At 45.5% G+C, this 102,410-nt stretch overlaps 3 protein-coding genes across 5 annotated transcripts; 2 read left to right on the plus strand and 1 right to left on the minus strand.

The window, feature by feature from the left end:
• Positions 1-15,771: 15,771 nt before the first annotated feature.
• Positions 15,772-66,340, plus strand: TMEM255A (transmembrane protein 255A). 3 transcript variants are annotated; one of them, XM_077826509.1, is made up of 9 exons: positions 15,772-15,829; positions 21,219-21,361; positions 32,987-33,049; positions 46,981-47,070; positions 55,548-55,610; positions 56,729-56,817; positions 59,676-59,838; positions 60,827-60,970; positions 64,854-66,340. In XM_077826509.1, exons 1-9 carry the CDS (start codon positions 15,772-15,774, stop codon positions 65,010-65,012), a joined length of 972 nt encoding a protein of 323 aa, XP_077682635.1. In that variant the 3' UTR covers positions 65,013-66,340. The 3 variants fall into 3 exon arrangements, with proteins under 3 accessions (XP_077682635.1, XP_077682634.1, XP_077682637.1); XM_077826508.1 differs by having other exon boundaries at positions 55,548-55,593; positions 56,649-56,817; XM_077826511.1 differs by lacking the exons at positions 56,729-56,817; positions 59,676-59,838 and having other exon boundaries at positions 55,548-55,619.
• Positions 66,341-69,001: 2,661 nt separating this feature from the next.
• On the minus strand, positions 69,002-79,173 carry ZBTB33 (zinc finger and BTB domain containing 33). The gene is made up of 2 exons (XM_077826597.1): positions 79,087-79,173; positions 69,002-74,163 (listed from the first exon to the last, which is right to left on the minus strand). Exon 2 carries the CDS (start codon positions 74,159-74,161, stop codon positions 72,110-72,112), a length of 2,052 nt encoding a protein of 683 aa, XP_077682723.1. The 5' UTR covers positions 74,162-74,163; positions 79,087-79,173; the 3' UTR covers positions 69,002-72,109.
• Positions 79,174-94,261: 15,088 nt separating this feature from the next.
• NKAP (NFKB activating protein) lies at positions 94,262-102,122 on the plus strand. Its single transcript, XM_077826110.1, has 9 exons — positions 94,262-94,736; positions 95,891-95,971; positions 96,382-96,458; positions 96,688-96,807; positions 98,657-98,699; positions 99,158-99,273; positions 99,445-99,520; positions 100,337-100,486; positions 101,015-102,122. The coding sequence occupies exons 1-9, from the start codon at positions 94,387-94,389 to the stop codon at positions 101,187-101,189; spliced, it is 1,188 nt and encodes a 395-aa protein (XP_077682236.1). The 5' UTR covers positions 94,262-94,386; the 3' UTR covers positions 101,190-102,122.
• Positions 102,123-102,410: the final 288 nt, after the last annotated feature.

Consider the following 102,410-nt stretch of genomic DNA (forward strand, 5'->3'; position numbering starts at 1 on the left):
CTGGAGACATGTAGGTAGGAATAGCGGTCAGTAGGTTTCCGGTATAGGGTGGTGTTTATGTGACCATCGTTTATTAGCACTGTAGTGTCCAGGAAGTGGATCACTTGTGTGGACTGGACCAGGCTGAGGTTGATGGTGGGATGGAAATTGTTGAAATCATGGTGGAATTCCTCAAGGGCTTCTTTTCCATGGGTCCAGATGATGAAGATGTCATCAATATAGCGCAAATAGAGTAGAGGCATTAGGGGACGAGAGCTGAGGAAGCGTTGTTCTAAGTCAGCCATAAAAATGTTGACATACTGTGGGGCCATGCGGGTACCCATAGCAGTGCCGCTGATCTGAAGGTATACATTGTCCCCAAATGTAAAATAGTTATGGGTAAGGACAAAGTCACAAAGTTCAGCCACCAGGTTAGCTGTGACATTATTGGGGATAGTGTTCTTGATGGCTTGTAGTCCATCTTTGTGTGGAATGTTGGTGTAGAGGGCTTCTACATCCATAGTGGCCAGGATGGTGTTAACAGGAAGATCACCGATGGATTGTAGTTTCTTCAGGAAGTCAGTGGTGTCTTGAAGGTAGCTGGGAGTGCTGGTAGCGTAGGGCCTGAGGAGGGAGTCTACATAGCCAGACAATCCTGCTGTCAGGGTGCCAATGCCTGAGATGATGGGGCGCCCAGGATTTCCAGGTTTATGGATCTTGGGTAGTAGATAGAATATCCCAGGTCGGGATTCCAGGGGTGTGTCTGTGCAGATTTGATCTTGTGCTTTTTCAGGGAGTTTCTTGAGCAAATGCTGTATTTTCTTCTGGTAACTCTCAGTGGGATCAGAGGGTAATGGCTTGTAGAAAGTGGTGTTGGAGAGCTGCCGAGCAGCCTCTTGTTCATATTCCAACCTATTCATGATGACAACAGCACCTCCTTTGTCAGCCTTTTTGATTATGATGTCAGAGTTGTTTCTGAGGCTGTGGATGGCATTGCGTTCCGCACGGCTGAGGTTATGGGGCAAGTGATGCTGCTTTTCCACAATTTCAGCCCGTGCACGTCGGCGGAAGCACTCTATGTAGACTGCTGTTTCGACCTTCAGGAGGAGTCCACCTAGAATCCTTCTTTTTGTAGTGTTGGTTGGGAGGTCTCTGTGGATTAGTATGTTGTTCAGAGGTGTGTTGGAAATATTCCTTGAGTCGGAGATGTCAAAAATAGGATTCTAGGTCACCACAGAACTGTATCATGTTCGTGGGGGTGGAGGGGCAGAAGGAGAGGCCCCAAGATAGGACAGCTGCTTCTGCTGGGCTGAGAGTATAGTTGGATAGGTTAACAATATTGCTGGGTGGGTTAAGGGTTAAGGGTTAAGGTTAAGGGTTGCTGTGGCCCCTTGTGGCATATAGTAGTTTAGAAAGTTTAGTGTCCTTTTTCTTTTGTAGAGAAGCAAAGTGTGTGTTGTAAATGGCTTGTCTAGTTTTAGTAAAGTCCAGCCAGGAGGAAATTTGTGTGGAAGGTTGGTTTTTTATGAGAGTATCCATAAAATTTGAGCATTTGCTCAAGAAACTCCCTGAAAAAGCACAAGATCAAATCCGCACAGACACACTTACAAGGTCTCTGTCAAGCATTCTTACAACTACAATATCCACCTGCGGAAGTGAAGAAACAGATTGATAGAGCTAGAAGAGTTCCCGGAAGTCACCTACTACTAACCCAGGAACCTATCCTTGCAACAAAGCTCATTGCCAACTGTGCCCACATATCTATTCAGGGGACACCATCACAGGGCCTAATAACATCAGCCACACTATCAGAGGCTCGTTCACCTCCACATCCACCAATGTGATATATGCCATCATGTGCCAGCAATGCCCCTCTGCCATGTACATTGGTCAAACTGGACAGTCTCTATGTAAAAGAATAAATGGACACAAATCAGATGTCAAGAATTATAACATTCATAAACCAGTTGGAGAACACTTCAATCTCTCTGGTCACGTGATTACAGACATGAAAGTTGCGATATTACAACAAAAAAACTTCAAATCCAGACTCCAGCGAGAAACTGTTGAATTGGAATTCATTTGCAAATTGGATACAATTAACTTAGGCTTGAATAGAGACTGGGAGTGGCTAAGTCATTATGCAAGGTAACCTATTTCCCCTTGTTTTTTCCTACTCTCCCCCCTCCTCAGACGTTTTTGTTAAACCCTTGATTTGTGCTGGAAATGGCCCACCTTGATTATCATACCCATTGTAAGGAGAGTGGTCACTTTAGATAAGCTATTACCAGCAGGAGAGTGGGTTTGTGTGTGGGGGGGAGGGGGTGAGAAAACCTGGATTTGTGCTGGAAATGGCCCAACTTGATTATCATACACATTGTAAGGAGAGTGATCACTTTAGATAAGCTATTACCAGCAGGAGAGTGGGGTGCGGGGAGGTATTTTTTCATGCTTTGTGTGTATAAAAAGATCTTCTACACTTTCCACAATATGCGTCCGATGAAGTGAGCTGTAGCTCACGAAAGCTTATGCTCAAATAAATTGGTTAGTCTCTAAGGTGCCACAAGTCCTCCTTTTCTAATTATGTCATGTGATCCCACTACAGGCTCGATGGATGAGCATGTTACTTTCAGGGCTTTGTGAATTACGGGCATGACCAGGGCTGTCCTTAGGCATACGCAGCAAGTGCAGCTGCCTAGGGCACCACAAAATTTGGGGAATCAAATTGCCCCAAATTTCATGGTGCCCTAGGCAGCTGCATGCATACATGGCAGCACCAGCCCCGGCGACCAGCCCTATCCCTCGGCTGGCTCCCACCGCAGGCTGCGCCCACTGCAAGGGGCTGGGCCGTCCCTAGGGGGATGTGGGGCTCCGGACAACTCCCTCTGCCCGGCCTCTTACCCTTCCCCCCTACTTCGCCCCCGGCCTGCCCCCATTCCAGCTCTTCCCCCAGCGACCCCACACTCACTGGCAGTGGCGGGAAGCGGAGCAGCCCGGCCCCAGCCCGCTCCACCCCGCCAGCTCCCAGCCGCAGCGCTCCACTTCCCGCCACCGGTGAGTGCGGGGAGGCTGGGGAAAGGACGTCCCCCGCGCTCACCGGCGGCGGGAAGTGGAGCGCCGCGGCTGGGAGCTGGCGGGGTGGAGCGGGCTGGGGCCGGGCTGCTCCGCTTCCGCCGCTGCCGGGGTGGGGGGGGAGGAAGATTTCTTCCCCCAAGCTCCCTCCCCCAAGTGACACGGCAGGGGCCAGGGCGAGGGAAGCGGATCGGGCTGCTCCCAGCCCCCTTCCAATCCCCCGGGCCACTCTGGGCCTGTTGGGCCCCCAAAAGTGTCTCCCCCCAGCTCCTGCCTCCCAGACCCTGGCGGGGGGATGCCTGGGGCCCCACACAGCCCCCCCATGGGGCGGCTGCATAGGGCACCCAAATGGCTAGGGATGGCCCAGGGCATGACACACTGCTCCACCTGAAGGAGGCTGTTTGCAGCCATGGAAATCATCACTTCCAGTGCAATCAGCACTAACCAAGAATGGTGCACATTGGGCCAAATTCATTGGTGGTTTAAGCAGTGTTGTATATTACCCCTGGGGATACCTGGGATGGAAAATGGGGTGGGAGTGTGTGTCAGTGGTAAAGGATTGTGATTTGCACTATTTGGTGTTCTGGGTGTGTGAACTGGCACACCTGGGGATGGATTCTGCTCTTGGGTACACACTGATGTAAATGTGGAGTGACTCCATTGTCAGGTAGGTTTACACTGGTATAAGAGATCAAAATTTGCCCTAACGGGGCAGCTCTCGGAAAATTTTGCCCCAAAAGGCTTCCTATGCACCAGGGTGCCCATTTTGCACCCAGTTGGTGTCTAATGCTCCCTGCAGTGTGCTGGCCCCGCTCCGCAGGCTGGTGTAGATGAGGGGAGCCATGGCTCCACCCTTCCCCAATTAGCCACCTGCTTTCCCAGGGTTTGGGACAGTGATCAGCCCCCAGAGCAGCTGAGCCAGGGGCACTCCCAACCTGGCTCTGTGAATTCTCGATAGAGTGACCAGATGTCTCAATTTTATAGGGACAGTCCCGATATTTGCGTCTTTGTCTTATATAGGTGCCTATGACCCCACACTCCCTGTCCCGATTTTTCACACTTGCTATCTGATCACCCTAATTCTCGATGATCTCTATCCAGTTGACTCTTAGCAATAGTGGCGCATTTCTTCCTGTGCCGGCTGCATGTCTCTGCGGGAGAAAGCCCCAACTCATTTCATGTCAGGGGAACTATTTCTTACCCAGGGCTTTAGGTGAAGCCTTTGAGGCAAATCCACTGACCGATCCAGCTTGTCACTGCTCTCTAGAATATTATCTATGTCGAGACTCTATGGGCCATGCAGTCCCACTCAAGCCAATGGGATCCCAGGACACTGGGGAAGGGGAAAACATTCTGACTTATTTCTAGCACTTTCTGTGGGCATGAGGAAACTACAAGTATTGCCCAAGGCCTTGGCAATGAGCATCCAGCGGTGAAGGAACATGGATTCCAGGTGCCACCTGGTAGCAGAGTACATGGGTTCACAACGCAGTGTTTGGAAGGGGACCTGGCTTTAGAGCGCCTGAGTGGTTGGAGCTGTTTGGCTCTGGGGTTTTGGCTCGGTCCCTTAGATAAGGAGGGGCCATCTACAGAATTCGGATCCAGAGCGGGGGTTTTGAAGACAAAGGAATTCAGGGGTGTGGGCATGTGGGGAACCAGTTCATCTCCATCTCTTATTAATGAGACACTTTCCCCTCTTCTGGATATATTCTTTGGCTTTTCATTACAGCTAGAACCTCCAGCGCTCTCCAGCCCAGCCTGACTCCTCACAGGCAGCAATGGGGCTTCTCTGTGCTCCAGAGTCAGGCTTTGCATGGCTTGGTTTTCAGCCTTCCGGCGGGTGCAGCAAACAGCTATCAGTCTGCTCTGAACAGCCCATCCCTTGATCTGAGAACAAGGAGGTGGTACATATAAAAATTGCTGAAGGGGAAAATGATGTTGCCCAGCTGATAGCCTCTGAAGCTCGCTACCACAGGAAGCCTCTGGGCCATGTTCTGCCCTGGTGTAATCATCGACTTCAAGAGAGTTGCATTTGCTTACATGCAGCTGAATATGGCATGCTCTGGCTGTGGCTGAATTTTCAACATGTCTGAGGGCCTGGCTCACAATCTCTTATGCCCATTCTACACTGGTTTGGCTCAGGCCTTCAGCTGGTGTCTAGGGCTGTGACTACACTGACTTCGGTGGTGCCACCTTGATTTACACCAGTTGAGGATCTGGCCCTTTGCCATCAGTAGAGTTGATCCAGACTTACACTGGTGTAAGTGGGAGAAGAAGCAAATCTTGTGTCTGAAAAATGTTATTATTGTTCTGGCCTGTATCTGTGCAAGCTAGATAAGGGTCACTGTTTAGAATGGAAGCTTTCTGGGGCTGGGACTGTCTGTTCTGTGTTTGTACAGCGCCTTGCACAGTGGGGTCATGGTCCATGATTGGGGTTTCTAGCTGCTACTACAGTATAACTAACAATAAATAATAATAATTTGATCTCATTCTTGGGGCACCAACCAATCCCCTGCAGGCCATTATACTGGCCTGCATAAATGTCTCAGTGTGGTCTGTAGGAGAGGAGGGACACTCTGAGGTCTCAGGTTCTGACCCTTATCAGAGGCCGGGAAGCAGGGTATTGTTTCAAAGTTCTGAGAAGCTGATGTGACAAAGCCTTTTGTTCTGATCTGCTTTTGTAATTGTCTCTGGGGAGGTGTTTTGCCAATGACATGTGCGCATGCATCTGGTTATTTTCCTTTATCATTCTGCATTAAATAATCTTGCTCTGCTGTGGGATGGACAGGAGGAAGATTAAGAAAATATTTTGTCTGATCTCTGCGCAGAGACAAATACAGCCCCTCCCTGGTGATGCTGGGTGACTTTCATGCCAATTGCTCCTGTTCATTTTCCATTCCCAGGCTGCTGTTTCAGCAAAACCCAGCCAATACTCGCAGCTGAACCATTACATATTTTCAATGCATCTGAGAGAAGAGAGCCCAGCTCAGGGTTAAATAAACATCTCCTGGGTGCAGACAGACAGCTAGGAGGGAATGCAACATCCTCTTGGGGTTGCAGGAGACGAGTGGCTGTTCTGAGAAAGGAAGGCAGGGTCTTTCTGGTCCAAAACACTATGGCAATGGCAGGTCCAGGCCCTCCACTTGAACAAGTGCCTCGGGCTTCCCTTAAATACTTTCTGGGCATCCTTCTCCGGTGAGAAATAAAGTTATAGATAAGCACTGGCGATTGCTGAGTAGCCTGCGGCTCAAACTCCTGGGGGCTGGTTTCCAGCCACAGTGAGCACCCATTGAAGTTAATAGCACCTGGGGGTGCTCAGCACCTCTGGAAACGGGTCCCAAAAGTCAAGCACAAGGCTTTCCGGTTCAGTGTGCGTTCTCAGTGAATTCCGTGAACCTTGGGAAGGATCCTGCAAAATCCTCAATGCTTCTGAAATACTGAGTTCCCCGCTGCTGTGCACAAACCAAGCAGGGCTTCTGCTAGTCGCCAGGAGCCTAGAGTCTGAACTCCTATGGCCCTCAGGGAGGGATTTTCCCAAGAGATTATTGCTGAATCAGGCACCTGGTGATGGCCGTAGCCCTATATGTCCTGTGCAGACACACAGGTCCCTTCTACTTCCCTGGACATCTAGTCTGCCTGCTAAAGCACCATCCCCAATCCTCCATCTCTGGCCCCAGTTTCCCTACAGAGAGTGAATTTCTCAACGGCCTCCTCCATTCTGTGCTTGGAAAATTGCCCTTTGGCTCCCCCTCCTGGCTTTCCCAGTCTAAATGTGGGGGCGGGGGCGGGTAATGGAGCTGTGCTGGGGGAAGGGAGGAAGGGGGCAGTGTCAGATAAGTCAGCAGGGGCAGGGGCTGTGATGAGGGGCAGGATGGGGCCTCCCTCCCATGTGTTACTTTGCACTGGGACCCACAAACCCTGGGGCCAGCCCGGCTCTTACATTGGCTGTTTAGGAGAAGCACAAAAACTCACCATGTATGAGGCACAAGGGGCCCTTGTTTTACCCATTTCTGACCCTGCACTCCCTGTTGTCCCTGTGTCCATTCTGTTACATCCAGCCTGGCCCTTCGCTAGTATCAGTGTAGGTGGGGCTGAGCCATCCTCCCTGCAGTGATGGGTGGGTGACTGTGCTGAGACTTTGATCCAGTTCATCTGAGGAGAACAGTTCCCCTCACCAGAAGGTTGGCGTGTGTTAATGTTCATTGGCAGACTCGGACCTTTGCATCTGATAGCAGCATTTTGTAACTTTTCGAGCACCAGCTTTCTCTCTTCACTCAGGAGAAGCTGAGCATTAGGAACAGATCCACTTAATGTGTTTTCTGAAACAGCAATGGGATTAATTTCTTTACACTGGTTGAAATACACTTTGTCTCCAAAATAAGTACATGCTTTGCACTTACACCCGCCTTTCATCCAAGAAGTCAAAGTGTTTTACAAGCAATTACAAGCCTCTTGGGGAGGCGTTATTATCCCTGTTTCACAGATGCCATCTGAGATACAGAGAGGTTAAAGGACTTGATGGCACAATGAGTCAGTGGTAAAATTCAGAATGAGAGACTTAAATTCTATCTAATTAGCTTATCCAGGAGACGGGAAAGAGGTGACTTGTTCACAGTTCCTAACGGAGAGAAGATTTTTGCTAGTATGGGGTTCTTTATAATCTAGCAGAGATAGAACAGGATCCGTTAGAAATAAGCTTTTTAATAGTGAATGTAATTAGCCATCAGCACAACTCAAATAGGGATGTGGTGCATGATTCATTACTTGCAGTTTTTAAATCAAGACTGGATCTCTTTCTAGCAATTAGGGGATAAAAGTCCCAAAAGTGACTAAGTGACTTAGGAGCCTAAATAATATTTGCAAGTCGCCTAGGAGCCTAAGTCTCATTGAAAGCCAATGGGACGTTGGTCAGGTCTACACGAAGAGTGCTTTCCCAGGGTAGGTAGACCATATACTGTACTGCCAAAGCGCTCCTTGTGTGGGTGCCGTTTATACTGGCAAACCTACTTTTGCCAGCATCTTCCCGGCGCCCTGAGCCAAAGTACAGGTTTGCCGATAGAACTGCATCAACATGAGGGGTCTCTGCCGGTGCGACTGTGTTGGTCAGGGATCACACCTCTTCAGACCCTGACCAACGTAGCTCTGCTGGCAGAAGTCTGTAGTGTGGACCGGGCCTTAGGCTCCTAAGTGCTTAAGTCACTTTTGAAAATGGGTCTTGGCTAGGTTTACACTACAAAATTTTGCTGGTGTAGCTATGTCGATTCAGAGTGTGAAAAAATCACCCCCAGCTGACACAGCTATGTCGGCAACACCTCCCTGGTAGACGTGGCTTGTATCAGGGAGGTAGTTGAACTATACTCCTTTTGCCGGAATCAGTTCCGTCTCCACTTGGGTCTTTGCCAGTATACCTGAACTGGAATATAGCTCTATCAGTATAGCTGTACCTGCAAAGCCTCTGTAATGTAGACTAGCCCTTAGGCGCTGAAGTCACGAAGGGTATGTCTGCTTGGTAAAAAATGACCCGTGCAGCAAGTCTCAGAGCCTGGGTCAACTGAATAGGGCTCGTGGGGCTCACGCTTCTGGACTAGCAGTGTAGCCGTTCGGGCTTGGTCTGGAGCACAGGTTCTGAGACCCACCCCCAGGTTTCAGAGCCCATGCTCCAGCCCGAGTGGGAATGTCTGCGCTGCTATTTTTAGCCTTGTAATGTAAGCCCAAATTAGTTGACCTGGGCTCTTGGACTCGCAGCCGTGGGTCTTTTTCTGCAATGTACCCTAAGGACTTTTGAAAACTTTAGCCCTAGTCTACCTCAACCAGAAGCTACAGGCTTGATGCAGCAATTACTGGGTGCAGTTCTGTGTCTAGTGTTATGCAGGAGGGCAGATTAGATCATCATCTTGATCCCTTCTGGCCTTAACGTATATGAATGGATCTTCCAACTCCCAGTCTTGTGCCTTAGCCATTCGACCATCCTCTCAGAGATTTAGCACAGGAGAAGGCTGCACTTAGCCTCCAAAGCATTATTTCTTGTTTTATCCTTTTTCAGTCAGCTATAGCGAAACAGTGATTGTTTTGTAATGGGCCAACCACAATTCCAAACCCCCGCGAAATGGGAGACCTGTTTAACATCTTGGATGCACAAACAGCATGCTGTTAGGATGTAGCTAAAAGCTCAGCTGAATGAGCCTGAGCTGGTTTTTTGGTGGCTGCTATTCTGTGCTCCGAATTCTGAGCAAATCAAGTACCTCATCCTCATGATAACGAAGAAAATTGGCAAGAAGCAAACCAAGCAGGGATATCTGCCTGAGTTTGCTACCAGCCTGAAACAATAGCTCTTGGACGCGTGAACAGCCCCATTCAAATCAATGGGTTGTTGACTCTGACGCTTGATGGTAATTTTAATGGCAATATCTATTTTACTGCTGACCAAAACATGCAAGAAAGGAGAGCGAGGATGATCAGCTAGTGACACTCAGAGCTGCAAGAAAGGAGATGGATGCTCATAATATGAAGATCTGCACAATCTAGCATGAGTGGCATCTCAGTTGGGTAGGGCTTGGTTTGTGGTTGGGGCTTGGCAGAGACCCACTGCTCTTTTCCCCCAGTTCTGCCCCTGCCCGTCTGCCTGTATGAATTAGGGATTTGAATGTGCTGATGCACACCGTTAACCAGTTTTCACATATGTGCATGGAGCTGTTAGCTATGTATGGATGGGATCTGTGCACCCAGTGCACCAGTGTCCGGAAAGGGCCATCTTTTAGAGTGTAAGGGCTGGTCAGTCTGCATGCCAAGTCCATCCCAGCCGACTCTGCTGAGACAGCCAACAAAGGGGTAATTGGGTGAATGGTTTGTGATCCAGGCATCTGCCCAGTAATACCTGAACTGAGTTTCTTAAAATAATTTTCAGAGGGTAACAACTTTCAGACATTATTGACCTGGGCTGGGCTCAAACCATTAACTTTAAGTCTGTGGTCCTGGCTGTACCGAGAACTGCATGCTTCTGAACCTAAGTGGATTCTCATTTGCTGCAATGAGACTCCATGGAGATACAGGTGGCAGGGATCTGTGTTCCATGCAGGATTGGGGCCTTTGCCTTAAAGATGAATGGCTCACCTCCCATTGCCAGTTCACACGCAGAGGACAAGCAAAGCTTTGTGCATCCAATCTCACTTGTGAAGCTCTAAAATGGTTTTCCTTGCCAAACTGCACTGTAAGTTCATCTCTAAAGCCTGTCGAGCTTTGTGCAAACACAGACAGGGCTGTTTTCTTGGCTGGCGAGGGAGCTGGGAGACTGCATCTTAAACAGCAGAATTCCCAGGATTGGACATTGTGGGTACATCAGGGATTGTTTATAAAAGTAATAAAACCAAACATCTCAACAAAAGGCAATCAGAATGTGAGGAATGTGCCAAAACACCCCTAGCCACACTGCTGAGATCTTGGCTAAACTCCTGACACGTGCCTTTCTAACCCCCAAGCCTAAAAAATCTGATTTACATCACCCTCCCTCCTCCCTTGTGTCAATGTGGCAAGCAGTCTCATTGAAATTGACATATTTGCTAACCCCACTCAGTTCCTTTCCTCTCCCCCCCATGGTTCTCATGAGCTGCAGCACCGATAAAAACCTCTTTCTTGATCTGTGATTCTAGTCTGTGATGAGGATTGCTAGTGTGAGATGTAGCATGCTGGATAAATCATGTCAGGCCTGGGATGATTTTGAAATCTTGTCTCGTTTGGTTTTGTGCCAGTTGTTACTTGGGGCGAACTTCATGTTTCATCTTTTAGGATTCCAGTTTCGCGTCTCTTTAAACTCTTCTGCGGGTTTATGGGTTTTTGCCTTACCCCTGGGCATGTAGGGCAAAGGAGGAGGAGAAGAGGCTGAGAATTTGGGAGGGGTTGTTTGGGGAGAGGAAAGACGCAGGAGACTTTGGAGGGAGGAAAGAGAGAAGGGAGGCATTTCAGGCAGGAAAGAAGCTGAAGATTTGGAGGAAGGAAAAAGAAAGAGGGGATGAGGGTGTGGTGAGAAGTGAGTAACAGCACAGCAGTATGGGGCAGGAGGGAGGAGAGATGGAGGGATTGGGCAGAAAAAAACAGGAGAAGGAGGAGGTTTGGGAGACAAGGAGGAGAGATTGTGAGAGAAAGAGGAGAGTGAAGGAATTGTGGTGAGATCAGAATGAGAGGGAAAGAAGTGATCTGGGAGAAAAGAAAGAGGGGGCTTTGGAGAGGGAGGGACTTCTGGGGCAGGAGAGAGGGGTATGGGTGGGATGGGAGGATGATAGAGGAGAGGCTGGGGGATGAATAGGGAGAGGGGCGAGTGCCAGAACTGGAGGATGGGTAGGGCGGAAGAAGGGCAGTGAGAGGATTTGGGAAGAAAGGGAACATGAGCAGATTTTTGGGTTGAGGAAGAGGACAGAATGAGGGGAATAATGGAGGGGTTTATGGGGAAGGAGAGACTAAAAGCACCAGCCAAATCTGCTTCTAGCAAAGCCTAGAGGTGCACAGGAGGGGATCTGGCTATAGACTTCCAGGGAGCCTGGAGGAGGCCAAAGTAAGGGTGTGATTTAAAGCCCACTGGAGTCAGTGGGAGTCTTTCCCTGGGCCTCAGCAGGTTTCAGATTAGGTCCGAAGTGTGTGTGTTGGATGAGAAGGGACGGCTGGGAGTCTGATGGGGGTGGGGCCCCATGATACTGGGAGAAGATCTTTATTCCTCCCCAAACTTTGCAGACAAAACTACTCCACTGGTTGCAGGCCTGACTGTGCCACTTTCAGTTGCTACCACTGAAGGTTATTTGATGTGAACTGGAGGATCTGATTAACTGACTTTTAATCAGGAAGGAATTTATGTAAGAATTGCCTATTCTTCTCTAGATGATAAACAATGCAAACGGTCACTGCAGTGTGGGGAGCGCACGGGAGAAAAATAGAATTGCAAAAAAGTGATGGTTGTTTGACTCTGTGTGACTCTGTTACTAATGTCAGGCAAATAATTGCAGAGTGCAGTGTAAAATTCTTCTGCAAATCCCAGCGGAGGTGGACCCTATTCAAGTAAAATACCATCTAACACATGTGCATCATCTAGCTTTTTGCAATTAGATTTCTTGACTCTGGGAAGGTTTTTAATGGATCTACAAGGTGAACTTGTGCCCTCAAGGACTGGGCGGGGAAGACACCAGCGAAAGGAGGACACTCAGGCCTAAGAGTAGTAAACTATGCTTTATTGAAGGAAGGAAGAACTTACGCTCCAGTCTGCGCGGGGAGCCCCTAGGACACGCGGAGGGGCTGCAGGGGACTCTGGCCGTTTGGGACAGCTGACCAGGCAGGACTCCACCAGGGAGGAGTCCTCTGCGGCGCTATATTCTCCGTGCTTATCTTGGGGTTACATGGGGTCACAGCTGGCTACATTCTTATATGTATGATTTATGCTTATTACATAAACTGACTCATTTATAGGCAAAAATATGCTGAGCTATGCTACAATATCTTTTGGCAGGGTCTGTCGGACAAAGTTAATTGAAACTGCCTGCATCCTCTGCTTACCTCCAGTCACATACTCAGTCCACCACTTAGCTCCTCGCCAATCTTCCGCAACCTTGCCCCTACAGTACTGTAGCACACTGAACTGCAAACCCTACCCTGTTAGAGGTGCAATCCACTGTACTGCATTTTAAATTGCACTGAGGTTTAAAGTACAGTGCACGGGATTACATTATTGAATAGTATTTATTTTACTCTCATATTAGGGATGTCTTGCCTACACATCCCACAGTTAGCTGTGGGAGTGTTTGGCTTCAGAAGCATTGGACAGAGGAGCATTGGTTTCCTGCAAGGTAACCTTGATCCAGCCAGGTGCAGAGAGCCTTCAACTCCCATTAAAGTTCATGTGAATCAAGGATATTCAGCACCTGGCAGGATTGCGCCCTAATAACTTTGGCAGGCAGTGATGTGCAATTTTTAAACCTTCTACAGGAGTGTGCTGTGTTTTAAAACATGGTTTTTCCCCTTTAGATGAAACATTAAGGCACTCACATTACTATGTCACATTATGGGCTGGTCTACACTGGAAACTCACAGTGGCATAAAATCCACCCCCCTGAGAGACGTAGCTATGCCAACTTAACACCCAGCAGTGCTAGGTCAACGGAATAATTCTTCCATCATCCTAGCTACCTCCTCTCCTCTCCGACCCCTACCCCTCGTGTGGAAAGTTAAGCATCTGCATAAGTCTCTGCAGGATCAGGGGGTCCGCACACTCAGAAGAGTTTACAGTAACTATATATCAGGATTTTCCCACACCAGATCCATGAGCCAGCCTAATTTACACATATACAACTCAGTCAGACTTGGCCCCTTTGCTACACCATTGAGTCATTGGCCTCCCACCTTTGTTCTGCAAAGTCTTGATTGCCCAATTATTCCATTTTCCAACAAACATCTTCACCCCTTCTCTCCTGCCACTCCTTATGCAGGGGAGGAGCTCTCCCTAAATAACCTCATAGCCACCCCATTGTCCTCTTTCAAGTCCTTAAACTCCTTTCTGCCTGGATGCCTACAAAAAGCTGGACAATGGGTAGGCAGCTGGTTTGCTGAGCACTGTTTTTCCAGCTGACCCATGTTCCATTGTCTCCTCATGCTCTCCTTTTCTGTTTGTTGTGTCCCTGCATTGTCTGTGGTCTCCCACTTAGTTTGTAAGCTCTTGGGGAAGGTACTGTCTCTTTGTTACATGTTTGCACAGTGCCTAGCACAGTGAGGTCCTGACCTTTAGATGCTACTATAATATAAATAATAATCTGCCAGTTTAGACAGCTATTCCAAAAAAAGGTGCAATCCATGTTTTTTTAAAAGTAAATAAAGTTTGTATTTTAGCAGAGAATGAGCTACATCCCCAACTGCCCAATCTACAGGGGCAAGTTCTCAGAGACGTAGGGATATTATTCCTTGTGTCTGCAGGCCTGATCTATCCCATTGGACTCAAAGGGAGTGTTTGCTTTGATTTTCAATGGAGTCTGCCTCCATATAGTTCATTTACAGGGTTAGGACCGAAGAGCCCAATCCTGTAAGCATGCATTAGTGAGAGGATTTACAGGACTGGCCTCTACAACCATCAGCAAAAAACAAAAATAACATTTGCAAGGTGGGCATATGGGGCATTGGTGTGAAATAAATTGATGGGGGGGGGACCGAGAAACTTAGTGAACACTTAGCAGTTCAGTTATCATTATTTTACTACACAGCTGTGAGAAACAAACAGGAATAAACACAAATCTCATAAAACATGACTGGTTGTGTTTGGTGTTTATTAGGCTTATGATGTATGGCCAGGATTTGCCAGCAGCTTTGCTGAGGGGGGGGGTGGGGCTAGCTGTCTCTTGCAGACTGGACGATTTATGGTTTTTACATTGACACCAGTGATTCCTTGCGTGGTTATCAGCAGAAGCCTTGGATTTAGAGAAAGATTTGCTTTGAGATTTGGGATTTGTTTGAAAGTGAAACTCAGAGTGGAATTTGGTGGGTGTAATCACAAATGGATGGAACCTGGGTAGACTTTGCACCAGCCCTTCCTAAAGGAAACACCCAAGTTTTACCCAGAACTAGTTGAATATGCTGAATCTGAATGTTTCCTCTTCTCTTTAAAGCTGTCCTAGTCCACTTTAAATTCTAGAGGTTCAAGATGGGATCCAAATGAAAAACTCTGGATCCAAACACAGTGTTACGGACCCCAAGAACCCACAAATCATGAGTCATCCCAAGATTTTTAACAATAAATTTGAAGTTATCTTTATTTGACTTCTGGATTTTGAGCTTTTACGTCCCCACTCTCAAGCTTTTCTCTGCAGCCTTGGGGGCTAGAAACTCAACTTATTTTTTAAATAAAAGCTCAGAGTCTCACCTAATCACATAACTCCAGGAGCCCAGACATGTAGAAAAACGGGAAACAGGGCAAGTACCCTGAACTTTGGGGAAGAAAGTACTGGGAGTTGAACGCCACATGTTTCTCTCATCTCTGCAATGAGTTTAAAAAAACCTCAGATCTCGCCAATACCCCTAAAACCACATGGGTGTGAGCTGCAGCATGAGGACCCAGCCCTGGAGCCCCGCTTTGCAACTGGCCCGTCCGCAGCGCTGGCTGGAGCCAGAACGGAACACCCCAGAACTCTGGGGATCAGCAGGGCTGAACCGTGCAACGATGACCTGCAAATGGAAGAACGCTTTGGAAACAACCTGTCCCAGCGAACGGGATGGGATCTGTGACGGCCGGGCTCCGTGCAGAGGCCACTGGGCATCGCTGCCAGGTGGCCCTGCACTGATTTAGCAGGAACTAGCCATTGCTGTTACTGGGCTTGTTAATGGTTCTCTGGCTGCCCCCTTCTCCCGCACTCGCCCACCCGATCGGGACCTTTGCTGAAGCCCCGCAAGCCCCCGGATGCTGCTGGGGCCGGGAGGGGGGGGGGGGGAAGAGACACTGGCTGCCCGCCGGGCTGGCACCCCCGGGCCCTCCTCCTGTGGTGGGGCGCAGGATCCCCGCCGAGCTGGGCAGGGGAAGCCTTGCGCAGGCGCCAGCGGCCGCCTCCCGAGCAGCTGCCCCGAGCATGGCCAGGCGGGCTGCGCTGGGGGACGCGGCCGCGGCTGGGCGCAGAGGGCCGGGGAGGAGGCGCCGCGCTCCTGCCTCCTAGGCGCTCGCTCGCCCCCGGGGCCCGGCTGGGCAGCGCAGCGGCAGCCGGCAGCATGCGCCAGTCCCTGACTCCGCAGCGCTCCAGCGCCGTCCCCCTGCCTGACTCCGCGGGTAAGTGCCCCCCGCCGGGCCGGGCGCTGCAGCGGGCAGTGCCGGGGGCTCGGGGCGCGGCGGGATTGCAGGCAGCCCCCTGCCCCTCGCCCGCTGCCCGCCCCCGGGGAGGGCACGTCCAGCCCCGCTCCCCCTGCCCCGGGGCCGGCTGGCGGGTCCCCTGGCCGGGCCGGCGGCGCCCTCGTTGCTCTGCCCGGGCGCCTGGCGCTCTGGGGGAAGCGGGCAGGTCCGATGGCAGCCGGGCGAAAGGCGGGTCGCTCCGCTCCCCGCAGCGGCCCCCCCGCCCCCGTTTACACCGGCAAGGCCCCGCTCCTGCCAGGGAATCGGGTTGATGCCGAGAGAGAGGCGTGGGGCCTGCTGCGCGGTGCAGATCGCTGGCGGCCGGCGGGGTTCCCTCCCTCGCCTTGCGATGCGATCCGGCCTGGGACCGGCGGTTCCGTCTGTGGCTGGCGTTTCGCTGACGCTTCTGTGAACGCGCCAGTCCAGGGGCCCAAGCCTCCGGCCCCAGCCTCCGGCCCCTTGCACAGCCACACCAGTGGCGGCGTGAGCAGGCAGCAAGTGGTTCAAATCATCCTTTTCTCCAGGCTTGCCTCGGTGGGGCTTCTCAACTTGTTGTTACTGGCCACATTTTGCAAAGCTTTGGCGAGCAGTGGCTTCTCTTGGCGCTGGCGCTGGCCGTCCATCCCTCCTGCCCATTGGTAGTGCCCACAGAGGATTTTTTAAAAATCTGCACATTTTTAAGAGCAAGTTTAATCATTTGGTTCTCGAGCATGGCTCTGAAATCCATTTTCCGTTGAATATGGTGTCTAATACAGGACAATGCAGGTTTACAACAAACACTATATGGTTAGGTAGCTTCCCTTTGCAATTGGAGCAGCATGTTTCAGGAAATGTTGCAGAATTCATAGCCTCTCTCCAAGCGCTTTCCCCCTTATCTCCCTAATTTGGTGGGAAGCAGGAAGCTAATGTGTTTTTCAGCCTTTTTATGTATCACGAACACTACCTGCTCTTGCTTTATGCTTTAATGAAGCACTAATTCTGGGTCAGGTTCTGCAGTGATGGGGAATGCTGTAGACTTGTTCTTGGGAGCCACTGAATGTATAAACATTGTTTTGTGCAAGCGGCAAAGAGCCCTGTGGCACCTTATAGACTAACAGACATATTGGGGCATAAGCTTTCGTGGGTGAATACCCACTTTGTCGGACGCATGTAGAGCGCCTTGTTTTGTGCAAGGTTTGTTTGAAAGGGTGTTTGTGCAGAAGTCACAGCTCAGGGTACAAGGTGGGTGACAATGTCTTACAGCGGTAAAAGTAGCTTGTGCTAGAGATATTGTGAGCCTGAGCCAGATAATAATACCTTTAGATGGCATACCCTTCCTTTTTCCGTCCCCTTTTTGTCCAGTGAGCTGGCCCACACTAGACATCCCGCCTCCCCCCAGGTATCACTTTTGGCCATATGCTTTCATGGGGCTGTTTGGCTATTTTGAAAGAGATTCATTAAATCTATTTAATTTATCCTTATGAGAATCATGACAAATAAATATGTTTTTCATGCCTCTTTCTTGTTTTAGAGGAAGATATGCTTTAATGCGGTGATCACAAATCTAAGTATGTTCAATTAAATAATTGCACAAAACCACTAGTACAATTCTAAATAAAGGAAATGAATGGTAAAAAGGCTTAATGACCAAGGAATAAGTGTTAAATATGTGCTCATTGTGTGCCATCTTCTCCACTTCTGATAATCATTTTATCTTTTAGTCAATGGTCGAATGATATACACATGACAATACAAATAAAGATAAACTACCCTAAACTTTTAAAAGTGACCTAAGAAACTGGTGTTAGCTTGTTTCTTCCAGTGGGGATACGTGTTATATATTAAAGAGTTGTGAATATCAGGACTCCTAAGGTTTAAAATGAATTATCTTTTTGAAGGACAGACGTATTTTAAATACGTTAGCAAAACGCACAACACAAACAGCACTGATCTCTATCTCCTCCTTTCTCCTTCCCAAAACAATTAAGCATGCATTCAAACCCACTTGCATGCTATTTTATATATTAAACCACTTTAAGTTTACATTCAAGCTAGCTTGTGTATTAACCGTTGATTAAAGTTGGTTAATACAGCAACTCTGTATGAGACAAAATGCAGGACTAATTTAAGTTATTCTTTTATAAAAGAGTTGATGGCATTTTTTACTTTTCTTTCCACAAGCTCTACCCATTTGGCTAAGTTAAACCTGTAAGTCTTTGAGAATTTGAGGTATCCATCTGGAATGTAAATTTATAAAAATAATTAAATTGGGATTTAATAAATAAAATACAAACAATGGAGCATTAGGGAAAGCTACATTTTAGTATTTGTCAGGCAGTAAATACAAAGAAAATGTTCTCCTTAAAAGTCAACAGATTTGAAATGCTTTAGCAGGGCATATTTTGCATTGTTAACTTATTTGACACATTTAGCAAAATACAAAACAGAAAAATACTTAGCCATCTATACACATGCACACTAATTCATCCTGTAGCCAATAAAAGCCAGGGCCTGGTGATAAGAACTGGCCTGGATGTTAGGAGCCACTTTGACTATCTTTGAAGGAAGTGGCTTTAGGGGAAGCTGTTTGAAATAATTTTTTTTTTAATTGAAGCAGCTTTGTACCTGTTCTTTGTTCGTTAACGTTAGCGTGGGTAAGCACTTGTACTAGAGATGCTCTCCCCAGTCTCATGCTGTTATCTCATGAGGCGTTATTCCCCTGAGTTTTTGCCAATCTTTCAAGGCCTTTTTTCATAGGATATCAGAAGTAGTAAACAAATCAATAACGTTAACAAAGGAGGAATGAGCATCCACCCTGGAGCGGAACTCATCCCCCTACCACAGTGACAAATTGTGTTAGTTCTGAAATGTACAGTATGTAGAAACTTTTTTCCCTAGTGGGTGGCACTTTCAGACTGCTTTTAAAAAGTTAAAGGACTTCACTGAAGTTGATGGCTCCGGGGGGGGGGCGGGAGGGAGGGATGCCAGTGCGTGGAATGGTGAAACTACAGGAAAAGTTAACTGGTCAGTGGTATGCAGAGCTAAGGGCCAAATATTTGTAGCTGGCTGGCTGTCGCTGTGCATGATAACTGACCATGACGTCTGCAGCTAAAGTTAATTCAATCAGCCTGGAACCGGAATATTACTGGTATAGAATCATAGAATATCAGGGTTGGAAGGGACCTCAGGAGGTCATCTAGTCCAACCCCCTGCTCAAAGCAGGACCGATCCCCGACTAAATCATCCCAGCCAGGGCTTTGTCAAGTCTGACCTTAAAAACTTCTAGGGAAGGAGATTCCACCACCTCCCTAGGTAACAAGGTATTATTCCTTGATCCTGCAACCCTTACTCACATGAGTAAACCTGATTTACGTATGCAGTCCCAATGAAATCAGTGGGAGTCAGAAATACTTGCACAAGTAGAGGTGACAAAATTGTGATCCCAGTGGCTGTTCAACAAGATGCTGAAGTGTGTGGTACGGCGGTGTCATCTGATGCAATGGGATGCTGATCAGGCTGCCCTGATGTCACTGTGTGTAGGGAGGGAAGAGGGAACCTTAAAGACTTTCTATAATACACAGTGAAATGCAATGTACTGGTCAGTGACCATTTGAGAGATCTACAGAAAACTGGTTTCTTAATGGAGGTGGCCTTCTTAAGGGCTTGTCTACAAACACAAGGTGTTCCACTTTCACTGTATAAGTAGAGTTAAAGCAGTACAATCCATCTTGTGAGCATGCAATTTTCCTAGTATAAGGGAGTTTTTTTACTGGTATTCCTGTATGGGAAGGGGAATAAACTGTACTGTTAAAAGGCACCTTTATATTGATAAAACTGCATCCATAGTAAGGGTTGTACCAATGTAACTATTTAGCTAACAAATCATACCCCTAACCTACATCGTTATATATCAATACAAAATCTTTATATAAACCATGAAGAAAAGCTAATTGGGATTACATCTGGTGTGCCTGGGGAATATGGCCTCAAGACAGAAGGCTGTCTCATAAGGCTGATTGCTGTATAGGTTTCACTGTATTTAAAGTGGGGGGGGGGAATGGGGCTTGTCTGGACCAGCACTTCTCTGTCTCTGTATAGGGAGCTTTGAGTGTGGGATTCTCCTCTGTTAGGCTGGTCCTTTCTTCTCCCAGCAGAGTTAGCAGTTCCTCTGGGCTGGTTCTTTATAATACCAGATGGAGACTATTGGGGAAGCCCTTAGAATGTTTAGAAGTTGCTGTTTGGGTGATTCTAAGAACCACAGACTTCACATAACTTGGATTTAGAATCACCCCGACAGCTCCCAAGAGCACTTGCAATCTAGAAAGCCAGGCAGGGGAACCTTTGGAAATATGTTATCCTGCTGGCTGTACTCGACTTGTACTCAGCTATGTTTACATAATTTATAAAATTTAATTAGAAGAATTGATCAGCAAAGTGATTTAAACTTTGCAAAATATACATTGAATAAGTAGAGTTAAAATAGCGTTTGAACATCACAACTGGTTTTCCTGCTGGCAAAGGAATCATTACTTTATATTTACACTCTTTCAGGCACCCTATACATATTTAAACTTATTTTTAAAAAATCTAGTCCATAATCTAAGGATTTATAGGCAGTTTATATACATTTTAATAATCCACAAATTCATTTTACAAACAGCATCTAAAAATACCTGCAGCTTAGTTATAGTTTAATATTTATGACCTGGGATGAGGAAAAATGGTTGTTATTAATGCCCATTTACATAGAAGATTGTGGATACCTGTATTTATTATCATGTGATGAGATCACCTTTTAAATCCTTCGCTTTTAAAGTGGATGGTGGCTGTTTAATTTAACAAAAGCAAATAGACTAAATAATAATTTATTTAATACATGTACTAGTAATAAAATAATATTAATTGTCACAGACATTAAGGGCTAGATCTGGTGTAAATCAGCATAAATCCACTGATGGCAAATGAGCTATGGAGATTTACACCAGCTGAGATCCATCGCTATATATCCAAACAGTGAGAGATACAACTTAATTCCAGACCTACAGTGGTTTATATATTCAGCTAAAGCGAGAAATGGCTGACGGAAATAAAAAAGAGCTGAATATTACATTGTCAGAGAGAAAATCAAGCTTTGACAGCATGTGGTGGTGGGAGGGTGACCAGATGTCCCGATTTTATTGGGACAGTCTCGATATTTGGGGCTTTATATGGGCTCCTATTACCTGTCACCCCCGTCCTGATTTTTCACACTTGCTATCTGGTCACCCTAGGCGGTGGGAGGGGGACTTCGGGAAATGGTTGCTGTTCCCAGATGGAATTAGCGAATTCTATTGTGTATGTGTGTTTTTAGGGTCATTCAATAGAAGAAAAAGAAATTCCCTCTACGTAACTGTGACTCTCCTCATTGTGTCAGTATTAATTCTTACGGTGGGCCTAGCTGCTACAACAAGAACCCAAAATGTGACTGTTGGAGGTTATTACCCTGGGGTTATTGTAAGTATAGAACTCGTAGGTAGGTCTAGAAAACTTATTGCCTACAAAGTTGTTTGTAATGCTGCAAATGTTATAAAAGGGTGACCCTCTCCTAAATACTAACGTCTGCTCAGCTACTTTATTGCCATTTATTATGTATTATTGTTTTGCACATTCCAACTCATGTCCATGTGAAAATCCCATCCAGTCAAATTGCGGTCTTCTCCAATCTAGGCTTGCGCAATAATGATATGTTGATCTACACAGCTCCAAATCCTCCAGATAAATGTGATTTTTGGCTGACATATGGTTTGTTGTAAAACTTTTTTAGTTAGCATAAGTCTGATTCATCCAGTGTGGGGTAAGAGAGAGATGCCAAAAACAGCTGGGAAATCAAGGCCCAAAACATTAGTTCCGCTGAGCTCATGTGTGTAATCGTGTATAAAGTTACATTCAAAGTTGTTTACAGGGTCACAGCCCCAGACTGGAAAAAACTAGGAACAGTTGAAGAAGCGGAAAGAAATTAGTGCTAGATTTCTTCGTTTTACAAGCTGACAAGGGATTGATCCATGTCAAAACTGTTAGCATGCCAATTTCTATTTTAAAATTAAAATGGGAAAATAAGATCCTATCACAGACCTCTTGAAAGTCATTCATAAAGCGTAAACATTTATTTAGTGATGGGAATATGATTTTGGAGCCTAAACACTTTGAAGTTCTCTGGTTGGAAGCCAGAGCTGATTGCTAGCGATTGAAAGTTGTTACCTTTTTACAGCTGTCTGGACTATATGAGGAGTGTTGTTAATCTCAGTAGAGTTTGTACCTCCAATGAAAAAGTGTCTCCATCAGCAAAAAAAACAAAACCCTTCACTGTTCCCATTGGCACTCAGATTCTTGAGGGCACTGATTTAATTAACATGCTCAGCGTAGCAGGCAGGGCCACCTGACTATTCAGTTTGCATCCCTGCCTGTTAGTTTGTTAATCAGCTGGATGGAAATGTGCGGTGACCTCACGTACCTTTCTGCACATGAGAACATTGTAATCTGTTGCTGCGTTATCCAGTACATACTTAAAATAGCCAGTGTTTCACAACGCTCTGGAGTTTCTCTTTACTCCTTCAAAGAGACTGCTGGAAGGTATGCACATGCTATGAGATTTCCCAAAGAAGCTAGCTTCTATAGCTCCAGAGGAATGGCTTCGTTCTGATTGTAGCACCCTGGGAAAGTCTTGTTCACACATTTGAATTGCAATAGAACATGCCGAAGTGCAGATTATTCAATGCCCTTGTTATGGCAGAAGACGAAAACCCTAATCCATTGAGTTAACAATTAGTTTTTTTCTGAAAACAGGCGAGTTTTTGGCTCTGTTTGGATATTTTTTCCATAAGGGACTCATTCGGTCACATTCTATTCTTAGTCCCATTGATTTCCCTGGGAGATCTGTGCAAAGATCAAAGGTAGAATTGTTTCTGTAGGAAGTCATCGTTAAACACAGACATATTAATAATACTTAGCACTTTTCATCCAGTAATCTCAAAGTGCTCTATAGTCTATGAGTAAGTAATACCCATTTTATAGATTGGCAACGGAAGCATAAGGAGGTTAAGTGATTTGTTTTAGGTCATGCAGGAGAACTGTAACAGTTCTGAGTAGGAACCCAGGCGTCCTGAATGCAGTGTCTTGTTTAAAAGAAAACTCATTTATATGCTATCTCTCACCTACTTAGTTAATTTGTGTGGAGTCCTACGTTTTGTTTGAAGTTTGTAATAATAGATTTTACACTATTCTACAGTGCTGACAATGTTTCTAATAACTGATTGGCTTAGTACTAATTTCTTTCTTTCCTTTATTTTGTCTGTTCTGTGCAAACAGAGTTTACCAAGGTGGCTGATGAAGAACTGTGTTAAATTGATGTTTGTCTGAATCAAGTGATTACTTCCTTGGGCTTTTGTTCTTCTTGTGGGAATTTCAATAAAAATGTACCCTGGGTTGCTTTTTACTGTTAACATGGGAAACAGAAGGAACTGGGGCCAGATCCTCAGCTGGCATAACTCGGCATAGCTCCATTGACTTCCCTGCCTGTTTACACAAGCTGAGGATCCGGCCTTGGAGATGTAGGTAACACAACACACAGTCATGCTGTAGTGTGGGATGCCTAACCTTTGTGACACTGAGGGCTCTGTGGTTTATTTGCTGGGGATGCCTAATTTGTGCATTCACAGAAGGCAGTGTGGCCTGTTGGATGGAGCACTGGCCTGGGACTCAGCAAACCTGGGCTCTGTTCCCAGCTCTGCCACTGGCCTGCTTGGTGACCTTGGGCAAGACGCTTCTGCTCTCTGCGCCTCAGCTTTCCCACGTGTAAAGTGGGGATAATGCTACTCCTTTGTAAAACACTTGGAGATCTACTGGTAAAAGTGCTATTATTGACATAACTTCAGATATGAAAAGTAAAGCACAGCCACCCATTATAACTGCGTTTATGTTTATAGGCCCTGGTTCAACACAGCATTTATGCATGTGCTTAAGCCTCATTGGCTTCAGTGAGACTTCAGTATGTCTGAAATTAAGAACATAAGAATGGCCATACTGGGTCAGACTAATGGTCCATCTAGCCCGGTATCCTGTCTTCCGACAGTGGCCAATGCCAGGTGCTTCAGAGAGAATGAACAGAACAGATAATCACCAAGTGATCCATCCCCGGTCGTCCAGTCCCAGTTTTTGGCAAACCGAGGTTAGGGACACTTCAGAGCATAGTTTTGCATCCCTGCCCATCTTGGCTAATAGCCGTTGATGGACCCATCCTCCATAAATTATCTAGTTCTTTTTTGAATGCTGTTATAGTCTTGGCCTTCACAAAATCCTCTGGCTGTGCGTTGTGTGAAGAAATACTTCCTTTTGTTTGTTTTAAACCTTCTGATTATTAATTTTATTTGGTGACCCCTACTTCCTGTGTTATGAGAAGGAGTAAATAACACTTCCTTATTTACTTTCTCCACACCTGTCATGATTTTGTAGACCTCTATCATATCTCCCCTTAGTCATCTCTTTCCCAAGTTGAAAAGTCCCAGTCTTATTAATCTCTCCTTATATGAAAGCTGTTCCATACCCTTAATAATTTTTGTTGCCCTTTTTTGGACCTTTTCCAATTCCAATATATCTATACTATATTATAAATATATATATATTATATATTTCCAATTCCAATATATATCCAATATATGAGATGAGGTGACTAGATTTGCACACAATATTCAATATGTGGGCGTACCATTGATTTATATAGAGGAACTATGAATTTCTGTTTTATTATCTATCGCTTTCCTAATGATTCTCAACATTCTGTTCGCTTTTTTGACTGCCGCTGCACATTGAGTGGATGTTTTCAGAGAACTATCCACAGGGACTCCAAGATCTCTTTCTTAAGTAGTAACAGCTAATTTAGACCCCATCATTTTATATGTATAGTTGGAATTATGGTTTCCAATGTGCATTACTTTGCATTTATCAGCATTGAATTTCAGCTGACATTTTGTTACCCAGTCACTCAGTTTTGTGAGATCCCTTTGTAACTTTTTGCAGTCTGCTTTGGACTTAACTATCCTGAGTAGTTTTATATTATTTGAAAATTTTGCCACCTCACTGTTTACCCCTTTTTCCAGATCATTTATGAATATGTTGAACAATACTGGTCCCAGTACAGACTCCTGGGGGACGCCATTATTTACCTCTCTCCACTCTGAAAAATGATGGTTTATTCCTATTCTTTGTTTGCTATCTTTTAACCAGTTACTGATCCATGAGAGAACCTTTCTCTTATTCCATGACATCTTACTTTGCTTAAGAGCCTTTGGTGAGGGACCTTGTAAAGGCTTTCTGAAAATTTAAGTACACAATATCCTTTGGATCCCCCGTATCCACACGCTTGGTGACCCTCTCAAAGAATTCTAGTGGATTGGTGAGGCATGATTTCCCTTTACAAAAACCATGTTGACTCTTTCCCAACAAATCATGTTCATCTCTGTGTCTGATAAATCTGTTCTTTACTATAGTTTCAACCAATTTGCCTGGAACTGAAGTCAGGCTTACTGGCCTGTAATTGCTGGGACTGCCTCTGGAATCTTTTTTAAAAAATTGGCATCACATTAGCTATCCTCCAGTCATCTGGTACAGAAGCTGATTTAAATGATAGATTACTGTGGTGGGGCGCGTGCCCCACACAGGCAGGAGAAGGGTTAAGGCAGTTTTGGAGAGGCTGCACAGAACCCAGCCAGTCACAAAAGGACTCACTGGGAGAGCCAATCAAGAGAAGGCTTGCTGGAGCAGCCTATATATAAAGGGCTGCTCAACAGAGCAAAGGCACTCTTTCCCTGGAGGGCAAGGCGGAAGAACTGTCTGCAGAGGAGCACTGGAGAAGTAGGGATGCTCTTGGCTGACCATGGCCAGACTGAAGCAAGGGCAGGGAAGGTGGTAGGGCAATAGGGGAAGTGGTCCAGGGAAAGTAGGCAGAGGGAATAGGAGGAGGGGCAGTAAGTGGCTGCCAGCTATAGAGTCCCTGGGCCGGGTGGGATTGGGTCCCCCCCTCCCCTTTTTTCCCTACTTGCCAATGAGGAGAGTGGCCTAAATCCAGACTGCGGTTTGCCCCTGAAGCCAGGGGCTAGACTAGAAACTGCAGTTGGCTGCTGAGGCAAGTAGAGGGACTGAGGACGGCCTGTCCCCTGAAATGGGGGAGGCAGTGGGCTGGGGCACAGCCAGAGGGGCATGTCCCAAAGAGGATGCCGCGGCCCAGGAGTAACGCAAGTCCAGGAAGTGGTGGAGGAAGTGGAAGTAAAGGTGAGTGAGAAACCTCTAGTAAAAGGCACCCTGGTGGTCCAAGAGAGCTAATTCCCAGCACGACCAGCAGGAGGCTCCGTGGTGGTGTGTCTCCACCGTTATAGTTACATACTACAATTAGTGTTTGAAAATGGATTAGAATTTTGGAGGAGAGTCTGAGGACGTGTCTACACTACAAACTCTGGTTGCCGCAGTTAGGATATTGCACATGCATGCGCACACTTGGCTCCTTGAGTGGACACTGCGCATACTCACCAGGAGTGCTTGTGTGAATGTACAGTGCAGTGCACCATGGGTAGGCATCCCAGTGTGCAACTTGCTATGATCTGGTTCACTGTCTTTTGGGAAATTTTGGTGATGCATTGTGGGACAGAAACAACTCGCACAGAGGTGACTGGGAACAAGGGGTCATGTTTCCATCGTGCAACTTTCTCCATTCCATAATGCCATCCTTATCCCATCATTTTTGCGCCTTTTTTTAAATCTCACAAACCTGCGTGGCACTTCTCACTGTCTACCATCTCTGGCAGACTCATGGAGCCTCCACAGCTCTGCACTACTGTCGTCAACAGGACAAACGATCCCCTGATATTTGCAGAGCCAGAGGAAGAAGCGGAGCAGTGGGGGACATGATGATTTTGTGGAGGGACAGTTTGCTGTGGGACACCGAAAAAAACAATTAAAGGTTATTGGCGGCATTCATGGAGCAGTTGCAGACAGCTGAGTGTTGTGTCTGTGCCCAAGAAACAAGCACTGACTGGTGGGATCGCATCGTAAGGCAGGTTCGGGATGACAAACTGTAGCTGCAGAACTTTCAGATGCAAAAGGCCACATTCCTGGATCTGTGTGCCGAGCTCACCCCAGCCCTCCAGCACAGGGACACCAGAATGACAGCTGCACTGACAGTTAAGAAGTGAGTGACGGTAACTCAGCGAAAGCTGGCAGTGCTGGATTGCTACTAGTCAGTGGGAAATTGTTTTGGAGTTGGTAAATCCACAATGGGGGCTGTTGCCATTCGAGTATGGGGGGCCATTAAACTGCAGGACATAGTGGATGGATTTGCAGCAGTGGGGTTCCCGAACTGCGGCGAGGCAATAGGGATATGCTTGCCGTCTGTTTTAGCACCAGCTCACTTTGCCACAGAGTACATCAACAGGAAGGGCTACTTTTCTGTGGCTATGCAAGGGTTGGTGGGTCATCGGTAAGGCTACGGGTTAGTCACGGAGGTCACAGAATCTTGAGCACCTGGGTGGCGGGGGAGCCCCACAGTTCCCAGCAGCTGCAGGTGGCAGGGGGAACCCCCGCAGCTCCCGGCAGCAGTGGTGTCCTCCCACCCCCAGCTGCATGCGACTCCTAGCCCCTGTGCAGCTGCCCTGCTTCAGGTGGTGTGGGGACCTGCAGATCCCCATTTTGTTGGGTATATTTTTAGTAAAAGCCACAGACAGGTCACGGCTTCCGGGAATTTTTCTTTTTTGCTTGTGACAAAATCTTAGCCTTCATCATCAGGGATACTTCACCAACATCAGTGTGGGCTGGTCAGGGAAGACACTCGCATCTTTAAGAGCACAAGGCTGTTCAGAAAGCTGTGAGCAGGGACATTCTTTCCTGACCAGCAGATTACCATTGGGGATGTTGAAGTGCCAATAGTGATCCTGAGGAACCCAGCCTACCCCTTGCTCTCCTGGCACATGAAGCCATACACCAGCCACCTCACAGCACCAAGGAAAGATTCGCCTACCAGTTCAGCAGGTGCAGAATGACAGTTGAATGTATGTTTGGTAGATTGAAAGGGTGCTGGCGTTGTTTACTCACTGGATTGGATCTCAATGAAAAAGCTATCCCAATGGTTATAGCTTCATGTTGTATCCTGCCCACTATCTGTTAGGCAAAGGGGTAAAAGCTACTGCCAGGGTGGAGGGCCGAGGCGGAGCAGCTGAATTCACACAGCCAGACTGAGTTCACATGGCCAGACTGAGTTTGCACAGCCAGACACCAGGGCTATTAGAGCTCAATGCGGAGCTATGCAGCTGAGGAGGCCTTGAAAGAGCTTTTTGACAGTCAGCTGCAGTAATGTGCTGCGGTGAACTGTGCTCTGTCTGGCCCTGCAGTTCTGGGGGCTGTTAGGAATTGTGTGGTGCTTGGTGTACATTTATGACTATAACCCTGTCTGGTAATGCACCTATTAATTTTGCAGTGCTTATTGTATAGTCATAATTATTACTCGGTGTTTGTCACTGATCCTGTGAGTTCTGGTGCCCTGTACAATAACAAGTAGTGGGCGCTTTCAGTAGCACTTGGCATTCTGCAGTGAAGTAATAAAAATGAATTATTTACCAAAAAATAAATTTTATTGCATATCAAAACCAGTGCAAAATTCTAACGTGCAATTAAAAAGCAAATACAATAAAAACTTGTGAATTAAATTAACAGAACTTCACAAGAGGAACGAACACTCCTGTCCAATTCAGTTCTTATTGGCTACACATATAGCAATCGTAGCTCTCACAGGTCAATGTATGTGAAACAGCCCATGATGCCATGTGAAATGTTGGGGGGTGGATGTGTAGGTAGATGCTCAAATCGAGTTCTCCAATGACTGCAAAGGGAGGTGAGCCCTTGATTGTTGGACCTGTAGGTCATCAAGACTCTACAGCATCTGTGTATGCTGCCGGAGAAGCCCCATTATATCCTGGTGCATCTCCCTCTGTGTCTTCTGGGGCTTTCTCCTGTTTGCTCTTTCCCTGTCCATTCTCTCTGCAATATTCACCCTCCAGGCCCTCTGCTCCCGGTCTGATGCAGCCCTGGCTTGCAGGCTCTCACCAAACGTATCCTCCCATGTCCTCTTCTTTCTTCTCCTTATCATGGTCAGGTGTCTGAAGGGGGGACCCCTTGTTGGAATTTTTAATAATGGAAATATTAATATGGGAGATAAATTCCTTTCTTAAGTCCAAAGGCCAAATGGTTATTTTATACAATTGCTCTACCCCGAACACAGTAACAAAGTATTCATAAGCATATGATCAGTACGCTTACAAATCAGCCAGACCCAGGGAAAACCGTCTCATTCTGGCAGGCTCCAGCATGATCAGGTAGGGTCTGACAAAGAACCCTCAAATTCATAACTCTTTTTGCAAATGTATGATGTCACGGCCAATTACTGACTTCAGCTAAAAAAAACACTTTGAGACAGCTCACCCTTATGTTCAGTCTTAATCTAGATAAGATTCACAACACTCTTTTTCCCTGAGGCCTTTTCTCCTGCTTGCTTCTTGCTGACCAGCAGTTCTTCCATTGCTTCTGGGTTCACATAGGCCCTAATTTTTGAGATAACATTGGCATGTGTGGCAAGAAGGTCCATGCTGGCTCCTTCTAAGACCGATTCCGTCTGTCGTGTTTAAAACTATCTGCAGTTGCCCCCTAAGTTCCCTGTGAGCTGCGTGGCTGTGCAGGTGCTCAAGAAACCCACCCTGGGACCTGCCACAGCCGGGGGAGGGATGCCCCTGCTGCCGGATCCCAATCTGCTGGGCCCTGAGCCCCTCATCCCCGGCCCCATCCCAGAGCCCTTACCCCCAGCACCCCAGTTCTCTGCTCCAGCCCTGAGCCCCTCATTCCCGGCCTGCTCCCCTCCCCCACCAGCCAGAGCCCTCACACCCCTGCATCCCAGCCCTCTACTCCAGCCCTGAGCCCCTCATCCTGGGCCTCACCCCCGGGCCTGCACCCCCAACCAGAGCCCTCACACCCCTTCACCTCCCGCAAAAAGTTGCATGTCTGTAAAAAGTTGTATGACCAATTCTGAGAAACAAAACCAAACAATAAAAAAATACCTGGCACTTGCAGTTGTTTCTTGCTACTCTAATAAAATACGAATTATTTGTGCTAAGAGAAGTTAAATCATGGCAGGTGGATAAGATAGGTGCACAAACTGAGAGCAAATCTCTAATCTATCATACTCATTATTGCTACTGTAGCACCTTATCTGACCCCCATCACTACAGTGTCTGAGCACCTTACAATCTTTTAATGTATTTATCCTCACAACACCCCTGTGAGGCAGGGAACTATTTTACAGATGGAGAACTGAGGCACGGGGAGGCTAAGTGAAATGCCCAAGGTCACATGGAAGGTCTGTGGCGGAGCAAGGAATGGAATCCAGATCTCCTATGTCCCAGGCGAGTGCCTTAAGTCCTGGACTATCCTTCCTGTAATGCATTTTAGTGAGCAGGCTTTCAAATTTCCTTTTCAAAACCATCCTCCCACTGATCAGGTGGTTACATTTCAGATACCCCTGCCCCAGAAGAAAACCATCAAAATGGGAAATCACAGAAATTACTACTTGACACTTTATTCTTTTCGTGCCATTAGTTATTCATAAAATGCATAAATCAACATCAAGATATCTGGGGTTAATTTTATTGTTTAGCAAAACTAGCTAAGTAGTTGCCTTTTTACATGATCCATTATGCCTCCTAGGGACCCTGTCTGTTTTGGCCAATGTACCTTGTGCATGACATTGCTCTGGATAGCAGATTCTTATGATGACGTTTTGGGGATAAGACTTTTTGTTGGTGTGTTTTTTCTTCTTGTACCTTAAGTTGGAGTTAACATGTGAGCGGAGAATTGGAGTGAAAGATATTTAAAGGAGTATTTGGTGGGTGTAGGCAAGATTGCCATCCCCATGTGTTCGGAAATCATGAACCAGGCCCAAAAAATTACAAGCTTGGCTTAAAAACAATGAGATTTTTTAAAACAAAAGTTATAAATTTATCTTTGGGTTTTAGAGACTTCAGATTTCATAATTGCAAGCTTTTCTCCACAACTGAGGGCTAGAAACCTTTTTGTTTGGTTTAAGGCAAGCTGAAATTCTCGTGTAATCACACGAGTCCAGGAGCTGGGAGTTTAAAAAGAAAAAGCACCACCAAATATCATGAGACTTGATCTGTAAGACAGCTGGGTTTGGAAATGTGACTGTTTTTGTGGAGGCTACACAATGCTTACTGAGATGTCTTCATATTACATCCAAATGTAAGTGTAAAAGGCCATTCCGGGAAGCTATGTAGTCTTTTGATGTGACAGCAGATTCCAATGCCACCCTAAATGCCATCTCTTTCTTACAGTACTAACACAGCTTTGGTTGTTTTGTTCTTTTCCTCTCTGAATGTAGCCACCAGTGTATAACATGACAACTCAGGCTCACTGAGTTGTCTTTCCCTTTGGTGACGAATGAAGTCTGGTAAATACCAATACAGTATTTTTCTGTCTACCCCTGCTATACTGGGTGGACAGACCCATGGACACTGTTACTGCTGAACCTGCACAAGTTTCATTCATACTTTTCCGTTTCAGTTATTATGGCATTTCACCTTTTGGTCTGTGGCTATTCTCTACAGCCAAGTGCACATTTCTCTTTAAATGTATGTCCGATCAATTGTGTACAGACACATGCAAGTTTTCTTAAATATCTGCTCTAGATACCTGCTAAACCACCTTGCCCTGCTGCTTAAACGCTGTCAGGTGAAAAGTGCTGTCTATAGCTTTGTTGCTAATAGTGCTGTAGATTCCTATGTTGAAATAATTTGAAAAGTGTAATTTGATATTTGTGAGTTTTGCTGTTTGACTCCTTTTTGCTCAGTTTGGACAATGAAAATAGACCAGTCAGTTTCACTTTCTGCTTCTTTTGCATTACACAATAATACTGAAGTATTTGGGTTGCAAACAAAGCAGGGAAGGACTTAAATCCAAACGTCTGTTTTCATTCACTTTGTGTTGGCTAAATTTCATGGACGTTTCGATTAATATAGGTTGTAGAAAACAAATTTTCCTTTTCCAGAACCTAAATGTGGATCACAAGCTACTTGTCTCTGTTCCTTGAATCATTCTAATGTGGTCATTCAGGGACACTCTTCCCTGTTTTATTTCTTGGGTAGCTGCTACCAGCATCTAGACCAAAATCCTCAAAACCTACAGCAGCTGATCAATTGGGTTTTCAGATTTAATAAGAGGATCAATAGCATTCAATCATTAGGTTAATAAACAGACTATATAAAACAGGCACAGCAGGGTCTGTTGTACTGAGACATGCTGACTAAGGGTAGTGAGATTATTTTCTAATAGTTTGCTTTAGGATTATTGTTAATTGTCCTCAAAAGCATCTCGTGACACCCCTTTGAATGAGGCAGGAATGGAAGAAGTTAAATGAGTGCTAGTGTGAATGTCAGCGCAATAAATACAAAAATTTACTTCTAATGACTAACAATCTCATTGTTTAATTTAAGATTTTGGTGATCCTTGGCACAGTCTTAGGCCCAGGTCTTGCAAACATTTATTGCATAGTCCCGTTGATTTCCATGGGTCTGCTCCACATACAAAAAGTTACTTGTGTGCGTAAATGTTTGCTGGAGGGGGCGTGCATGGGCCAACTTTTTTCCAAGAAGACCAGCAATACAAATCCTCATCTTGCATCCGTTTTCCAATGTTTTTTTTATTTTTAATTTTTTATTTTTAGTTTTTGTATTTTTCACAGTGTTTCTATATATTTTTTTTATTTTTATATACTTGAGGTAATTTTTATTGCCGTGTAAATTGTGTACTCAGCAATTCAGGTAGGAAGAATTAGAGGCATCACACCACGAACATGATTCCAGCATTTGTTGTCTTCAGCTGCATGAGATTTTAAATTTGGGCCTCTTGTAAAAAGAGGAAAGGTTAAATGTTTGAAATACATTTTTTGTTGCTTCTGGGTCTAACCCTACTCTGTGTGTATGCTGACTATGGTGGGTATCTTCCATATGTAAACATTTGCAATATGTTGCTTTTCAGCTTGGTTTTGGGTCATTTCTTGGAATAATTGGATCAAACTTGATAGAAAACAAAAGACAAATGGTAAGTTCAGTATCTGTATAGCTAATTTATTTTAAAAATTACCAAAACAATAGTAATAAACCTTCTTTTTAAAGTGCTAGAATGTGTTTGCCTAGCACTAAAGTACCGCCTTTGTCAGCCTTACATTTTTGTAGACTTGTTGAACAGTAACGAATGAACTTCCATGTCATTGTCTCATTTGTAGTTAAGTTTAAAGGGCCAGCTATTCCACTGCTGTAATTCACTGTAGCTCCATTAAGGTCATTAGAGCTGCCCTGACCTTACCAGCTGAGGATCTGGCCCAAAAACCCTGAATAAAAAGAGCCAGCACAATGGTATTACTGATAACCCGAAAATACTCTTTAAGTCTGAAACCCACAGTCCTTCCTTAGGCAAAACTTCTGCTCTGCTGGTGCCTTACATATGACACTCCTGTTACATGTATTAACAGGGTGGCTTGTCCATGGACTGGAGAGCCTGGGCCTAAGTCTTTACAGAATGAGCCAGGTGAGTGGAATCAGGTGATTCCAGTATAAAAGGATCAGGAAGTTGCAGCGAAGGGGGAGAAGCTTAGGAAACTGCAGCTACGCCTTTAGACACTTAAGGGAGTAGTCGAAGGCTCCTGCAGGGCCCTGAGTCACCAAGTGGAAGACATCAGCTGCGAAAGCCTGTGGAGAAGGGTTTCAGAGTAACAGCCATGTTAGTCTGTATTCGCAAAAAGAAAAGGAGTACTTGTGGCACCTTAGAGACTAACACATCCGATGAAGTGAGCTGTAGCTCACGAAAGCTTCAAATAAAATTGGTTAGTCTCTAAGGTGCCACAAGTACTCCTTTTCTTTTTGTGGAGAAGGGCAAACTCCAGGCTGGAGGTACTGGGAAGCAGACAGACCGACCGACCCTCAGAGAGGAAGGGCTGTGCCCAGCTGAAACTGGGATGAAGCCTGTGAGAGTTTGAGTTCTGTTTTCAAAGACTTTGTGTTATTTTGGACAACCGGGAGAGAAAGACTGAACTAGGGGAGGGCCTGGAGGGCCAGTGTGCACTTAGAGACTAAATAAATGGGACCCTTGAGGGGATTCTTTGAATTATCTGGGGACTGAAGAAAGAGGAGAAAGGGCAGGGCACTGCAGACTGACCTCTGGCCACAAGGGGCAGCTCAGGAGGCAGCCAACCCTGTTACAGGACGCCAGAATATTAGTCGTCTTTTCAACTGAATCACATTGTTGACTCATATTTAGTTTGTTACCCACTATAACCCCCCCCATCCTTTTCAGCACTATTACTGCCTAGCCAGTTATTCCCCATTTTGTGGCTGTACATTTGTTTGTTTTTCCTTCCCAAATAAAATACTGCACGCTTGTCCTTACTGAATTTCATCCTGTTGATTTCAAACCAGTTCTTTAATTTGTCAAGGTCATTTTGAATTCTCATCCTGTTCTCCAAAGTGATTGCAACCCCTCCCAGCTTGGTGTCACCCGCAGATTTTATAAGTGTATTTTCCACTCCATTATCCAAGTCCTTAATGAAAATATTGAATAGTACAAGACCCAGGACTTGATCGCTGCAGGAGCCCACTTGATACACCCTCCCAGTTTGGCAGTAAACCATTGATAACTACTCTTTGAGTATGGTCTTTCAAACACTTGTGCACTCACCTTATAGTAATTTCGTCTAGTACCCATTTCCCTAGTTTGCCTATGAGAATGTCAAGTGGAACTATGTCAAAAGCTTTAGTAAAATCAAGCTATAGGATGTCTGCAGTTATCCCCCATCCACTAGGCCAGTAACCCAGTCAACGAAGAAAATTAGGTTGGTTTGTAATGATTAGTTCTTGACAAATCCATGTTGGTTATTACTAATAACCCTATTATCCTCTAGGTGCTTACACATTGATTTTATAATAATTTGTTCCAGCATCTTTCCAGTTAGGCTGACTGGTCTGTAATTTCCTGTGTCCTGTTTGTTCCCCTTTTTAAAGATAGGTATGACTTGCCCTTCTCTGGGACTTCATCCATCCTCCATGAGTTCTCAAAGATAATCACTAACGGTTCTGAGATTGCTTCAGCTAGTTCCTTATGTACCCTAGGGTGAATTTCATCAGGTCCTGCCAACTTGAATACATCTAACTTATCTAAATATTTTTAACCTGTTCTTTCCCTACTTTGACTTGTATTCTTTCCCCTCTGTTGTTAATATTAATTGTGCTATGTATTTGGTCACAATTTACCTTTTTAGTGAAGACTGAAGCAAAATAAGCATTAAACACCTCAGCCTCCATAATGTCATCAGTTATTAGTGGTCGTTCCTTGCTAACTAGAGGACCTATGCTTTCCTTGTCTTCCTTTTTATCTGAATATATTTATAGAATGTCGTCTTAGTCCCTTTTATGTCCCTTGCTGGGTGTAACTCATTTTTGCCTTAGCTGTTTAGATTTGCATGAGGAGTGATTATGCATGATAAAACGTAGAGAAGTTTGTCATGAATGTTCCACACTTGCCATGCTCAGAACTTGAAACACTGTTGTTTCTTCTGTTGTTAGCAGTGAGCATGCAGCTTATCTGAGGAATGTTTGCGAAATGACCACTCCTTTCGCTGAATAACTCCAATCTGCCGTACTGAACTTCTTGAAATTAAAAAAAAAAAAAAAAAAAGTAAGCTAAGTTGAAGCATGGAAGACATGAGCCCCACAGGAGCTGTTTTGAGAAAGTTTAAGTTTTGAGCAACTGAAAAGGTGTCAGAGGTCAGGATGGAACTTGGAACAGAACTGTATTTACGTGGGAACTTCCTGAGCCCATAACTGTACCTATTCGCAACATAACTGTACCTACCTACACGTTAACTCCCTGCCATCTTCCTCCTCCTCATCCCTTAATGTTCAGGAAAGCAGGGTACCAGGGTAATGGCCAAGAGATTTCCCTGTAGCACCTCATATTCCAACATATCAAAGCACTTTATGCACCTCAGGTGACACCTGCAAAAAAGGGGGGAAATGAGCTTGTGCCCTGCCTTTTTTTTTTTTACTTCCTTCTTGTTTGTCATGTAGGAAAGGCCTGAAATAATTATTTTCACAAAAAGTTACTTCTTGCTTGTAAATTCAGGTCCTATGAAGCCTGAAAGACTGCAGTATTTGGAGAAATAGTGAAATGATATCACAAGAGCAATGAGAGGGGAAAGTTGGGCAGGGAAGGTATTTTTAATCAGGCTTTTCAAAATTATGTTTTCCTTTTGCTTATATCCATTTAACTCCAATGCCTGACTAATTCTTTGGAGAAAGGAAGCCTTTGTTAAAGAATGAACATCTTCCCTCTCCCATCCTGTCAGCTGAGGTTTGAGAGATAACAATGTACATCCTTGGAGAACCCCAGCAAGTCCTCCAGCAAAACCAAGGGAAACCAGTGTTGTCAGCCCTGATATTTATAAGGTAAAAAAAACAAGCAAGAAAGAAAAATGTAAACAACCCTTTTGGGCTGTCTTTAAGAAGCAAAAATTAGCACATGGGAGCACTCTGGCCCAATCCAGGAAAATATTTAAGCACAGGCTTAACTTTAAGCATGTGCACTGTCCCCTTAAACTCAGTGGAATACTCAAGTGCTTAAAGTTAAGCGCATGTTTGAGTACTTTGCTGGACTGAGCCAGGGTACTCAGAACGCTGTACGATCAAGCCCCATGTCTTTCCTGTGCTCCTATCATACTGTATTTGAAATCATTTTTAATAAGTCACTTTTCTGAGGGGTGATGCACAATTCTTTTTTGGCCTTACTGTATTTATCAATCAATCTAAAATCAGATTAAATATTTATTTTAAAGTCAAATGATGTGGCATGATTTATACGGGGGGCTAGTGGGAATGCCAATCCAACAGACAGCCCAAGAGTGATTAAAACCGAAAAACCTTCTGGAAACAATGGTATGCTTTAGAGAAAAAAAAAAAAAAGATAGATAGGTGAAATGTCCATCAGATATTTATAGAGCAGTGTCACTGAGTAATGTAGGTGGTGGAAGTGGGGCGGCAGATTGTAATTGAAACATGATCAACTTCTCAGGCTTCATACGCAAAAGTATTTTAATGCAGTGTATCTGAGGGTGGGGTCGATCACGCTCTTTATTCCTTATGGCTTTATTTTCAAGCACCTCTCCAACGGGGTAGCATAAAACGAAATTTATTTTTCATCCAGTAACAAAAGGATCCAAACCACAGATTTGAGAAGCTGTAAATGACAGAGAAATAAGATACATCAACGTTCCTCTAATATCCGCTAAAATGAGAAGAGAAACTATTAGTTCAGTATCCCAGCTCTGATATAGAGGTTTGTGCCTTGGCTAACATGGACCTTGCCGAACATTCACTTTAAGCCTTTTCCAGGATGCTCTCATGCTGCTGGGGCTGGCAAGCAGGTTCTCACACTTTTTCGTAGCGTACTGTAGACCATCTCTTCACAGGAGGACTGTCTCATGCACAACTCCCCTCCCATCCACAACTGTGTTGCAGCCCCGTGGCAATTACAATAATTGCTTACACTGAAAACTAAGGTGGGGGAAGGCATTTAAAGTATCCTATGCTGTCTTTTTAACATGATTGAGTGGACGACACAAAGAGGGTTAGCTTTGTGGGAACAGCCAGCTCTTTGCAGACCACCAAAAATTGGTCCTTAGAGCAATTTGGAAGCCACTGCTCTGTAGGAACTATAGCAGTTTGTGAATCCCACTCATTGCTTAGAAGTCTTCCTTCAAACTAAATGCAAAACTGAACCCAGCCTCTAGGATGTGATCCTCTCCAAAGGATGCTAGTTGGTTTGGCCCATTTCCCCACTCAAGAGTACAAAGGAAGTTACTGCCACCACTCCTGACTTGTAGAGACTGGTTTAGTCAGAACTATAATGTGGATCTCTCTCTGTGCTGCAAAATTTGTGTCACAGTTATGGGGTTGCTGGTGTCTCTGAGTGTACTCAGGTGGTTGGCCTCATGCCCTTATCTGTCTCGGGGAGGAGAATTTCCCACTGTTAGACTGGAATCTGGGTACGACACCCCGCTGGTACCACCCACTTATTGCCATGCAGGCCTGACTAGACACCTGCATTTCTTCCCTTGGGAAACATGACTGACAGCCTTCATAAAACAAGCAGGTTTCTTAGAGAATGGAAAAAAGCATTAAAGAAAAGGATTTCAAAACAGCAAACAGCTGGCATGCATGTTTAGTCACCCAATCTTACACTTCACTACTAGGTACGTTAGATGGGTTCCTTCTTAAACTGGGCTTGCTCTGGTCCTGTAACGCTCATTACTTTAGGAAGCCCAGGAGTTGTGGGCCCCAGCCTGGTCATTGATTTGATTCCAGAGAGTCAGTGTGTGTCACTGTCTCCTGGACTACGTTTTTCCCTTCAGGGAACACCCTTTTCTCAAAGCCCCACCTGCCTTGGCTGTGGATGAATCCAATTATTCTATTGCTCAACGGCTTTTGTTACAGGGCCCAGGTGTGAAGACTTCCCTTAGCTTCAGACTGGTTTTCCCAGTGGCCCAGCCAGAGCATCTAAGGCCATGTGTACACCACAAAATTATGTCGATCTAACTTACATTGGCATACCAACTACTGCAATTATTAAATCGCTTGCATGTGTGCACACGTGGCTCCTTGTGTCAACAGTGTGTGTCCTAACCACAAGGGCTTGTATTGATTGTGTTCTCAGCATGGGGCATAGTGAGATGGCTCCTGAAAGCCAGTAACAGTCGATGTAAGCAGTGCAGTGTCTAAACTGACACCACATCGACCTAATTACATCAACCGCATGAGGAGGTGGTGTTACTATATCGGCAGAGGGAAGCACTTAAGTCAGCAGGAGCCAAATTTAAGTGAAGACACTTCCACAGCGAGGTCGATGCCAGGCAGCTTAGGTCAGCCTAACCTTGCAGTGTAGACCAGGCCTAAGATACTGCTCCAGGGATGGTTGCTCCGTTGTTTGGCAGCTAGACGCCTTCAGCCATAATGGCTTGCCATCACAGGTCTCACGTCTGTGTGATTAAACTGTCTGCTCTCTCTGACATTCCAACAAACCGGAGGCCACTCATCCAATTTTAAACAAGACAGCCCTCTCTTTTTGGGTGATTTGTCCCCCATCCAGTACTGAGACAAAACCAAACATGGTTTTGTCCAGGATTGGATGCCTTTTCGAAGAGCGCGCTGCTCCATCCCCGTTAGCGTGATGACCTTGCATGCACTATGTGAGGTCACACAGGTGGGGTGGGGGTCACGCTGTCTCTGGAAGTACTGGAATGTCTAGTATTCCAGGAATGCGTGAGTGGCCATCCTACGCTCAGAAATCCTGCGCATTTTGGGAGTGCAGATGAATGTTCATTGTCGAGCACCTCCACATTCATCACAACCAGTAATACAGTTTGGCACGGTTGGCCGCGCTGTTCCCTCTAAGCTGTCCGCGTGTCCGCGCGCACACGGATCCTAAACCCCGCGCGCACGGCAAAACACCACACGCACAAAAATTTGCACAGAAGCACAACAATTTGCGCAGAAGAAATTTTTTGTGCACATGGCCTGTCAAAAATTAGAGGGAACATTGGTTGGCCGCCCCTGCAGGAGAAGTCCAGGAATAGGGTTGCTGCTGGCCAGGGCCAATGTGAGTTTGCAAAGCTGGAGAAGCACCTGCCATCGCTGATCCTAGTGCTAGCCAGTGCTGTCCAGCCCTCCATTTTGTGAGTGCTCTGTTCACTGCAGAGCACAGGGATAGTCCCATACGTGAAAGTGGCTCACACACCTTAACAAGATGTCCTGCCGCAGTAGGTGCATAACAAATGTTGCAGAGCTAGCTTGTAGCAGAGAACCCGACCCTGTGTGTCTGATGTGGTATGAAGGTGTTTGTTTCACTTAGCCCAACCCATGTTTATTGCAATCCACGTTTGTTGCAACAGCAACACGTTCCCTTGTGATGTGGTCATTCCCCCAGCAGGGTTGTCTGCTGCTTGCAGCTGGCTCATGGTGCTGCAGCACTAGGATATTCAGGCGCTGGCTGAGTAACCACGCCTGCCATGCATTCTCAGATTACGCCTGCCCTGCATTCTTTATGGGGCTGCCTATAAAATAAGAGAGTGACTTGAAGTTGGCTTTGTTGCATTTTTTCGAAGCCCTGAGCAGCCTATCAGGGCACGTCTATGCTACAGCAGCAGCCTCGACGCTTCCTACATCGATGGACGGGGTTTTTCCCGTCGATGAAGTTAATCCATCTCTCCGACTCACGGCAGCTATGTTGACGGAAGAAAAGAATCCTTCCATCGACCTGGCTGCATCTACGCTGGGGGTTAGTTTGACCTAACTATGGCAATATAGGTGTAACATTTTTCAGTACCCTAAGCAGTGTAGCGAGGTCGATCTCTTGTTCACCTGTAAACTAGGCCTGGTTTGTTACCTGATCAGGACATCGCCCTTGGGGCCTGTCCAAAAAGGTATCTGTGACCCCAGCAAGGACCACACCATGACCTTAGGTTGGCTGGTGAATGCAACTTTGCCGTGGCAGCAGCTAGTGCTTGGAACACAGTTCCTGTCTGTGTTTTGAGTGTGTCCACTCCTGGCCCTTTATTCCTGTCAGACATCCCTGGTTTTACAAGGATGGTTCGTATGTTGCATGTTAACATAATATTCACTGAATTGTTTAGGGCCTGGGTGAGGGTTTAAAAATACTGTTTTCTCCATGACCTGCTGCGGTGCATTAGCTTGGTAAAAGCCTCCGGCAGAATTGTTCAACAATGAGGAAAAGCATTTGACCCATTGCCTCTCTTCCCCTTGCTCCCACATATTATAGTGTAGAGTACATATTTGTCACGGCAAATAGAAGGGCTTTCTTCCCTGCATAGACTAGAACTCAGCACAACCTTCATTGTAGAACTGCTAATGGTGCTTCTATAGTCATATCCTGGGTAGCTTCTCCAGTATCAGAATAGAAATTAAATTGCCATGAAGATACCTTCCTGTGTCTGTATGCACAGGAACTGTAGTCAGTTACGCTTGCCAGATAAAAACTTGTAATTGGATCAGGGTACCTATTTTAACTATGATTGTGCAGTGGCCGTGGAACTCCTACCAGAAGAGAAGAAACTCTGTAATGTTTACATGAGAGGCTAATAAAATACAACGGTTTACTAACTTAGGACCTGATCCTGCAAACATCTATTACTCGCTGTAGTTCCGCTGGGAGTCAGAGGGACACTCAGTACATATTTGCAGAAGGAACCCTTCAGTAATCACGGTGGCTTATTCAGATTAACACTACAGTATGCTGCTAGCACGCTGCCAACAGACATGTTTATTAGCTATGGGACAAGAGAAAGTCTCAGGCATTATGCTCCATTTAGAAAGTTCTTTTAAAGAAGGGAGAAAATAAACAATTGACTGACCTAATTGTGCAGGTGCCATCTTCCTTCTCTCCCTTCCACTGCCCTAAATCTGCTGTCCTAGATAATTGCTAACGTCAACCTGCAGCTACACATGGCTTTGTGTAGGCCACCAGCTACATCTCAGACTCCAGCTGGGCAGCCAGTGCAGATTGCTAAAAACACCAATGTAGTGTTTGCACAGTGCGATGTCTTGCTTGGCACTTTGGGGCCTGTCACTGAGGACCTGGCCATGGTTCATCCTGAGAGCCACTGTGAGAGAATCCACCTTCTGGCTTTCATGGGGAAAGTGTGGAGAGCATTTCCTGGGGAGAGCATCTCTCTGACGCACTCCCTGTAGAAGAAATGTAACCGTATGTTGTCTCGGTGTCATTCCCTCTTACAGCCCCAGCCTCTCTTCTCCTCTCCCTCCACTTCTTCCCCTCACTCCCTTTCTATTCTCTCATTCTACTCCTCTTCCTTTTTCCCTCTCCTTCCTGTCTTTTCCATCCCATGTTGCCTCTGCTCCCCATTACTCTCCTTATCTCCTGCCTTCTGGACCACTTTCCTTTCAGATCTGCTTGAGTCATTTCAATGTGAGTTAACAGCCTAAGCCAGTAGCCGCTCCAAGCCTTGCTAATGTTCCTCTTACGGAGATTTCAGGCTTGCATTAAGCTGCCTCAGTTGCACATTTGGCCAACCTGCAAGGTTTTTCTAAGGGTTTATCTACACTGCGAAATTGACTGGCATAGCTATAGCGGAATAATTATTCTGCTATAGTTATGCTGGTACCACTCCCCTGTGTAGACAATCTATTCTGGAATAAAAGTGACTTTATTCTGCAGTAATGACTCCACTATAGCTATCCCAGTCAATTTCCCCAGTCAAGTTCTGGAGAACTTGTGTCCCTGCAAGCAAATGGGCTATGTGCCACTCCCTACTTGTGAACATCCTCCATGTGAATGTGTATATTTATTTGTCCAGCTTCCTATCATCACTTTGATAATGCAGCCTGCTTAGCGGAACATTTGTGTACTTGCATCACTAGCCTGGCAATAGAGGAGATTGTCTGATTGTCTTGCTTGCTCCCAGCAACCAGTTGCCTTTGCCCTCTTCTTTTTAAGTTATTTAAAGTAACTGGATCCTCATGAATACCCTCACTGACAAGTGCTATTCTGTGGCTTGGTCAAGACAGGGCATATTCTGGGTTCTTTGTCCTCATTCACTCTGACAGGCTCAAATACGTCCAGTCCCCAACCTGGATTTTCCTGCTTTCTGTGCTGATCCCTGCCTCACATGGGAAGGAGACCTCTGGGGCTGATGCTGATTTGTCTCTTGATCACAGAAGGCTAAAGAAACCCCCCTCCGGTGCTGTCTCTCTTGCATGAGCACTTTCCTGTCGGGCCCTTAGCATTTTTCTGCTCTCCCTGAGAGGCACCTCAGTGGCTAAGCTGGTTTTGTGGAGCTGTGATAGACACAGCAGGAAGTGTTTCAGATAAAGAAATACGCCAGCCTTTTCCAGGTAACTTTGGCAGGCAGTAACCTGATCTCAGGACTTCCTTAAGCTTCCTGCTAACCTCCTCAGTTCCTCCCTAGCAGCAAACTGGATATGATCAAGTCAGTAATGAGGTGGATATATGATCCCAGCTCTGTAAAACGACTTTTTCTCTCACAGGGGAGGGATTTCTGGCTGAAAATAGTGAGGCTGGCTTAAAAATCATGAGATTTTAAAGATAATAATTTGGGGTTGTTTTGGGGCTTTTAGTTTTTGAGGACCGGGGTTCACATTTTTCAGTTGCTCTCCATAACGAGGCAGGTTAGAAACTTACATTTTGAGAGTCTTAAGTAGTCACGTGACTCCAGGAGCTGGGACTTCAAGACAAACACCCAATACCAAAAAACTTGCAGTAAATTTGCAAGTGTTGGCAATGCCATGCTACCCCTATTCTACCTTCTACCAAAGCAGCCCATTCACATGGGCAACAGCAACTTTCCATTCCTGCCAGTAAACGAGTGACCGATTTCCTCAACATCAGAGAATGGAAAAAGCATAGGAAACAACCGTTAGAGCATTTCTCTGTTCTGCAGGGGAAATATGTCAGTTCCCTCCAAGCGGTGTCTTCTGAAGTAGCCCATAAATCTGGCTACAGGGCTGCCTTTTCTTAAGGGTGAAAACAAAACCTTGACAAAACGAACAGCTTTTAGTCCTTCACATATAGACGTGCCTCCCCGCCTCCCCATCTCTCGACACACACTGAACTGGCTTCTGAAGAGACAAGGATAATTTAGAGAGAAAGAAAATCACAGTACTTCAAGCCTGTGGCAGAGAAGTGTGTGGAATACACCAGCAACCTTTCCAAAGGGAAGCCTCATTCTCCTGGAATGCAGGAAAGTGAAACCAAGTGGAAAGGAGGGCAGAAAAGGCTTGGAGGGATTCATATTATAGCAAGGTGCTCTCTCCCCTCCCCATGCTGAGTAGCCAAGTCAAGTGGATTTTGGCAAGGGGATGATCAAACAGTTGTTTTCTATAGGCACTTTGGCAGGCAGGTTCGGGCCGCAATATCCAACCAAGACAGTTCATTAGGAAGAGCAGGCATGGCATTCGTTCTTAGCCCCTTCAACAGAAGGCCAGCCCTTCCTTAGGGCATGTCTTCGCTGGGAAGAGGGGGAGGAGTGTTCTTAATTCAGGCTAGCTAACATGGTTAAAATAGCAGTAAGAATAACACAGCAGCTTGGCTTTTAACTTGGGCTCGCAGCACTGGCTAAAGCCTGTAGGAGAGCGTGGGGTTGAACTTGAGCTGATCATGGCTTAGCTGCTGTGTCTGCTGCTCTTTTAACCTGAGTTCGCTAATGTGAGTTAAGAATACACCTTGCTTTTTTCTTTTCTTTCTTTTTTTTTTCCCCAGAGAAGACAGACATACCCTTAAAGATAATCTTTAAAACAGGGTAGATTGGGTGTCTGGCCCTTCCCCCCCCCCCCCCGTGCCCCATTTCTTTGTTGTATTTTAAACATTTTTAATTCTGCTATTTAATAAATAAACCCTTCGCAATATGCAGATTAGCTCATCTTGACCACCCTCTTTAGGGCTGCAGGCTTCCATGGAGGACCAGAGAGCTGGAATGTGCTCCTCAGCCCCTAATTGAAAGTGTGGAGGGGGGATGACTTGTTAGCCAAGAGAGTTTTTCTCCTAAAAGTCTGTCAGGTGTCTGAGTGAAACGGGTGGTAGCAAAAAGGAAAAAAAACCCACAGCCTGACTGAATATCCTTTCTCCTTGGCTCTGCTTTCACTGTCACTAGTAATGTCCTCATTCTACCCATTCTCCAGTTGTCCATGGAGACTTCCAGGAGAAACACGGTAGAGGAGCCCTGAGTTTCTCATGTAGAAGATAGGCAGAACAAGGTCTTTTATTTAGACATTGGGAAGAAGTGCGAAAAAAGGGCACAAACCCATTATTTTCCCCCCCAGCAGATCATTGTCAACAGTGAATTTCCTGGCTTTTTGGGTTCGTCGTTGTTACATAATATAATTTAGAAGTCTCATGCTCAGCTGCTGCAGCCAAGTCACTGCCTTCATGGGACCAAGGGGCCAGCCTGGAGGCACCGCAGCCCTTGCTGGGATTGGGCTGGTAGCCAGCCAGCTCTCCCACTGTGTGTGTGTGGACAGCTGCATCTGTCACTGTGCAGTTCTTCTCCACATTGGAGATGGGACTATTTGCCTGATGTTGAATGTGGGGGAGAAATCCCACAAGTGAGATTAGCCCTCCCCCCAGTAGAGGAAGAAAGAGAATGGGCGAAAGAACAGTTGCCAGAAGAGGGAGGCAAGAAACTCCTCCCCACAGCAAGTTGGAGGGGAGGGCTGGGTAACCTGAGCCCTTTCCTCTCAAGCGGAGGGAGATGTTCAATCCTAGAGTACTTGATGATGCAGCTCAGTGAATCAATCTCCTGAGACATGGACACGTTGTCGTGGGGACACACGGTGCTACGGTTCTGCCATCCAACCTGGATGGCCACTGGGATGAAGTATCAACCCTCTGGCCTCAGGGCTTTGTCTCCGTGTGGGCAGGGTGCAATACACAGTTGGCCAGATCCTGTCTAGAGAGGAACTCGCACTGACTGCACGTCTCCCTGTTTTCTTGTTCCTGAAAGTTGGAGCCTTGCAAAACACCATGGTCTAGCTTCATGGAGATCCAGCTCGTGTGGATCCAGACCTCCTGACTTTAACTGTGATAGTTGGGCTCCAAATGGAACTGGAAAATTAAAGCGAAATTCATTTGCAAGGGTCGAGTTTCAGCTCAAAATCAAGGGAAACCAAGAATTTGGCTTGGGATTTGGCACTTGCCCAGAAATCAGCTCTGAGCTTGCTCAAAAGGTTGGCAACTCTCAGTGAATCTTTCAATGAGTCTGGCTTGTGGTGTAGCAAAGTCTAAAGCTGGGTGGCCTGGAATCCTGTCGTTAATCCTTCACTCAGCTCTACTGAATACCAGGCAGTAAAACAATTTGTCATTTCTCAATGGGCCTCGCTCTTGTCTTATACTTGCAGTCAGGAGCTAGGCACTGATCTTACAATTGGATCCTTGCAGGCAGACTTGTGCCTGCGTAGAGCTCTGCTGACTTCAGAGGGAGTCGCCATGGTGATAAGGGTCTTTCTGTGGATTTGGTGGCAGGATCGGACCTAAGTGAGAACTCCGCTGAAGGCAGTGGTGTCACATGGGTGTAGAGCTGGTTTGCGAGGAGAATCAGGCACATGGTCCCTTCCCTGATGACTTTACAGCATAAAGGTCCATTCTTGCAAATCCTCCATGCCCGGAATAGCCACTGAAGACAAACAGAACCCTGCATGCAGAGAACTTCCAGTGTCAAGCTCTGTTAGACCATATACAGATGGGTCAAAGAGAGACGTGACATGGTCTTGTAGTACGGACGGCCTAGGCTAGTCACGTGTGTTCTGGTTCCAGGGTTTTATATAGGAAGCATCCTTTCTTGAATATCTAGCCCATTGTAGGGATTCCCATAAAAATTATATAATCTCAGCAAATGATGACCTTGATCTAGAAACCAAGAAGAGTGAACAATCTGTCATTTGCTGACAAGCATGTTCAGTCAATAACAAACTCTTTGTAAACAGCCCAAGTATTTCTGTTAATTTAACAACTGGAATACGTGTTACTGTGTGACAGCAAATTTTAAAATAGCAACACATTTGACTTGTTGAGCAAATCAATTGCTACAATGCTTAGTGTAGCACTTGTAAGTCTTGATTACCCTTATGTTACAACAGAAAATCCCCAATACACTTCTCCAGCAGAGAATCAAGTGCTGTTTTGCTGTAGGGTTGCCACATGGGTTGTGATGCATTCACAAAAACTTTCTTTAGTGACAAACTCTTGCCTTTTGATGTGCATCCGATTGATTGATTTCAGTGAGAACTGCATGTGTGCAGCCTAGGGCAGTGTTTGGACCTTTGATCATCTGGATGTTTATTGATTGGGATAGATAGGTTTATAAATCTCCTTATGTAAGTGTGAAGTGGTAAATGTTTTGTAGAAGCAGATGATACTTTTGCTTTGTTTTCCTTCCACAGCTAGTTGCATCCATTGTCTTCATCAGTTTTGGAGTCATTGCTGCGTTCTGCTGTGCCATAGTCGATGGTGTCTTTGCTGCCAGACACATAGTAAGTATTTCCAAAGGAACATGCATGCTGCTATACCTACACTCTCCGCATTCCACACCGTAGTGGATCAATCCCATGTCTGAAATGAAGGGAAAATACCTTCTAAAAGACAACTCAGCAAAGCTTTTCTGTCTTCTCTGTACTGTGTTTCTGTAGCCATGGTCTCAAATACAATATTCCTCTTCAGTTACTGTCCAATGTGTGATCTTCATTTTCTCTGCAGAGTTCAACAGCCACCTAACTTGAGCAGTAGTTACATTTCAGTGGGGGATGAAGTGATAGGTTCAGCTGATAAAGTACATCAGTGTGAAAGGCTCTCTGTATGTGTTACTGTTCTGGTGTAGCAGCTGGATGGGTAGCAGTGAGATATAGTGGGAAGATATAGTGGGAAGACCTGGAACTTTGTGTAACACATACCATCGAATAGATGCTGGTGATTTCACTGTTCCTGCTCCAAGGAGTTTACAATCTAAGTATAAGACAAGAGACAACAAATGGATACAGACAAATGGGGGAGCATAAGGAAACAATACGACAGTATTGGTCTGTACGGTAGGCAGTGGGCTCAGTGCACCAGCTGAGATCTTAGATGCATTAGCTATATTGGCGTATAATTAGGTTATTAAGGCCATACAACCTTAGTTACTCCTGGGCCATATTTTAGAGAGTGAACCCCTAGAATGCCTCAAACCACAACAAAGCAGTCCAACCCTCAACAATAAAAATGACATTTCTCTGCTTGTCTGTCTGGCTCTGATGAGTAGGTTTCTTTTCCATCTCTGACTTCCATGTTTCTGTGCAACATAAAGTATTAGCTTAGGTAAAAATATCAAGCTGTTTTTAATTTCTGGCTGATCCTGGCCATGTGGGGTGCTCTGGATCTGATCTCAGCACTGCTGTTTAAGGATCACAGTAGCTGATTTTACCTACTGCACAATGATGTAAGTCTGAGATTCGTCTTTGCCAACCCCCCAATGTTTGTATGCGATGGCGAGAGCAGATCAGTTGGAACAACAAGAGTGCCAGGCTCTGGTTTCTGTATCTTGATTAATGAACCTGGTTTTGGCTTTGCTTCCCCTTGTACCTGTCCAAGAAAATCACCTTTTTCAAGTGTTAATGTACCTCTGAGTACGTCATGTTCTTTCTGCTGCCATTCCCCTACCCCAACACACTGTTATAAGCATTGGGCCAGATCTTTCAGAGAGCCCAGCTTCCAACAGCTCCCTAAATAAAGAGATGTCTTCCCTGCTCTTGCCTGGGCTCTTAGTTGAGAGTTGCTCCTAGTCCCTCCCCCCCTCTGTCCATATACAAAAATCCCTCTCCCTAGTGCAGCGGTGCTTTCGGCCCAGGCTAGCTAGCTGGCTCATCCTGGCATCTAGGCTGAGTTGGAGTGAGCCTTTCACTCAGACTGGTAACCCACCTGCTTTGCAATGAGGATGCAGGATAAACCACTACTATGCTGATAGTCCTCCAGTGCCTTTCCACGGTTCCCCCTCTGGGCCCGGAACGACAGACGAGTTCTCCCACAATTCACATGAAAAGAATCATAGAACAGCTCAGCTTATTGCAGCATAAAGAACCATGGGACATGCCCCAAGAAGTCCTAGGGACACCCACATAGAGGATGATAAAAAACGGTTACTCACCTTCTCGTAACTGTTGTTCTTCGAGACGTGTTGCTCATGTCCATTCCAATTAGGTGTTGTCGGAAAGTTTTTCCCCTAGAAGCACCTGTCGGGTTGGCTGTGGAGCCCCCTGGAGTGGTGCCTTGATGGCGCTCGATATATGACCCTGCCGACCTAGCGCCTCCTCAGTTCCTTCTTGCCAGTTACTCCGACAGAGGGGAAGGCAGGTGGGTTTGGAATGGATATGAGCAACACATCTCAAAGAACAACAGTTACAAGAAGGTGAGTAACCATTCTTCCTTCTTCGAGTGATTGCTCATATCAGTTCCAGTTAAGTGACTCCCAAGCCTTACCTAGGCGGCAGGGTCGGAGTTATGGAATCACTGATTGGAGCACCACTCTGCCGAAAGCTGCATCATCTCTGGCATGCTGGATGATGGCGTAATGAGAGGTGAATGTATGCACCGAGGACCAAGTTGCTGCCCTGGCATGAGGCTTAGGTTGAAAAACAGGCAGGAAAATGTCCTGACTAGTGTGGAAGTGTGACACAACCTTCAGAAGAAAGGCCTGTAAAGAGGTCTGAGTTGCACCTTATCCCTGTGGAAAACCGTATAAGGTGGGTCTGAGGTAAGGGCCTTTAACTTAGACACACTGCTTGCAGATGTAATGGCGACCAGAAAGGCTACCTTCCACGACAGATAACGAAGAGAGCAAGTTGCCAGCGGTTCGAATGGAGGCCTCATTAGCTTGGAGAGGACCAGGTTAAGGTCCCATGTGGGGACAGGCTGCCTGATCTGGGGATGTAGCTGTTCCAGACCCTCAAGGAACCGACCATCCATAGGGTTGGCGAAGATGGAGCATCCAGACGTTCCTGTGTGGAAGGCTGAGATAGCAGCGAGGTGAACCCTTATGGAGGACGCTGCCAGACCTTTCTGTTTCAGGTGCAGAAGGTACTCTAAGATGAGAGGTACAGGTGTCTGGAGAGGGGTGTACGACGCTGGTCGCGCCAACAAGTAAATCTTTTCCACTTTCCCAGATACATGGCTCTAGTGGAGGGCTTCCTGCTACAGAGTAGACCTCCCTTGCTTGTTCTGAGCACAGAAGCTCCACGGAGTTCAGCCATGAAGCTTCCAAGCTGTGAGGTGGAGAGACTGCAGGTCGGTGTGATGAAGACGACCAAGGTCCTGAGTGATCAGGTTGGGGTGGAGAGGCAATGTGACCGGGGCGTCCACTGACAGTTCCAGGAGTGTGGTGTACCAATGTTGTCGAGGCCACGCTGGTGCCACCAGAATTATCTCTGCCTCATCCCTGCAGACCTTGAGTAGGACCTTGTACATGAGAAGGAACGGGGGAAAGACGTAGAGCAGGCGGCCTCCCCAGGGTAGCAGGAGTGCATCCGTAATTGATCCTGGGCTGTGTCTCTAGAAGGAGCAGAACACTGGGCACTTTCTGTTGCTCCAGGTGGCGAACAGATGGACCTGGGGAAACCCCCACCTTTGGAAGATGGAGTGTATGACATCTGGCCGGATAGACCACTTGTGATTGCAGAAGGACCTGCTGAGGTGGTCTGCCAGTGCGTTCTGAACTTCTGGTAGAAAGGATTCTTCCAGGTGAATGGAGTGGGCTACGCAGAACTCCCACAGCTAGAGGCTTCCCGACATAAGGGAAAGGAACGGGCTTTACCCTACTTGTTGATGCAAAACATGGCAGTGGTGTTGTCTGTCAGAACTGCTACACACAGGCCTTGTAGTTGGGCTTGAAAGGTCTGACATGTTAGTCACACTGCCCTCAGCTCCTTGATGTTGACATGGAGGGACAGCTCGTCCTGTGACCACAGGCCCTGTGTTTGGCAGTCTCCCAGATGCGCCTCCAATCCCAGAGCCGTCGCGTCCATTACCAGGGACAAGGAGGGCTGAGGGCTGTTGAAGGGGACTCCTTCGCATACTGACCAAGTGTCGAGCCACCAATGAAGGGACTCGAGCACCTGCCCGGCACCATGACCACTGAAGGACCTGCTGAGGTGGTCTGCCAGTGCGTTCTGAACTTCTGGTAGAAAGGATTCTTCCAGGTGAATGGAGTGGGCTACGCAGAACTCCCACAGCTAGAGGCTTCCCGACATAAGGGAAAGGAACGGGCTTTACCCTACTTGTTGATGCAAAACATGGCAGTGGTGTTGTCTGTCAGAACTGCTACACACAGGCCTTGTAGTTGGGCTTGAAAGGTCTGACATGTTAGTCACACTGCCCTCAGCTCCTTGATGTTGACATGGAGGGACAGCTCGTCCTGTGACCACAGGCCCTGTGTTTGGCAGTCTCCCAGATGCGCCTCCAATCCCAGAGCCGTCGCGTCCATTACCAGGGACAAGGAGGGCTGAGGGCTGTTGAAGGGGACTCCTTCGCATACTGACCAAGTGTCGAGCCACCAATGAAGGGACTCGAGCACCTGCCCGGCACCATGACCACTGAATTCAGGCTGTTGTGTCCCAGGTGATAGGTTGAAGTGAGACACACCTGGAGTGGCCTGAGCCTCAGTCTGGCATGCTGGGTCACGTAAGTGCAGGCTGCCATGTGGACAAGGAGACTCAGGCATCCCCTTGCTGCAGTGGTGGGGTATTGCCTGAGGCCTTGAATGATGTCCGTCATGGCTTGGAATTGGGACTCTGGCAAAAGTGCTCTGGCCTGAACCAAGTTCAACAGCACCCCGAAGAATTCTGTTCTTTGGGTCGGTGACAAGGTTGACTTGTTCAAGTTGAGGAAGAGACCCAGTCTCTCGAATGTGGATCTGACCAATTTGACCTGAGACTCCACCTGCCCCCTGGTGTGGCCTCTGAGCAGCCAGTCGTCGAAGTAGGGGTATACCTGCACCTTCCATCCAGCCCGCGGGGGCAGGAACCGGGTTGACCTGGTGGCCGGAGGACAATTAAGCCCGGGGCTGGGGCACCCGGGACGGAGCGGGGTCCGCCGGCCCCAGCCCGCGGGGGCAGGAACCGGGTTGACCTGGTGGCCGGAGGACAATTAAGCCCGGGGCTCCGCGGCAGGGGTACCCGGGACGGAGCGGGGTCCGCCGGCCCCAGCCCGCGGGGGCAGAAAGTGGCCACAACCAACATGCACTTGGTGAACATGTGGGGGGCTGTAGAAAGGTCGAATGGAAGGACCGTAAATGAATGATGTTTGTAGTCAATCAGGAACCATAGGAATCATCTGTGTGCAGGCCGAATGGTTATGTGAAAGTACGCATCTTTCATGTCGAGGGCAGCGTACCAGTCTCCCGGATCCAGAGAAGGGATAATTGTACCCAGGGAGACCATGGGCAACTTCAACTTTACCAGGAACTTGTTGAGTCCTTGCAGATCTAGAATGGGTCTCAGACCCCCCTTGGCCTTGGGGATTAGGAAGTATCGAGAATAGAAGCCCTTGCCCCTGAGCTCCTGAGGAATCTCCTCCACCGCTCCCATAGCGAGGAGCCCCTGCACCTCCTGGATAAGGAGTTGCTTGTGAGAGGGGTCTCTGAAGAGGGACGGGGAAGGGGGGTGGTGGGGAGGTAGGAGCAGAATTGGAGAGAATATCTCACTTCTACCATACAGAGAACCCAGCGGTCCAAAGTTATTTGGGACCAGGCATGGTAGAAGTGGGACAGATGATTCAAGAAAGACGGGGAAGGATCCGGAATTGTGGCTGATGCACTGTCCTCAGGTGAACCTTCAAAAGGCCTGCTTTAAACCTGACGATGGTTTAGTCGGGCCCTGCCCCTGCCCGGGCTGGGGGCGGGAAGGCTTGTGTCTGCCATTCCTGTCCCATCTCCCAGAAAAGTCCGCCTCAGCTGAAGAGGATAGGAGCACTGCTGCTGCTGAGGCTTGAAATGTTTGTGTTGGGTTGCCAGCGTGTGCCTACCCAAGGGTTTCATGGTAGCCCTGGAGTCTTTTAGGCTACGCAGCCTAGAGTCAGTCTGCTCCACGAACAGGCCCGCTCCATCAAAAGGCAGATCCTGCATGGTCTGTTGAACCTCGGGCGGAAGGCCCGATGCCTGCAGGCATGAGATGGATCTCATGGTGAGGACGAGGTGCGCTCCGCTGAGTCTGCAGCGTCTGGTGAGGCCTGCGTCACCGCCTTGCCCTCCTCCACTATCACTCCAAACTGCTCCCTGGACTCTGTTGGCACTTGCTCCTTAAACTTGAGCATCAAGTTCCAGGAGCTGAAGCTGTATCTTCTCAGAATTGCCTGCTGGCTGGGAATCCTGAGTTGTAACCCACACGAGGAATACACTTTGTGCCCATATAAGTCTAGGTGCTTGGTGCCCTTGGACTTAGGCACTGGGGCTTGTTGCTCCTGCCTCTCCTTTTCATTTACTGCAGCCACCACCAATGAGCCAGGCTGCGGGTGTGTGAAGAGGTACTTGTACCCCTTAGATGGGACGAAATACTTCCTCTCCACACCCTTCGCGGTGGGAGGGATGGAGACCGGGGTCTGCCAAATGGTCTTAGCATTGACCTGTATAGTCTTGATGAGGGGTAGAGCCACCCTCGACGGGCCTTCCTGGGCCAGGAGATCGACCATCGGGTCCTCCGACTCCACCATCTCCTCGGCCTGCAGGCCTATATTTCGCGCCATCCTGTGAAGGGGGTCCTGGTGGGCACGGCTGTCTATGGGAGGCGGTCCAGAGACGGAGGTGCCTGCAACCACCTCCTCCGGGGAGGATGAGGAGGAGGCTAATGGGGGAACAGGGTCCTCCTGACCCTCTTGGTCTCCAGAGGTCTCCTGTCCCTCCTCTCTGTCGGGGCCAACCGCACCTGGATCAGGCTCAGAAACTGGGGCTGGTTCCAGGGGAGGTAGTACAACTGGTATCTCCTTGGCACCCCTACAGGTGGAGTGACTGGCTGATGCCTCCAGTACCAGCGGTTCAGAGGCCGCCAAACAGGAACCCTTGGAGTGGGTGCCCTGAGCCTGGTGTGCCCATGGGGTCCAGAATGGCCACTGTGCAGGCCATGGTGCTGGCCCCATGTCAGGGTGCCTTCCATGCCCTGACCGGTGCCGGCCCTGCTCTGAGTATCTAGACTGTGTCTCCAAGTCTGAAGACAGAGACCAGGACCACGATGGCCAGGGCAGTGCTGAGCAGAGCTGGACTGGAGAGCGGTGCTGTGAGACTGGGGAGCAGTGCCGCGAGGCTGGGGAGCGGTACTGAGATTCGGGGTCTGTGCGGGGACACTGACCAGTGCCGGGATGACCGGTGCTGGGAGTGGGACCTGCTGCATGGTGGGGATCAGTGTGAGCATCAGGGTCATGATCGGGAGCGCTGGCATGACCTGGACCGGTGCCACGAGCGTGACCAGTGCCGCGATTGCTGGGACTCAGAGCGGTGCCATCATTCCACCGGCTGTGCTGAGGGACGAAGCATTGCTGGTTGGCCTCTAGATGTTGCCACGAAGGTTTGGCTCGAAGGACCGTGGTGCCGTCATGGTAATGAGGTCCCTCGTGGCATCGTGGATGGCAGTTCCACCTCCTCAATGACCTAGCTCGGGGAGTCCAACGGCACTGGGCTCGACAGTCCCCTGGCAGTCCCCATTAGCTCGTTCCAAAGGGGTGGGTCTCAGAGTCGGAGATCCACTCCCCCCCTGCTTCCAGTGCCGCTTCTGCATCAGGGAATGGGACCGGTGCCGGGTCGATCCCACCGGTTTTGGCACTGGGAAGCGGTGATGCCGCGGGTCTCTCCCAGAGTCCTCCCACGGTGCCGCTTCTAGCCCAGCCACCGGGGCGTGTGCACTGATGAGCTCGGTGCCGAGTCTTGCTGCTCCGATGTAGGTTGCGGTCTAAGTGCTGCCCCCATAAGGAGCTGCTTGAGGCGAAAGTCTCGCTCCCTTTTTGTTCCGGGGCAAAACGCTTTACAAATCCCGTACTTGTCCGCTTGGTATGCTTCCCCCAGACACTTCAAGCAAGCGTCGTGGGGGTCACCTGTTGGCATGGGCTTGTTGCAGGACTTGCAGGGTTTGAACCCTTGGGACTTAGGCATACCCCAAGTCACCATGGGGAACGCGGTCTGGGTAAAGGGGAAGACCCCCCCACTCCCAACAGCTATCTGCTGTAACAACCGAAAACACTAAAACTAAACATAACGAGGCTTGGAATAACTGAACCAAACTAACTGAAAGCTAGGGAAAACGAGGAGAGCTTGCTAAGCAAGTCACCACAGTTCCAATGACCGTCACTGGCAGTAAGAAGGACCTGAGGAGGCACCGGGTCGGCAAGGTTGTATATTGAGCCACTCCAGGTAGCTCCACAGCCGACCCAATGGGAGCTACTAGGGGGAAAACTTTCTGGCGACCATGCACACGGCACATGCACCTAATTGGTGCGATACGAGCAATCACTCGAAGAAGAACCTACTTCTGCTGTCGTTGACTCCCTTAGCTCAAGAGGCAGTGGTGCGTGCGGTGGGATTTAAAGGTTCTAACCCTGCCGATGATCCATGTGGGTGTCAGTTTGATGTCACATGATGCACAGGGCTGAGTGCAGCCCCGAGTGAGGACACAGGAACTCAGGTATGGCTTTACAGCGTGGCTGCTCACACCTGGGCTAGGCTAACCTAGGCCTGCGTGCTGCTCACTTGGGTTGACTCTGCAGTGAAGACATACCCACCTCCGTGGCCAGATTTTCAAACAGTTTTCCACGGGAGCTGCTGGGTGCTAAGCGCTTCTGCAAAGCTGGCCCCTTCACTCCTTTGCCTGTGGGGGCACGGTGCTCTTTTGAAAATCCCGCCCAGCCTGGCCCGTCCTCCCTGCTCAGATATGTGACAGTGTGCTAGATTTGAACCTTGGCTTGGCTTTGAATGATATGCTAAACTGCTTGTTTTCTTCTGCAGGATCTTAGGCCCCTGTACGCAGGCCGATGTCAGTATTATTCCAAAAGTACAACTCCACCCGAGGTGAGAGCAGTTTTGGTGGCATCGCTTTCTAACAGGGCTGGCAGTGGCGTGGAGGTGTATGCCCTGCGGACCAGTCAGGGACAGAGCCCCCCCAGGATGGATTCATTCGTTCCCTGCATGCACAGGAGAGCAGGACTTTGGGAAGGGCTCAGCATTGGGGTCTTGGAGAGGGAGGAGCGTGAGGCACCAGTGATTGTCGGGGAGCACAGCGGTGGAGAAGGGTACGCTGGAACACAGCGGGGACTAGAGAGGGCATTTAGGAGTGGGGCATGCTGGAACTAGGGTTGGGAACCAGAGTGAGCGAGCCTGGAGTCCTTTGTGGGACTGCCAGCCTGACAGAGGAGACCAGCAGAGAGGAGGTGAAGGACACACGTGTCCATTTGTGTAGCCTTTTCGGCCCTCAGCAGGGTCAACATCTGAGGCAGAAGCAACTGTGCCAGCATTTCCATGGCGAACACTGATGAGGGGAAAGTGAAGGACAGCTCTGCCCAGCTGTAAGATAAGCAGCTCCCCATCCCAAACTGGGACACCTTCTGACAGAGAAATGTGTTCCCTAAAAAGGGGGGAACATCTACAATCACATGGAGTGGGTGAAACCTGTGTGATAAATCAAGTGTATTGCGCGCTGCTCTGCATCCCCTGGGACTTTCCTTCCAAATAGCTGAGCCGCTTTCAGGAGCTGCTGAATAAAAACAATCAGCCTGCCAGCAAAATCCATTTTTCTTCCCTGGCTCCCCCTCCCCAACTGCAATGTCCCCCCAGCACTTGTCTGGGGTGCAGGATGGGCAGTGGTCAGTGCTGGAGCAGTGACAGGGAGAAGATCGAATCTCGCTGGCCCCAGAGAGGTGACATCTCCAGAGTAAGCCTGGCAATAACCGAGATCGGATGGACACACGCACGTGTATCCAGTAACCATCCAGCATTCGCCACCATGTCATGGTCTTGGCCTAGGGGTTGTACCAGTAGAACTATATCAGTAAAAAGTCACCCCCTCAGCCAACATAGTTATACTGGTACAAAATCTGTGCATAGACCAAGCCTCAGAGAAACAGGACCGAAGGCCATTGCTCGTCTTTTCCTGGGTTCCTTGTATCCCCCTTCTCTTTGTGTTCACGCAGGGGATCTGTAATCCACAGCGCCGGGGACCTTGCACACCTAAAATAAAAACCAACACCTGCTTCTGCTGTGACCTATACAACTGTGGAAAGTGAGTAAACTAAAAATAGCATTCAGCATCCATGCCAAGAGCAAATATGGGATACATTGCTTTGCTCTTGTTTAAAGAGGTTAGGGACTCCTACAGGATATGGTAGGAGCTATATATAGGATTGGTTAATTATAGCTATTATAGAAATAGATATTGCATTATTACTTCAGGTAGCAACCCTACCGTATTATAATGGAAGTTGGATCACGTAATGCTGCCATAAGACAGTCTAGTCTTTCAAAAAGAAAAGGAGGACTTGTGGCACCTTAGAGACTAACAAATTTATCGGAGCATAAGCTTGCGTGAGCTACAGCTCACTCACGAAAGCTTATGCTCAAATAAATTTGTTAGTCTCTAAGGTGCCACAAGTCCTCCTTTTCTTATTGCGAATACAGACTAACATGGCTGCTACTCTGAAATCTAGTCTTTCAGTGTGTTCAAAAGGTTAATTACCAAGCTACTCCCCTATGGTACCTTTTATCTGATGATCTCAATGTGCTACATAAATGTAAATCCTTCACAATGAGGATGGCAAGTATTATCCCCACTTTACAAAATGGAGAAACTGAGGCTTAAGGGATATGGTCAACTTGTAAACTATGCAGTTGGGTTTTTTAAGCTTAAAAATCATTTCAGGTACTGTACCTGACACCCATATCCCCTGCCACATGTTGTGACTTTACCAGTTTTTTTAAATGTGTGTGTTCTCTCCCCGGTGCTGTATGAAACAGCAGAAAACAAAAAACAGCACAAACTAATTATAAAGTGGGAGAGAGGTGCAGGAAATGGTGAAACTGACTCTATTCAAAGTGCTGTCAAATGCACAAAGTCAGCAGTGAAAAGAGAGAACAGTTTTGTCTCTAATCTCTTCCAGCTACTGTAATCTTAGGCACACATAAAAATAGTCAAGGAATGTTTTTCAGACAGAATTGTAATGTGTAAGTTGACAATGTCCCTATAAAGCCAAAATTTTCAGCTGTGGTCTCTGGTTTTAGGTGTTTCTAGCTTTGGATCCCCCAATTTAAGACAAACTTGGGGGGGTGATTTTCAGAAGTGCTGAGCTCCTACAGGCCCCATGGATCTAAAATGGAGTTGTGGGTGCTTAGGGCCTCTAAAAATCAATCTCCCAAGGTGCCTCAAATCGAGCCCCTAACATTAGAAGGCACTTTGCAAACATTGGCCACGCTGAGTTGCCGCAGATGATAGAGAGAGTCTGCAGCAGATCTGGGCATAGAACTCCGGGCTGGGAGACTGGAGATCTAAGCTTTTATTACAAGATTTTTGCACCTATTTCGGAGCTGAGTGAATAATGGATTTTTTGGGGTTTGAGACTGAACCAAAAAAAAAAAGATCCATTTAGATTAGAACCAAAACAAAATGTATTCTTTTTTTTTTTCCAATTTTTTTCATCAAATCAAAAATAGTTTGTTTCAACTCCATCAAAACATTTTGGGTAATTTATTATTGTTGTTTCAATTTGGCTGTTTTGGGTTTGTTTGTTATTTTTTAATTGGCCAAATTTCAAGTTTGGAACTGAATGTTTTAAAATGAAACATTTTGACTTTTCAAAAAAAAAAATCTTGGCCACGTTTGACCTGAATTCACAAATAATTTCATAGCACCCCCCAAAAATACATTTTTTATGAAAACATTGATTTGGCAGAAAAATATACCAATTCGCCAAAGCTCCTGCGGGGTTTGGACTTTGCCACATTATGTGAATTTGTGTGTGACCATACGAATCAAAGTAATTTCTGAGTTCTGAGACTGGCATGTTCCAAATGCTTACAGTGTCTTAACCAGGATTCATTAGGCTCCACTATAGATTCATCTGATTTACTTCCTGGAGCGGCAATCAGAAAGGAGTGATTATGGAAGAACCCAACATTTAGGATTCAGGGCCGTTGTGTTGACAATGGCACTCCTCCTGCCATATCCAAATAATGTGGATTTTTTTTATTTGATATTTTACGGGGAGGGGAAGCTTAAATGAGTAAGATGAGATGTGTCTTAGATGAAATCTAAACCCAGGGTCCCGAGGGCTTCGGGTCATGATCCTACGACTGTATTCTTTACGTCCTGGCGTCATCGTTATGTAACATTGCCGGGTGTTGTAAGAGAGCTGCCAGTCCTTCACCGGCGGTAGCAGCTGTGTTGCATTTCAGTAGAGGACTGGGCTGGTGTGTGTGCAGAGGTTATCAGGCTGTAATGCACTTGGGAACGTTTGGATTGAAAGGCTCTATGTAAACATCTGATGACCTATATATTGAATATCAGCTTTTTACCAAACTTCACTTAAGAGACTCCAGAGTTCAGTTCCCAAGTCTGCTACTGTGTCGACTTGGTCAAGCTATGTGTCCTCTATGTCTTTAAATTGTCCCTCTATCAAATGGCTATGGTAATGCTTACCAACCTCTCCGGGAGGGATGAGAAATTTAAAGTGTGGAAAGAGCTGTGAAGTCGATGGTGCTGTATTAGGACAGAACGTTTGGTTAATTATCTATTATTCTGGCAATAAGCCCAGTGTAACTGGAGGACATGAGGTAGAAATGTAAGAGGCAACTCCGAGACTGCAGCTTCACCCACCCATAACTCACTGACTTCAGTGACATTCAGGGGGGCTTGCGGGATATGTTTGCATCACTGTGTATTCAAGATGAGTATTCTCCACAGCCATGATCATGTGGGGAGATGTCAAAATTCAGGTCACAACATGATGGGCCTACTCCAGCAGGCTTTACCTGTGGAAACATCCCACTGATGTTCGGACCCTTGGTCCATTGCAGGAATGCATTCTGTGGTCCAGGTGGGCTTTTTTTGATTTTATTATACTGTTGTTTAATTCTTTTCTAATCCAGCAGAGTGGAAATTTCTGGTGGGTACTATGAATATATTGATGTCAGCAGCTGCCAGGATATCATTCACCTTTACCACTTGCTCTGGTCAGCGACAATTTTGAACATAGTTGGATTGTTTCTAGGGATCATCACAGCTGCAATCCTTGGAGGCTTTAAAGACATGGTAAGATGACGCACACTACTAGAGAAATGAAAGGCACATGATCAGACAAGTTTAGACATACAAATTTCTTAAAAACCTCACTGGCAGTGATATTACAGTACATACAGGTAGTGGTTGTTTAAATATCCTTTACTGTGTTTGAATCCAGATCATGCACCATTGTGCTTGTGCTGTGAAGAAGGAACTGGAATAACTATAAGCAGAAAGTGAAATTGACTAAATTGGCAGATCCAACAAGACTGTCTAAGCATAGGGAATTGCAAACGATTAACAAATAAGCACATGAAGAAATGTAAGATTAAGTCAGTGATAATAATCTCAGACATTAATTCTATTGTGGAGGAATTCCCTTTTAAAATGAATATTTTGCCTGATGTCCCTTTTAAGAAGAAACATGTTTCGGTGGCACTTAGGTTTATGAATTGTTTAATATAATCATGACGGTAAAAATTCTGAATTTTACAGGATACTTACCATTCAGTTCATCCAAATTTATTCACCTGGTTTCTTCATTGTGTAAAACAGCTGAAGCTGATTTTTGGGGGAAACCAAATAAGATAATTTGTGCGTTGGAAGAAGATGGAAATACTGGTCTGACAATAAGTGGGACTTCAGTAGGCTTGAATAGGGCATGTGCTATGCCATTGGTTTTCAACCTGCGGGTGCGACCCAGTACTGGGTCGTGGAATGTAAAGCATTTGTGAAGCCATTCTGAAAATCCACTTCATTTGTGCACTAGCGTGGGATGGGCTTTGGCCAGCCTGTTCTGTTCGTTCTTAAAGGAAACACACTGAATAGCTAAAGAATGAATTGACTTCAGAGCAATCAGACTGAGCTGCAAGTTGTTCATTCACCAGAACTGGGCTCTGAAATCAGTCACTGTTCCTTTAAATCACTTCTGCAGTCATGCAGGTGTCAGTTATCTGTGAGTGTGGGTCAAGTGCAGGTTAACCGTTGTGTCAGACTGTGTGTGTCTTTGTCTCCACAGACTCCCTCCCTGCCTACACTGAACTGTACAGTTGAAAACGCACATCCCTCAGTGTCCTATTACTCAAGGCCACAGGTGACTTCTTACAACACTTACTACCACAGCACTCCTCATCTGCCACCATACTCAGCATATGACTTCCAGGTATGGCACAACAGACAGTGGCGTTAAATAGATAAGAATACCCTAGCCTGGGGACCACGAAGGTGTCTCTTCCCCAGAGGTCTACCGAAGGCAATCCCCCCTCCTACCGAGGGTGCTAGAACTTCCCCGCAAGCCTGCACCTTGTTCTTGAGCCCGGTATTTAAGTTTCACTAAGGGCATGTCCAGACGGCGGTCACAGGGTGCGACTGCCGCTCAAGTAGATGTACCCGAGCTAGCTTTCACCTGGCCCCACAAGTAATTACCCAGGGTTCCAAGCGGGCTCGTACAGCCCAGGCTCAAGTGCACCCTGCCACAGCTTCACTAGATTAAAGCTAGCTCCAGTATGTCTGTCTGAGCTGCCACCTTCCTCATGCTAAGGCCAGGTGGTAGTGAGGTGCATCCCAATGCTGGGTACCCCTGGGAAGTGTGTCACGTGCTGTTAAGGGCCAAGCCGAGAGGTCCCTCAGAATAGGTTGTATTAGATCTTCATAAGATGATCCTGCATGGTCCTCTACGTCCCTTCCCTATGGCCGCAGTATCCTCTGGGAGCTGTGCCAGGACTGGGAACATTTGTGCTGTTGGATTTAACAAGTGGATCCTTATTTATGATTAGTACTTTGGTGGCTTTTTTTGGATTGTTTAAGAAAGAAGCTGCAATGTACATTTCAAACTGTCCCTTGTCCTCAGTTTTCTCTGTTTAACAGTAGCCGTCTGTAGCCCCTCTGATGCTACCATGTAACACTGACATCGGGAAGATTGTAAAGCGTTGAGTATTCCTCAGCTCAGGATTTTTAAGGCTTGTCATACACACATTCTGTACCAATTTCACTAGATCAGTGCCACCCCCCAGACTGTGGACTTACACCACTATGAAAGGGCTACCTTGGGATAGCTTATTCCTACACATTTACCAAATTGAACTATACTGACAAGCCCCTTTCCAAGGCGCTGTGCTGCTGAATGTGCTATTCCTAAAAGGGGACAGTTTAATGGGTACAAAACCTGTGTGCTGACCAAAGGGAACGTTTTCAGAAACACTTGAGCCCTATTTTCAGAAGTGACTTGGACACCAGGGAGCCTCGGTCCCATTGACTTTCAATGAGACTTGAGCTCCTAAGTCACTAAGGGCCTTGGAAATTGTTCCATCAGACTGTTCCAGTTTCTTATCCTCCCTTTCTAGGCCCTGCATAACTTTGCCCCTCCCTCCTTACCCATCTCTGTCTCTCAGTCCCCTTCTCCCCTACTAGTAGCCTCAGTGCCCCATTTGTCTGCATGTTCCATGCAATGTCTCTGCACCTTCTTCCACACTGCTCCCTCTTGCGTGGAATGTGAGGCCACTCCCCTCTCCTCGTTCAGTCCCTTCTGAAGGACTGCATGTCTTCTGCTACAAGGAGCTAGCCAATTAACCCTTCTGCACAGTCATTCTATCACTTTGACAGAAAACAAAGAAGTCCACATTTCTAATAGAGCCTGGTCTAGAACCCAGGTCTCCTGACTCCATCGCCTTCCCTAACCGCCGGCAAACTCTCTCCAACTTTGTGCACGTGTCATCAGAGTGGCTGAGCTGAGTCTTTGTCAGTTTTTAGGCACACAAACTTCTAGGGGTTGGGTTGAGATTGTTTCGTGCCAGGTGTGAGCCTAGACAGGCTTCTTGTGGTCCATGACAGTCCAGTCACTTGAAACAAGCCATTTCCAGTGGCAGACCCTTGCCTCTCTCATCCCATTGGAACATGCCTAGCACAAATGAAGCAGGCAGGAAACTGTCACCCTCTGCATGAAAATAGCATTATGCTAGGCAGTCACCTTGTGTGTTGAGGAGGGGCAGGGAATGATCAGCTAGGAAAGGGTCATTCCTACAGTGCTTTGACTTCTGCAGGTAGAAAGCCACGTTTGGCGCTGAAAAGAAAGAGTAGGTTGTTTCATCTCACTGGCGGCTCATTCCGCCTTTTGTTCCTTTTAGACAGGGAGGAATCAAAAGTGCAGCCCTTTCAGTGGCCTGCTTCATTAATAAAATCTGACTGCTGGCTGGAGCCAAAATAAGCCAGGCCTACTCTACAGCTGCAACAAAGCCGGCTCTCCTCAGAGGCTCATGGCTGTTGCTAGGCAGCAACACATGGGTGCTTTGTAATGTTTAAAACCCAAGGTTGTGTTCTCTAGCCAATACCGCAGCAGCACCCGCCGCAGCTAAGTCACCCCATATTTCAGACCTGAGAGTTTTGGGGGATTCAAGTGGCTGAAACTTGACAGGGAGGAGGGGCTTGGCCCTAATTGAGAGGTGAAGGAAAGCCGTTTTGCCATCTAAACGTGTAATCAAAAACAGAAGCCTTTGGCTTCAGAGACTTTTTTGTGGTCTCCCACAATCTGCTCCCTAGGCCTCCAAGCCTGCCTTTAGCTGGTGGCACAATATTGGCACAATAAGCTGTAGCAGGTCTGTAATAGGGAAATGAGATACTCCGTGTGTGTGTATATATATATACGACCTCCAATATAATTTTTTTTAATTTAAAGCAATTTTCACACAGGCAACCTGCCCCAAAAGGCTAAACTCTATCTTCACACCCTATTGCTGCTTACACTTGAGTCCCACAAAGCTATAAATGCTCTTCTCTGACACACAATCGGGACACATGTGCTCTCAGTATCTGCCTTTGCAGCACAATGCAAAGATTTTGTCCTCGCCCTAAGTCACTTAGATGTCAGATTATTGCAAGGTACCAAGTAACCTCACCAGTATACGAGGTGCTTTCCAGGCTGCCCCAAAACATTCACGGTATAAAAGACAAACCAAAAAAGGGGGAGAGGTCCAACTGGTAATTTGTTATATCTTGGCATATAATTCAATTGTATGGTTCGTTAAATGCTAAAATGTCTAGATTATCCCCAATCCTTCACAACCTCGCCATTATTGATCAGCCAGGACCAGTGTCTTACAGCTACCGCAGTAGAAGTGGGTCTTTGGGATGGCTTCGACTGCAAAGAGGGGAGCGCCCAGATCAGCCCAGGAAATGGTGGTCATGGATGGAACCGTGGGGAATCTTGTGGGAGGAATGAATGACTGAATGAAGTGTTGAGGCTTGCTTCATTGTGTCTCATCACCTTTTCCTAACTCCTTTGTTTGACCTGTTTCTAGACAGATGGCTACATGTTAACAATTTTCTAACAGTGTCAGTATTTCTTGGTGGAATGCTTTAAACCCATCGTTTGCGATTTATATGAAGACAATTTTAGGAGTGGAACTTATTTTGGCCATGTGCCAGTTTTGTTTTTCCAACTAAAATGCTGACTAAAATAGGAGTAAGCTATGCTGCCTTCATCAATTTAAAGGGATACTACTGAGTAGCCTTGGAGAAATATGTAAGTTTTGTGTGACAAATTTGGTTTTACAAAATTGAAGTCCGTCCCCCCCGCATTAATGTAAAAGCCAAACAAATATACAGAAAGATTTGATTCTCGGGCAGCGTTTGCAACGTAAACGTTACAGCAGTGGTCTAATGTATGAAAAACAAAGGATGAAATTGACTAGTCTGTGTTAACTGTGAAAGCTTAGTGAAATGTATTAAGTAAACAGCAGAAATGATGAAAGGGAAATCAAATTTAACTCTAAATTTCAACCATTTTAAGCTCTTATCTTGCAAACGGTTACTCATCTGCTTAACTTGACTTCAGTGGGGCTATTCATTTGAATATACACATGTTTAACTTTAACAAGCGTTTGCAGGATCAAGGTGTAAAATATTAGTAACATCATATTGTTTGGTAAAAACATTTTTTTTTTTTAACTGGCCACTGTCCCTTTCAGTGTAGGAGCTTAAGAAATGCTTATTTACCTTGTATTCTTTTCAAGCTTGCTATTGACGAATGTATGTGTGTCTCTTCTGCGCAGCATTCCAGTGTGTTTCCAGCTTCCACTCCTTCTGGACTTTCAGACGATCCCCAGTCAATGTCACCATCTCCAAGCTACATGTGGTCCTCCAGTGCTCCTCCTCGCTATTCCCCGCCGTATTTTCCTCCTTTTGAAAAGCCACCCCCTTATACACCGTAAAGAAAAAATGTGCTCTTGAAATAAGTGTGAACATTTTGTATTTATATTTTATTGGGGTGGGAGGGAGAGAACATTACAGAGGACACTATCAGATACTGGATTCTGGTCATTCTTGCAAGACTTATGTAGAGGTTTAACAACTGTGTGTAGAGCAAGGATAATTTCATTGAAGCTTACTAGCGTCAGTGACTAGCGGGTGACCTAAATTCAGGCCTGTTTTACAATTGATTCACAGTAGTCCTTGATTTTTAAGAGGTGCTACCTGGTCAGACTATTGATCGCAGTCTGCCATGCTTCATCTTGAGCTGAGCAGTCATGTGGATAAATATGGAGTGGGGTTAGCCAGAACCAGTAGTTGCGCCAGCCTACTCTTTTGCTCTAAAGGTGAGGGTGCTTGAAAATCAGCTCGGATGTTAATTTTGTTTGGCCTTTTGCTTCCTACTGTCAGGACATTGCTGGGCTGTGGAATGTAGTTCACATCTTTCATTGCTTATGGTCTACGTCCTTATCAAAGGAAAATCCAAAGAAGAGCATGAGTTTCTTAAATCATAATACAAACAGATGGAAAAATAATTCTGTAGGATATGATGTCCTGTAGCAGGCCTACAACTGGAATAGAGCCTGCTGAAAGAGAGAACTGCACGAGCCAGGCTGGCTTGTTTCAGGATGCATCATAAGGTAGGAGGTGTAATACTGAACTGAGTATTGTTAGTTCTGGTATGTGTAAATAATATAAAAATCACACAGTCTGGGTGATTGTGTATCAGCGATTGGATTGTAGATACCTCCTAAATAGAAAGATGCAGTTTTCTGTGTTCTGCTAAGAAAAGGCATCCGACACTGTCCACAAGTCATTTCAGCAAAACCATGTGTTTTCCTTCTTTTGGTTGGGAAATTTTTATAGATTGTTTTGAGCCAGCACCCTGTATAATAACTTTTTTAATGGCTGTATTACAGGCTGCATGTAATGAATTTTCACTATTTGCTCTCAAGATGTAAGTCTCTTGTGGATAAAATTCAACACCACATAAATAATAGCCTAGGACAAAGTTGATTAGAATTTGCTGTTATTGTTGTGACTTTCTTTTAATCTTCAAATGATAATTGTGCTGATCTAGATTTCATGCAGGTTTTGCATGCGTCTTGCATAACAAAAAAGATCAACCTTATTAAGTGGCACAATGCTCGTTTAAAGTGTTGTTCTTGCCCAAGAAGTGATTTCATTTGGCAACTTCCTGTTCAGAACCACTCACTCTGAGCATTTCATCTGTTTACTTTGGGGATAAAAATAAGGTATCTGCTTTTTACTTGTTATACCAAAAAGGCTGGATTCTATTTCAGCTCCTGCACCTAAAGAAGTGTAAACCATAAGGCTACACCCATTTACCGCTGTGTCACCTCAATCCAGACAAAATGTCATGGAGAGCAAAATTCGGCTTGTAGAGGTTTATGCTGTTATGTGAGCCACAACAAATACAGTTGGACTTCAGATTGCAGCATCTTTCTACTTGCAACCTAAGCAAATGTGAGATGGTGTAAAAAAGGAAGATACATGTGGGACCCATGATGTCACGTTCAGAGTACAACCACACTTTAACGTGCTGCTTTTAATCCTACGCATTTGCAAAGCATTTTTAAACTCATTTCCCTGTCAGATACAAGTCCATCTAACCTCAAACTGAAAAGAGAATTGTTCAACCAGAAGCAAATGTAGAACTTCTATCTTGACAAGAAAATATTTCTTCTTAGAAAATGGTGGGAGGAGAAATACATGCAAGATACTCACTGGATTTAAAGCAGTAGTGTATGCCGAACATGTTCCAGTAGACTTCCTCCCCCCATCATATATGGTTTAAAATACAGCTCCCATAAGTTTGGGCACCAGAAATAAATTAGCACACTAATACCCCTTCTGTTCTAAATTAACCTCACAGCTGTTCAACTCAATCACATCTTTAAGAGATTTTGCATGCAATTAAAAAAAAAAGTGACAGCACCCGGGGTACAACTCCCTGTGAGAAGTATATTGCATAAATGTTTTTAAAAAATATTATTTTACTTCTAGAGCTTTGAAATAAAAGTTACAGTCCTAACCTCACCTGGAAAATAGTATACCATTTGTGCCTATCTCTATTAAATAGGGCTGCAAGGCATAGGGGATATATTGCAGGTCAGAACTAAGGCGCATTGCACAGTCATGAGGGGAGAAAAATAACTCAGTGCCAGAAAAAAGGATCTTTGGAAGCAAGTGTATTGTTAGCACCTTTGCTAACCTAAGCAGAAAACCTAAGAAATTGTCAAAGCTCTTTTTTCCAAACCTTTGAGCTTTATATTCATTGTTATATGCTAGTATATTTAAGCAAAAGCTGCATTGCTGCTTTAAATTCATTATAAAAAGACAACTCAATATTAACATTAAAAAGCATCATTAGGATTTTCTGTTCAGCTATCTGTTTTCCTTCTGCTTCAACAGTATAAACACTGAACATACATGCAATATTATGCACTGTATCCATAATGTCTTATGAGAATGTAAAAATGACATGACTCGTATGTATCTTTTATTACTTCACAAAAGTAAAATAAAACTCTGTGACTTTTTAAAAATGTTCACAAAGTTGCAGTTTACATTTTAGCAGCTTTTCTGAGTATTAACGTTGCCACCATTGCACTGACCTTCCTTGTATGTAACTAGGAACTACAGAAAAAGCCAAGACAGCATTTGCTATTTTAGGGCCCAGAACTGCCAACCTTACTGGGCATGGTGCTTACCACCCTTAGGAGTCCCACTGAAATCACTGAGCTCTTATTTTGTAAATTGTGTGTTGAAAGAACAAATGTATCCTACGCATTTTATAGCTGTAGTAACTACAATTCTGCAATCCTTATTCCCGAGTAGTTCCATTGATTTCAGGGGGGTTACACTTATAAGTGCTACCCAGGATGCGTAAGGCCCAGTGTAGTCACTGGACTTAAATCCTGCAGCCAGTCTGTATCCTCTGTTGCCTGCTACACACAGAGAAAGTCTGCTGAAGAACATTGAAATACAGCCTTCCATTTTAAACAGAAGTGAATAATGTAATCAGTACAGTATCCCATTCACTTATTTTTATATTAAGTTCAATAGATTATGCTGGGCTTGATCCTGCACCACTCATGTCAGTGGGAGTTTTGCTGTTGACCCCGGCAGGAGCAAGTCCAATCCCCATGTGAATGAGATGTTTTACTAATGTTCCTGATATTCTCCCCAAACCGTTTTTGACACGTTTCTGAGTAGCTATGTTTTTCTTGTCAAATCCTTTCCCCACATCAGTTTTACTATGCTGATTAGCACTTACTCAAGCAAATAGTCCCATTGAGTTAATTGGGTCTACTCTGGTAAGTAAGTATTACTTATTAAGGGTTGCAGAATTAGACCCCATTTCAATAATAATTATTAGTCAACCAAAGTATCAATTATCTCAACACTATGGTTAAGAACTGCAGATGGAAAAATTCCAAACCATAACCAATTAGAGATTAACTTATTTGCAGCTTCATTAAATATGAAGTTGCTGCACCATGAGTTAACTAAAATACATCAGCTGAATAAGACAACCACAAGTATAAGTTTCTAGACCAGTGCAACCCAATTAGAAGTCAAGTAGAACACATACTGGCTCAAAATACTTTTAGATTGTGCAGTTTACAATATGCATCATTGTTCAACTAATTCAGCTTATTAAAAGAAACCTCTAAATTGCATAATTTTTTTTGAGAATTCACTGCTACCTTAAAAAGTCCTACAGGAGCCAATTATAAACATTAACTCATCGAAAGCTGTGTTTCTCAACCTTTTTGATCCCAGGAATTGGCTTGCTGCCTTCCTAAATTGTCAGGAAGACCTCAGGGGCAGGCGCTGGTCCACAAACCAGTTGCTGAGAAACACAAAATGTCTCAGAAAAGTGGATTGCCCTTGGGGAAAAAAACATTCTGCACATCTCTAGAATTAAAACTTTTTTTATTTTTGCCATAGAAAGCTCTAAGAACTAATATCAAGTATTGGTTAATGAAAAGTAGAACACAACTTTAAAAACTATGTTAAGGAAAAGACTGTACAAGTATATACATTACAGTATTGGTAAAAATGAACAATGTTTCACACAGAACAGTTGATAGGTAACAGCTGTAGAACCCAATGTTCAATGTATACAGTTGTCAGCTTTTGCATCTTTGTATAAGCTGCATGCCTTAGCAGTACAAAATAAATAAGCAACCTATCAATTTTGTTATCTCCATATTTGTTTTATTTATATATTGGAATGCTGTGGTATGAATTCCCATAGAAGCCACACAGTGAGGACTCTTAGCCATCATTATTACATTTTGTAGCAGATCAGAGTTAACTTTTATATTTGTAAAATGATTTTTAGGTTTGCTATGGGATCTCTGCTGAATGTTGTAATAACATTTATATAAATGCATTTTCAGATTCAATTAGTGTAAATCCAATTTTTTTTCCAGAGCCAATTTCTTAATATTTACAAAATGTTTTGGATTAAGTCAAACCAGAAGGTAATGATAAAGATTTAAAAAACACAAAACAAAACCAAAACCCACCCTAAGTACAATAGCCAGAAATCTAAATATAAAAGTCTATTGCCCCATAAAGAGTTTAAAAGAAGGGATCTAACATGTTTCCAATCCAATAAATACTGGAAGTGAAGTTTAAAAAAAGTTTATTTTACATGACCTCTGGACTTTGGATACTGAAGCTCACTTCCAAGGAAAACTGAAGACTGAGACACACATGCAGGCCCGAGTCTTCTGGCAAAACTACACCTTTTGAACCACCAATTTTCCAGTTTTTTTTTCTAAAGAGACACCTTAGTAGGCACAGTTCAACTTAAGGTTTAAACCTTATCAGCAGCAAATATTGATAGCCTTATTACTGGATATATATTCTGCAAGGCAAGCTTAATTCCAGATGTTTCACACTAGGTTAATTTACAATATACCCTCAATGTTTTTCATGACATGAGGCCATGAAGCTTTTATCTAGCACACAGTGAGGTAAGTGAGTACAACGTGTGCTATTATAGGCAATCAATATTTATTTCTTTGAAAGGATTATGTGTAACTGCTGAAATGCCATCAATGAAACTCAAACAACATTCAATCTATCACATTTTAAAATATTCCCGATGCCCAAAGAGCAATTTTTATCAACATCTACACAAAATCAACCTACTTTATGATTTGACAATGCACATAGTTTTGAATTAAATCCTAGTTCCTAATTTTGAAAGGGTAAATTTACAATATAAAAACATTTATACATATTGTATTCTTAGCCTAGAAAACAGAAGTGCTGCATTCTATACCTAGTAGCTAAACAAATTCTCTTTTCCTCTTCCCATTATTACAAATACTGATTTCTGGTACCCGTTAATTATAGCTTTAATTATATTTGAACCATTTACCTTGAAATATAACTTATCTTTCTGGAAATTTAAGATTGCAGGTCATAAGGTGAAGAAATGTTGGTCTGAACATGAAATGTTTTTTTTTTAAACATGAATATGAGAAGAAAAATCCTAAAGTGTGATTTAGGTAAGAGATTTAATGAAAGGTTACTGATAACTAACACTATGCACAACAATTCTTTTCAGTCCTCTATAAACCTCTGTTTAATTTTCATATTACCATTTACAAAAATTCAACAAGTTCCTAAATCAGAAATGCTAGACTACGTGACTGTGCTGATAGTACTGAAAGTAAACTAGCATTTCTTGTTCTAGCTGAACTTTTACTAAACTATTTTCCAAGTGCCTAAATATGTACCAACTGCATGGGAAAGGAAGGATATTATTAAAACTGAAAATGAATATTGATATGCCTATGCCATGGAACCTATATAAACGCATTAAAAAACAAAAACAAAAAACAAAAAAAAAAACAACTTGATTATTGATTTAGTCCTCCTGACAGCAACACTTCCCATTGGGAAAAGTTTTCAGTACTTCATTAAAAATCTAGCTAAACAGGCCTGTAAAATCTGTAGTAGTCTCAGCTACAGAGCTGAGGCATCATTTACATTACTTCTCCGTTTCAGGAAGCATATTCTGCAGTCTTCTGCTAGGAAAAGTATTATAAAAATGTTCAAAATATCTGATCAAAGCCTTTTGACAAAATGAACAAAACAGAAAAGCAGCAACTCATTCTAAATAATCAGCATACTCTTTAATAATAATAAGGTCTGACATTATTCCTCAGGATTTTAAAAACATGCTGCAAAGCTCAATCTTTCTCTTCAATGTTCTTTTTTGTCGATATTGTAGCTTGATATTTTTCCCCATTGCAAAAAAGAATAAAATATAATGGTCCAGCCACTGAATACTCTGCTTACTGTACTGACAAATATAAATAAAGTGTGTTCAGTTCAGCCCAAACTGAACTTTTCTTATCGGTATGAACATTTTCACAAAGAGAATTGGTTCATTTTGACCAGAAAAACAAAACTGAGATGCTGGTTCAAAAATACACTGCTCCAAACAAATGGATCAGTTAGTTTGGACCCTTGCAGTAATACACTATTCAGAGTTAATGTATGAGCAGTGGGATTTTTTAAAATCATGCCATATCCAAGAGGCTATGCTGAACATCTTATTGTGGTCTTGGTGTTAACATCTAAAGAGAATTCAGCATTAAAGTGCTAACATGAAAGAAAAAGTTTCTGTAATAAATGTTTCAAGGTATGGGAAAATACCCCAGTTATTTTAGAAGAAAAACAATGTTTCAAATTATTTAAGGAAACTGTACCTTGTCAAGCTATAACTTTCCTTTTTTTTTTTTTTAAATGAAAATTAACAAACTAGAAAAAACACTGACAGCTCCTTGGAAATATCTTATTCTGTATTCAAGTAAACTTTCAGATGAATTGCTACTACAAATGACTTGCAGCTACAAATAATCCATCTAAATACTACCCTTTGATGAGTTGGTAGAACAAGTAAACTTGGTTTCACTTTAACAATTTGTTTTACAATATTTTTAGCAGTTCATTTGAAACAGTTGCACCTTTTCTATACTGAAGCTTTTTCAGCACTTAAAGCATTTCAGTAAGACTCTGGTATTACAAACTCAAATTCAGTACTACCCTCTGATAGATTTTGTTTAAAAAGTGATTCACTTCCCTGCTGAATGAAAATATCATCCCAGGTCATTGGCTTGGTTGGAGGATTAGAAGTTGTTCCTTCAGCATCATCTTTTCCTGCACCAACACGATAAACAAGTCCATCCTCGTTTATTACAGGTATACTGCTTGAACGATCAGTAATATATGCATATTGTCTGATCTGTAAAGACCTGCAAGGATGCAAACGATAAAGCTTGGTATCTCCAGAAGGGTCTTGACTATGAACTGATCTTATATGTGAAGCCATAACCTGATAATTGATGAAAGATTTCCCACATGTCAAACACTGGTACCTTCGCTCACCAGTGTGGTGAATTTCATGTTTTGTACGGTATTCTGCAAGAGGGAAAACTTTTTCACAGTATCGACATGGATACTTCTTCTCCCAGGAATGAACGTTAAAGTGTCTCCGCAAACTTGTCAGACACACATAGGATCTCTTGCATACAATACAAATGTAGTAGACCCTTCCATCCACTATGAGCTCATAGTGATCATCATGCTTTAGCTTCATGCGTTTTCTGTTTGCAGGATCATCACCAGATGTTCTCGGCATCTCGTCAAGTTTGACTTCTCCTTCATCTGGGTCATCTTTTACAGGAATTACTATGTCATATGTATCTTCACCAATATTTGCATAAACCTTACAACCTGTTGACAAGCCTTCTATTTCAGTAGCTGTATCTAAAGTTATGATCTTCTGACCTTCCATCACATGTTTTGATGCTACACCCACAGAAGAATCCTTGTTGCTTCCAGTAAGAACATCTGAGATTTTTATTTTAAACTCTCCAGGTTTGGAAGATGGTTCCTGTGGAAAAGTAACAACCTGTTTTTTCTGTACACCTGATCCTTCAAATGCTGCTACTTTGGGGGGAGAAGATTGCTGAACCAAAGAACTGCTACTGACTGAACCTGGACTAGATGAGCTAATGATATCATCATCTTCCACATCTTCCTCCTCCTCTTCTTCCTCCTCCTCCTCAACAGCATTTGTTTCCATTTCAGCTAAAGACTCATTATTAGATGGCTGTTGATTCTCCCCAAGCAAATTAACTGTAGGAGACACGTGTTGTTGATGTGAGGAACTGACACTTAGTGATGAATTAAGTTGAGACTGATTTAGCAAAATGATGTTGGGGGTCAAATGCTTTGGAGTTGAGGAGTCAAGTGATTCAGCATTAGTTTGTGTTTGGTTTGGATTGGGTTGGTTGGCAGAGGAAGTGAGTTTTTGAGTTGCTGCAATACTAGTTAGAGGGGGAGATCCACCAGTGCTACAGGACGTTTGGTCAGAAACCACAGCAGGATTTGGGCAAGGTTGGCTCTGTGCCACTGCACTGGTCTCTGGAGAACGCTCCTTCGCAGGCACAATTTCAGAGCAAAAGATGACATCATCATCATCATCTGAATCACTCACTGTAATTTTTGTAGTTTCATATTCTTCACCATGTAAGGAAAATGATTCTGTTATAACAGGCATCCCACCAATTACATGTTGACTCAAATGTTTTGTCGGGCATATCTGTGTTTCAAGACTCTCTTGATCTGAGCTAGAAGGTAAAGTTTCTGAAGTACCATCCTGGATGCCACCAGATAGGCTTTTTACTTGTGACAGAGGTACACCCAGTTCTGCTATAAATTTAACTCCCAATAATTGCCCTGATTTAATCAACTCATCAAGTAAGTCTGATCGAACTCGGATTATTTTTGAGCTATATATATAGTTGAGTATTTCTGCAAAAATCTCTGCTCTTATAAAGCTCAGTTCCACCACTTGCCCAGCAACTGAGAAAAGCTGGTGAAAATACGTGCTAGAAGCAGAAAGGACATTTCTGTGGGCTCGAAATTTCCGGTCCTCCACGATGACCGTAACATCACAAAAAAGTCCATGGTCACGTTGTTCATTCAAAGACTGGAGTAGCATTCCAGAGTACTGGGTGTCTGTTGCAGAAATCAGTTTTTTTCCCTCCATTCCTTCAGAAAGAAAAGTAAAAGGAACCGTGTTAGTTTACAGAATTTATAACGTTTTCAGATGCAGTACAGAATCCTCCCATTCAGAATTTTTTGTTTTTCCCCTGCCCAAACTAAGTCTTATTAATGAGGCCTTGTCTACACCTAATATTTATACCAGCATAGCTATGTCAGTTGAAGGGGTGAAAAAAACCACACCCCAACCAACATACCTATGTTGACAAAACCCCAGTGTAGGCACAGCTAATGTCATCTGGGGAGGTGGTGTTCCTACCCTGGCAGAAAAACTCTGTCAGAGTATTCTGCCACTACATTAGAGAGCTACTCATAGCTACATGCCAGTATAGGTTTAGCAGCGCAGACAAAGTCTGATTCCCACTGGTAAACAGTCCATATACTGTATTGCTCGTAAGTTTCATGATTGCTGCTACTCTTCTCCATAGCTGTAAATATATCCAAAGGTCTGTGTTCACTAAAATGAGAAACTCAACTGAGTAATAACCAACAAAGCGTTAGCTGGAGACACCATTAACTTAAGGTCAATATCACATCAACATAATCAAGATTTAGGCTCTGTAAAGCTACAGTTTTTTTAAAAAAATTAAAAATAGAAATATTTAAAAAACAAAAAAGTTTCACATGTAAATATAAGCAACCATGCAAAATTGTCCTGAGTTAATTACAAGCGCAGCTAACAAAATTATGTATGTGCTCTTTACCACAGTGACTGATGCTAATAAAAAAGCTATGGATATTTTACTCCCTGTCCAAAAACAAAACAAAAAATTTACTTGCCCCATGGGAGCAGAAATTTGCAAGCCTCCCCTACCATGTTTGCAACCCAACTACTGCAGCATTATGCTAAGGAAGGAGAGCCAGAAAGTGAAATCAACAGGTCTATTTTCATCTCCCAGTACAATATTTCAGAACAATGCAAAACCATCAGTACAGTGAAAAGGAAAGATTTTTTAAATGATTTTATAAATTAAAAACACAGCTGGCAAGGAAACAAATTTAATGTCAATTTTTACCCTGACAGGTCCCTTTACGTAGAGAGAATGTCATTTTAGACTTGGGTTGGTAGCAACAGATAAAATATTAGATATTAATTACAAATGTCAAACTACTTAAAATGGGAGGTGACCGACTGTTTATCACTATAAAATGTTGATAATTACTGACCCGATATTAAGCAAATTTCATGTTCCTTCTTCACTGTAGGTCATTGCAGCCAATTACATAGTCATTTCTTTTTCAAAAGAACTAGCACAAGTAGTAAGTACTGTAACTTTAGAATGCTGCTTCTTTGGAGAAGAAAATGTAGGTATCAAACAACTTTACTTCAAAGCTACTAAATATAACTTGGCTTTCCAAAAATTACTTGGCTTGCAAGTAATATTGTAGCATTATCAGGACCATCATTATGACATCTTGTTTTTATTGCAAAAAGAAATATGAACTTTTTGGTTTAAAACCAATACTAATTAAATATCAATTATTTCCCTTTATGGTGTCAAGCAATTTCAAAAGAACACAAAAGATACTAACCCTTACAAATGGGTAAACTCTGAGCACCCTGCCAACAACCTCAGCCTCTTAATTGTGGGAATTCAAACACTTGTGTTTTAAATAAAAATCTCTACATGTCAATGGAGAGAAAGGTTCAGTTGCCTCCTGCCTGCTCAGAGGGCAATTTAAGCAACACAAACAGAAAGAATCAAATACACTGTGGTATGTCTGTCTAGATAGCTACTGAGGATCTGCAACAAGAATCAGCCCTGGGGAAGAACCAAGGGCTGCAACACAACCATTTTGAAAGAGGACTGGACGGGGGAAAAAACCCAGTAGGAAACAAACATGGGGGATTAGCCTATGTATCAACTGAAACCCCCTTTTCAACAGTTCCATCAAGAAATATTAACAATGCCTTGCCAGTAAGTCTTTATAATATAAGATAATCTTAAAATACAGGTGATGCAAGTATCATGGAGGAGAGGAAAGACTTCAAGGTTAAGGAGCAGATGATTAATACTGGAGCAGCTTGCTAGACCTCCACATGCAGGAGTGTGCGTGTTTGAAAGCATTGTTATGCCTTGCAGGAGTGGCAGCATGGGAGGACAGGACACAGAAGGAGATTAGTAAAACTCTCAGATAGGGTCCTGCAGGTGTGTGAGCAAAGAGGGAATGCAGAGGTTGCAGGCAGCAGCATGAAGAGGGTGAGGACAACAATACATGGTAATGGTGGCAGATGGGGGCGGGGGAGCAGCTGCATGGGATGGGGTGGGGATTGTTGTGCCTGGAAGCAGTATAGGGAAATAAAAAGGCACCTCAAACTAGCAGATTGTGGAGGTGAACTGCTTTAGCTGATGAAGTGAGCTGTAGCTCATGAAAGCTCATGCTCAAATAAATTGGTTAATCTCTAAGGTGCCACAAGTCCTCCTTTTCTTTTTGCTTTAGCTGGGAAGATGGACCTCTGTGAATATTAACTAGAAGATTAAACAGGGGGTTGAACTTTTGTTCCTTATAGCAAGACGGGTGGGAATGCTGTGTATAGAGGATTAAGGGGGACTTGTATTTATACAGGAACTGTAGAGGGGAGGTAAGGCAGAGCATATAAGGAGAGCTGCACTGTTGTCACTTTTCAAAGGGGAAAGTGTGTACACTTTAATTACAGAAGACTAGAAGGCTGAGCTTGGGGAATTCTGGGTGCCATATTGTCGGACTAAGTATAGGGCTGGATACAGGAGAGCTGCTATGATACAAGGGGATTGAGAGTCTGAGGATTGTGGCTTCATTAGTGGGGCAATTTGAGGATGCATTTCCCCACAACCACTGTTCCAATATGCAACCCCGTTTCTGACTTCAATATTAAGCCTTGGGTAAGAGCGTTGGGGGTTAGATATTGGAGGCTGGATATCGCGGGTATAGGGAGTATGTGGGGAAGCTGGTAATTGAGGGAGCTGTGCATGGGGTGTTTATATAAGGCTGTAGGCCAGATATTGGGAGCCAGGTGAGAATTGGAGGCTAGAAGTTTGGGTAGTAGGTACTAGACATGGGGTGTGTATAGGGCTGGGTAAGGAAGGGGCAATGAGCTGGGCTACTGGGGGGCTGAGTAGGGAGTGTATAGGGGGCTAGTTGGGGACACAACAGGGGACACAATAGGGGGGATATTAGGGGCTGGGTAGGGAGGCGTGAGGTGGGATTTAGGTGGGACACAGAGCACTGGATGGGGTGGTGAGGTGGGTTCTAGGTGGAGGACTGGGGGTGGGGCATGTGAGAACAGTAAGGTGGCATATGGGTGAGGGCAGACAGATGGGCTTTAGGTGGGGGCTGGGGAAAGGAAATGGGGGGGATGGGTGAGGACAGGGAGGTGGGATCTGGGTGAGGCCTGGGGAGCTGGAGACTGGGGGAGAGGAGGGGAGGGCAGGGAGGTGAGATCTAGGTAGGGCATGGGGGGCTGGAGCAGGCACATGAGGCTGGGTGAGAGCAATGAGTGGGGATCTGTGGGAGGGCTGGGAGGTGTTGGGGGCTGGGTAAGAGCAATGAGGTGGGAACTGTGGGGGCTGGGGGACATGCGAGGTGGGATCTGTGGGGGACTGGGGCAGGCACATGAGGCTGAGTAAGAGTGGTGAGGGGGGATCTGTGGGAGGGGAGGACAGGGAGGTGGGCTCTAGGCCGGGGGGGAGGGGGAGGCTGGAAAGAGCCGTTAGATGGGATCTGTGAGGCGCTAGGGAACATGTGAGGGGTGATATGGGGGAGGGCAGGGGTGTGGGATCTAGGCAGGCATGGGGGGCTGGGTAAGAGCGGTGAGGCGGGATCTGTGGGGGGCTGTGGTCGGTGGAAGCTGGGGGGCTGGGTAAGGGGGGGTGAGGTGGGATCTGTGGGGCACTGGGAAGAGCAGTGAGGGGGTGATCTGTGGGGGGCTAAGGGACATGTAAAGCTGGGTGAGGGGGGATCTATGGGGGGCTGGGGCTGGCATGCGGGGGGCTGGGTAAGTTGGGTGAGATGGGATCTGTGGGGCGCTGGGGTAGGTGGAAGATGGGGGGGCTAGGTCAGACACGTGGGGGGCTGGGCAAGAGGGGTGAGATGGGATCTGTGGGGGGCTGGGAAGAGCAGTGAGATGGGATCTGTGGGGGGCTGAGGAACATGTGAGGCTGGGTGAAGGGGGATCTGTGGGGGGCTGGGAAGAGCAGTGAGGGGGGATCTGTGGGGGGCTGAGGGACATGTGAGGCTGGGTGAAGGGGGATCTGTGGGGGCCTGGGAAGAGCAGTGAGGGGGGATCTGTGGGGCAGGCATGTGGGGGGCTGGGTGAGGGGGGTGACATGGGATGAGGGGGCTGGGGTAGGCACGTGGGGGGCTGGGAAGAGCGGTGAGATGGGATCTGTGGGGGGGCTGAGGAACATGTGAGGCTGGGTGAAGGGGGATCTGTGGGGGGCTGGGAAGAGCAGTGAGGGGGGATCTGTGGGACAGGCACGTGGGGGGCCGGGTGAGGGGGGTGACATGGGATGAGGGGGCTGGGGCAGGCACGTGGGGGGCCGGGTGAGATGGGATGAGGGGGCTAGGGCAGGCACGTGGGGGGCTGGGAAGAGCAGTGAAATGGGATCGGGGGGGCTGGGGTAAGTGAAAGCGGGGGGGGGACTGGGGCGCTTTCCGCCTGGGGCGGGGGGGGCGGCTCTGGCTGCTCCTCTCCCGCCCCCCCGGCCTAAGGGCAGCGGGGGGGGCCCGGGCCGGCCGAGCGGGGGGGGGGGGGCGCGAGCCGCTGGCCGGGGGGAGGGGCAGAATCTGCCCACACAAAGCGGGGAGCCGCCGCCGCTTCCTGCTTCCTGCGAGGGGAGCGGAGCCGGAGCCGGAGCCGCCGCCGGGGAGAGGGGCCCCCCGCGGGGGCCGGCGGGCCTCGGCCGCGGCGTGGGGTAGGGTCCCGGGTACCTGCGCTCCGAGAGCCGCGCTCCTTCCGCCAGCAGACAACGGGCACCAGCTCGCCAGCAGCCGCCGCGGCCCCGCCCGCCGCCGCGCCACCCCCGCCACGCGGCCGCCAGGGGGCGCTGCCCCGCCGGCCGCCGCGCTCCCTGCCCGCCCCGAGCGCGCTCGGCTCCCTTCGGAGCGCGCCCCCAGCGCCCTCGGCCCCGCTCGGCTGCTCCCGGAGCGCCCGCGCCTCGGGGGCGGGCCGGGCTCGGCGCGGGCGAGCGCGGCCCCGGGCCGGGCCTTGACGTGCCCGGCCTGGCTGGGCCCCGGCGCGGATGCCAGGGCGTCGCTCGCACGTGGGCCGCCCCCAGCCCTGTCCGCTGGGGCAGCGCCCGCCAGGGCCTGCTGGCGCCGGGCCCTGCCCTGGCGGGACCAGCTCGCCGGAGTGGGAAATCGGGACTTTTTTCGGGGGGCGGCAGTTGCCTATATAAGACAAAGCCCCTAATTGGGATGTCTGGTCACCCCACCAGCAAGGGCGGCTCTGTAAGGAGGCCTGGGATGGGGCTTTCTGCCTCTGGGAGCCACAGCCCCATCAGGCATAGGGTGGCCGCCGGGGCCTTATCTTAAGGGACTGTCCTTCATTTCATTGATGGGGGTGACCCTAAGGTTGCCAACCCTCCAGGAGTAGCCTGGCATCTCTGAGAATTAAAGATTAATCTTTAATTAAAAAGAACAGGAGGACTTGTGGCACCTTAGAGACTAACCAATTTATTTGAGCGTAAGCTTTCGTGAGCTACAGCTCACTTCATCAGATGCATTGAGCTGTAGCTCAGGAAAGCTTATGCTCAAATAAATGTGTTCGTCTCTGAAGTGCCACAAGTCCTCCTGTTCTTTCTACTGAAAATGTTAGTCACCTAAATAGGTTTTATCAACAAATGAAGGAGTTTTAAACAGTCTGATAAAAATCCATTCCCCTCTTAGCTCTACTGTCACTTTGTAATTTCTGGTGACATCACCATTACTAACTCCTCAATCATCACAGTCTTTCATCTTCAACAGAACCTGTTAAAGTCAAAACCCAACAAGCCCATTTTCTTTTTAAATAACTTCAGGTCTTTATACATCGTAAAGAAGCAATGGGGCAATAGCCTCAGCGTTTTCCCTTTGCAGGCCATCTTCAAATGGAAAGGCTAGAGCACCTGGAGATGTCTTCTTGCGATGAAGAAACATTTTGTCTTGGCTGAACAGAGCGATGGCTGGGACCAAGTGATGAGATTCACCATTGCCCTGTACTTTGTGTGGTCACGTACCTGCTTTGCAATGTGGGAATGACTACAAGAGATGCAGTGCAATGGTTAACTGGGCGTTCTCAGTTTACATTATTTAGAGACTATAACTTATCCTGTGAAGAATCAGTGATTTTGTGGTGAGCTAATCCTGCTAGAGGCTTGAACTAACACTTTAAAACCTCAGATAGTGATGAGCCACAGTGTTAGAACACTGAAGACGTGAGAAGTAATTCTTCCATTCTACTCTGCACTGATAAGACCTCAACTGGAGTATTGTGTCCAGTTCTGAGTGCCACGTTTCAGGAAAGATATGGACAAATTGCAGAAAGTCCAGAGGAAAGTAACAAAAATGATTAAAGGTTTACAAAACATGACCTTTGAGGAAAGACTGAAAAAATTGGGTTTGTTTAGTCTGGAGAAGAGAAGACTGAGGCGGACATGATAACAGTTTTCAAATACATGAAACACTGCTCCAAGGAGGAGGGTGAAAAATTGTTCTTAAACTCTGAGGATAGGAAAAGAAGCAATGGGCTTAAATTGCACCACGGGAAGTTTAGGTTGGACATTAGGAAAAACTTCTTAACTGTCGAGGCAGTTAAGCACTGGAACAAATTGCCGAGGGAGGTTGTGGCGTCCCCATCATTGGAGGTTTTTAAGACCAGGTTAGACAAACACCTGTCAGGAATGGTCTAGTTGTTACTTAGTTCTGCCTTGAGAGCAGGGGACTGGACTACAGGATCTATTGAGGGCCCTTCCAGTCCTACATTTCTACGCATTCTTCCGCATCCTGGAAACCCTGCTGGAGTTGGTATGCACACTCCTAACACAAAAACTAGGCAAGGGGAGTTGTTAATACTTTCAGGCAGAAATCAAGCAAGGACAATTATAGCCCCAGAGATTTCAGAAAGTTCTAAGCATGTTAAAACAGAGTGAAAATGGAAACTATTTGATTCTAACCACTTCCCCAACAAATTGTCTCTAATCTTCCTGTGTAAGCCTGCTGAGAAAGTGCTCATAGACCAGCTATAGCAGCAGCAGCTTATCTCCCACAACTTCTCAGTTACTGTCCTGATTGCAGACCAGAGATGTTACTGTTTGCACTGATCTAATGGCTATAGACCCATACCAGTAGCGGGTCAAATCTTTGAAAGGTCCCGAGTGAAAGCAAAATACAAAACTGTATGTAGTACAGACATGGTGCGGTAAAAGGCATAACAGCAAGTCTGGTTGTGTCTGACAAAGTCATTCCTGACGGCTAGACCTATGCGGTAAGTTCTGCAGAGAGCCAGCCTAGAGCAAGCTGGGTTGAGTTGTGCCTCTCTCTTTTAGGAAGAGCCTGTTTAGTCTCTCTCTGGTTTGGGGTTCTTGTCTGTTACCATTCTGAATACTAAGAAATAAAGTCAAGTATTATGTTGCAACCTTGCAGCAAGAGTATTTTATGTTTTTATCTAATTTCTCTTTGTAGGTTGTAACCATAGCACTAAGCACCCTGATGCCCTATGACTATTATTTATTTTTATTATGTGCATTACAGTAGCACCTAGAAGCCAGATGCTGTACAAACATAGCTACTTTCAGCTCATCTCAAGATCTGACCTATTGGTAAAAACAATGAGGCGTCCTTGTGGCACTTTAGAGACTAACAAATTTATCTGGGCATAAGCTTTCGTGGGCTAAAACCCACTTCATCAGATGCATCAGAAGTGGAACATACAGTAGGGAGGTATAAATACACAGCATATGAAAAGATGGGAGTTGCCTTACCAACTTGGGGGTCAGCACTAATAAGCCAATTCAATTTAAGTTGGAAGTAGGCAATTTTCAAGTTGACAAGGAGTGGAAATCACTTTTGTAGTGTTCATGAGGCCAATGTAAATGAGGTGGCCCATTTCAAACAGTTGACACAAAGGTATGAGTATTTAGCAAGGGGAACCTATTGGTAGCTATACTCGTGGCCTTCAATACTGTTCTGAGGTGCCACTGCTTCATCTCTGACATCTAACAGGTGTCGAAGGAGCTGTGCTAATATGGCTTTCCACTCAGACCCTCAAGAATTGTGATGGGCAGCTTCTCTTCAACCAGAGGGTCCTCACCCATAGAGTCATGCAGAGCTCACTGGTGTGACCTCTTTTGCACAACTTATATAACTTACTTACTGGGGGAGACTGTAAGCTGCTATGGGCATCGACACGCTGACAAAACACTTACTAAACTGTGTCTCTGCTGTCTTAGTGGCTAAAAGGGATAAAGAGAACTGGATAAAAATTAGCTGGCTTAAGCTGAATCCAGGAAAAATGAAGGTGACGAGGGGGATCAGGAGAAGCATTCTGAGGATCCCGGAGGAATTATGATTTTGCCATCAGTACAGGATGCTTGCTCTCTAGTTAAGTGAGGCACAACCTCAGAGTCCCTCTGGACTCATCATTGTTCAGAGATATCCAGAAAGTAGCAGGGGCTAAATATGTTTTATCCATCTTCAGTTGCCCAAGAGGCTGTGCCTTTTCCGCTCAGATGTGGATTTTGCCACAAAGATCCTAGCTTTTGTTGTTATCTAAAGACTGAAAAATGCAATATAAAATCAAATGTTGTTCCATGAAATTCACAGTGGGCCAAGGTAGTCACTGGCATACATCAGTGCAACTCCACCACTGCATGCACCAGTGGTAAACTGGATCCTGCCCGGCTGGTGAAATTGTCCGGAATACGTGTGTTGACAGCCCCTATGTTTGTTTATCTGATGACAGAGTGTTCTGTGTGGAGGGCACTCAACTCAGAAATTTGCTTCCTCAGGTTGGTGTGACAGAGCAGTTGTGTTATTTGTTTACTCAGGCAGTTCCTGAGAGTGGGTTGAGTGAGGAGGGTCTTGATTTGGGGGTGTTCTGGGCCAAGGTGTTTGAAGCACCGCAGGCCGGCAGAGGTACTCTGGAAAACGAGACCCACACGCAGCTAAGCAGCGAGTTATTGGCTTTATTGAAGGTTAGTGACACACCCGCAACAGGGACTCCAAGCGTTGCTGTCACGGAGGCGGAGAACCCAGCACACCGGAGCTTTGCCTGGGACGGAGTCCGACAAAGGGGTAAACAGCGAGCCCTCATAAGCAGTACACAAACTTAGCTCATGAATATATAATAAGGTACTTCCCAACAGGGGCTTTCCGCGACCTGCACAGGGCCCTGCAGGGCAGATAGAACGGGCCGAAACCGGTTAGAGTTGGCTCTCCATGTCCTACAGCGACCAGGCGGCCTCAAGAAAGTGGAAGTTCCCTAGCTAGGCCGTAACAAAGTCTTCCGCAGTCCCTTACGGGGGGGGCGGGTAAGAGTTCTTTTAGGATTATCCTTGATGTGTTGTCAGTTTAGATGTATGTTTTTGTTGTTCACATTTTTATTGTCAATGATAGCAACATGGGAACTATATACATCAACAAAGAACTATACTGGACCCAATTAACCTGTCCTATCTGTAACCCTGATGTCTTAACAGAGTTAATGATAAAGTGGGGAAAAAACAGCCTCCTTCTTAGCATCTATCTTAAAATGGTGCTTTTCATTCAGTTTTCTCTCTGTGAAAGATTCTTCTGATTTACTTATTACATGATGGGATTACTTTAAATATACTCACCATTGCTTTCTTGTCAAAAGAACAACTGATGGTCAAAACCAAATCATTTTCCTGCCTTTCAGCTTTCTCCCTTAATGAGATAATCTCTTTTCTTTTGCACCTGTTTTCAGTCGTAAGCCTTAACAGCTAACATTTCAAAAATAAAATGGTCACTGATTTGGGTGGGCCTGTTTTTGGGAGCCCTACTTGAGCTGCCTGGACCAGATCCTCAAAGATATTAGACACCTAACTCCCACTGAAATCAGTAGGAGTTAGGCAACTAAATACCTTTGAGGAGCTTGCCCCCTTGGGCCTCAATTTCAAAAAGTGCTGAGCACCCAGAGCTCCTGAAAATCAGGTTCCAGTTGTTAGGCACCCAAAATCACTGGCTAGTCTAAAAAAAATGGAGATCTAAATCTATTGTCTAGCTCTGAAGTCAGTTTTTCTTCCAAGCCAGCATCATTTTCTCCTTTTTCAAGTTGTGTAGAAGGTTTGTTGTGATACCTTCTGATTTCACACAATGAAGTCTGCATCACAGAAGCACTAGCTGCCTTTCTGATCCCCTTTATAATTAGGGCCCTATGAAATTCATCATCCATTTTGGTCAATTTCACGGTCACAGGATTTTAAAAACTATACCTTTCATTATTTCAGATATTTAAATCTGAAATTTCAGTGTTGTAACTCTAGGGGTCCTGACCTAAAAGGGAGTTTGGTGGGGGTTGCAAAGTTATTGTAGGGAGGTTGCAGTATTGCACCCCCCTCCCCCCGCCCTCACTTCCGCACTGCTGCTGGCAGCGGCGCCGTCTTCAGAGCTGGGCAGCCGGAGAGTGGTGGTGGCTGGTTGGGAGCTGAGCTCTGAAGGCAGAGCAGCGCCAGAAGCAGCGCAGACATAAGGATGGCAGGGTATTGCTACCCTTACTTCTGTGCTGCTGCCTGCGGAGCTGGGCCCTCGGCCGGCAACTGCCAGTCTCTGACCATCCAGCTTGGAGGGCAGCAGCACACCCTTACTTCTGTGCTTCTGCTGGCAAGGCGCTGCCTTCAGAGCTGGGCACCTGGCCAGCAGTTGTTCTCTGGCCACCCTGTTCTGAAGGCAGTGCAGAATTAAGGGTGGCAATATTACAATAACCTTGTGACTCTCCCTTTTGGGCCAGGACCCCCAGTTTGAGAAACGCTGGTCTCCTCTGTGAAATCTGTATAGTATAGGGCAAAAGTACACAAAAGACCAGATTTCATGGAAGAGACCAGATTTCACAGTCCATGATGCATTTTTCATGACTGTGAATTTGGTAGGACCCTATTTATAATCTTGCCACGGTTGGGACAGAGACTCTGAAGCTCTTGCCATCTGGAAAAGCTTTAATATATCTATCCACCTCACCCATTCACCATCTGTTTGCAGAGTTCCAAATTAGAAAGGTCTCGCTCTTTTTTTCTTGCCTACGTCTCTTAATCTTGCTTTTCCACCATTATTTTTTATTTAAATCTAAAAAGCATTTTGGGATGTAGTTCATATATGAAGAACCGTATAAAAGAATGTAGTTCTATAGTGCATTAGATGAACCATATGTATTAGATCCTGTGCACAATTTTGTTAGGGTATTTGATGGGGAAGAACAGTCTTGGGTCAAAAGTACAGTCCTGGGAGTCAGATGATATTGTTGGAATTGAAAAGAAAAAGTTAAATACACCGGAACAGCTAGTTTATATGTAAATAAATGATCCAGCTGAAAGTATTTTTTATCTTGGGAAGAGAGGCTGAAAGTGTGATTGTAAAGTACAAATTCAAGGAATCAATTTATAAGTTGTTGTAGGAAAAAGAAATAATAGGTTTCAGAGTAACAGCCGTGTTAGTCTGTATTCGCAAAAAGAAAAGGAGTCCTTGTGGCACCTTAGAGACTAACCAATTTATTTGAGCATGAGCTTTCGTGAGCTACAGCTCACTTCATCAGATGCATACCGTGGAAACTGCAGCAGACTTTATATATACACAGAGAATATGAAACAATACCTCCTCCCACCCCACTGTCCTGCTGGTAATAGCTTATCTAAAGTGAGCAACAGGTTAGGCCATTTCCAGCACAAATCCAGGTTTTCTCACCCTCCACCCCCCCACACAAATTCACTCTCCTGCTGGTGATAGCCCATCCAAAGTGACAACTCTTTACACAATGTGCATGATAATGAAGTTAGGCCATTTCCTGCACAAATCCAGGTTCTCTCACTCCCTCACCCCCCTCCAAAAACCCACCCCCATACACACACAGACTCACTCTCCTGCTGGTAATAGCTCATCCAAACTGACCACTCTCCAAGTTTAAATCCAAGTTAAACCAGAACATCTGGGGGGGGGGGGGGGGTAGGAAAAAACAAGAGGAAATAGGCTACCTTGCATAATGACTTAGCCACTCCCAGTCTCTATTTAAGCCTAAATTAATAGTATCCAATTTGCAAATGAATTCCAATTCAGCAGTTTCTCGCTGGAGTCTGGATTTGAAGTTTCTTTGTTTTAAGATAGCGACCTTCATGTCTGTGATTGCGTGACCAGAGAGATTGAAGTGTTCTCCGACTGGTTTATGAATGTTATAATTCTTGACATCTGATTTGTGTCCATTTATTCTTTTACGTAGAGACTGTCCAGTTTGACCAATGTACATGGCAGAGGGGCATTGCTGGCACATGATGGCATAAATCACATTGGTGGATGTGCAGGTGAACGAGCCTCTGATAGTGTGGCTGATGTTATTAGGCCCTGTGATGGTGTCCCCTGAATAGATATGTGGGCACAATTGGCAACGGGCTTTGTTGCAAGGATAAGTTCCTGGGTTAGTGGTTCTGTTGTGTGGTATGTGGTTGTTGGTGAGTATTTGCTTCAGGTTGCGGGGCTGTCTGTAGGCAAGGACTGGCCTGTCTCCCAAGATTTGTGAGAGTGTTGGGTCATCCTTTAGGATAGGTTGTAGATCCTTAATAATGCGTTGGAGGGGTTTTAGTTGGGGGCTGAAGGTGACGGCTAGTGGAGTTCTGTTATTTTCTTTGTTAGGCCTGTCCTGTAGTAGGTAACTTCTGGGAACTCTTCTGGCTCTATCAATCTGTTTCTTTACTTCCGCAGGTGGGTATTGTAGTTGTAAGAAAGCTTGACAGAGATCTTGTAGGTGTTTGTCTCTGTCTGAGGGGTTGGAGCAAATGCGGTTGTATCGCAGAGCTTGGCTGTAGACGATGGATCGTGTGGTGTGGTCAGGGTGAAAGCTGGAGGCATGCAGGTAGGAATAGCGGTCAGTAGGTTTCCGGTATAGGGTGGTGTTTATGTGACCATTGTTTATTAGCACTGTAGTGTCCAGGAAGTGGATCTCTTGTGTGGACTGGACCAGGCTGAGGTTGGTGGTGGGATGGAAATTGTTGAAATCATGGTGGAATTCTTCAAGGGCTTCTTTTCCATGGGTCCAGATGATGAAGATGTCATCAATGTAGCGCAAGTAGAGTAGGGGCTTTAGGGGACGAGAGCTGAGGAAGCGTTGTTCTAAATCAGCCATAAAAATGTTGGCATACTGTGGGGCCATGCGGGTACCCATAGCAGTGCCGCTGATCTGAAGGTATACATTGTCCCCAAATGTGAAATAGTTATGGGTAAGGACAAAGTCACAAAGTTCAGCCACCAGGTTAGCCGTGACATTATCGGGGATAGTGTTCCTGACGGCTTGTAGTCCATCTTTGTGTGGAATGTTGGTGTAGAGGGCTTCTACATCCATAGTGGCCAGGATGGTGTTATCAGGAAGATCACCGATGGATTGAAGTTTCCTCAGGAAGTCAGTGGTGTCTCGAAGGTAGCTGGGAGTGCTGGTAGCATAGGGCCTGAGGAGGGAGTCTACATAGCCAGACAATCCTGCTGTCAGGGTGCCAATGCCTGAGATGATGGGGCGCCCTGGATTTCCAGGTTTATGGATCTTGGAGTTTCTACAAGCCATTACCCTATGATCCCACTGAGAGTTACCAAAAGCAGCTACAGCATTTGCTCAAGAAACTTCCTGAAAAAGCACAAGATCAAATCCGCACAGACACACCCCTGGAACCCCGACCTGGGATATTCTATCTACTACCCAAGATCCATAAACCTGGAAATCCAGGGCGCCCCATCATCTCAGGCATTGGCACCCTGACAGCAGGATTGTCTGGCTATGTAGACTCCCTCCTCAGGCCCTATGCTACCAGCACTCCCAGCTACCTTCGAGACACCACTGACTTCCTGAGGAAACTTCAATCCATCGGTGATCTTCCTGATAACACCATCCTGGCCACTATGGATGTAGAAGCCCTCTACACCAACATTCCACACAAAGATGGACTACAAGCCGTCAGGAACACTATCCCCGATAATGTCACGGCTAACCTGGTGGCTGAACTTTGTGACTTTGTCCTTACCCATAACTATTTCACATTTGGGGACAATGTATACCTTCAGATCAGCGGCACTGCTATGGGTACCCGCATGGCCCCACAGTATGCCAACATTTTTATGGCTGATTTAGAACAACGCTTCCTCAGCTCTCGTCCCCTAAAGCCCCTACTCTACTTGCGCTACATTGATGACATCTTCATCATCTGGACCCATGGAAAAGAAGCCCTTGAAGAATTCCACCATGATTTCAACAATTTCCATCCCACCACCAACCTCAGCCTGGTCCAGTCCACACAAGAGATCCACTTCCTGGACACTACAGTGCTAATAAACAATGGTCACATAAACACCACCCTATACCGGAAACCTACTGACCGCTATTCCTACCTGCATGCCTCCAGCTTTCACCCTGACCACACCACACGATCCATCGTCTACAGCCAAGCTCTGCGATACAACCGCATTTGCTCCAACCCCTCAGACAGAGACAAACACCTACAAGATCTCTGTCAAGCTTTCTTACAACTACAATACCCACCTGCGGAAGTAAAGAAACAGATTGATAGAGCCAGAAGAGTTCCCAGAAGTTACCTACTACAGGACAGGCCTAACAAAGAAAATAACAGAACTCCACTAGCCGTCACCTTCAGCCCCCAACTAAAACCCCTCCAACGCATTATTAAGGATCTACAACCTATCCTAAAGGATGACCCAACACTCTCACAAATCTTGGGAGACAGGCCAGTCCTTGCCTACAGACAGCCCCGCAACCTGAAGCAAATACTCACCAACAACCACATACCACACAACAGAACCACTAACCCAGGAACTTATCCTTGCAACAAAGCCCGTTGCCAATTGTGCCCACATATCTATTCAGGGGACACCATCACAGGGCCTAATAACATCAGCCACACTATCAGAGGCTCGTTCACCTGCACATCCACCAATGTGATTTATGCCATCATGTGCCAGCAATGCCCCTCTGCCATGTACATTGGTCAAACTGGACAGTCTCTACGTAAAAGAATAAATGGACACAAATCAGATGTCAAGAATTATAACATTCATAAACCAGTCGGAGAACACTTCAATCTCTCTGGTCACGCAATCACAGACATGAAGGTCGCTATCTTAAAACAAAGAAACTTCAAATCCAGACTCCAGCGAGAAACTGCTGAATTGGAATTCATTTGCAAATTGGATACTATTAATTTAGGCTTAAATAGAGACTGGGAGTGGCTAAGTCATTATGCAAGGTAGCCTATTTCCTCTTGTTTTTTCCTACCCACTCCCCCCCCAGATGTTCTGGTTTAACTTGGATTTAAACTTGGAGAGTGGTCAGTTTGGATGAGCTATTACCAGCAGGAGAGTGAGTCTGTGTGTGTATGGGGGTGGGTTTTTGGAGGGGGGTGAGGGAGTGAGAGAACCTGGATTTGTGCAGGAAATGGCCTAACTTCATTATCATGCACATTGTGTAAAGAGTTGTCACTTTGGATGGGCTATCACCAGCAGGAGAGTGAATTTGTGTGGGGGGGTGGAGGGTGAGAAAACCTGGATTTGTGCTGGAAATGGCCTAACCTGTTGCTCACTTTAGATAAGCTATTACCAGCAGGACAGTGGGGTGGGAGGAGGTATTGTTTCATATTCTCTGTGTATATATAAAGTCTGCTGCAGTTTCCACGGTATGCATCTGATGAAGTGAGCTGTAGCTCACGAAAGCTCATGCTCAAATAAATTGGTTAGTCTCTAAGGTGCCACAAGAAATAATAGTTACAGTTCAGCAATACTCAGGAAGTTTGAAATTAAACCATCTTAAGAGTAGTTTTCTTTTTCAAAAAAACCTGTTCAAGGCAGAAATACTTAGGGACAGAGAGCTTTTTTTAAAGACTTAATTCTGGGAGATGGGGGGAAATCTTCAGTAATAATAAAGATTTATACTTAATTTATTTTAAAAGAATAAATAAAATTTGATAAACAGGCACTAAATAACAGAACCAACCTTTCATGAACATGTCAGGAGCCAGAAATACCTACACTGAATATCTAGGTTGAATTTTCAGTAACAATTAAAATGAGTCATTTTAGCCTGGACTACCTCTAGGGACAGAAATGATATTCTACACAAAGGGCAATATTTTGATGCCGGAAACACTGCTGATGCCAGAAGGACTGTAAAACACTAATTTCCACGTCTATTTTTTGTTTTGCATTGCAGTATTTTATGTGTTGGTCGGCTTTTAATATGGTTATAAAGCCTGATTCAATTCCCATGAAAGTCTGTGGAAGACTTTCTGTTAACAGGCCCACATGCTGTTTTACAACTATTAACTAATTAATGCACAGAAGACTCCTGAGAGGTAGGTGAGTATTTTAATCACTATTTTACCAACAGAAAAACTAAAGGAGAGATTCATGGTCTTAGTTTTAGAGGTGATGAGCAACCACAGCTGCCTTCCGTGCAACTGAAAGCTGAGTGACTTCACTGGGGGCAGGAGGTGCTCAGCTGATTTGAAATTCTGACTTCAAGTTAGTCTAGTTCCACAGACAGATTGTGTCAGAGCTGGGATTAGAACTCAGGCTCGCTGACCTGTACTCAATTCACCTCTCTCCTCCCACTCTCAGTATTAGAATGAAAGTTGTTTGCTTCCACACTTGCTGTGCTAACTTGGGCAGTGCTTCCACTACATTATTTCAGGGTCTTCCACTCTGACTGCCTTCAGCTTCCTGGTACCACTGAGCCTTACCTCATGAAGTCCAGGTTCAGCAGACAACAGTGCAGCTGGGTTAGATTTTCCCTGGACTCATTCAGTGAGCCCTACCACTAACATACGTAGTGTCCTTTTAAAAAAAAGTATCCTTATCTAAGTTCACTAGAGATTACTCAAAAGCATAAGGCAAGTGATGTCCTCTGATGTTGTCACTGTCATGATCCCCACAGTACTTACGGCAATGGAAGAGGTATCCCAACCTAACTGCATAGAGACATAATATAAGAATACAATGCATTGTGCAGCTCTCTAGTAACTCTCTTTGTACAAGCACGTCTCATGTAAGGCTGTATGTTCACCAACTTCAACATACAATTTGAACAGATTTCTTGCTGCTTCCAGATGCTGCTCATACCACACATTATAGACCTGGTAACTGGAATGGCTGTCCAACTATAAACAAAATTCAGATATATCCTTCTATTTGATTTGATTTTGGCCTACATAAGATGGCATAGGCCTTACAGTATGGGATAATATTATGAAATGCTTCTTTGGGTATTTATGGCAAGCTGACTTGATGTCAGGACAATATTATAGTGTACTTCCCCACACAAAAGAAAAACTTATCTCCAAACGGGCTTTTTTTTTTTTTTTAATTAAAGAAAACATCCTTGATAAAGATTTCCTCCCCTGGCACCCATCCTAGAAAGCAAAGGGCTGTTTACTTTTATTACATAACTTTCATAACTCTCTGGATTATTACTGTGTTGCTTATTATGATTCTAAGGTGCACCTGTTGTTTAAGGATTTTTTTAAAAAAAGTTAAAAAGAACATGTTTTCCATCCAAACACTAAGTCTCATGTTCTAAGGACTAATGAAAACATAATGGTTTTTTTTTCTTTGTTTTTCATGTTTGTTTATTCCTTCAGTGCTGATGAAATGTTCTACATTGACAGACTGACGCCCTCTATTTATCCAAATAATATTTACAACACTGATAACAGCAATGCCGGTGTCCCTGCTCTCAACCCTGTGCTGGAGAGACCAGTTTTAGAGTGCCAGTGAAAATCAGTTTCCACAACCCACTAAAAACTTGGTCCCAGATTGTGGAGACCTTATTCACATTGGTGAGCAGTCACTCACGTGATAATCACACTGAAGCTAATGGCACTACTACTGTAAGTAACTGTTCACCAACAAGAGTAAAGCCTTTCTGCTGTAAATGCCAACAATATTATTAATGTAAACTGAGATACTGTTTTTGTAGACCCGTCCCTTGAGAACTGGATCAAAGCCACCATAACAACCATCAGATGGAAATAGTTTTTAGTTTCTACCAACTAGGGTTTGACTCGTAGTGTTGACCTATATGTGAAAGACTCCATACCACTTATATATGCCTTCAGCCATCCAGCCCCTGAAGTCAAGTTTTCAAACATGAGCACTTTTAAAAAATTACATTTGTTATTTAAAGCCACCTACTTTTAATAACCTTCTACCCATATATTTTTACCACAATAACCACAATGCATCTTAGTCCATTGCAAGCAAATGGAAGCAGATAGCAAATTGCAGATTCTCTCTCTCCCCTATATACACTTACAGAGAGGGGTTTTGTGGCACCAGCTCTTTGGTTGGGGGAGAGGTTTGTTTGATGTGGGGGCGGGGGGTTAACTTTTGCAGGAAAACTAAGGGGGAAATGTTGGATCTTGCACTTACACATGAAAGCAGGAAGAGTCTGTCATTCTAATTTCTTGGGGAAGGGAATTCCATAACCATGAGCTGTCCACTGAAAAAGTGCTGTTTCTACTCATTCTAAATATTGTCCTTGTTGTGGACAGCTCCATCATTCCTGAGAAGTGCAACTGGCTGCATGATTCCTGAGAAGTGCAAGTGTCATGGATGTTAATTCAGGCAGATGAGACACATCCCATTTGAAGAGAGAACTTTGGAGATTAGTACTGTGACTTTGAAGTGTCTATCTGGCATTCAAAGCTTAGTCTGTGTAGTTGCTGACGGCACGAGATTGCAGAGATGCACATCTGCCTTTTGATGTTGGCCAATAATATGGGCTGCTGTATTGTGAGGCTTTTCCAGAACTTGCATACTCATTCCCATGTAGAGGACACTGTAATTATCAAGAGTAGGCACAATAGAGCATGGATCAGTGAGGCAAAGTCTTTTTATGACAGTACTTTTATTTCACACAAACCCACTATTCATCCCTTTGACTGAAGCACTGTGAGCAGCTTGCCAGGTTATCACTGTGCATCTCAGAGCTTGCACAGGACGGGGTGCCGATGACAATGCCAACACAGCTGCACGACACCGGTTTTGGCTGCAGTTACTCCTGTTCTCTTTGTGCACTTCCATCTCCGGCAGGCTTCTGCCTCCTCCTTATTTACTGGCACCTTTGTAGAGCCCCTGATTACATGACCCAGTGACACCTCACGGCAGCAATGGAAGCGGAGGGAACTAAGGGTTGGGATGGGATCCAGAGACCTCTCGCTGCTGCTTGGCTGCCTCAAGTAGGGACTAAAAGCTGCTACCATCTGATGGCTCGGCTGTGAACTGCGCCAGTGCAGATACTGGCCGCAGGCCGGTTCCCTGGGGGCGAATCAGGCTCACCACTGCGGGCAGGGTCACTGGCTCTTGCTCCTCCACAGGGGCTCAGGCCCGCCCCCTCCCCGGAACCGGGGGGGGGGACCCCCATCCCCAGCAGGGGGCGGGGTGTGGTGGGTGGGGGTGTTGAGCTCCCGTCCTGCCCCCTCGCCACAGGGCGGGCTGTTTCCCCTGCACCCGCGTGGGGGGTCGCTCCTGTGCCCTCCCACCTCGGCTCCCGCGCGTGGGGGGCCAGGCTGCCCGGCTGCCAGATGGGGCCCGCGGGGCGCTGCCCCGGCTGCGCTCCTCCCCTCGTTCCCCGCACAGCGTCCGTCTCCTTACCTGGCCCTTCGGCCCCCTGCCCCTTCTCGTGCATCCCGCAAAGACGCCTGGCCGCTCGCCCGCAACGAAACCTGGCCTAGGAACCAAACCACACAGCCTCGTTGCAGTGCGGTGAGCTAGTGTGTGTGCACTCGGATGTTCCTTTCCTCTTGGCACGAGCACCGGAAGGTTTTGGCGGTAGCACTCGGAAGTTGTTTCCCTGGGGGCGGATGTCAATGGAGGTACCCGGAAGTACTTTCTTAGTGACGAGGGAAGAGTGCAGCGACCGGAAGTGGTGGTGCACGGGGTGGTTCACTAGTGCGCCACCCGGAAGTACCCCGCGGTCGCTGCTGGCGCTAGGATAGCAACCCGGGAGGCTTCTCCTGGTCCCGGCCCGGGGAGGCCGTGATGGCCCCGGTGTCCCGGTCTCGAAGCCCCCAAGGCTCCCCAGGCTCCCGGCGGAAGGGCGGCAGCAGCGGCAGCAGCAGCTCCTCGGCGAGCCCCTCACCCCCGAGACCCAGCCGCCCCCACCGACCTGCGTCTCCCGAGAAGCGGGGCAGGAGGTCGCGGTCCCGGGAGCGCAACGGCGTGAAGCACTTGGGCCACCGGCGGAGCCGCAGCTGGTCCCGCTCCCGGGAGCGCACGCCGGGCGGGCCGCGCTCCTCCTCCGCTCACCACGGGCACCATCACCACGGCGGCGGCGGGAAGCAGTGGCCGGACTACTACGAGAAGGAGAAGGAGGAGATCCTGCGGTTGAGGCGAGCCCCTAACTCGGGGCCCCCAAGTCGCCCCCCGACCCGAGCCAGGGTGTTGTGAGGAGAGGCAGGGGCAAGAACCAGCCTCAGCCATCTCGAAACAGCACCGTCCTCTCATCCCTGATCATCGGACACCCTGCCCTGGCCCCCACGCCAAGAACCAGACCCCCAACCCTGGCAACGCACCCAGGGTCCATCCCACCCACGCTCTGGCTATATGGTCCCTGCAGCCTCCTCTCTCTGTCCACTATCCTTGGTCCCACAGACATGAGAGACCCTCCCTTTTTCCAAGTGGAGGAGTGTTCCCTGCAGAGTATTTTTAAGTGCCTTCTCCAATCTTGTTTTAAATGACCCATGGCTGCTCACCACTTAGCGACCAGATTCATTGCTTGTTCCACCTTCGTTTTTGGGAGACGTTGTCAGTTTTGCCTTAATTTTATCCATTAAAGAAACTGTGGGGGAGGTAATTAGGAGCCCCAAAGGACATGAAATGAAGTAGATTTGAGTCATCTGTATTAATGTAATGGTGTAGCCGCACAGGTATGATAGGGCCCAGCTCATTAAGCTATCTTGGATAGCCTGCAGCGGTGACAAGCTTGGAAATAATACAGCCTACAGCGATGACAAGTGTGAACATGCAATGGATGGTTCTGCTCAAAAGCAAAGCATCACATATTGGAATTTGTTGTCTCTACAGATTATATTTTCCATTTTATAGATCAGGGCAGCCAGAGGGATGTCTCGTGCAATAATTTGCCACAGACTAGTTATCTTTGCCTTTTAGTTTTCATAATAACAAATAATGTCTGTCTGTGATGATTACATCCACTTCCTAAGACAATTCATTTGGAACATTACATATGTGGCCAAAAATCCTGTTTTACTAAGCTACAAAGTCTGAGGGTTAACTGAAGCTTGCAGAGGTCCACTTTAAGATTTCTCAGACCTGCATTGGTTCCCGTCCCCTTGGTGACTGAGAAAACTAACATTGAATTAAGTCTTGGTTTTGGAGGGAATAAACAAATTTTAAATACTAAAGTGAAGAAAATATTCTTTCACGAAATCTAATTTCAGAGACTAGAAATGCTGCTAAACACAAACTACTCAGGTTTCGAATATTAGCACATTAGGTTTTAATGCAGTATCTGCCTTTACAGGAGACTAAATGAGAGAGAGCGGATTGGTGAACTGGGAGCACCTGAAGTCTGGGGACTGTCACCAAAGGTTCCTGACCCAGAGTAAGTAATTTCTCTTGCGGGTTTTTCTCCTTCAGGAACTCTGGTCTGGAGTCTTATGTTAAAATAGTATTGTTATTAAATGTTACTATTACTTTACAGAAATGTTCTTGTTCTGCTTTTTTTATATTTCATGTTACGCGTCTCCAAAGTTAAATCACTAAACAGTTATAGCTGGATACGATTTTTCATATAATCCCAACAGATCAATTACATGAGGTTTCAGCAGTTGTAGGTCAAATAATGTTGTCTTGTGGTTCAGAGAGTGACTCAAATATTAGCTATTTAATGGTTTCATTCATTACTAACACAGGCTCTGAATCTTCAAACAATTATATGTGTGTTTGATTTTGGATAAATAATCTGCACTTCAAATCATATTGCATAATTAAGATATTTTTGTTTCTGTTCAGTTCTGATGAGCATACCCCAGTAGAAGATGAGGAGGCGAAATCTAAGAAGAGTAGCTCTTCAGATTCCAGTTCAGAAGGTATTTCGTTTTGACCATAGAAGTTGTTTGCACACTAACAGAAGATTGAGGGTTAGAATCTATTCACCTTACTTACAAAGAACTCTACTGACTTCAGAAGGACTCAGGAAAGCCGGCATGATAGAGTTTCATGAGAGGGGGATGCTAGCATACTAGGATCCAAAAATATTAATGGAGTGCCAGACTATAATCATCTTGCAGGTAACATTCTCTTTTTAAATCTTTACAGAAGAGAAAAAGAAGAAGAAGAAGAAGAAAAAGGAAAAGAAAAGAAAGAGATCCAAAAGAAAACACAAAAAGCATTCTGGGGACAGTGACAGCGAGTCTGAGTCTGAGCTAAACACCAGTGGTAAGAAAAAAGGCTTCTATTAAACTATATGGTCTGAAACCTATTGTATGTGTTCTTTATAATCATGTGGAATATTGCATCTGTTGTGCTGGTATCCTCGTGACATTCTGGGATTTCATACATTAGTTGCTCATTATGGGAAAAAAAATCTGTGAATCTGTTGACCTACAGAATACGTTCTGAAGACAAATTTTTCTCTTGTCCCAAGATCCATATAAATTGTAGTGAAGCTTTTTTTAATTCTACTTGTACCTGTGTTAAGGTCTAATTTTTTCTGGCTCTATTCAAGACTAATGTTGAACGGTTTCCCTTTGTGCCCTTTTCTCATTCTCATCTCAGTGCTACCTCTTTTATTTAGAATAGCCTCTGTTCCTGTGCACCAAATAACCACCCTCTCTACTCAAATGTCTCCTCAAAACACATCCTCTGTGAAGTCTCTCAGCCCTAATCCATTTTGTGCAGGATGTGAAGTCACAACATTCTAGACCAGAGGCAACATACAGCCTCTGTTGCTGGACTTCAGTAGCCATTCCGATAGAAATTAATCACTAATCCTTTATTTTAAATTCTTTCATTGTTCTGTTGAGTTTGCAGTGTCTCTTGTTCCTGTACATGGGGTTTGGCCATCAGGGAATGGTATCCTGAATTTAATCCATCGGGCATTTCCGTTCAGGTGGTGATAGTATATGAGTACATTGAATAATATTGTTTTGACTGTGTTTGGATATTGTAAATGACCTGGAATTGAGACCCTCCCCTCTAATGCACGGTTACTCCTGCGGGAATTCTGTGCTCAATATTTTAGAATTCTGCAAATTCTCCGTATTTTATTTGTGAAAATAACACAATACAATCACGCCAGTTTCAATTATTTTGGTAATTTATTTCAAAATACCTGTCAGCAAGTATGTCTGTAACTATACAGACCAAAAAAAAAAGATTCAGGTAATGTTTTTTTGACAAATAGATTCCTTACTAGGCATATTAATACAGAACTTCAAGTAATTCATTTAAACTACAATACAGAAACATATTTCCCACACCCCTCAGAAGCAGTGCAAAGCCTTGGGGGAGTTGGGTAACGGAGGAGCTCAGGGAGAGGAGCCTGGGAGTGAACCTGGAGGGTTGGGTGTGGATGGGAGAAGTATGAAACATGGGCATGGGGCTTTCAAGGGTGGGGATTGTTAGAGAGTTGGGGAGTCTCCCCCATGCAGACCCTGGCCCACTCCAAGCCTCTCCCATTCAGTCAGGCACATTTGCCCTGTCCCCATGTATCCCTGCAGCGCCCCTCACATTCAGCCCCTGGCTCAGTGCTGTCACCCCAGTAGTTCCTGAGCCTGTGCCCAGTCATTTCCCTGCACGTACCACACTAGCCCTTTTGAACCCCAGTCTGTGACACCCCCCCACCCACCCCCAGCAGCTTGATGTGCCCCACTCTATCCTAAACTGGCGCCACTGACAGGGTGCTGCGATGAATGCAGCAGCCTGTTCTGGCGCCACAGCGGCCTACGATGGGTGAAAGACGTAACTGCAGCACTTCTCAGCAGAATGTATTTTCTATGGGCAAAAAAATTCTGCACTGGATATGAATTCTGCATATGCACAGTGGTGCAGAATTCCCCCATGAGTAGTAGCTAATCACTAAGCCATTCTGGTGTAGGGTGAACTGAGGAATTCAGGGGCATTTCTACTTTTATCCCAGGTGAGTAGCTCAATGTTGCAAGACCAGTTCTCTCCACCTTACTTTAGCTGCTGTTGTGCGGGGCGGGTTATATTTCCAATAAAGTGCGGTACTTTCTTCATTTTATTACCGTGGGCTTTTTTGGTGATTGTATGTTTGATTTTTCAGATGAAGATAAAAAGAAAACAAAGAAGAAAAAGAAACATAGAAAGTAAGAGCAGTCTCTTAAAATATTGCTTTTAAATCTGTATGTGTCTTCCATGAGAGAACAGCGGTATTATGATACTGTTTCCCTAGCTGATGAGTAAGGAAGGGCCAACACTTCTGTGTCTCCTGTAGTTAAGAGGCCCATGGTATCATGTAATAGCCTCACTTCAGAATCTTCATGACTCTACCTCAGACCAACTGAATTCTGGCTAATGAAGGACCCAGTCCAAACTTGAAAGAGGAATCTGCCAAAGAATGGTGTGTGGAAGACCCACAATGGTACTTGCTGGATCTGTAGAATGAAATGTTTTTTGTGACTTACTGAACAGATAGATACCAATTGAACCCTCCACTGGGATGCTGCTTGAAAAATTGATCAAGTAAGCCTGGCCTCTAGCACTATTCCCTTTTCCCTGTTAGGCATATAAATGTCTGTCTGTCTCATCTTTAACTTTGTTACAGAAAGAAGTCTAAGAAAAAGAAGAGTAAGAGGAGTAGGAAGAAATCCAGTGATTCAAGTAGTGAAGATTCTGATGATGAAGCTCTTCAAGGGGATGATCTCTGGATTGAGAGATCAAGTAGGTTCTTTCTATTTAACACTTGTGTTAAACTCCTAGGTATTGTGTTCAGTCATATCAGTTGATGATATGTTGATGTCCTGTGTAACTGACCTGACTTAATCAGGTGTGTGACAGATTTGTGCAAAGCAGAGGGTAAAGCAATAATATTTGTGATTATTTGTATTGCAGAAAATACAGACGCTGATAATTTAATTGGACCAGAAGCTCCAAAAATGCATGCATCTCAAGATGATAGGCCTTTGAAGTAAGTAGTCATATATGATTTACACAAACAGATCAAATCAAGGAAAATAAACATGAAGGTTGCCATGCCAGATAGTACCTGTAGCCAGGAGTGAAGGTGATGTTTTCTCGCAGACTTTCATTTGTTAGAGGCACTAAATCTGTGTTTTATTCTTAAACTGAAAACCTACTGAAATCAGCTAGAACTTGCAGTATGTGTACCTGGTAACTTTTGTTAAACAGTTTGTTACATTGTTTTCAATAGAGTGGCCATGTTACAGTATTATTTTTTCAAATACTTTCTGTAATGTGGTGACTTTATTCCAGTTTACCATTAAATCAAATTCTCCATTATAATTAATTAATTTTTGATTCAGCTCATGACTTACAATCTCTCTCATTGATGGAAATTGCCAGAATAAAGGAAGCACAGACATTAACTGGAGAAATGGCTATATAGGGTGATGAATAGCGAGATGTCAAGTGAGTTACTCTTAGTGACCCTTCCGCTTCAGCTGTCCCAGAGCACCAGTAATGTTTCAGTAACGTGTCCGCCCAGAGGAAGGCCGTCCTGCAGTAAATGGAACCTTTTGTTACAAACTTCCTTGCTTCAGTGAGTCTGGAAATCCAGCAAGGGAGCGAGTGTTCCAGTATGTCATGTCCAAGAGTTTGAACAAACTGTTAATTCTGCTGCTGCTCTGGTTCCATGAAATACATATCACTTTGTTGAGTTCTCAGTCCTAGATTTATCAGGGCTCCTCTGCGTTCTCTCATGGATTTAATTACTCTTGTGACCGCTTCAGTTTGAAACTGATGACTTTTTTTTTTTTAATTAAAGCTATGGCCACGCTTTGCTGCCTGGTGAAGGTGCAGCTATGGCAGAGTACGTAAAGGCTGGAAAACGCATCCCTCGAAGAGGTGAAATTGGCCTGACCAGTGAAGAGATCGCATCGTTCGAGAGCTCTGGTTATGTGATGAGTGGTAGCAGGTAGGGGGTTTTTTGATGATGATACTTAGGGTGAGATTTACGACTGGGTAGGAGACCCAGTTGAAAGCACCAAAGAAAAGTTGCTACATGTGTATATTATGCAACAATCAAAAAGGTTAAACAGTCTGCGACTACAAACATACTTGTTCATCTCTGCTGATCTACAGTAAGTTTGTTACAGGTATGTTTTCCCAAGGACAAATATACTTTGCAGTAGTTTCCCCTCTGTAAAATGGGAATACTGATTCAGACCTCCTTTGGAAACTTCTTCGAGGTCTACAGATGAAAAATCACGATATAAGAGCTAGGTATTATAATCGCACTAGAATGTAAATATAGTCTGAGTTCAGATCACTGGAAGCCTGATGTTTAGATAATAGAGACGGCAGTGTTGGTGAGTTCCAGATAGCATATTGGATAATAGGACAGGCAGTGTAGGCTGTGCAATGCGGGGTGGGGAAATAGTCTCCCAAAGAGGGTATGGATAAATGGTTTTTTGCCTCCTGACAAATGCAATGTTCTCCTCAGGCATCGCCGAATGGAAGCTGTGCGTCTGCGTAAAGAGAACCAGATCTACAGTGCCGATGAGAAGAGAGCTCTGGCATCTTTCAACCAGGAGGAGAGACGGAAGCGAGAGAACAAGATCCTGGCTAGCTTCCGGGAGATGGTCTACAGAAAGACTAAGGGCAAAGAAGACAAATAACTCCACCCCCCCCCTTTTTTTTTCCCCCAATTGTACAGCACGGATTGTAGTAAACAGTGGCTATCACCTTCTTGTGACTTGGAAACAGCTGTAAAGTACTGCAGTGCCTTCCACCCGAAGGGATGCATTTCTCAGGACTGGATCATTTGTATCAAGAAATAATCACCCTTAGCAGGCTTTCTTGGACAACTCATTCACCAGCTGTAGGCAACTGCCATTAGGGGAAGTACAGAATCCTGAATGAGACTGAGGAGTACTCAGGGAGATTCATGATTCTACAAGATGGTAATGCACTGTATTAGACCTGGATATGGACACAACAGGATACCATCATCAGCTGGGCTGCTGCTGGTGAAATGAAACATAACTATCTTCCATCTATTTTGGTTAATCATCATGGACAAAATCAGACTAGACTTCACCACCATGAACAGACTACTATTAGTAGCAAAAAATAAGGAATTTCTAAATAGCCATTTAGATTTGATGATTGTTCATTTATGATGCAATTGCGAAAAGTTCTTTACACACTGTACATTTATGGTTTCCTTTTAGTTGTTTTGAGGAAGAAAACTCACTTCATGGCTTGTGGTTCAGATTCCATTTGTAAATAGAAATATATTTGTAATTTAATAGATCTTGGTTTCAACTATTTTAAAAAAGATCACAAGCAGTGTATATTATAGAAGTAGTAACTTTAAGGGTCTGGCCTAGAACCTCCAAAATCCCAGGACACTGAATGAAAGAACTAAAAGCTTGTCTCCTTCTCTGCTTAACTGCTGTACATAGATATATCTCTCAGGTGGGGGGCAGTAGTAACCAGTGTTTAGAAGTCCTGGAAATACATAAGTAGTAACAGAAGATGGATTTTAATTCCAGTTCTGAATTTCTTTCCTCTTGGAAATCTTCTAGATTAAACCCTTACGATTTTAACTCCTTGTATTTTAATTTTCTTTTTTCAGTAGTATTAATCTCTTAAGATTTGCGGTTAGAGGCCTACTCCTGATCAATTCTTATCCAGTATTCTCCCATTGCCATCTGGTCATCATATTTCCAAAATGAGTATCCTGTATATCCTTTGACTTATTCTTTCTTATATACTTTTTTTTTAAAAAAAAAAAGTAAAATAGCGTCTGAATGTACTTTTAAAATCCCTGGTTTCTAGTTCTGAGGGGTAGAAATACTTACACCCTGTAGTAGGTTTCCATAAAAACTTTAGAA

Source organism: Eretmochelys imbricata, chromosome 9 (assembly GCF_965152235.1).
Source record: "Eretmochelys imbricata isolate rEreImb1 chromosome 9, rEreImb1.hap1, whole genome shotgun sequence".
Taxonomy (NCBI): Eukaryota; Metazoa; Chordata; order Testudines; family Cheloniidae; genus Eretmochelys; species Eretmochelys imbricata.

Coding starts and splice junctions, on each gene's coding strand:
- TMEM255A (XM_077826508.1), top strand. CDS start 15,772: ATGCGCCAGTCCCTGACTCCGCAGCGCTCCAGCGCCGTCCCCCTGCCT. Junction 21,362..32,986: donor GTTATTACCCTGGGGTTATT/GTAAGTATAGAA, acceptor GTTGCTTTTCAG/CTTGGTTTTGGGTCATTTCT. Junction 33,050..46,980: donor TAGAAAACAAAAGACAAATG/GTAAGTTCAGTA, acceptor TTCCTTCCACAG/CTAGTTGCATCCATTGTCTT.
- ZBTB33 (XM_077826597.1), bottom strand. CDS start 74,161: ATGGAGGGAAAAAAACTGATTTCTGCAACAGACACCCAGTACTCTGGA.
- NKAP (XM_077826110.1), top strand. CDS start 94,387: ATGGCCCCGGTGTCCCGGTCTCGAAGCCCCCAAGGCTCCCCAGGCTCC. Junction 95,972..96,381: donor CCAAAGGTTCCTGACCCAGA/GTAAGTAATTTC, acceptor GTTTCTGTTCAG/TTCTGATGAGCATACCCCAG. Junction 96,808..98,656: donor GTCTGAGCTAAACACCAGTG/GTAAGAAAAAAG, acceptor TTGATTTTTCAG/ATGAAGATAAAAAGAAAACA.